The sequence below is a fragment of the Ranitomeya imitator genome, chromosome 5, assembly GCF_032444005.1.
Source record: "Ranitomeya imitator isolate aRanImi1 chromosome 5, aRanImi1.pri, whole genome shotgun sequence".
In the NCBI taxonomy this organism is placed as follows: Eukaryota; Metazoa; Chordata; class Amphibia; order Anura; family Dendrobatidae; genus Ranitomeya; species Ranitomeya imitator.
The window spans coordinates 98,348,572-98,492,750 of NC_091286.1; the positions used below are offsets into that span (position 1 = coordinate 98,348,572).

Below are 144,179 nucleotides of genomic sequence, written 5' to 3' on the forward strand. Positions count from 1 at the left end.
GGAACAAGACGTTGTGTACATAGGATGTGTGGAACCACAGACCGTGGGTTTTTAGGTCTCTGTGCGGTCAGGTAGCACTCAGACCAATAGAAAGTATTGAACCAGATCAGATGAGCGCTATTTCACAAGGACCAAGTGTCTGAGAAGACCCCGCAGCATGCATTGGTCTCTGTAATTTTGCCACATACTCCATATTGTCTGTGCATTGTCCATTACTACATAGAGCAGGAGCTGACACAACCGGAGGCTCCAGGCTATAGCGAGGGCAGTTGGACCAGTCAGGTGGGCTGTAGAAGCCGTGAGGTGGGCTGTATGAGCAGTGAGGTGGTCTTTAGGATGTCAGGTGGGCTTTAGAATCAATCAGGTGGGCTGTAGGATCAGTCAAGTGGGGAGTAGGACCAGTGAGGTGGTGTTTAGGATCAGTGAGGTGGGCTGTAGGAGGAGTGAGGTGGTCTTTAGGATCAGTCAGGTGGGCTGTAGGAGCAGTGAGGTGGTCTTTAGGATCAGTCAAGTGAGCCTGTAGGACCAGTCAGGTGGTCTTTATGATCTAGGTGGGCTGTAGGAACAGTAAGGTGGTCTTTAGGATCAGTCAGGTGGGCTGTAGGAAGTGAGGTGGTCTTTAGGATCAGTCAGGTGGGCTGAAGGAAGTGAGGTGGTCTTTAGGATCTGGGTGGGCTGTAGGAACAGTGAGGTGGTCTTTAGGCTCAGTCAGGTGGGCTGTAGGAACAGTAAGGTGGTCTTTAGGATCAGTCAGGTGGGCTGTAGGAACAGTAAGGTGGTCTTTAGGATCAGTGAGGTGGGCTGTAGGAACAGTGAGGTGGTCTTTAGGATCAGTCAGGTGGGCTGTAGGAACAGCGAGGTGGTCTTTAGGATCAGTCAGGTGAGCTGTAGGAACAGTGAGGTGGTCTTTAGGATCAGTCAGGTGAGCTGTAGGAACAGTGAGGTGGTCTTTAGGATCAGTCAGGTGAGCTGTAGGAACAGTGAGGTGGTCTTTAGGATCAGTCAGGTGGGCTGTAGGAACAGCGAGGTGGTCTTTAGGATCAGTCAGGTGGGCTGTAGGAACAGTAAGGTGGTCTTTAGGATCAGTCAGGTGAGCTGTAGGAACAGTGAGGTGGTCTTTAGGATCAGTCAGGTGGGCTGTAGGAAGTGAGGTGGTCTTTAGGATCAGTCAGGTGGGCTGAAGGAAGTGAGGTGGTCATTAGGATCAGTCAGGTGGGCTGTAGGAACAGCGAGGTGGTCTTTAGGATCAGTCAGGTGGGCTGTAGGAACAGTAAGGTGGTCTTTAGGATCAGTCAGGTGAGCTGTAGGAACAGTGAGGTGGTCTTTAGGATCAGTCAGGTGGGCTGAAGGAAGTGAGGTGGTCATTAGGATCAGTCAGGTGGGCTGTAGGAACAGCGAGGTGGTCTTTAGGATCAGTCAGGTGGGCTGTAGGAACAGTAAGGTGGTCTTTAGGATCAGTCAGGTGAGCTGTAGGAACAGTGAGGTGGTCTTTAGGATCAGTCAGGTGGGCTGAAGGAAGTGAGGTGGTCTTTAGGATCAGTCAGGTGGGCTGTAGGAACAGTGAGGTGGTCTTTAGGATCAGTCAGGTGGGCTGTAGGAACAGCGAGGTGGTCTTTAGGATCAGTCAGGTGGGCTGAAGGAAGTGAGGTGGTCTTTAGGATCAGTCAGGTGAGCTGTAGGAACAGTGAGGTGGTCTTTAGGATCAGTCAGGTGGGCTGTAGGAACAGTGAGGTGGTCTTTAGGATCAGTCAGGTGGTCTTCATCAGTCAAGTGGTCTTTAGTTGCACTAAGGTGGTCTTTAGGACCAGTCAGGTGGGCTCAGGGCTGTAGGAGCACTTTGCCGCCCTCTCTGTGCCTCAGCACGGTTGCTCTGATGACAACAAACACCGTCCAGAAAATGAAAGTACTAAAGTAGGAAACGCAAAACTCTTCCTTATATTATACGGGGCGTGGCCGGAGAATGGGCGGGGCTGCAAAACTTTTTACAGAAACTATAAAGTCACCGCCCCCTCACGGAATAAGATCCTGAGAGAAAGAGCTACAGGGGCGTGGCTATGCCGGAGGGCGGTTCTCATAGGGTCTTTAGTGGGCGTGATTAAGCAGTAGAGGGCAGTGTGGGAGGGGCGTTAGCGCTGTGTGCTGCCGGTGAACTTTCAGTGCCGCCTGTGAGTCCGGGAGCGGAGCGGGGTCCAGACTCCCAGCAGTCAGCGCTTCTCCCGGGGACACTGCGCTCAGCACCGACATGGCGGCAGAGGACAGCGGCCAGAACAAGGTACAGAACTGACGCGCCTGGTTGTCTGCGGTCCCGGTGAGCGCCGGGAAGCTGCTATTTCGCCGCAGCACTTCCTGATCTCTGCCCAGTGTTCCCAGCGTACACATCACGTGGGCTGGGGTTGTGGTTTGCACTTTTATTAGTTTTGCTTGTGATCATGTGATAAAAGTAAACAGAGGACTATTCTAGACAACTTATCTTGTGGTGGTCCTGCCTCCCAGTGTTCTAATGTGGGGGGCACACAAGCCTTGTGTCATTGGGACCCCTGAAAAGGCGCTGACTGCCATACTGCTGTGCGCCAGATGGGCTGTTGTGTGTCCATGGTGCCCAATTCCCAGGTCCCCCCCTTATCCCAGACATCCTGTACCCCAATGTACGGTAACGGCAAGGTCTAATCACATCACTCGTACAGCAGGCGCGGTGTCACCAGGATGTTCCCAGGTCTCCCCTTATCCCGGACCCCAATGTACGGTAACGGCAAGGTCTAATCACATCACTCCTACTGCAGGCGCGGTGTCACCAGGATGTTCCCAGGTCCCCCCTTATCCCAGACATCCTGTACCCCAATGTACGGTAACGGCAAGGTCTAATCACATCACTCCTACTGCAGGCGCGGTGTCACCAGGATGTTCCCAGGTCCCCCCTTATCCCAGACATCCTGTACCCCAATGTACGGTAACGGCAAGGTCTAATCACATCACTCCTACTGCAGGCGCGGTGTCACCAGGATGTTCCCAGGTCCCCCCTTATCCCAGACATCCTGTACCCCAATGTACGGTAACGGCAAGGTCTAATCACATCACTCGTACAGCAGGCGCGGTGTCACCAGGATGTTCCCAGGTCCCCCTTATCCCAGACATCCTGTACCCCGGTGTACGGTAACGGCAAGGTCTAATCACATCACTCCTACTGCAGGCGCGGTGTCACCAGGATGTTGCCAGGTCCCCCCTTATCCCAGACATCCTGTACCCCAATGTACGGTAACGGCAAGGTCTAATCACATCACTCCTACTGCAGGCGCGGTGTCACCAGGATGTTCCCAGGTCCCCCTTATCCCAGACATCCTGTACCCCAATGTACGGTAACGGCAAGGTCTAATCACATCACTCCTACTGCAGGCGCGGTGTCACCAGGATGTTGCCAGGTCCCCCTTATCCCAGACATCCTGTACCCCAATGTACGGTAACGGCAAGGTCTAATCACATCACTCCTACTGCAGGCGCGGTGTCACCAGGATGTTCCCAGGTCCCCCCTTATCCCAGACATCCTGTACCCCAATGTACGGTAACGGCAAGGTCTAATCACATCACTCCTACTGCAGGCGCGGTGTCACCAGGATGTTGCCAGGTCCCCCCTTATCCCAGACATCCTGTACCCCAATGTACGGTAACGGCAAGGTCTAATCACATCACTCCTACTGCAGGCGCGGTGTCACCAGGATGTTGCCAGGTCCCCCCTTATCCCAGACATCCTGTACCCCAATGTACGGTAACGGCAAGGTCTAATCACATCACTCCTACTGCAGGCGCGGTGTCACCAGGATGTTCCCAGGTCTCCCCTTATCCCGGACCCCAATGTACGGTAACGGCAAGGTCTAATCACATCACTCCTACTGCAGGCGCGGTGTCACCAGGATGTTGCCAGGTCTCCCCCTTATCCCAGACATCCTGTACCCCAATGTACGGTAACAGCAAGGTCTAATCACATCACTCCTACTGCAGGCGCGGTGTCACCAGGATGTTCCCAGGTCCCCCTTATCCCAGACATCCTGTACCCCAATGTACGGTAACGGCAAGGTCTAATCACATCACTCCTACTGCAGGCGCGGTGTCACCAGGATGTTGCCAGGTCCCCCCTTATCCCAGACATCCTGTACCCCAATGTACGGTAACGGCAAGGTCTAATCACATCACTCCTACTGCAGGCGCGGTGTCACCAGGATGTTCCCAGGTCTCCCCTTCTCCCGGACCCCAATGTACGGTAACGGCAAGGTCTAATCACATCACTCCTACTGCAGGCGCGGTGTCACCAGGATGTTGCCAGGTCTCCCCCTTATCCCAGACATCCTGTACCCCAATGTACGGTAACGGCAAGGTCTAATCACATCACTCCTACTGCAGGCGCGGTGTCACCAGGATGTTGCCAGGTCCCCCCTTATCCCAGACATCCTCTACCCCGGTGTACGGTAACGGCAAGGTCTAATCACATCACTCCTACTGCAGGCGCGGTGTCACCAGGATGTTGCCAGGTCCCCCCTTATCCCAGACATCCTGTACCCCAATGTACGGTAACAGCAAGGTCTAATCACATCACTCCTACTGCAGGCGCGGTGTCACCAGGATGTTCCCAGGTCTCCCCCTTATCCCAGACATCCTCTACCCCGGTGTACGGTAACGGCAAGGTCTAATCACATCACTCCTACTGCAGGCGCGGTGTCACCAGGATGTTCCCAGGTCTCCCCCTTATCCCAGACATCCTGTACCCCAATGTACGGTAACAGCAAGGTCTAATCACATCACTCCTACTGCAGGCGCGGTGTCACCAGGATGTTCCCAGGTCTCCCCCTTATCCCAGACATCCTCTACCCCGGTGTACAGTAACAACAAGGTCTAATCACATCACTCCTACTGCAGGCGCGGTGTCACCAGGATGTTCCCAGGTCTCCCCCTTATCCCAGACATCCTGTACCCCAATGTACGGTAACAGCAAGGTCTAATCACATCACTCCTACTGCAGGCGCGGTGTCACCAGGATGTTCCCAGGTCCCCCTTATCCCGGACATCCTGTACCCCAATTTACGGTAACAACAAGGTCTAATCACATCACTCCTACTGCAGGCGCGGTGTCACTAGGATGTTCCCAGGTCCCCCTTATCCCGGACATCCTGTACCCCAATGTACGGTAACGGCAAGGTCTAATCACATCACTCCTACTGCAGGCGCGGTGTCACCAGGATGTTCCCAGGTCCCCCTTATCCCGGACATCCTGTACCCCAATGTACGGTAACGGCAAGGTCTAATCACATCACTCCTACTGCAGGCGCGGTGTCACCAGGATGTTCCCAGGTCCCCCCTTATCCCGGACATCCTGTACCCCAATGTACGGTCACGGCAAGGTCTAATCACATCACTCCTACTGCAGGCGCGGTGTCACTAGGATGTTCCCAGATCTCCCCCTTATCCCAGACATCCTGTACCCCAATGTACGGTAACAACAAGGTCTAATCACATCACTCCTACTGCAGGCGCGGTGTCACCAGGATGTTCCCAGGTCTCCCCCTTATCCCAGACATCCTGTACCCCAATGTACGAAACGGCAAGGTCTAATCACATCACTCCTACTGCAGGCGCGGTGTCACCAGGATGTTCCCAGGTCTCCCCCTTATCCCAGACATCCTGTACCCCAATGTACGGTAACAGCAAGGTCTAATCACACCACTCCTACTGCAGGCGCGGTGTCACTAGGATGTTCCCAGGTCCCCCTTATCCCAGACATCCTGTACCCCGGTGTATGGTAACAACAAGGTCTAATCACATCACTCCTACTGCAGGCGCGGTGTCACTAGGATGTTCCCAGATCTCCCCCTTATCCCAGACATCCTGTACCCCAATGTATGGTAGCAACAAGGTCTAAGCACATATGATGAATGATACCCTTATCCAAAACACTTACTACACTTACGTTTTTTTTTAACGTACTTGAAAAATCACTGATTGCCAATCCTTCCTCGTGAAGCACATTTCTGCTGTGCAGGAGAACAGTCAATTGGATTTGCTCCCTACATTCTTGAGGTGGCCATACACATTATTGGGTAGTAAGCTGGATTCACACATCCTTGTGTTGCTGTCTGAGTCTTTACCGTGGCACACAGACCAGCCGCTGGCCGCCTGACCCATCTCGACAGCCTCATGTATTCCTATGAGAGGTTTATGATTTTTGGGTCAGTAGACCCAAGTGTGGTCTGTGCATTGCGGTCTGCATTCAGACCGTGAAAAACGAGTGTGTGAATCCAGCCGTAGATTGATAGATATATAGGTGACTGAGTAATCTTTCACATGACTTTTGGGTAAAAAAAAAAAAGTTCAACCTTTCCAGGCCTGTTGTCATCAGTCAGCTAAAACCATTTACCAAATATGTCGTTAAATCTTACTCTGCGAATGTTTGTTGTGGTTGAGTTTACCGATTGATATTTCAACATAGGAATACACCTCTAATGCCAATTGAGTGAGCACTGCTAATAGATTACTAACTAGGCTCTGGAGAGCAGCTAGTCTAGGACTATATAGCGAGGAGCCATCAGAAAGCAAATAGTACAAACACACAAACAGATGCACATTCACTAAAGGTACCGTTACACTAAACGACTTACCAATGATCACGACCAGCGATACGACCTGGCCGTGATCGTTGGTAAGTCGTGTGGTTGCTGGGGAGCTGTCACACAGACAGCTCTCTCCAACGACCAACGATCAGGGGAACGACTTCGGCATCGTTGAAACTGTCTTCAACGATGCCGAAGTCCCCGGGTAACCAGGGTAAACATCGGGTTACTAAGTGCAGGGCCACGCTTAGTAACCCAATATTTATCCTGGTTACCATTGTAAAAGTAAAAAAAAAAAAAAACCCAGTACATACATTCCGATGTCTGTCACGTCCCCCGCCTTCAGCTTCCCGCACTGACTGTGTCAGCGCCGGCCGTAAAGCAGAGCACAGCGGTGACGTCCTGATCATTCCCCAGCGACCAACGATCTCCCAGCAGGGGCCTGATCGTTGGTCGCTGTTACACATAACGAGATCGTTAGCGGGATCGTTGTTACTTCACAAAAAGCGTGACGTGCAACGATATCGTTAACGAAATCGTTATGTGTGAAGGTACCTTAAGATAAAACAATGCTTTATTCACATGTGACGTACACGGAACAATGCAATTACAACTGACCAAAGACTCAGAGGCCCTGATTCCAGATCCAAATCTGGCCAAAGACATCCACACGTGGAGTACAAAGTACATGCTAAATGGATGTAGTCACAGGTAGCAGGGAAAACCTCCCTTATGCACACATAGAGTAGGAATTATGCAGTAACCGTTGTGAACATTAGGATCTTGTTATCATATACACAATGTGATATTCTTGTACAAAAAGGTTAAAGAAATCTCTAGCAGAGCAGTCATGTGTATTAGTGTGGGGGGTCACAACCCCGTGCGTATCACCTTGCTTCCTCAGGGGTATAACATAAAGTTCCATTTACATAGCAAGCTTATCATGAATGAACATTTCTAGGAGCGCTTGTTTAAGTGTACAATTGGTGGAGAGAGGTTGAACTTGATGGGCCTAGGTCTTTTTTCAACCTACGTAACTATGTAACCATAATCTTGCAGTCTCAGGGTATGTTTCCATGGGGCGTATTTGCTTGAGTTTTTGCTGCGGATCGGATACTGCGTACACCTGCAGCGTCCAGTCCGCAGCGTCAAGATGTTACAGCATAGTGGAGGGGATTTTATGAAATCTCGTCTCCACTATGCGTGCAGGGCCACATCCGGCGGCCCTGCGTAACTTGACATGCGGTGCGTCTTTCCAGACCGCAGCATGTCTATTTATCTTGCGGAGATGCTCAGTCCCCGCAAGATAAATTACACAATTATACTCACCTGGGGGGGTGGTCCGGTCCGATGGGTGTCGCAGGTCCTGGTTCCAGAGCCTCCCATCTACTTACGATCCCCATCCTCCTGCTTGCCTCATGTGGAAGACGCTTTCCTGCGTCATCCACACAGTCTACCCGGAATCACGCTCCAGCGTAAGCATACTAATCTGCCCTATTGAGGGCAAATGTTATGATCCGGTGACCTAGGAGCTGCATGAGAACTTTCTCTGGAGAAGGTGGTCACTATACTGACCGCAATCCTGAACTTAACACCGCAACTAGAAGTAGCCGTGGAGTGTACCTAACACACCTAGACACCTCGTCACAGCCGGAGGACTAAATACCCCTAAAGATGGAAATAGGAATACTATCTTGCCTCAGAGAAAATCCCCAAAGGATAGACAGCCCCACACAAATATTGGCGGTGAGTCAGAGAGGAAAAAACATACACAGGCAGAAAAACAGGATTAGCACAGGAGGCCACTCTAGCTAGATAGGACAGGATAGGACGGAGTTCTGTGCGGTCAGTATAAAAACTCTTCAAAACCTCCACAGCAGAATATACAAAAACTTCCTACATCTTACTAAAAGATGTAGGAGCGTAAATCTGCAACTCCAGTGAATCCTACAATCAGAGCAGGAATAAAACTGAAACAAGCACACTGGCAGTGTGCCACAGACACAAAAACCAAACACTTATCTTTGCTGAAATTGGCAGCGAGCAGGAGAAGCCAGAAAGTGATCCAACACTTCACAATGAACATTGTTACTGGCAAGGGCTAAAGGATCCTGCCCACTTAAAGGGAACCTGTCACCTGAATTTGGCGGGACCGGTTATCGGTCATATGGGCGGAGTTTTCGGGTGTTTGATTCACCCTTTCCTTGCCCTCTGGCTGCATGCTGGCCACAATATTGGATTGAAGTTCATTCTCTGTCCTCCGTAGTACACACCTGCGCAAGGCAATCTTGCCTTGCGCAGGCGTGTACTACGGAGGACAGCGAATGAACTTCAATCCAATATTGTGGCCAGCATGCAGCAAGCGGGTAAGGAAAGGGTGAATCAAACACCCGAAAACTCCGCCCATATGACCGAAAACAGGTCCCGCCAAATTCAGGTGACAGATTCCCTTTAAATATCCCAGTCAGAATTGTAATCATCCGATACACCTGGCCAGGTCTGTGACTCAGAGACAACTGCATTCCCACCTACAACCACTGGAGGGAACCCAAGAGCAGAATTCACAACAGGCAAAGCAAAGTACTGCAGTGCGCAGGCGTCGGGAAAGGTCAGAGAGGCCCAGCTCCTGCACACAACAGTACTTTGCTCTGCCCTCAACAGGGCAGATTAGTATGCTTACGCTGGAGCGTGATTCCGGGTAGCCTGTGTGGATGACGCAGGAAAGCGTCTGCCACATGAGGCAAGCAGGAGGATGGGGATCGTAAGTAGATGGGAGGCTCCGGAACCAGGACCTGCGACACCCATCGGACCGGACCACCCCCCCTCCCCCCACCCCAGGTGAGTTTAATAAAAGTTATTTTTCTTTTACATGTCGGATCGGGGGCTTATATACAGTATTATAGAATGCTGTATAGGAGCCCTGAGAGGGGGTGGACGTACCTTTTATATGGGCCAAACCTGGTGACAAGTTCCCTTTAACCTCCCTCGGTCCTCTGCAGTGTCCCTGCTGATTGTCTGCAGAGGTGATGTTACATCAACATCACTGCAGCCAATTAATGATCACAGAGGCTCATATAGTCTACTTCAGCTGAGCTCCGTGATTGGCTTCAGTGCTGTGGACATGTTGTCTTTGATGCAGATATTCAATAGAGATGGAGGCAGGCGCAGAGACACAGGGTGAGTAAGTATCCCATAGTTTGATGTTTTTCATATCACTGACACTCTGGCCTAATGATATGAAAAAGTGGCAATCCCTTTAAGTGCTCACCTTTTATACCTCTCACTGCTCAGTAGCGGCTGTTACGTTATTGTGAGTAAGGCTATATGCACACGTTGCGGATTTGCCCGCGGATCCGCAGCGTCAATAAAGCAGCAGTTTTCCATGCATTTTATAGTAGCATGTTAACCTATGGAAAACCAAATCCGCTGTGCACATGCTGCGGAAAATACCACACGGATTCGCAACGTTGCAGATCTGCAGCGTTTCTGCACCCATAGATGTGCATTGAGTCAAGCACATCTGCAGCAAAACCGCAGATGTAAAAAGGATCTGCGATTTAGCTGCGGATGAAACGCAGGGCTGTCCGGGGGGTCTGCGGGCTGTGCGGCACTGTGCGGGGGGTCTTTGGGGCTTGTGTGTGTGCAGGCATCGTCCGATGGGACTACAAGTCCCATCCGGCTACCTGCTACAGTGACAGTGATTGACACATTAGCCAATGATGGGACAGTAGTAGTCCCATCATCCAGCTAATGTGTTGAATGTAAAAAAACGAAACGCATATACAGTACATACAGAACATATAATATATACAGTCCATACTCACCAATCACCTTGATCCCGAAGCTCTCTATCACCTGTAAAAAAAATATTAAAATAATAAACCATCAATATACTCTGTGTCTGCAGTAATCCAATTAGTAAGAGTGTCCCACGACGATCTCACGTGGAGAGCTGCCACATCAGCTGATGCGACCGTTTTCCAGGGGCTCCGGCGATAGGATGACGGAAGGTATCCTTCCGCACTGTATCCCTCCGCTGTGAGTATAGTTCATACGCTCAGTTGCGGCACTGCTGTGTGGGAAAATTCTCATGCAGCATTGCCATAAAGTGAGAGCAATGAACTCGGGTAACCTCTTCAGTGATGCACTGCAGGAGCCATTGTCGTGGGACACTCGTTATTAATTGGATTGCAGCGGACAGGGAGTTTACGGTTGGTTTATTATTTTTAATATTTTGCAGGCAATCGAGGGCGTCGCAGCAATTAGGCGTGTTTGTAAGTATGGTGAAATTAAGAATATTAAAATACTTTTTTTCTGGCTGTGTATTTTTTTTTTTTTTTTTACTTTCACTACTATAGGATTAATAATGGATAGGCGTCTTATTGACGCTTCTTCATTATTAACGGGCTTAATGTCACCTTACAATACAAAGGTGACATTACTCCATATGCCACCGCTACAGGGCAGGGGTTAAGTGCCGGAATTGGCACATCTTAGAGATGCGCCATTCCTGGGGCGGTTGGGGGCTGGAATTTGTAGCCCGGGGGGGGGGGGGGCATATATCCATGGCCCCTGTCTAGGCTATGAATATCAACCCGCAGCTGTCTGCGTAGCCTTTCTGGCTATAAAATATAGGGGGACCCCATATCATTTTTTTTGGCCAGTAAAGGCTATTCAGACAGCTGCGGGCTGATATTGCCTGAGAAGGAGCCATGGGTATTGCCCCCTTCCCAGGCTACAAATATAAGGCTGTCGGCTTTCCACCTCTGGTGCAGAAAATTGCGTGGGAGCACACGTTGTAGATAGATATATGGATATATGGATAGTTAGATAGATATATCTGTCCATATATCTATCTACATCTATCCATTGATATAACTGAATAGAAAGATCTGTCTCATTCCTTCTATCTATTATCTATCTTATACTTTCTATCCCATATCTATCTATCGATAGAAGGAATGAGATCGATAGATGATAGATCGATATGAGATAGATAGAAGGAATTAGATAGATGATAGATGGATCTATAGATAGATAGAAGGAAAGAGATCGATAGATATTTATCTATCTATAGCTCTATCTATCCATCCATCTCACTCCTTCTAACTTTTGTCTATCTCATTCCTTCTATCTATCTATTATCTATCTGTCTATCAGTGTGTAATGGAGTGTGGGTTGGACAAATGTAAAAGAGGAGGTTGGACCAGAAATGACATCACAAATCTTTTTTTTTTTTTTATCAATAATAGATCTTAAGCTTTCAAAAACGCATACAAATCCGCATAAAAAAAAACGCATCAAAAACACACCTGCGTTTTCTGCCAAGAGATGCAGATTCAGTGTGGAAAAATCCGCAGGCAAATCTGCAACTTGTGCACATAGCCTAAAACTTCACTTTGTCCACGGTTTGTGTATGATTTTGCCACTTGTCAATGATTAGACGCCCCCTTGTTCCCTACAGCAGGATCCTATGTCCTGTGAATCCGAGCTGCATTTAATGTGATTTAGTTCCCCACTTAGTGTAAATACTCCTGTATAATAAACGTCAGTGTACGTGACAAAATAATTTATTTTTTCCATTTTTAGACGCTAGTAATAGTAATACGAGCGTCTTTACAGCTTTGATCTACATAGTATGAATCCCAGCTGTTAATGACAGTGGACGCAGTGTGGCGAGGTGCGGCATGGTTAGTCTTCCTCGCTGCAGTCATCACTCATATGAAAACATGAAAGTACCTGAGTGCACGTCGCCTTCTTTATTCACTCACAATGGTTATAACATTGTAGACATTTTCATAAATGGCTGCTGAGGTTCTGTCTCCCTGATTGTCATTGCTCTTCAATTGTCCTGGATTTTACCAATAAATGCGTAGTAATGGGTCTAAGGGGAGATCTCCTTAAAGAAACTCCTCCCATCAAAATTTGTATCCTCTTAATATATTGCAGTCATCATATTATACAGCACTGTGTTCTTACAATTGTTCATTTTGCCTTTCTACCCAGATAATTCTTCTCTTTTCCATTTAGGTCTATGACATCATATGATTAAAAACTGATTAGCTGAATCCTCCTAAGCTCTATGTAGAATCAAGGAGTCTATTTCCACTTCAGGACTCCTGAATTTCTGCAAAAGTCCCTGGCAGAGTTAGGAGAGAGCAGCTGGGTCAGGAGTTGAAGAGGGAAATGATTTTTGCAGGGAAAAGAGACTTCCTGTTTCTAGACAGAGCAGAGAAAAGTGGAGAACTAACTGAGTAGAAAGGTAAAATGAGCAATTGTAAGTGCACAGTGCTATATAGTATGATAATTGCAATATATTAAGAAGTTAAAAACTTTGATGGTGTTACCTCTTTAAATTTAGATATAACCCTCCTCACTGTGCCTGTATGATAGTTAATCATTTCATTTATTACACCACAGTCGTGCACTAGTGCGCTCACCCCTATAAACTATCCCTTTTACTGACTGGCAAAAAAAGCCGATCTACGCCACCGTTGTTCAGTTATACTTGTAGCTTATCTATACAGGTTGGTTCCTGCCCTCTGGGACGTGCTATTCGAAAGAAATCTGGCACAGTAATGTGCACCATATATTATCCTGTCCTGTGAAGGAAAAAACAAACAAAAAATTCCGAAACCAATTGTTGTGCTAATTACCGTAGTTATTGATTTTCCACAATGTTTGTGCCCCTCAGTCTGGTCTGTTATGTATTGAGTGCCAGAAACTGGAAAGTTTTAGATCAGTGTGGATCCCACGTTTGGGACCCCCAGCAATCACCAGATCTAGTGGATGGATGATCACTTTTGTAGCGTGGGATAACTGTTTAGGCTGCGTTACCATGTTGTGGGTGAAATGTGGCCGTGAATGACTCTGGCATGCCAAGCACTGCATTTGGCAAATGTCATCTGCTAAAGTCCCTTCAGTATGTGAGCGCTGAACGAACACTTTCACAGGCCTGCAAGGGTATAAATGTTTGAAAAGTAGGAAGTGATTTTTTTTTTTTTTTATACTTTCGATTGCTGAACTCTGTAAACATCAAAAAAAATTCCATCATGTACAGTTTTTTTCACAAACATTGACTTAATAGGCTTTTTCTTGCACCATACTTTGACCCCTTTGTGTGACATTTGATGGATGATTTTGGGGTCATTAGATTGGTTAGAAATTAATGAATGGATGGTGTTTCACTTTGTGCTGCTGTGGACAGGGATCATCTTAGGCTCCTTATAGTGACGCCTAGTGGGAGTTCTCTTTTGACGATGCCAGTTAAAGGGAGTTCGCCCACTTCCATTTGATACAAGGACCCGTAGAAGCGCACTTGCGCGAAACGGCCGTCGTCCTTCTGTTCCACGTTCTCCCTTCAGTTACCTGCACATGTTCTGATTAAAGGACTGTTAATTTCCGGACCGGTGAGTGCACTTCTATTTTTTTCTTTGGATTATCACAGACTTGCTGATTGTGCACCCGAGTGTCCATTTCCAGGCATATATGGCATAGCAGCAATAATATATACGTGGTGGCATTGGGAAACTAGTAGCAGTGCCGTATATCTTTTTCTACATTTCCACATTTTAAGAACTGAAAGCTGTACTGTGATCGGTTGCTATGGGGAGCAGAAGCAGACTTTCTTTCAGATAGTTCATAAGTGTGGTGGCGTGCTTAGTAGCTATTGGTTGTCATGGATTAAAGGGAACCTGTCACCCCCAAAATCAAAGATGAGCTAAGCCCACCGGCATCAGGGGCTTATCTACAGCACTCTGTAATGCTGTAGATAAGCCCCCGATGTATCCTGAAAGATGAGAAAAAGAGGTTATATTCTACTCATCCAGGGGCGGTCTCGGTGCAGTCCGGTACGATGGGTGTCGCGGTCCGGGGCTATCTTCATAGGATGACGTCCTCTTCTTGTCTTCACACTCCGGCGCAGGCGTACTTTGTCTGCCCTGTTGAGGGCAGAGCAAAGTACTGCAGTGCGCAGGCGCTGGGCCTTTCTGACCTTTCCCGGCGCCTGCGCACTGCAGTACTTTGCTCTGCCCTCAACAGGACAGACAAAGTACACCTGCGCTGGAGCCGCAGCATGAAGACAAGAAGAGGACGTCATCGTAAGAAGATGGGAGACCCCGGACTGGACCGCGATGCCCATCAGATCGGACCGCCACCCCAGTTGAAAAAAAAGGTTAGATTATACTCATCTTTCAGGATACATCGGGGCTTATCTACAGCATTACAGAATGCTTAGCTCATCTTCGATTTTGGGGGTGACAGGTTCCCTTTAAGGTTTCGTTTCTAACATGATTGAAATGGCTACAAGGAGGTGTCGTAGTTTACCCTACAACTTTTGCTACACTTGCGGTTGTTTTGTAGTGAGGAAACAATGAAGGGACATTATGGAATTGCTCTAGATCAGTGTTCCCCAACTCCAGTCCTCAAGAGCCACCAACAGGTCAGGATTTCCTTAGTATTGCTCAGGTGATAATTGGAGTACCTGCACAGGCAACAAGTCCACCACCTGGGCAATAGTAAGGAAATCCTGAAAACATAACCTGTTGGTGGCGCTTGAGGACTGGAGTTGGGGAACAGTTCTCTAGACTAAAGGAAAAGAACCTGCTATCTCCTGATACCAACAAAAGGAGAAACATAGGAGTTTTATGGTAGAAAAACTTATGACAAATCTTTATTAATACAATCACACATATATTGACAAACAATTTATTTAAAAATATATATATATAATGGTAAAGGACACCAATAAGCAACATACAGCACCATATGAATATGAACGTCCAACGAAAAGGACTAAAAGTATATAAGGTCAATTACCCTACCCAATAGTGTGTCCAAACATATCCCCTCAAGACCTCTAGGGGGAGGACAGGACAAGTTCTGTCCAAATGGTTAATGCATGATAACGTCCACAGTTCATAATATCTCCGTCTCACATGCCGCCATGTAGGTGCAAAGTTATAACATAGGTATTACATAGAAAGAATAAGGGTTAACCATACCGGTGCCGTAATGCGCAACTGGACGCAGATTTTGATTTCTATTATGGAGCAGGTGTAAACCGCTGCGGAATTCGCACAAAGAATTGACATACTGCGGAATAAACAACGCTACGTTTCCGCTTGTTTTTTTTCCGCAGCATGTGCACAGCGAATTTTGGTTTCCATAGGTTTACATGGTACTGTAAACACATGGAAAACTGCTGCGAATCCGCAGCTTCCAATCCGTAGATGGAACGACGATCCCCCGTAGATGGAACGACGATCCCCCGTAGATGGAACGACGATCCCCCGTAGATGGAACGACGATCCCCCGTAGATGGAACGACGATCCCCCGTAGATGGAACGACGATCCCCCGTAGATGGAACGACGATCCCCCGTAGATGGAACGACGATCCCCCGTAGATGGAACGACGATCCCCCGTAGATGGAACGACGATCCCCCGTAGATGGAACGACGATCCCCCGTAGATGGAACGACGATCCCCCGTAGATGGAACGACGATCCCCCGTAGATGGAACGACGATCCCCCGTAGATGGAACGACGATCCCCCGTAGATGGAACGACGATCCTCCGTAGATGGAACGACGATCCCCCGTAGATGGAACGGCGATCCCCCGTAGATGGAATGTAAACCTTATGGGGGACTACTTCTACAGTCTCCAGAGAGCAGATCCGGAAGGTCTTTATAAGAGAAAATATATTAAAAGAAGCTTTGAAGAGAAAAGGAAAAGGCGGAACAATTAATTTCCAACAAAGTTGCAGAACGAATGTTCAATAATATTTATATATAATGTACATTTTTGGCTGCAATAAAGATTGTTCTTGTTCATCTCGCATGTATGTAATTTCACGCACGTTTTCTGCAAAATCCATATGCGATGGTTAAAAATAGAAGGCTTTTTTTTTAATTGGCATAAGAGAACATAAGAATCAGTCATTGGATTAAACAAATAATTGATAAACCCAAATTTTGCATATCTGTGTAACAGAAGATTACGTTTTACACCCAGCACCCCTACTGTTGGGTACTGCAGCAATTCCCTTCAACTGGAGCTAAGGTGCAGTACCTGAGAAGGGCCACAAGATAGTCTACTGAGACTTGTTGTACTTGCTGTTTACCCTGTTTACACATTTGGTGCTACAACTAGCTCCTCAACTGGGGTGGTGGTTGTCAGTCTTCCCCCAATCTGATACTGATTATAACTTTCAAAGGGCCATTTACACTGCAAGATAATTGTGAACAAGCATGATTCATGTTCCCGATCACCCGATGACACTTGTTCATCAAGTGATGTGATCTTTTGGGTATGTGCACACGTCAGGTTTTTTTCCTGACAAAATCCGGAGAATTCTGGCAGAAAATCGCGTTTTTTTCCGTGCGGATTTTTCGCGGTTTTTGCGCGGATATTTTGCGTTTTTTTTTTTTTTTTTCCCTGAAAGTCATTTTGGCTTAGAAATCCGCAAAAAGAATGAGCATATCCATTTTTTTTTTTTTTGCGGAATGCGTTTTTTTTGCGGTAAAAAATGCATCCATCTGAACTAAAAATCCGGAATGCATTCTAAATGATAGGATGCATATTTTTAGCGTTTTTGATGCGGAATTATAGCGTTTTTATAGCGAAATTCCGCAAAAAAAAACGCTAAAAATCCGGACGTGTGCACATACCCTTTATGTAGCATAAAAGACCTTCGTTCTCGGCGGTGTATCATCCTGTGTAAACAGGACCCGCACTCCAGAAAACAATGTAGGGCTATGCACACTGAGCGATCTAATATAGATCCCTTTAATAATTTCCAAGACAATTTGTCATATACCAGTTTGCTTTACGGATGTTTTGTATGATATGTGTTTTGTTTTTTTGTTTTGTTTTTTTTTTTTGTGTGCACACTCCTAGACTTGATTGGGTGGGTCTGACCTGACGTATGGAACAAACTAGTGCATGCTGCGATTTTATTTAATTTTTTAACCAAGTCTGTATGTGCAGGAAAAAAAACTCACCTGAGCAGCCCAGTTGAATGACATTGTAACATTGTTCCTAGTGCTGACCTTTTATTTTTTTTTTTAATTTTTTTTTTTTTTTTTTTTTTATGAACTGCACCTAAAACCTGAAAAGTGTTCTTTAGGACGCTTTCACACATTTTAGTATTTTACATCAGTATTTGTCAACCGAAATCAGGAATGGGTGATAAATGCAGAAGTGGTGCATGGATTTCAGTGCAAATATTGATGTAAAATACTGCCTAAAAACTGAACATGTGAATGTGGCCTTAGGGCTCATGCAGAAAGTGATCGAACACAGACCGCACACTGACCCATGTTATTCAATAGGGCTGTTTAGATGATCTTTTTTTGTTTTTTGTTTTTTTTCTCTTGGTCAGATGGTCTGTGAGGGAAAGAAACACAATGCGCTACTTTATTCCGTCTACACCCGCCCTTAGATCTACGCTTGTTTAGCTGCAGCTGTTCAAGGATGTATTTGACTAAAGCTCACTTAACGCTGTACTTATGCAGTAAAGGTTGTTGCCTTTGCTCCTTCCTATTTCGAGGCAGCGGCGGACAACCATCTGTCAGGAAACGCACCTAGCGAGGTGGTCATTGAACTCTTACGTGAAGCAGATGTCTGGTGCATAGTGAACACATCCAGGGTTCCGCCATAATATCTCTGCATACAGTGTGTACAGCATGGCGCATGATATATTCCAGGTATCCGATCCCCATGGAGATCAGTCGTCTACAATTCCACAAAACAGTTGCGGTAAAAAAAAGATCCATTGTAGATTTGGTTCCATTCAGACACCAAAAGATTTATTCTCATAACTACGGTATTTATCACCCTCTCTTAAACAAAAAAAAAACAAAAACCATACGACATTCTCCGCATTCTTTAGATGCAGCAATTTGGATGATGTGACGGAAAATTAATCAAAAGGAAGGGATTTGATTGTGCTGCATTCATAACTGCACATCCACTAGTATTGGCCATGGGGTTTTGGTTATACTTCGGATTGTGCTTATTACATTATGTAGTGCGGGTGAAAAAAAAACAGACTTTTATCTGCTTTGTTTTTGTGCAGCCAAGTGTTGCATTCAAATTTTATGTTCTCTGTGCCATTTTATATACTATAATAACGAACAGTTATTTGTGCTGTATTGGTGACATTTTTGGTGTGTGTATGTTTCAATGAATTTTCTCTTCTTTTTACATCATTTATCAGATGTACCAAACAAAAAGTCATGATCTCTTGAAATTGAAGTCAGTAATTTTGTGTATATTTTTTTCTTCAGAAATATAGGTGTATTAACTATTAATATTATTATTCAAAGTCAATGAACAAAAGAAAAGCCTAGATCAAATATTTGGTGTGACCAGCATTTTATTTCAAATCTGCATAAAAGCATCCGATCTTCTAGTTATACATGCACACAGTAACTCGGCAGGTAGGTTGTTCCAAAAATTGTGGAGAAATCAACTATCCACAGATCTCCTGTGGATGTAGACTTGTGCAAATCTTTCTGTCGTTTCATGTAATCCCAGATACCCGATGTTAAGATCCTGGCTCTGTTGTGGCCATATCATCACTTTCAGGATTTCTTTTTCTTTTTTTTTTGACAATGAACATACCGTGTATATACTCGAGTATAAGCCGTCTCGAGTATAAGCCGAGACCCCTAATTTTGCCACAAAAAACTGGGAAAACTTAATGACTCGCGTATAAGCCTAGGGTGGGAAATGCAGCAGATACCGGTAAATGTCAAAAATAAAAATAAAAATTGAGACATCAGTAGGTTGTGTTTTTGAGTATCCATATTGAATCAAGAGCCCCATATAATGCTCCATACAGTTCATGATGGGCCCATATAATGCTCTATACAAAATACGCCCCATATAATGTTCGATACAGTTTATGATGGGCCCCATATAATGCTGCACAAATGTTGATTATGGCCCCATAAGTTGCTCCATACAGACATTTTCCCCATATAATACTGCACAAATGCTGATTATGGCCCCATAAGGTGCTTCATAGACACATTTGCCCCATATAATGCTGTACAAATGCTGATTATGGCCCCATAAGATGCTCCATAGAGATATTTGCCCATATGCTGTTGCTGCGATAAAAAAAAAATCACATACTCACCTCTCATCGCTTAGGCCCCCGGCACTTGCTATATTCACCTGTCCCATGTTCCAGCACCGGCGCCGCTGCGTCTTCCCCGTCCTCTGCACTGACTGTTCACGCAGAGGGCGGCACGCACACTAATTGCGTCATCGCGCCCTCTGACCTGAGCGTCACTGCAGAGGATGCGGAAGATGGAGCGGCGCCAACGGTGGAACGTGGGACAGGTGAATATGCCCTGTTATACTCACCTGCTCCTGGCGCGGTCCCTGCAGGTCCCTGGTTCTTCAGGCACTGACAGCTTCTTCCTGTATTGAGCGGTCACATGGTATCACTCATTACAGTAATGAATATGTGGCTCCACCCCTATGGGAGTGGAGTCGAGTCCATGTTCATTACTGTAATGAGCGGTACCATGTGACCGCTCAATACAGGAAGAAGCTGTCAGTGCCCTGAGAACCAGGGACCTGCACGAACCGCACCAGGAGCAGATAAGTATTATTAGACAGCTGCCGCTCCCCCTTCCCTGCCGACCCATGGGAATGACTCGAGTATAAGCCGAGAGGGGCAATTTCAGCCTAAAAAAAGGGCTGAAATTCTCTGCTTATACTCAAGTATATATGGTAGTTCTTATTGACATTGGATGTATGTTTGATGTCGTTGTCCGGCTGCAAAATAAATGTGAACTGATGCTGTTGCATGATGGGTGGGTATCTGCCTGTATTTCTCAGTCTTGAGGACTCCCAAGAAATGGACATTGTTTAGAACCGTAGATTCAACAATCCGCCAAAGAAACTTGGTGCATCAGATAAGTCACATCATACTTGCTTACATGCAAAATTGGAAGATGCACAGCAGTGCCATCCGCACAGAACTAGCAGTAACCAGAAGGTTCCAGCTACACTCGTCATTTAGAGAAGTCTGCCCAGAAGTGGTCTTCCTAGAAGAATTGCATCCAAAGGCCATACCTTCAATTGGAGCTGCATTTCGGTAATAGGTAGTAATTTGACCATTATGGTGTCCTCACGAATTGAGAAATAAAGGCAGATACTTATCAATTATTCAATACCATCATGGACTCGTCTGATTGGCTTATAATATATTCTGCAGCAGGACAACTCTAAACATGCAGCCAGTGTCCTTTTAATAACCACCTACGGTAAAGAAGGACAAGGAGTCCTTGGAGTGATGATTTGGGCCCCACAGAGCCCTGACCCCAACATAATGAAGTACCGTATTTGAGATTACATGAAGAGACAGAAGCTTTTGCGCAAACTTTATTCCACGGAATATTTGTGGTTAATTCTCCAAAGATCTTTGGAACAGCCCTACCGAGTTCCTTCAGAAACTGTATACAAGTGTATCTTGAATAATTTTAATACTGTGATGCTGCTTTGAATTCAAAGGCCGGGTACACCAAATATTGATATGATTTAGAATCCTTTTATTGTATGTTTTCCCAAACCTGCCTAAAACTTTTGTACAGCACTGAATGTGTGTGTGTGTGTGTGTGTGTGTAACCGTTCTGTTAGGCAGGATGTGCTGTGATCTATGTCCGTGCCTTATCAGCCAAAAAATGTTTTAAATATTGGGCTGAGTCTTTTTAATATTATCATATAAGGAACATCTGCATTAATCATAGGGTGACTATGGTTTGTAAGTATTGTGTATTTGTTTCCTCTATAGTGTTCAGGTGACAGGTTCGCTTTAAGCATGTCAACTGCATGCTCCATGGGGTTGAGATCTGGTGATATGTAGAATATTCCACTTCTTCGCCATTTAAAAAAAAAAAAAAAAAGTCCAGGGTTGCCTTCGGGAGTATGTTTTGGATTTGTGTCTATCTGTACTATGAAGTGCCGTCTAATCAACCTTGCTGCAATTGGTTGAATATGAAAAGAAAGAATAGCAATGTACACTTTAGAATTCATCTGTCTACAGCTGTCTTCAGTCACATCATCAATAAAAACCAGTGACCTAATGCATTTGGAAGCAATGCATGCCCATGCCGTCAAACTGTCTTCACCATGTTTCACAGAGGATGTGGTGTTCTTTGGATCATGATATATTCCAAGCGTTCTCCAAACTTTCTTCTCATCATTCTGGTACATCTTAGTTTAATCTGGTTGATCTTAGTTTAATCTGTCCAAAGAATGCTTTTCCAGTACTGGATGTGCTTCTTTAGCTGTTTTTTTTTTGGCAAAGTCTAATCAGGCATTTCTATTTTTAAGGCTCAGAAATGGTTTGCACCTTGTGGTAAGCCCTCTGTATTTTGCTCTCATAACAATAATAATAATAATAATTTTTCATTTATATAGCGCCAACATATTCTGCAGCACTTTACAATTAAGCGGGGACATGTACAGACAATAAATTCAATACAAGTTAAGACCATTTAAATAGTGACATTAGGAGTGAGGTCCCTGCTCGCAAGTTTACAATCTACAAGGAAATGGGGGGGGACACAATAGGTGAAAAGTGCTTGTTACTTCAGGTCTGGCAATTATAATAAATAAATAGGGATTTTCATATAAAGCTGCATGATCCGGTCATGAGCCCGTGTGTTTAAGTGCAATAGTCAAGTATCAAGTGCTGTTATCATGTGTTGGAGGGTGTGGAGACAGATGAATAGTAGGGTAGATTCAGAATAATATCTGGAAGGAGGGAACAGGGCAAAGTTAGTTTACTGAGTAGTTGATGTGGTAGGCTTGGATGAAGAGATGGGTTTTCAAAGCGCCCTTGAATAGGTCGGGGCTATCAGCCTGATGGTCTGTGGAAGTGCATTCCAGAGAGCTGGCGCAGCACGAGAGAAGTCTTGGAGACGGAGGTGTGAGGTTCGGATTACAGGGATGTTAGTCGTAGGTCATTTGTAGAATGGAGGGCACGTGTAGGGCGATAGACGGAGATGAGAGAGGAGATATAAGGCGGTGCAGAACTGTGGAGAGCTTTGTGGGTGAGAGAGATGAGTTTATACTGGACCCTGTAGCGAATGGGTAGCCAGTGTAATGACTGGCACAAGATGGAGGCATCGGTGAAGTGGCTAGACAGAAATATGACCCTGGCTGCCGCATTCAAGATGGGAGGGGAGAAAGTTTGGTAAGAGGTAGACCAATCAGAAGAGAGTTGCAGTAGTCCAGACGAGAATGAATAAGAGCGACAGTAAGAGTCTTAGAAGTTTCAAAGGTGAGAAAAGGTCGGATTCTGGAGATGTTTTAGGATACAGGTGACAAGAGCGAGTGAGTGATCGGATATAGGGCGTAAAGGAAAGTTCGGTGTCGAATATGACCCCAAGACAGCAGGCATGCTGCTTGGAAGTTATGGTTGAACCCTCCAGGGTGTAATTTCGGTATTGGGTAGAGTGAGGTTAGTAGAAGGGAGAAACACAAGAAGTTCAGTTTTGGAGAGAATTAGTTTCAGATAGAGGGAGGACTTGATGTTAGGGACAGCAGACAGACAATCCTTGCTATTAGGGTAGGGGTGATGTCAGGGGAAGAAGTGTATAATTGGGTGTCATCAGCATAGAGATGATACTGGAACCCAAATCTGCTGATTGTTTGTCCAATAGGGGCAGTGTATAGAGAGAAGAAAAGGGGGCCTAGGACTGAGCCCTGCGGAACCCTGATAGTAAGAGGACGAGGAGAGGAAGAGGAGCCGGCAAAAGATACAGTAAAGGAGTGGTTGGAGAGGTAGGAGGAGAACCAGGAGAGGGCTGTGTCCTTCAGTCCTATAGAGCGGAGCATAGTGAGGAGGAGCTGGTGATCCACAGTGTCATGCGGCAGAGAGATCCAGGAGAATCAGCAGAGAGCAATGACCTTTGGATTTAGCTGTTATTAGATCATTAGAGACTTTAGTGAGGGCAGTTTCAGTGGAGTGTAAAGAGCGGAAACCAGATTGTAAGGGGTCAAGAAGAGAGTTATCCGAGAGAGAGCGGGTTAGACGGTAGTGGACCAAGCATTCCAGGAGTTTAGAGATGAAGGAAAGGTTAGAGACAGGTCTGTAGTTAGCAGTGCAGTTCTGGTCCAGGGATGGCTTTTTAAGTAAAGGGGTAATGATGGCATGTTTAAATGAGGAGGGAAAGATACCTGAATAAAGAGAGAGGTTAAATATTTTAGTCAGGTGAGTGTTGACCACTGGTGAGAGAGACTGCAGGAGATGTTTTGGAATGGGGTCACTTGCAGGTTGAAGGCCGAGCAGAAGCGAGGAGCTTGGAAACTTCTTTTTCTGAAACAGGCTCTAAGATGTCTAGTGAGCTTGAGGTGAGGCAGGGAAGGGGATCCAGACACTGAGGAGATTGGGCTGAGATATCCTGATGGATGTGGTTGATTTTTTTTCTAGGAAATAAGTGGCCAGATCCTCACCGCTGAGGTTGGTGATGGGGGCCTGTACTTTAGGTTTCAGGAGGGAGTTTAAGGTTTCAAAAAGTTGTTTTGGGTTGTTGGATAGTGAGGTCATGAGGGTGGTGAAGTAGGACTATTTGGCCAGATGAAGGGCAGAGTTATAGGTTTTGAGCATGAACTTATAGTGGATGAAGTCTTCTGCTAAGAGAGATTTTCTCCACTGCCGCTCTGCACACCTTGAGCAGCGCTGAAGAAAGTGTTTGCATTGTGTGCCAGGGCTGCCGTTGTCTGTGTCAGGTCTTTCTGCGTGTAGAAGGTGCTGCTTCATCCAGGGCATTCTTCAGTGTATTATTGAAGGCGACAGTGCAAGTCTGGACAGGAGAGGGAGGAGATGGGGGCTAAAGATGTGTGGAGATTGTCCATAAGCTGCTGGGTATTAATAGTACGTGTATTCCGAAAAGTGTGGTAAGTGGGAGTGTCACAGGTGAGGAGACAATTCTTGACAGAGAAGGAAAGAAGGTTATGGTCCGAAAGCGGGAGAGGGGAGTTAGTAAAGTCGTCCAGCGAGCTGGGACGTGAGAAAACCAGGTCTAGAGTATTCCCATCCTCATGAGTAGGAGAATTAGTAAACTGTGAAAAACCGAATGAAGAAGTTAGAGAAAGAAGATGAGGCAGATTGGGCGAGGGGATCATTGATGGGGATGTTAGTCTCCCATGATGAGGGTGGGGGTGTCACAGGATAGAAAGTGAGTAAGCCAGGTGGCAAAGTGGTCTAAAAACTGGCGGGAGGAGCCTGGAGAGCGATAAACAACCACCACTCGCAAGGAGAAGGGCTTAAAGAGTCTGACGGCATGGACTTCAAAGGAAGGAAATGTAAGTGAGGGAACCGAGGGGATGACCTGGAAAGCACATTGTGATGAAAGGAGCAAACCAACACCGCCACACTGTCCTCAGGTCTGGCGGTATGTGAAAATTTCAGCCCACCAAACGAGAGGGTGGAAGCGGCGGTGGTGTCTGAATCCTGGATCCAGGTTTCTGTAATAGCCAGAAGGTTAAGAGAATTGATGTCTTCTCGTTTTGGCAGACTTACATGCTGAAACACCTACATTCTGGAGAGTGTTCTTCATTTTTCAGAATTCCGGCTTGAAACTCGGTGACTTTTCCTCAAATATGATGTGAAAAAAAGATTTTGTGAGAATAAATAATTTTGGTAAAAAATTTGCGTGTTTTTTTTTTTTTCAAAATTTACCAAGAACTACTGAAGGGAGTCAATTTGACTCCCTACTATATTTTGAGGTCCTTTTGTCACTAAATGTTGCTATAAAGTTTTGTGCATAATTTTTTCACTCTGTCTTATTTACCCTGATGTTCATATAGATGTAGTTCAATTTACATGTCAACTTTTCACATTTTCCTTGTGTTTTACCTGCTTGTATTACTGTGTAATGCTGAACAAAATAGCTTGTTTACTCTAGGCTCTTATCTTATGCTAATGAAGGGTGGTGTTTTTCTAAGGTCCTTGCAGGAGACAGTATTCTGGATAGTAACTTTACTTTCAGTTCAGCTGAAGAGACAAAGAGAACAGACGCAGACATACGAGCTCTGAAGACTCATACAGGTATGAATTGTTATGAAATAGTTTAGCTGTCTGTCAACTGATTCAGCCCACCTACTTTTGAAGGTGGCAGAACAGTTATTATTTCTTTTAGTTTTCATTTCATTTCTATTTTTCAGCAGGGAACGATATAGAATTATGGAATTTGTGAGGAATATGGAGAGAAGACGTTTGATAAAGCCTCAGGATATTCTGGCTACTTTGCAATCCATACCGGAGGATGAATCGGAATCCGAATTGCAGGAACATGTATTTGATTCTGACAGTGATGAAGATTTCATTCCTAAGAACATATCAAGTGAATCTGAAGACTCAGAAGGAACAAATCCAGAAGGTAAGTAGTTATGTGTATTTATTTGTTCTTCCACACACTGAGTTAGGGCCTGTGCACAATTCTGTGCAGAATTCTGGCTGAATAGCCATCTGGATATTCTTGCTGCAATACAGGCCGTACCTGCCCGCTCATGCCTGAAGCTCCGCTCCGAACCCCGGGCTGGAGCCGCTGTCAGGGACAGAGCAGCGCTTGCGTACGCGCGAGCACGGCTCCGTCCCAGACAGCGGCTCCAGCCCGGGGTTCGGAGCGGAGCTTCAGGTATGAAACTCCGCTCTGTACCTGAGCGGGCAGGTACGGGCCGGATTGTGGTGAGAATATCCGGTCGGATATTCCGCCGCTAATCCAGCCAGTGTGCACGGACCCTTACAAAACAAAAATTCTAAATATTCATCAACTTTTTTCCAGATATTCGAAGCACATCAACTGGGGATCGGGCTCATGCAGTTATGTTGCCTCGTGACCATCCTCCTGGTCGTGGACAGAAAAAATCAGCAAAACGTCCCAGAAATGAAAGAACAACAGATAACGATGGCGGCGAAGGTAATGCAACAACAAACACCAGAGAAGGCGAATCTGAAGGAATACTAGTTTCAGCGGATGGTATTCAATGGAAACCTGTTGAAATTGGACAACACTTGCCTGGTAGGCGTGACAGCCAAAATATTCTTCGAGAAGCACCTGGCCCTACAGGATACGCCAGAAGAAATATCATTATCGATAGTCCTTTGAGCGCATGGCGTTTATTTTTTGATTCATATTTATTGACACATATAAAGAACTGTACGCTTGCAGAAGCATGCAGGAACAATAATTTACAGTTTACTCTATCTGATGAGGAGCTAGATGCATTCATTGCGATATTCTATGCTCGTGGTATATCTGGCACGAACCGTCACTCGATTAGCAGTATTTGGTGTAATGACTGGGGAATACCGTTTTGCAAAGCGACAATGTCTAGGGACCGCTTTGTTGAAATTATGAGGTTTCTCAGATTTGATGAGAAATCTACTCGATCGGAGAGACTGCAAACGGACAAGTTTGCTCTATTTTCTACTGTGTGGGACAGGTTTATTGAAAATTGTATTGCGTGTTACAAACCTGGCCCATACATAACGGTGGATGAGCAACTTTTCCCAAGCAAAACTAGGTGTCCATTCACGCAGTACATGCCTTCCAAACCAGATAAATATGGCCACAAATATTGGCTAGCTGTTGATAAGGAGAGCAAATATCTGGCAAATGGCTTCCCTTATCTAGGCAAAGATGACACACGCCGTGCTGAGGACCGTTTAGCTGACCATGTGGTAATGAAGTTATTGGACCCGTTTTTGAAAAAAGGTCGCAATGTTACAACCGATAATTATTTTACTTCATTAAAATTAGCTAAACAGCTAAAAAGCAAAGGAACAACCATCGTGGGAACACTGAATAAGATAAGGCAAGAAGTGCCTAAAGAAATAAAATCCATGAAAGAGGAATTGTACAACACTAAAGTGTTTAGAAATGAAGACAATTTTACACTTACAGTATATCAAGGAAAGCCCAACAAAAATGTTGTCATTTTGCGTTCCGTCCATCCAGATGTTGTTGTTGCGTCTGATTCCGCTAAAAAAACTCCAGAAACGGTAAAGTTTTACAATGAAACAAAATATGGAGTAGATGTAGTGGATCAGATGGCACGAAAATATACCACACGAACATCCACAAGGAGATGGCCTGTTCATGCATTTGAAAATGCCTTAGACTTTGCGGGTATAAATGCATGTATAATATTCAAGGAGATTACCCACCAAAAAATGTCACGCAAGGCATTTTTGCAAACGCTTGTGAGAGAGTTGAGTGGTCCTTATGTCACAGATAGGGAAAAGGGTTCCACGTCCCAAGTTTCTACATGTTCAGAAGTGATGGTTCAAACAAAATTTTGCCAGATCAAAGAAAAGTGCAAGAAAAATAGATCTGTCGGCAATTGTAAGACTTGTGGTAAGTCTTTGTGTGGGCAATGTACTGCCATAAATCAAAGGCAATGCCTAAAATGCGAAACACCAAATGTTTAGAAGGTGAATTCTGCGCCATATTTTCATTTTTATGCTCCTCCACCTACATTTTCTCTGCTTTTTGTTCTTCAGTTGTTGTTTATATGTGTGCACTTGAATAAAAAAAAATGTTTGAAAAACGTCTATTATAATTATTGTTATTTTCTGTAGAAAAATAAGAAAAGCAGAAAAAAAAAAACAATCAAAAGCATAACTGTTGGATCTCACAATAATAATACATTACAAAAAATATAATTATTAATAAATAACCACAAATGAAACTCTAAAAATAAACGAAAACAAGCAAGGAGTCAAAATGACTCCTTTCAGTAGTTCTAGGCGGGGTCACGAGTCCAGTAGTCCTAGTGTTAAAATCCATGTGATAATAACTGTAAAAAACTAATATTTAAAGTGAGCTTTTTTTTTTGAGTCCAGCTAATCTGAGCCCTCATGAGTCCAAGTTTATAGGATCTCTGCCCACACAGTACTGCTGCCATCTTGTGCTAAGCAACATAGAGGAGGACAAACTACAGAGCTGTCAGTCCATATTGTTTGGCGAAAATGGAGTTTAAAAAGTTGTCTCAATTTCTTAAATGGGGGACAAAATTGCACCGTGCTTGTAAAAACAAGTCTCTGTGCCATGATTTAAAATTCACTCTGTTCTTAAGAATGGAGAGATTTTTAATTTTATAGTTTACTGCTCGTTGCTTGGTTTACCAGCCATCACTGCAGTCTGACAGAAATGGCCGGTTTCCTAGGCAAGGAGTGCGCGCTCGAGAGCGGTTTGCTGCAGAGCTTGCAAGCGCAGCTTTGTAATGTGGTTGGATCGCTGGATCCTGCGAGCTTCACTGCCCCGGCGCTCTACCAATGCGTCGGAATCAAAAATGTCCTCTGCCTGCTGAATTGGAGAGCGCACAGTTCAGACGAGCGGCGAAACCTTTGGGGTGATATGTGCAAATGAAGGCAGATTGCAAAATGAGTTATATTGGCACAAATGAAGACCTACAGCCACACTTTGATTAATCAAGGCTTTTTCGCCATGATTCACTAATAAAAAGCTTTGAAAAAGTCACAACTGTCTTGCCCAACAAGAAGTTGCGTAAAAAAATTCTGCTTTTTCCGGTCATTTTCGCCGAGCTCCAACAAGATCGACGGAACTGGAGCATATTTTGGAACATTTTAAGAATGATCCTTAATTAAGGTCGTGGGGTTCCAAACCTTGAATTGGGAATATTTCCCTGTGTTCAGAATTCTTCTACTACAGCGGTCTCTTCATAGCAGTGAAGGAATGTGTGTTGTAACAAGTGGAGAAGATGCAATATTTCTGTCATCCGCCCAATAGTCCCTATAAGATCCGGTTGGAGCTGTTTTCCAGATTTAGCTGGTTAATTTCCTGTGTCAATGAGATATTACTGGCATTTCTGGTATTTCTGGAACTATGTTTAACCCCTTCCTGCCTCAGACATTTTTTTTTTAAATTTTCCCTCCACATCTTCCAAGAGCTCTAAGTTTTTTTTAGTTTTTTTTCCCCGTCTATACAGCCACATGAGTTGTCACTTTTATATGATACCCTTTGTTTTGCCATGTAAAGTAGAGAAAAATTGGGGAAAAAATTCCAAGTGCAGTGAAGTTGTGAGTTGAAAAAAATGCAATTCAGACATTGTTTTTTGGGTTTTGTTTTTCTGGCTATTAATGTGCAGTATAATAACCTGGAAACATGACTCCCTCAGGTCAGTAGGGTTTTTTCTTCTGTATTTTAGTGGTTAAAGAAAATTCAGAAATTTGTAAAAGGGTAAAAAAAAATTTGTTTTGTTTTGCCATTTTTTTTTTTTTAGACCTGCAATTTGTTTTTTTCAGTCAGCGTGTCTGTTTGAGAGCTGGTACTTTGCATGACAAGCTGACGTTTTAATTTCATGACTACCATTTTGAGGTATACTATGCCCAGTTGCGTTTTTTTTTTTTTTTTTTCTCTTGTTTTTGTGATGATGCACTAAAATACATAAGTTCTGTCTTTTTTTGCTTTAATGGGAACCTGCCCGATGACGCATGCCGACCCAGACCGTGGGTAGCATGTATCAGTCACTGGTTGTACGTTCACAGCCATGTAGCTTTGTGTCTGAAATGCTGCGGTGTTTCAGAGAAAAATATACTTTTAATAACCCCTTGGGACGGAGGGGTGCTGGTAACTAGTCGTACAGGCAGGTAGAAGGTGGCTTCTCCCTGCCCACTGCCAGTGACTGACAAGTCTGTGCCCACATGCATGTATGAGCAGACGCTTGCCAGTTACTGTCAACGGGTGAGGAGGAGCCGCCCACGACCCGCCTGTACGACTAGTAACCCATGTACCTCGGTTCCAGGGGGCTAATAAAGGGAACCTGTCAGCAGGATTGTGCACAGTAACCTACAGACCGTGTCAGGTTGGCGCTGTTATTCCGACTAATGTGATATTTTGGTTGATGAAATCCATCTTGTGGTTGTTTAGTCTTTATTTTCAGGTAATGAGATTCTCGTGCTTCGGGGCGGCCTGTGGGGGGGTCTTCATGTGGTGCTCTGATTAGCTATTCACCAGTTTTGCTTCTGATAGGTCAATGATCCCTCAATACTTCCTATTTTTACATACTGTATATCTTAATGTTTTGAAAACAAAATTACATTTATCATGGAGGTTGTAGCATGATCATATCTATAATATCCTCGTATTCATTTTATTTAGTGATATAAATTTGTTGAGAAAAAAAAAATTCTTCCTCAGAATGGCATCATCCGCTCCTGCACAGTAGCATAATTCAGAACGTGATAGATGCTACTGTGCAGGCACCACTGCCATTTTGCTAGAGGAAAAAAAAATGTCTCCACCAAGATGGTGCCGGTCGCGTCTGCGCACTAGCATCTATCAGCGATCCGATAAATGCTACTGCGCAGGCCCAGTGTTGGTTGAGACCTTTTTTCCCCCCTCTAGCAAAATGGCGGTGGTGCTTGCACAGTAGCATCTAGCGCGTTCTGAATTATGCTACTGTACAGGAGCTGACGGTGCCATTCTGAGGAAGAATTTTTTTTTTCTCAACAAATTTATATCACTAAATAAAATGAATACAAGGATATTCTAGATATCATCATGCTACAAACGCCATGATAAATGTAATTTTTTTTTTAAGGATCGGTGACCTGTCAGAATCCATACTGGTTAATAGCAGCAGGCCTACATGATCTTGTCCTTAACGAACCGCTTAAATGCCACTGTTAGCGATTTGACAGCAGCATGTAAGGGGTTATACCAAAAGCGATCGAAGCTAACTGTGGGCGTTGCTGTTACAGGCGGATGTCGGCTGTTTAACATAGTTTACATCTGCCAGTATGGAACATGCTCGGCTCCTGAGCTCACTACATAAAACTGCACCTGACGTGTTCTGTACATGTATGTAAGGGGTTAATTTAATGATTATCCCTAACATTTTGAACCATACAGTATCATGTTTGTTTGTGTTTTTTTTTGTGTGGATTTTTCACAAAACAGTTCATTGCTCCATGGGGTGATCATTGTAACTTGGAAAAATAAGACTATGTTCACACGTTGCGTTTTTGATGCAGGTTTTTTTGCCTTTTTTTTTTTTTTTAAGTCAAAAGTCTATGAAATTTCTGAAATCTCATGCGCACAGCTTGGTATTTTATTTTTTTTTTTTTCTCAGTATTTAACCTAAGGTTTTGCAGAATGGAGTGTGAGACTTTGTGTTTTTTCAGTGTTTTTCACCCATTGAAACCAATGAGTGGTGCAAAAAAACACTGCAAAAACCCCAGTTCTTGCTGCGTTTTTTGTGACAACCTGATTATGTAGAATCAGATTTTCTCCTTCACCTCATTGGGGGACACAGACCATGGGTGTATGCTGCTGCCACTAGGATGCTGACACTAAGGCTATGTTCACACGTTGCGTCCTGTCCCTGTTTTCCCGCAGCGGATTTGATAAATCTGCAGGGCAAACCCGCTGCGGTTATCCCTGCAGGTTTATCGCGGTTTGTCCTGGGGGTTCCGCTGCAGGATTTTACCCCTACTATTGATGCTGCATATGCAGCAACATACAGCATCAATAGTAGTGTTAAAAATAATAAAATCATGGTATACTCACCCTCTGACGTCCCGATCTCCTCGGCGCTGCAGGTGGCGGTCCGGTTCCAAAGATGCTGTGCGACCAGGACCTTCGTGACGTCACGGTCATGTGACCGCGACGTCACCGCAGGTCCTGGTCGCATAGCAAACCTGAGACTGGACGGTCGTGTGCAGCGCTGAGACTTCAGAGGTGAGTATTGCATTATTTTTTATTTTAATTCTTTTTTTTTTTTTCTTTTACTCAAATATGGTTCCCGGGGCCTGGAGGAGAGTCTCCTTTCCTCCCCCCCGGGTACCACCTGCACATTATCCGCTTACTTCCCGCAACGTGGGCACAGCCCCATGCGGGAAGTAAGCAGATCAATGCATTTCTATGGGTGCAGAATCGCTGCGATTCTGCACAAAGAAGTGACATGCTGTGGGTTGTAAACCGCTGCGTTCCCGCGCGGTTTTTCCCGCAGCATGTGCACAGCGGTTTGTGGTTTCCATAGGGTTTACATGTTACTGTAAACGCTATGGAAACTGCTGCGGACCCGCAGCTGCAAAATCGCCGCGGTTTCGCGGCAAAAACCGCAATGTGTGAACATAGCCTAAGTTAACACAAAAAAGGTTAGCTCCTCCTCTGCAGTATACACCCTCGTGCTGGTTCCAAGATAACCAGTTCTTGCTTTAGTGTCCTTAGGAGGCACACGGGTCTGGTCTTCAGACCACAAGATCTTTTTTTATTTTACATTTTTACCAATTTTTACATTTACAAGTGGAATGAAGGGGCGACGGATCCTTTCCTTTCTCCCCGAAACATCAACAGGTGCCTCTCCGTATCCTCTCCTGCGACGTGGGATGCCAAGCCTGGGCAGAATTTTTGGGTGCGACGGGTCCCTTCTAGGGCACCGATCTCCCCACACCCCTAACGGATGAGCACATGGAGTGTTGCCTCCACATATCCTCTTCTGCAGCCAGGCCTAATACCGGACATTTAGCCCTGTCCCTTCCTAGGGGATTTAACCCCTTGGATGTACAGTGGCCCCTTTTTTGGCATCTGAGCAGCCCCCACTGCACCACCACTGTTAAAGCGGATGGTACAAGGAGGCAGATGGTACAAGGAGGCGGACGGTCACTCCCTTCTAACAGGGATGGTGGATTGATGATTTTTCCCCTTATCCCTGCACCGTCCAGATCAGCAGCAGCACAGGAGGACCTGCAGCAAGCTGCCTTACCTGGCACCCGGCAGCTTCTCCGGTGCTGGGGCTGTAGGGCTCCTTTCAGGCGGTCCGGGGCGGCGCTGGTTAAGGGAGACCCATTTTGACTGCGGGGTTGCATATTTGGCCAATTCCTGCATCGGCGCCGCAAATTTAGGCCCCGGCTTTGGTCCTGTACTGGGCTGCAACTCCTGCCTCCGCCCATGCGATGAAGCGATGTGGAGGCTCCGCCCACCGGTCCTGGTGCTTCTCGCTCAGCACTAGTCTCCTAGTCTCCCCCCATACTGCCTCAGGACACACTAACTGCCATCAGGAAGGACGAAAAAGTCCTGGCAGCAAGTGTTCTCAGCGCAGTCACACAGACCTTGGTAAGGGAGCGCTGCATTATACATCCTCCCTGCTGTATCCCCTTTTCTCAGCAGCATCCCTTCTCAGCAGCCCCTATTATGATAGGTCCACATTGAAGGGTACATTATATCTCCGCCTAAGGCATCTAAAAAGTCTAACAAGACTGTGGCTATATTTTTTACTTCATGCTCCTCCTGCCAGTCTGCGTTTCCTAAGGCTCAGAGATCGCCGCTCTGCAATGCCTGTGACCCCAACTGCGCTCAGGAGCCCTCTGCCGCCACTGAGCCCAGTGTACCTAGTCCCCCTGAGTTCGCTTCGTCACTGTCTCAATCCATGGCTTCGCTGGCCAAAGCTATTGAATCCCTCCGTGATACTTCGGGGGACCGGAGCATTTGCAGGACTGATGTAGACGGATCCTCCCCAAGCCGGGAGCAGTTGATTAGCAGGGGCCGAAAGCACTCTAGAAGCCTACAGGCACCTAGAAAACGGGTCCGTAGCACGTCTCCTGAGCAGACATGTGCCTTGTCATCTCAGAGCTCTGTTTCTCTCTCTCTCTCCCTCAAATCCTTAGATCCGGATTCACCAGATTTTAAGAAAACAGTGGATTTGCAGATTGAGGTTGTCAACCAGGCTCTGGATCAAACCGTGCCCTTTAAGAGAACTAAATGCTCTCATAAGGCATTTGCTATTCATCCTGAATTTAGAGCCATAGTTAATAGGCACATAGAACGCCCAGATAAACACTTCACCGGACAACGGCCTCTTGAAGCAAATTATCCTTTTTCAGCCATTCTGAAAAAAAGATTGGGCTGAATCTCCGGTGGTAGATCCCTCAGTATCCCACCTAGCATCCAAAACTCTCCTGTCCGTGCCGGATGGCTTATCCATCAAAAATCCCACGGACCATCAGATAGAAAGTTTGTCTCGCTCTGTCTTTGGCGCCTCAGGTTCGGCTCTCTATACATCCTTTGCTACATCGTTAAAGTAAAAAAACAAACGCTACATACTTACCTACCGCTGTCTGTCCTCGGCACTGTGCTTCTCTGCTCTGGCTGTGAGCACAGCGGCCGGAAAGCAGAGCGGTGACGTAACCGCTCTGCTTTCCGGCTGCCCGGCGCTCACAGCCAGAGCAGAGAAGCAGAGCGCCGAGGACAGACAGCGGTAGGTAAGTATGTAGCGTTTGTTTTTTTACTTTTAGGATGGTAACCAGGGTAAACATCGGGTTACTAAGCGCGGCCCTGCGCTTAGTAACCCGATGTTTACCCTGGTTACCAGGGACCTCGGGATCGTTGGTCGCTGGAGAGCTGTCTGTGTGACAGCTCTCCAGCAACCAAATAGCGGCGCTGCAGCGATCCGGATCGTTGTCGGTATCGCTGCAGCGTCGCTTAGTGTGACGGTACCTTTACTCCATCCGGATTGCAATGAGGGTACTAGGAAAGATGGTGGCCGCAATGAAAGCAGTCCCTTTTGCCCAACTGCACCTTTGTCCCCTACAACATGCCCTTCTGGGAATTTGGGACAGAAACCCGTTCTCTCTCAACTGCAGGTGCCACTTGTCCCTGCAGGTCAGATAGGCTCTCAGGTGGTGGACGTTGAACTCTTCCCTCAATCAGGGGAAGTCTTTCCTATCCGTTCAATGGCTGGTGGTGACTACCGACGCCAGTCTTTCGGGCTGGGGAGCAGTCTTCCGCCACCACACTGCTCAGGGCCGCTGGTCAGTTCAGGAATCAAAGCTACCGATCAATGTTCTGGAGATTCGTGCTATTCGGCTGGCCGTGCAACAGTTCCATCATCTTTTAGCGGGTCACCCCATCCGTATTCAATCAGACAACTCCAAGGCTGTGGCATAAATTAATCATCAAGGGGGTACCCGGAGCAGGGCGCCATGTCCGAGGTAACTCGCATCCTTCGATGGGCAGAGAACAACCACTCGGTGATCTCAGCCGTGCATATTCCAGGGGTGGAAAACTGGATGGCAGACTTCCTCAGCCTTCAGGGTCTCGCCTCGAGGGAGTGGGAGCTTCATCTGGAAGTCTTCAACCAGATCTGTCTTTGCTGGGGGATCCCAGATGTGGATCTCATGGCGTCCAGGCTGAATGCCAAGTTTACCCAGTTTATAGCAATGTCTCGACATCCGAGAGCTATCGGTGTCGACGCTCTGGTTCTTTCGTGGCACCAATTCTGCCTTCCGTACATTTTTCCCCCTCTACCGTTGCTCCCCAGAGTAATCAAGAAGATCAAGGCGGAAGGAGTCCCAGTGATTCCGGTCGCTCCCGATTGGCCACACGCACGTGGTTCACACAGTTGGTATGCCTCGTCACCAACATACCCTGGAGGCTGCCGATCTACCACTAGAGCTCAGGGACCCTGTGATTAATGGCGTAGCCGTGAAATCCTGGGTCTTGACCCAAGCTGAGTTTTCTCAACAGGTCATTTCCACTATGGTTAGTGCCCGTAAACCCACATTGGTCCGTATATATCACCATACCTGGAAGACATTTTTTTTGCTTGGTGCAAGGATCGTGGTCTTTTCCCTCTTTGCTTCAGTTCCCACCATTTTAGAGTTCCTACAGGCTGGTATGGACTCCGGTCTGGCACTCTGCTTTCTTAAGGGTGAAATCTCCGCTCTATCGGTCTTATTTCAGAGACGCATTGCATCAAAACTTCAGGTTAAGACCTTTTTTCAGGGGGTGTCACACGTCTCTTCTCCCTATCACATACCTTTAGAGCCTTGGGACCTCCACTTGGTGCTAAGTGCCCTTCAGGAACCTCCCTTTGAACCTCTTCAGGACATTTTGTTGTTTTTTCTGTCCTGGAAGTTTGCCTTATTTGTGGTGATCACATCGATCAGAAGTGTTTCGGAATTAGCCACCTGATCCTGCCTGGAGCTTTTCCTTAATTTCCATCAGGACAAGGTTGTACTCAGGCCGTCGCCGTCCTTTTTGCCAAAGGTCGTTTTGTCCTTCCATCTTAATGAGGACATTGTTCTTCCTTCCTTTTGTCCGGCCCCTATTCACAGGGTTGAAAGAGCACTCCACACTCTGGACATGGTCAGAGCTCTCCGAAGGTACATCTCAAGGGCTGCGTCCTTCAGACAAACACATGCTCTGTTCGTTCTCCCGGAAGGTCACAGGATGGGTCTTGCCGTTTCTGAGGCCACGATAGCTAGGTGGATTTGTTCCACCATCCAGGAGTCATATCGAGTCAGAAGTCAGCCCATCCCAGTGGGGATCAGAGCACACTCCACTCAGGCGGTGGGGGCTTCTTGGGCCATTCTGCATCAGGCGACAGCGGAGCAGGTCTGTAAAGCTGCGACTTGGTCCAGTTTACAGACCTTCACAAAGCACTATAATATTCACTCTCAGGCTTCAGCGGATGCGAGTCTGGGCAGAAGAATTCTGCAGACAGCGGTGGTGCACATCTAGGCAGTTGTTGCATGAAGCCTAATCCTTTGCGTTTGTTTTCCCACCCATTGACTGCTTTGGGATGTCCCATGGTCTGTGTCCCCCAATGAGACGAAGGAGGAACAGGGATTTTTGTGTGCTCACCGTAAAATCCTTTTCTCCGAGCCACTCCTTTGGGGACCCAGCACCCACCCTGTTAGCCTAATGGCTTATATGGCTTTGACTGTTCTTTTAAGTTGACATGTTGTACTCTATGTTGCTAAGGTACCGTCACACTGAGTTTGACGGTACCGTAACTGTTTGTTCCTACTGCTTTTGCACCGAACTGGTTCTTTGGGAGCTAGCACGAGGGTGGGAGATAACTTCTTTTTTTTTTTCGTGTTAACTTGTGTCAGCCTCCTAGTGGCAAGCAGCATACACCCATGGTCTGTGTCCCCCAATGAGTGGCTCAGAGAAAAGGATTTTATGGTGTGTCCACACAAATTCATGTTTTTTGTTTTACTAAATTTGATCAGCATGTACAAGAGACAAATGCACCCAAACAAAAATATTGCAAAAAGAGCAGCACAAAACACAACAAAAACGAAGCAAATCCTGCTTTTTGAGACGTTTTTTACAGTAAAGAGAGCAGGTTTTCCCTTAGGGTAAAAACGCATCAAAAACGCAACGTGTGAACATAGCCAAACTAATCATTTGGAAGTTTAAAATGAAAAGAAGGAACATAACTAATCCAGATGGAGCAAAACCTTGGTGCTGTTGGCTTTTGAATGCAGGTGGATCCGCATGTGTTCATTGAACCGTGCGGAATCACCATGTCCAATACATTGTACGAGTGACATTTATCTTGTGGAGGCTCTCATCTCTCCAAGATAAATTGACATGCTGCGGTCTGGAGAGACACGCCACGTGTCCGCCTCTGCAGGGAAGCCGTGGGCATCTGTGTGCGCATAGTGAAGATGGGATTTCTTGAAATCCCATCCACTATGCTGTAACATCTGGACGCTGCGTCCAACCCGCAGCGTTTACTGACTGTGTGCAGATACCCTTAAAGTTTACTGATCCCTTCTCACAAAACTTTTAAAACATGGTCTTGCTGCAAGGACTGTGGAGTTGGTATAAAATGGACCGACTTATATAATACATTGGGTACAGTAGTTCAGTGCAGGATGTGATGTCAATGTTTCCATAATAATTTGGGAAAGTTAAGAAATGTCCTATAAATGTCTGTTCTGTTCCTAATCTAAGGATCTCCGCTTTTAGCTGAGATGAATCTGTGCTGCACTTTATGTACATGCTCAGTAGTGACCTTTCCTGTGGAGTCCGAGTTGGGGAAATTGAGGCTTTGGAGGTTTGGCTTACCCACTCCACAGCCCTAGTCTTACTGCCCTTATCCCCACAGAATTTTAAAACTGCTTTTAGTTTACATTCTAGTCAAATATGTTTTCGATCTGTTCTATTATGCTCAGTAACTTTTGAATACTTTCTTTTCAGTGGATTCTGCTGCCTGCACGATATGTGCTGGAAACTTCCCTTATATTTTGAGATGCTTTTGTCCAATGGTTTGACTATCCAAAGGAACTTATTTGGGGTTATATATGGCACACACAGTGTATAGTAAGAGTTAAATAAAGCCATGGCCACCTGGTGTCCAATGCATTAGCTTAAATGGGACGAGGGTAGCGGGGTCCGCACAGCACGGGCCAAGAGCAGCGTGCTACCTCAGAGATTTACTACTAGGCAAACCAGTAAGTGAATGCAGTAAATGGTGTGATGAACAGACTAGCTAATCATCGTGATCCATCACACATTTTAATGGTGAAATGCACATGATTGGAGTGGTCCTATAGTATTGAGTTAACCAGTTCTGAAGGGTTACAGTTCTGTACACTTTCTGCACAGTGAGGAGCTGGGTTATATGTTGGAGCCGACTGTGCCCCATCCAGCGGTTTCCTGACATTTATCTTCTAGGATGTTGATTCTTCTCAGTTATCTATTTTTTTTCCTTGATTCAGCAGATTCCTGTTTAGTTTTAGTCTTCGGTGGAAAAGGAAACAGATTTTTCAGATTCTACGACATCCGTTCCCTAAACTTTCACTGTATCCAGTGTTTTATAACAGGAAGTATTTTATCCGTGCATTTCCCCCTGATGGCTATCACTTTCTACCAGTCTTTATAAGGCTCGGCTGAGGTTATACTAAACTAGCTATTGAACCCGTTCTCCGCCCGGCTGGTGAGTGTTTTTATTGGTAAATTTTAGATGGTCTTCAATAAAACGGCGCTGGAGATCACAGTATGCACTCACGCGGACTCGGCGCCATTTTATTGAACTAATGTACTGTAACGTCAACATAGCAGTGAGCACACGCCGGCGCATGGATTGACTCCGGTGTGGTGCCCCAGTCAATCCATGCGCATCCCACAATATCCGGCACCATTTTGTTGAAGACACTGTGTCTGAAAAATCGCACACTAATTCACTTCGGACAGAAGGACACATCTTCCGCTATAGATGTCATTTTTGTGAAACCACTCATGTGAATTTCCATATATAGTGTATTCAATAAAATGGGGCCTGAGATCGCGGTATGCACATGTGCTGATTTTATTGAAGTAATGTACTGCAATGTCGTCATGGTAGTGCACACGCGCCGGCCATGGGGATAATGGCGATGGCTGGCGCGTGAACACTATGTTGAAGTTGTAGTACAATTCTTCAATAAAATGGTGCCATTTTGTTGAAGACAGTCTGAGAATTCGCACACAGTGTTTTTTTTTTTAAAAACAAATGGGGCTGTAATGCGGTATGTACACGTGCTCACTCTGGCACCACACGGCGCAGGCGCCGCCCATCCCGGCTTCGTACGGAAAGACGCATACACCGGTATGTGTAAGATAGTGTGGCGTCCAGGGCACCATATAGTTCTGGTGACATGTTTTATCTAGTTCTATTCTCACACATTTAGTGCATGGAAATGGGGTCACCGGAAGGAACTGTGCACACCAATGTACTAGTGAGATGGGGTGCATGGACATTTCCTAGTATTTGTAAAAATTTAAAGGGGACCTCAATAGGAACCTAAGTTGGTTTCAGTGCTATGTTGCTCAGTGGGAAAAATAAAAATGGCCAGTGTAGGAAAAGTATTTTTTGAAATCCATATGTACCATCTCCTTTCTATCTTTCTATATAGAATGACATGGTATATTCTTTATGCTACTATTTGGGGGCCTCTTTAAAGGGATATACCATTAATGTATGATAATTGGGGGTTCCACCTCAGAACTGGTCTCGTCATACCTGTTAAGACAGGAAATGAATGCAGAGTTGGCGCCCATGTGTGGTGTTACCTATTCGTTTCTATTGTTATACTGGTTGTACTGGAAATAAACATGGAAGCCTGTTATGTGGTTTCTGTAACCTTTATAGAAATGGATGTTGATATGAACTGACAAATCTCCATTCACTTCTTACCTGGATTAGCAGGGAACGTGCTCCCGGTCGTAGTTTACTGGCTGCATCAGTGACCTCACGATTACAGTGCTCCACACCGCTGCTGCCAATCGCTGGGCTCACACTTTCACACTCTGCACCCCTTCTATCATGTACCTGGTAAATGGGGACCCTGTCGGTGTGTGTGGATATCTCCCATTCACATCAGATGGTTGACTTTCACCTTCAAGTTGTTTTTCTGTGATGTTTCTATGTGCATTACCAGGTGATAATAAAAAAAAATTTTCTTGCGTGTCACTACAATTAACATGTGCTCTTCTTCATCCTTCAGGTCAGGTCCGTATCTGTGGATCTCAACACCGACCCATCTTTGCTGATTGATATTCCGGATGCACTTAGCGAGCGGGACAAAGTCAAGTTTACTGTCCATACAAAGGTGAGATACTTGTGAACGGGCAGCGCAGTATTTTGGTTATAATTATTTTTTTTTCTTCGGCATTTTGAGTTACAGGGCTCCAGATGGTGACCACAATGGCTGCCAATGCGCCCTAGAATTGGCCAGTGTTAACAAGAGTTCCATCTTATTTTTGCATACCTATAAGGGGTAGGTTATTACGACAGTGATACTGAGCTTCATCCAGAATAGTGGGCCAATTTTTTTTTCTCACTTGTCATCCATGTGCAATCCATCGTATGCAATTTGTTTTTTTTGTTTTTTTTACTCTGCAGCTATTAATAATTTACAAGAACATTTACAGTTTCCTTTTAGTATAGCATTGTAATGTAGCTGTAAAAATCTGATGCTATGGTGTGGCATGTGATTTTGTCTCAAACCCATAAGCTTGAATGGGTGAGTCTCATCCGAGTTTTCATAGGAAAATTGAGCATACTGCAAATTTTATTATTTTTATTTTCACATGAAGATTCAGGCAGTGAAAAAGAATCGCTCATCTGCACTACCTCATTTTGGAAGTATAGGTACGTCCAAGGTCGCCTACCAATGTTTGTTACAGGCTCCGGCAATGGGCCCGCAATTTTTCCATCATATGTCAACTGATTTCATCAGCTGACATCTGCCCCTAACAGCCACGGGTGGAATCGTGATCCACCCGTGGCTGTTCACATGTTAAATGCCGCTATCAATCTATGGCGACGGCGTTTAACATGATCACGCCAGAAGCATGTCATCGGCGCTTGTGTCACATGACTGCGGGTCGCCGATGAGTTGCTATAACAACCCCCGGGGTCTGCAGGAGACCCCTTTGGTTGTCATCACTGAACTGCTATGAGCGCTGCACTCATAGCAGGTAAGCATTTTAGTTATACATAGCAGGGCTACTATTGGCGACTATTAAAGTCAGTAAAAAAAAAAAAAGTTTTTTAAAATAAATATAAAAGTGTAAATCATCCCCCGATACGACTCATTCAAAAGAAAACCATAAAAAGAAAAATACACATAGTTGGTATCGCTGCATTCAGTATCGCCTGATCTATCGGTATATAAAAAACTATCCGATTGGTAAACTGCGTAATGAGAAAAAAAAAACTAAAAACGCGAGAATTACTGGTTTTTTGGTCACTGCAACATTGCATTAAAATGGTATCAATAAAAACATCCGCTCGGCATTTAAAAATATGCTGTCACCCAGCCCCCAGATCACGAAAAATGGACTCTACTGGTCTCGGGAAAACTGCAATATATATCTAATTTTTTTTTAATGCAAACTTTGGATTTTTTTTCTTCACCATTTAATTAAAAAAGAACCTATACATGCTTGGTACCTAAGCGCTCGTAATGACCTGGAGAATCATAATGGCTGATCAGTTTTAGCATTTAGTGAATATGGTCTAAAAAAAAAAAAAACACCCAAAAATCCGTTGTAGAATAGCACTTTGAATTTTTTTTCCCCGTTTTCCAGTACACAGTATGGTAAAACCAACGGTGTCATTCAAAAGTACAACTCGTCCCACAAAACAAGCCCTCACTTGGCCATATGATGGTGAAGGGGTTAAAAAAAATCTGTGCCGAATGATGAACGATTTACAGATTTCAAAATCCACAGTTCATATTATTTGTGCAGATTTTGTGGGAAAGCTGCGGATTAGCCCCATTACTTTACAATGAAGCGAATTCATGTGCAAACTTGTGGCAGGTTTTAGCTGCAATAGGCAGAAACAAAGGAGAAAAGCGAAAGATGTAAGACATAGACCAAGTGTTTTTATTTTTTTGGTTTTTGTTTGTTTTTTTTATAGCCTTAGTTAGATTATTTTTAGATTCTAACATTTAATTGCATGTTTAAAACTGTCCGGTAAAAAGAAAATGTGTCTGATGCCAAAACCTTTCCGTATTTGAGCCAAACACACCAAGATAAACGTTTTGATCTGTAGCACTGAACTTTAAATTTTGTTGTTTTTTTTCTTTCAGACCACATTGAACACCTTTCAGAGCCCCGAGTTTTCTGTCACCCGTCAACATGAAGACTTTCTCTGGTTACATGACGCCCTTATTGAGACTGAGGAGTATGCCGGAATTATTGTGAGTGCCTTAATGCCAACAGGGTATATACCCTACCACACGTAAAAAGTATATTATATAAATTATATAATAAATATTATATAAATTGTGTATATACAAATATATAATAATTGTAGGAATCCATGCTCTCAGGTACAAAAATAGGGAAAAAGGAAAAAATGGGAAGAAAATAAGTCAGCTCACCAATCCCTCAACAGTGCAATGATGTCCACGCACGGAGCCGCCTTGGTCAAGGGCGTAGTCCAGAGCCAGCAATGAAAAAGAAAAAATAATCTCCAGCATGGATCTTCTAAAAAATCAATTTATTGGAAACACTTTAACCCCTTCATGACCGGGGGCTTATTTTTTGCAGGACGAGTTGTACTTTTGAACGACATCATTGGTTTTAGCATGTCGTGTACTAGAAAACGGGAAAAAAATTCCAAGTGCGGTGAAATTGCAAAAAAAGTGCAATCCCACATTGGTTTTTTGTTTGGCTTTTTTGCTAGGTTCACTAAATGCTAAAACTGACCTGCCATTATGATTCTCCAGGTCATTACGAGTTCATAGACACCAAACATGACTAGGTTATTTTTTATCTAAGTGGTGAAAAAAAATTCCAAACTTTGCTATAAAAAAAAAAAAAAAAAAAATTGCGCCATTTTCCGATACTCGTAGCGTCTCCATTTTTCATCATCTGGGGTCGGTTGAGGGCTTATTTTTTGCGTGCCGAGATGACGTTTTTAATGATAGCATTTCGGTGCAGATACGTTCTTTTGATCGCCCGTTATTGCATTTTAATGCAATGTCGCGGCGACCAAAAAAACGTAATTCTGGCGTTTCGAGTTTTTTTCCCGCTACGCTGTTTAGCGATCAGGTTAATACTTTTTTTTTCATTGATAGATCGGGCGATACCAAATATGCGTAGATTTGATATTTTTTTTATTGATTTATTTTGATTGGGGCGAAAGGGGGGTGATTTAAACTTTTATGTTTTTTTTATTTTTTTCACATTTTTTAAACTTTTTTTTTAAACTTTTGCCATGCTTCAATAGCCTCCATGAGAGGCTAGAAGCAGGCACAACCCGATCGGCTCTGCTACATAGCAGCGATCTGCTGATCGCTGCTATGTAGCAGAATTGCACGTGTGCTGTGAGCGCCGACCACAGGGTGGCGCTCACAGCGACGGGCAATCAGTAACCATAGAGGTCTCAAGGACCTCTATGGTTACCATTCACAAGCATCGCCGACCCCCGATCATGTGACGGGGGTCGGCGATGACGTCATTTCCGGCCGCCCGGCCGGAAGCGGTAGTTAAATGCCGCTGTCTGCGTTTGACAGCGGCCTTTAACTAGTTAATAGGTGCGGGCAGATCGCGATTCTGCCTGCGCCTATTACGGGCACATGTCAGCTGTTCAAAACAGCTGACATGTCCCGGCTTTGGTGCGGGCTCACCGCGGAGCCCTGCATCAAAGCAGGGGAGCCGGCATCGGACGGTATAGTACGTCCGATGCCGGTAAGGGGTTAAAATGCAAACATTTGCAAAAAAGAGATGGGGGTCCCAGGTGGTCAACGCCGACGCGTTTCGACCATCAGGTCTTAGTCATACCATGACTAAGACCTGATGGTCGAAACGCGTCGGCGTTGACCACCTGAGACCCCCATCTCTTTTTTTTGCAAATGTTTGCATTTTAAAGTGTTTCCAATAAATTGATAAATTGACTTTTTAGAAGATCCATGCTGGAGATTTTTTTCTTTTTCAATGCTCTCAGGTAGGCACTAAAGTTCACACAGGCACTGTATTCCTTTGCCAAAGCAGTGTGAGGTTTATTGAACTCTTTAAACTTGTGCAGCTCTTTAAATGAAAGCAGCCTTTTTCTGGCACACACGTAATAATAAAAATTAGTCATTTTCCAATGAAGGTACACCAATAACAGGGTTAACACAGCAATTCACACCCTGCTTTAGGCTTGGTGGGCTCACATTCACTGGTGACTCGAACACGGCTGTCAAAGAAAACGGCTATTATCCATAGCAAGCAGTGATACTTCCAGTTTGGTACACATGGCCTGTGCAGTCTCCTCTCAGAGAAATTCTGGCTTGGCTCTCTCCAGCTCCAACACAGATCCTCTCTGCTCATCTTCCCCAGCTGACTGACCGGTGAATACATGGCCTGGTTCCATTCATGGCTATCAAGATGCTTCTAATCAGAACCTGTACTGCCAGGATTTATTTCAGCCTACTTGGCTTTCCTACAATATATAGTCACAGCAATCTATAAATCTCTAGTCATCAAGACTGGCAATCTTCATGGTGGTCTAGATGAGGGGACTGTGTGGAGTGCAAGTCCCCCGATTCATTAAGAGGCACCCACCTCTTGATGAATCAGGAGTGTCTGACGAGTGGCGTGCCTCCCTGCCGGAGTAAGAGTTGTGGCACTGCAAATGCCGTCACTCGTCATGAATTTGATGAGCATTGGTCTCCACTTCCACGTCCCGCACCAGATTCGTCCACTTTAACAACAAGGAGTTGGAGTTATAACAGGCATTGTTGCAAAGGTGAATATTTGTCTTCTATTAGCTACTCTTAAAATATATTTTTTGGCAAATTTAAAATGGGGAACACAAGTCAATAGTTTGTGCAGTTCTGTCAAGATCAGCCCCTGAAAAGTGGGATCAGTGGGAGCTGCTGCTACACATTGAATAGGGCTGTGCTGTCCCGCTCCATTGAGCTACTTACAGCTGATCGATGGGGGTGGCGGGTTTTAGATCTTGATCGTTCTAATAATGATTTATACTAAGGACACATCATTAATATTAGATGCCTGGACATCCCCTTTAATATGTTGGATTATTAAATTTAGATTATAGGAAAACACCTTTATCATCTAATCACAGGATAATTAATATGTGTTTGATTGCTGCCCCCCATGGTGGACCAGCATGGCAACTGCTGACCCATTCAGTTACTCTGTGATCGCCCTGCTTGGCTGGCTCCATCCGTTGTATAGACCTTGCGTAGAGCGGTGGTGCTCATTGTCCTCCTCTATTCCATTCAAGTGCTGGCCATGAGATCCCTATTCTTGTATCACTTATTCTGTGGATATAGGTCATATGTGGCTCAGTGGTTAGCACTGCAGCCTTGCAGCCCTGGAGTCCTGGGTTCAAATCCCACCAAGGACAACATCTGCAAGGAGTTTATATGTTCTACCCGTGTTTGCGTGGGTTTCCTCGAGGTTCTCCTGTTTCCTCGAGGTTCTCCTGTTTCCTCGAGGTTCTCCTGTTTCCTCGAGGTTCTCCTGTTTCCTCGAGGTTCTCCTGTTTCCTCGAGGTTCTCCTGTTTCCTCGAGGTTCTCCTGTTTCCTCGAGGTTCTCCTGTTTCCTCGAGGTTCTCCTGTTTCCTCGAGGTTCTCCTGTTTCCTCGAGGTTCTCCTGTTTCCTCGAGGTTCTCCTGTTTCCTCGAGGTTCTCCTGTTTCCTCGAGGTTCTCCTGTTTCCTCGAGGTTCTCCTGTTTCCTCGAGGTTCTCCTGTTTCCTCGAGGTTCTCCTGTTTCCTCGAGGTTCTCCTGTTTCCTCGAGGTTCTCCTGTTTCCTCGAGGTTCTCCTGTTTCCTCGAGGTTCTCCTGTTTCCTCGAGGTTCTCCTGTTTCCTCGAGGTTCTCCTGTTTCCTCGAGGTTCTCCTGTTTCCTCGAGGTTCTCCTGTTTCCTCGAGGTTCTCCTGTTTCCTCGAGGTTCTCCTGTTTCCTCGAGGTTCTCCTGTTTCCTCGAGGTTCTCCTGTTTTCTCCCACACTCCAAAGACATACTGATAGGGAATTTAGATTGTGATTTACAGCAATGATTGTGTGCAAACTGTAAAGCGCTGCGGAATATGTTAGCGCTATATAAAAATAATGATCATTATTAATAAAGATTATGGGAACATTCCTTTTTTGTGTTGATTTTAGGGTTAGGAAACCTTTATTCTCGGTTGTTGTCTGTACCAGGCTTTCTAGACCTGCTTCCTCTTAGTGTGTAGAAATGAAAGTTTTCACTGCTTTGCCTACATTTAGGTATTTTGCTTTTTTACAATCTGCTTGTTCATCTACAGAACAATTACATGAGGTTTAGTTTTTTTTTTCATTGTATTTGTAGATACCACCATCTCCTGCAAAACCTGATTTTGATGGTCCCAGAGACAAAATGCAGAAACTTGGAGAAGGCGAAGGCTCCATGACCAAGGATGAATTTGCCAAAATGAAGCAAGAATTGGAAGCGTAACTATCAGAACCGAATATACACGCCTACATCGATCAGCCATAGCATTAAAACCACCTGATTAATATTGTTAGGTCTCCCTTGCGTCACTAAAACCACTCTGGTGGAAAACTGTTGGGAATAGGAGCCCATTCTGTCCTCCATGCGGCATCATAAGGGCAAATGATCATGCTTATAAATGAATGCGCATTCTAAATGTGTAAAATCTAACAATCTTTCAAAGACATTGATCATTTCATTGTGAACTATGGCTTTGAAATGGAAAAACTATATATCGCATTCTTTCTATGGCAAACAGACTGAGACAGATTTCAAGTATTCACTGCAACATGCCCAATAAAAAGTCCGTGCATAGCATATGAGTGGATGAGTCATGGAGAACACACCTGGATGTTTCCGGAAACTCGTCCATTCTTCAAGCGGTGTAAGGGCTTAATATGAAGAGAGAGGCCTTGATTCACCAAGCTTTTATGCCCAAAAAGTGGAGTAAAAGCTTTGAAAAGTCACAAAATTGTTGCGACGTTTGGAGTTTTAACACCAGTTTCTTCCAGCTTCGCCAAAATGGGCACAACTGGGGTGGGGTGGGAACTTTCTGCCACAGCTCGTCTAATTCATAACAATCTATGGCGTTCCATGTGTCTGAAATCTGACTCCAGTCAACGTCTGGAGTTAGATTTCTGGCATGGTGCTCAGAGGCGCACTCCACATTCATAAATCAGGAGTGTCTCCACCACGCCCCCTCTCCTACTGTGCCAGTCTTGATGAACCTGGCCTTTTGGGTCTATACATGGCTCTGAGTATGCTCATGCAGGATTTCAGTGCCCCTGCCTGCTGATCTGCACTCTTCTACACTGTCTTTTGAGTGATTGGTGGGGGTCTTGGGACCCAAACTCTCCATTGAAGTGGGGTAACACATATATAACATTTTAAATGATGGGTACTTTTTAGGGCTCCATGAAGTGGTGCGGGTTCATGTAAAACTCTTACATATGTGACACTTGGCAGCCAGATTGGCATATTTTTTCACAATCCCAAAGCTTTCTTGGCAAGAATATATTTAGCATGTGATATGTCAGTTATTGAGAAAGTAGTGACTCATGTACTTCTTAACTGGTGATGATTTGTCACCGTGCCCACAATCTATTATGAAATGAAGTGTAACCCTACAGGGCAGAGCTGGGATGGACCTTGATGTTTGAGTATAGGGTCTTATGAGAAATTGGAAGGTCTATGACCTTTTAGGATATGTGGTTTTGGCGGCGGTGCTTGGTGTTCCTGGGCGGCTCTGCTGGGCGCACAATGCTTTATGCTGTAAATATCACGGTCATGTGAAATGCTACTGAACTCTCCAAACAGGGCGTCTTTGTCCGTTTCAGGCAGAATCCATAGTGCAGAATGTTTTTAGTAGCTGGTTACTATTTTTGTAGCAGTGCGCAGTTTATGTTCTGAGAAGTTAATCCTTTTTTATTTTCCCAGTATATACTCTGTATGCAACAAAGTAAATGCCTTTTTGCAATATTTGTCATATTTCTTTGGCTTTAGGTAATGTTGCGCTGCCCTCAAGATATGTATTGCGTAAAGTCAAAACTTTTGTTTTTGAAAGTTTTTGCCATTGTAAAGCTTGAAGATCACATGTGCAACACTGCAAGGTGGCGGGAAAATATAACCGCTAAGCACCCGGACACCTGAGACTGATCAGTGTACCGTATTTCATCCCGAACTTCCATTCTAACATTAGAAATACTTCCAGAAGAAGTGAATATTATTGATTATGCCATAGTGGATGGGTGCTGACTAGTGATGAGAGAGCATACTCATTACTTGGGTTTCCCCGAGCTTGCTCGGGTGGTCTCCCAGTATTTGTTAGTGCTCAGAGATTTATTTTTTGTCGCCGCAGCTGCATGATTTGCGAATGCTAGAGAGCCTGAATACATGTGGGGGTTGCCTGTTTGTTAGGGAATTCCCACATGTAGTCAGCCAGTCTAGCAGCCGCAAATCATGCAGCTGCGGCGACGAAAACTAAATCTCCGAGCAGCCACAAATACTCGGAGACCACCCGAGCGTCCTCGGGAAAACCAGAGCAACGAGTATACTCCCTCATCACTAGTGCTGACCACTCAATGACTTAAAACGTCCATCAAGGTCGTGCGCATATTACTCTGCAATGATATTTTAGAGTGTCAGTGGAGTGAGCAGCTGGACAGAGATAGGGGAGTCGGCTGAAGACCGGACTCCCTACAGAGAGGGTAAAGATGATCTATCATTAGTGATGAGCGAATATACTCGTTAGTCGAGATTTCCCGAGCACGCTCGGGTGTCCTCCGAGTATTTTTTAGTGCTCGGAGATTTAGTTTTCATTGCCGCAGCTGAATGATTTACATCTGATAGCCAGCATAAGTACATGTTGGGGGTTGCCTGGTTGCTAGGGAATTCTCACTGCTCATCACTCATCATCTTTCAAGCCACATATCCAAGCCCTTGCCTCCTCCTGCCGTCTCAAACTCAAAAATATTTCCCGGATCCGTGCTTTCCTTGACCGCGACACTGCAAAAACGCTAGTGTATGCCCTTATCTCCTGCCTCGACTACTGCAACCTCCTACTCTCTGGACTCCCCTCTAGCACTCTGGTACCACTCCAATCCATCCGTCTCCCTGCTATTCCCCAGCCTCTCCCCTATGTCAAGCCCTTCACTGGCTTCCTATCGCGCAGAGACTCCAGTTCAAAACCCTCACAATGACATACAAAGCCATCCACAACCTGTCTCCTCCATACATCTCCGACATGGTCTCCTGGTACCTACCTACACGCAACCTCCGATCCTCACAAGATCTCCTTCTCTACTCCCCTCTTATCTCCTCGTCTCACAATCGTATACAAGATTTCTCCCGTACGTCCCCCATACTATGGTACTCTCTACCCCAACACATCAGACTCTCGCCTACCATAGAAACCTTCAAAAAGAACCTGAATACCCACCTCTTCCGACAAGCGTACAGCCTGCAGTGATCCTGAACTTACTGAATCGCCGCACAACCAGCTCTACCCTCTCCTAGTGTTTCATCACCCATCCCCTGCAGACTGTGGGCCCTCGCAGGCAGGGTCCTCCCTCCTTATGTACCCGTGTGCCTTGTTTTTTGCTCATGTCTAATGTATTTGTCTATATTTGCCCCGTATTCACATGTAAAGCGCCATGGAATAAATGGCGCTATAAAAATGTATAAAAATAATAAATCACTATTTATCATCTCTGCCTTCCTGATCTCCGTATACTCTGCACTTCCTCCTCCCGTCCTAGTGACTGTGTGATCACTTTGGTGCTAGGAGGGAGTAGAAGTTGAAGGTTCTTAGCAGACACTGATCAGCTCGGACATCCTTTCGGGAGGCTGCGTTTCCCTTGGAACCAGAGCCAATACGCCAGTCCCAGTTACAGAGGAAATCTGGGCACAATGTAATGAATAAATAAATAGAAAAAAAGCGAGGGGGGAAGCTACCACCAGTGCAATTTGCGGTTTCTAGTTTGCCCAACATCAATAAAAAAAGGTGTCTGATGTATAAAAAAAAATTGCCATAAAAAGGAAAAAGCAGACCTGTATTTCCTTTTTTTTTTTCCTTTACATTTTACTCCAATGTCAGAAAAATACTACAGACTGTAAAACCTAAAAATGAGGCTCCACATACGGTATCTTAGTCAAAATTTATTTGAATTTCAGAACGAGAAAAAAAAAAAAATGTTTCTCTTTAAAACAACATGCAAAGATATCTGAAGCGTTGAATATCGCACTGCTCTTAGTGATGAAATAGTCGACAGATTCCGCCTCATTTGGTCCCCATGGGATACCTTCTGGGTACTTCTGAATATTTGGAAACCGTATTTGTTAGGTCATATATCTTCTCCCAGTCTTCAACATCTAACGCCTCTACTCTTCCCCTTACCCTCTATTGGATATCTCGTTTGTATCCCCCTTTCTTTTATATTTATATTATTGATTAGTTTGAAGGAAGAACAAAAAAATCAGCAAAATTGTTGTTTGTATTTTCAAAGTGTTGAATCTTGTGGGGTGTTACCAGTGTGCAAAGTGGGGGAAAAAAAACTCTTGAGAACTAGAGATGAGCGAATATGTTCAGAAAATGATCACCAAATCTGAATTTGCCATATTCGTAACAGATTTTTGCCGAAATTTATTTTTGACGATAGTTTCCGAACATATTCGCTCATCTGTACTTCCATTGACTCCAATGGCATTTGGCGAATATTGCAAATATGACGATCGTAATCCGAACCGAATATTGAAATATTCGCTTATCTCGGAATCCTTTAAAAAAAATGCTTAAGAAGAAAAAAAATAAAGTATCCAAAACAAAAAAGCAATGTTTCCTGAACTGGATTCATTTTGAAAAATGATCTTTCCTCTATTAAAAATGTTGTGAGCTCACCCTTGGGGTGTGTTCAGAGTTTTTTTTGCAGAGTTTTTGGAGGAGAAACTGAGCAGAAGCTCGAAGTGTTTGAGGAGTTTTGAGATTTGGAGAGTTGTTTTCACTTGGTCTTAGGCTACGTTCACACTAGCGTTCGGCTAGTGTGCGTCGCGCTAGCGTCGGGCGACGCAGCGGCGACGCGCGCCCCTATGTTTAACATGGGGGACGCATGTTTTTTTGCTTGTTGCGTTTTCCGACACGTGCGTCTTTTTTGACGCTAGCGTCGGACCAAGAAAACGCAACAAGTTGCATTTTTCTTGCGTCTGATTTTCGTCAAAAAACGACGCACGCGTCGAAAAACGCAGCGTTTTTGCGTGCGTTTGCACGCGTTTTTCGGTGCGTTGTGCGTCGCCGACGCAGCGGCGCACAACGCTAGTGTGAACGTAGCCTTAGAGATCGTTTGAAAACCGTAGCTTGATGGATCAGAACTGTTTTTGGAGACCCAAGGAATTCCTCCATGACGTTAGGCGGGTGGTTTCAGGGTGGGGGTACACATGGTATGGATTTGGTGCATATTTTCTGCATGAATTTGCATGTAGACAATTTTCAACCATCTAAGTTAATGTGATTTAAAAATCTCTCCAAATTTGTAGGAGTTTTCCACCTATAATTTGGCCTGCTTTTCATTTTCAAAATCGGCAGTGTGTGCAATTTTTTTATGCGGAATTCTTTGTGGGCTTCATTGTTGCGATGCACAAGGTGAAATTGTCAACACAATTTACATTTTGATGCAGAAACACTACGAATATAAAGCAGAAATTCTGCTTCAAATCCACAACGTGTGGATGTACCCTGACGGCTGTAGTGTGTACCAGATGTGCCGCTCTGCATTCTCCATCTCTGCTTTTCTCGCCCTGGCAGGGAATATCTGGCAGTGTTTAAGAAGACGGTGTCCGTGCATGAAATCTTCCTTCAGAGAATTGCTTCTCACCCAATCTTGAACAAAGACCACAACTTCCATATTTTCCTGGAATACAACCAAGATGTAAGCCATCTTCCTTCCCGCATAGAAATTAAAGCTCGAATGCTGAGGCAGCAGTTTTATTCTCTGACTTTTCCATGTAGTTGCACATTTTATTACATGGTAAATCCTTTCGTAAAGCACAATTTTCTTTTTTTAGGTCGAGCGTCTCCACACATTGTATTCTCCTGTTAGTCAGAAATGTTTAATACTTGTTTTATGCTTTTTTTATATTACCATTATGTTACGATGAGTTAAGTCACCCAACATGTATATTAATCATTTAAGCCGAATTCATAAGAATTGATTGCGTTTCTCCTTATTTTAGTTAAGTGTAAGACGAAAGAATACAAAAGAAATATTTGGTGGCTTTTTCCGGAGCATGGTGAAAAGTGCCGATGAAGTTCTACTTTATGGCGTAAAGGTGAGATGAGCTGCGGCGTTTTTATATTAGAAAGTTATACAACTTGCTAATATATTTTGTTTCCGTTCCATAGTTTACCCTCCGTTGTCTTTAATTACCAAGTTTCATTTGACACCTGGATCGGCCTCAGACCTATCTCTGCAATTTTGCCTGAATAAATTGTCTTACACGCTCTATGTCTCACCAATCATTTACTTCTGACCACTGCACTGATAACTGGTGAACAGCGCCAGACCATCACAGCGCCGTATAGTGGTCATTCTTGAGTAGTACAACTCCGTTCCTATACACTTCATAAACCACTCCAAAAAATTTTTATTAGCGAAACCTGTGTGAGGCTATGTGCACACGTTGCGGATTCTCTGCGGATCTGCAGCGTTTTGAGATGCAGAACGCTGCAGATCCGCACTTGATTTACAGTACAATGTAAATCAATGAAAAAAATAAAAATGCTGTGCACACTTTGCAGAAAATCCGCTGTGGAAACGCTGCCATTTAAAAGAAGTAGCATGTCACTTCTTTTTTGTGAATCTGCAGCGTTTTTGTACCCATTCCATTATAGAAAACCTCAGGGGTAAAAAAACGCAGCAAATCCGCAAGAAAACCGCAGCAAAAAAGCACAAAAATGCTGCGAAACCGCACAAAAAACGCGACAAACCCGCAGGTGCGTTTTCTGCTGGGAGAGGCAGAATCCGCACCAGAAATTCCTAAGCCTAATCCGCAACGTGTGCACATAGCCTAAATGTTAGTCTAGTGTCTGCGTTAATATACTCACTGATTGCCGTCTTCCCAGTTTGTAGTGCAAACTTTGGGCCTCATCTGGATTATGTGACTTGTATTCTGACTTGCCGGATCACCCTGGACTCCATGGCTCCATTGTTGCATTTGCGCCTTTTTTTTTTTTTCTAGTATGCGTTGCACCTTTTTATTGTTTGTACCCCACTCACTGTTCTGTTTGCGCCTTTTTTAAGACCATTTCGTATGGGCTCTCCTCTTTATTCTTGTTTTCCACTTTGTGGGAGAAATTTAGCGATTCCAGATGTTCTCGCCTGATTCATAGATTGAGACTTTTTCACCGTCGCAAAATTTGACGCACCTCCACTCCAGTCCCCACCTGGTGTACTTTTAAGCGTGACATTATTTTGCCACAATTTTTGCACCATTTTGTGAAACATGAGACTAAATAGTTCAAGGCAGAAAAAAAGACAATTTTTGATTTTGCGCTAAGTTCATGAATCAGATCTGCCATTTTGAAGAATTTCCGCTAAAAACATCAGCTAATATCAGAAGACAAAAAATGAAAGTGACTTAAAGGGAACCTGTCACCCCCCAAGGGCCTATTAAGGTAAAAGAGCCACCTTCAGAAGCACTAAGGCTGCATTCTGTGAAGGTGGTTCTTATGTTTTTTTTATCCCTATTACCGCAGACATTATGACTTTTATTACTTTGGCGCCATACCTGTAGTCCATGGGGTACGTTTTCTCCCCCTGACTCAAGCGCTTTACATCCGTCCATCATCCCCCTTTTGACCACCAGGCCCCACCTCCTCTGTGTCTCCTCATGTCACCGGCCCGTGCGCTGTGCTCTCATTTTTCGGGCATGCGCCGTACGCGCTGCCCTCGAACTTAATCAACTGATGTATGGAGATCGCGCCTGCGTGTAGCGGAGGCCCCAGATCCCGCCCCGCAGTGTGTTATGATTTATTCACACTTCGGGGCTGTGATTACCAGCCACGCAGGAGGGAGATGGGGACAGTTCCAGGGCAGCGCGTACGACGCATGCCCGAAAAATGATTGCACTGCGCCTTTGACGTTAGGAGACACAGAGGAGGCGGGACCCGGTGGTCAAAGGGGGATGATGGACGGATGCGAGGCTCTTGAGTCAGGGGGAGAAAACGTACCCCCCGGACTCAATACAGGTATGGCGCCAAATTTATAAAGTCCATTATTTCTGCGGTAATAGGGATAAAAAAACAGAACAGCCACCTTCACAGAATGCAGCCTTAGTGCTGCCGAAGGTCTCTCTTTTACCTTAATAGGCCCTGGGGAGGGGGTGACAGGTTCCCTTTAAACAAAATAACACACATGATGAGCCAGACCTTGCCTTTACAGTACAGATTTATGGAGAGTCAGAATGAAGCTCCATAGGCTTACATTGAAAAAGCGACTTCTATCTCGCGCACGGACCGCTGGTGCGAGACGGCAAGTCAGAATAGAAGTCATGTGACTCCGAAGAGAACTAGTGTGGCCCCACAACCCGAAGCAGACGGCGATTGGTGAGTATATTGCCGGATTTGTGCTAGATTAGATGCACATATACACAGGTCTAGCTAATAATCTAATTTTTGGGAGTGCTTCTTTCATTTGCATAGCCCATCTATTCCAAAGTCCTGGACATACCCACAACAACACATGCAATAATTTTCCGATATGTTGGGGTTTCATTCCAGAGGATATGTCCTAAATGTTTAAAGGTGTTTGCCACGTTCACAGGTTGTGTGTGACATTACAGCTCAGCCTAAAGCGCTTAAAGAGTAAATAAAATTTCCTTTTTAATAATTTTGTCCAGCATGGAAACTTATGAAAATTTGTGTATTTCACTTTATTGGTATATGTGTCTTATTTTCTGGAAAAAAAAAAAAAAATCATGTAAGTGGTTCCTAACAGTTTCCCAACCCAGTGATATACATATGTAATATCATTTCTGATTATCTCTCTGCGCACCATCAAATCCATTATCATCAAGTGGCGAGAACATGGTAACACAACAAACCTGCCAAGAGTGGGCCGCCCACCAAAACTCTCATCTCGAGCAAGGAGGGCATTAATCAGAGAGGCAGCACAGGTTTGCGATTTTATCTCCTGTCGCATATGCTACACGGTTTATGTTTTATTTTGCCCTTGCAGATTTTTCTACATGGGCAAAACTATTCAAGCCCTTTTTGTTTGCTTTTGGGAAAAAGCAAAGTTACCCTCCGAAGGAGGAGATCTCCATAGGATATTGCCCAGAAGAGAAGCCAGGTGGATCTGCAGGGTGCGACATTATTCTGCTAATTCACACTTACAAAAATCTCTACCAAAAAAGTTTTATCTGTACCTTAATGTTGTTTGTCTATTTGGTAAGCAGGAGGTTCTTTGTTTCTTTTCTATTGAAGTGATGTCAGGAATGGGGAGGCTCTGTACCGACACCTGTATAGGAGCCTCGTAATTTCCCCTCCTCTTTAGGACCCGTAGAAGCGCATACAGCGCAAAACCGCCGTCATCCGGCAAGCTCCACACGGGACTCTCCTGCCTCCGTTATTTTGTGCAACTTAAATAAAGGGACGGTGAGAACCACCCTTATTTCTATTGATACTGACTTTAGTGAGGTGAACAGTTATGCACACTGATGTTATCGTTTATTTTGTCCTATTTTTTGTTTGCTTCACAATAAAAAGAAAACTGACATTCCAGGTTGTGAGGCACCAGAACACAAAAACGTCCAAGGAGGGGGGAGGGTGGTTGTTTAAAGGGAACTTGTCACCCCCAAAATGGAAGATGAGCTAAGCCCACCCTCATCAGGGGCTTATCTACAGCATTCTGTAATGCATTCTGTAATGCTGTAGATAAGCCCCCGATGTATCCTGAAAGATGAGAAAAAGAGGTTAGATTATACTCACCCAGGGGCGGTCCAATCCGATGGGCGTCGCGGTCCTGTCCGGGGCCTCCCATCTTCATAGGATGACGTCTTCTTCTTGTCTTCACGCTCCGGCCCAGGCGTACTTTGTCTGCAGAGCAAAGTACTGCAGTGCACGCACAGGTACCGGGAAAGGTCAGAGAGGCCCGGTGCCTGTGCACTGCAGTACTTTGCTCTGCAGACAAAATACGCCTGAGCCGCAGCGTGAAGACAAGAAGAAGACGTCATCCTATGAAGATGGGAGGCCCCGGACCGGACCGCGACGCCCATCGGATTGGACCGCCCCTGGGTGAGTATAATCTAACCTCTTTTTCTCATCTTTCAGGATACATCGGGGGGGGGGGGGGGGTACATCTTCCATTTTGGGGGTGACAGGTTCTCTTTAATACACGCAAGCGTGTGTGTGGATAGATAGATGGATAAATATAGACACACACAACATAAATTAGGTATCAATGGGGAGACTGTTTCTGGAAGTAAATCCAGTCCTTTCATTTCATTCTCCTGCACATGGGGCAATGAGGGTTTGTCTAGGCTGCTGTAGGGGCTTGTCCTGATAAGGCCAGAGTCACACAAACTAATCGCATCTCATTTGAGATACTAATGATCCTTGCCTCCTGTTCTGCTGCCAGCGGGATCGAGTGTCAGTGCTCTGTGCTCCGATCATCTCATGTCAGAGCACAGATGCGGAGGAGACAGAGAAATTAATTTCTTTATCGCCTCTCATTGGGGGACACAGGAACCATGGTGTATGCTGCTGCCACTAGGAGGCTGACACTATGCAAATAACAAAATTAGCTCCTCCTCTGCAGTGTACACCCCACCGACTGGCATTAAACTCTTCAGTTTAGCTTAGTGTCAGTAGGAGGTGGACAAGGGTCTTTCATTAGACCCTTATCTACCTCAATGTGCGTCGTTTTTTTTTTTTCAGGTTTTTTCCGGAGGGATACAGGGTGAGCAGTCACACCTGTATTCCCACAATGCGGACTATGAGTACGGCGTGTACTGCCACCCCGTATCCTCATAGATCCCTCTCCAGGACCAAGATCCTAGCACAGAAGCGTGCTCAGAAGTCCGGTCCTGGCTCCGTCCCTCACCCACTCGCCTACCAGAGCCTGTCGGTTGGAGGAGACGAGGACGTCCATCACAGCTTAGCAGGCTGCCGCGCCCGTGGACGTCTCATTCCCCTCAGGTTAGTAACGGCGTGGGATGTTTAGGTGAGTATTTCCCCTCCATTCCCCCGGGATCTTTTCTCCAGATGTTCCCCTGTCCTCCCTCATGGCGTTTATTTTAGAGGGATCCCAGGGACAGCCATAAGCTCTTCTTCCTTAGCGGCCGCAGTTCTCTCCCTGCAGCCGCACAGCCCCTTACAGAGTCACAGCCTAGCAGGCTGCCGCGCCGCTTCCCCCTGCGGTCTCTCTGCTCGGGGGCCACAATGCGTCCTGTGTCTGCACGGCGTCCTTGGCAGGATGCCGTGCCACTTACTTTCTGCGGCGCTCCGACGCCGCGATTCTCCGGCGGCGCTCCGGCTCCGCGATTCTCCGGCGGCGCTCCGGCGCCGCGATTTTCCGGCGGTGCTCCAGCGCCGCGTTTCTCCGCGAATTTCCGGCGGTGCCGGCCTCTAATTTAGGTCCCGGCTTCTGCCGGGGCCTACTTCTGGCGCCGCGACCCCGCCAGTTCCGTTTTTCCCGGACAGCCTTGGCAGGCTGCCGCTCTTCTCAGTCCCTGCGGCGCACTGCTCCGGCGCCGCGGTTCCCTTCTCCGGCGGCGCCGGTCTCTAATTTAGGTCCCGGCTTTGGCAGGGGCCTACTTCCGGTTTCTCGGCTCCTCACTTCCGGTTCTGCGGGCGGGCTTTTTTCCCGCCCGACATACTGCGCCCTGCCCACCGGCGCCTCTGCGTCTGGCTCCACCCCCTTCCTCGTGGGTCCCTCGGCCGGTGTGCACCGCTTCTCACAGCAGCAGCCGCCCTCGCAGTGCCTCACGCAGCGCGCCACGCTCCTTCACTCGCATCTTCTGTGGCTCAGCATCGCAGAATCAGCACCTCAGGGAAGTTCTCCACCGAGGACAAGTGGGACATCCCCCCCTCTGCCCACTGTCCCCTAACCCACTGGCATCTTCAGGGTCCCTAAAAATGTCTACCTCTAAAGGGGGCCGCTCTCGTCCCCCTACCTCTTCATCTTCTGCCTTAGTCACGTACTTTGCATGTTCGTCCTGTAACAGCAAACTTCCCTCAGGTCAGTCCTCCCCGCTGTGTCAGTCCTGCAGCAACCCGATTGTTCCCACCGCCCAGGATCCCCCGGCTGTTCCGCCCGAGAGTGATACCCCCATCCCAGGCTGGGCCGCCTCTCTGTCACAATCGGTGGCCGATTTAACACGGGTATCTCAAACCCTAGTGTCCGCGCTGGATCGGTTACCCCTGCAGACCCCTGCAGTGGCCAGCGGGTCGCAGGAACCGCCGCCCGAGCCCTCCTTGACTAGCCACAAAAGGTCCAGACAGGAACGTCGGTCTGAGTCCTCTTCGCGCTCCATCTCGCCGCTCGGCCCTCCCCCGCGGTTGGTGTCCCACCGATCCTCCTCCCCTGAGTCAGGCGAGGCATTATCTGATGCGCCTTCGGAGGATACTTCGGAGCTGGATCCTAACCAAATCGCCACCATGAGTGAGACAGTCCAGAACCTCATTGGGGCAATAAACCAAACATGTGGCATCAAGGATCCCTCTACGGAACCCGCAGATCAGGCGGTTTCGTTCAGACGGGCCAAACCACCTTCAAAATTTTTTGCTCCTCATCCTGAATTCGAGGAAATCGTGTCCAGAGAGAGAGAGAACCCCACTAGGCGTTTTCAGAGGGGAAAACGCCTGGGTGTGTTATATCCTTTTCCTCCAGAACTTGCCGCCAATTGGACGGCATCTCCCTCGGTGGACCCCCCTGTTTCCAGGCTGTCCACCAACACGGTGCTTCCTCTGTCCGGCGGAGCATCTCTGAAGGATTCTAACGATAGAGTTATAGAATCCTTCGCGAAATCTGCTTTTGAAGCGGCTTCAGCGGCTCTATGTCCAGCTTTTGCGTCCACTTGGGCTTCAAAATCCATCTCAAAATGGGCCAAGGATCTTCGGCGGGGTATCCTGGATGGGGCGCCTCCCGCGCAATTAGTGGAACTTGCCAACCAGATTTCCCATGCTGGTGAATATCTGGTTTCCGCCTCTCTGGATGCCGCGTCTTGTGCGGCTCAAGCTTCCAGCAATGCCGTTGCCATCCGCCGGACCGTTTGGCTCAAGGCCTGGCAGGCGGACTTGTCCTCCAAAAAGTCCCTCACTAGTCTGCCCTTCCAGGGCTCTCGCCTCTTTGGTTCCCAGCTGGACCAAATAATTAAGGACGCCACCGGGGGTACAAGTTCTCTTCTCCCCCAGGCTAAGCCTCGTCGCCCTCCTCCTAGACGACAGTTTCGTCCTTTTCGGCCTTTTTGTCGCTTCGCTGCGTCAAACTCCTTTTCCCAGCAGCAACAGAGGCCACGGGCACGTCAAGAGAAGAAGGCGGTGTCCTTTAGGCCCACTCCGTCCTGGCGTCCTCGTTTCTCCCAGGGTAGATCCTCCAGGCCCAGGACTGGAAGATCCACCTCGGCATGACTCTCGGCAACACTCCAGCCCAACTCCCAGATTGGGCGGCCGTCTTCTCCTTTTCAGGGACGTCTGGATTTCCGCAGTAGAGGACGCATGGGTCAGGGAAGTTGTATCCTCGGGATACAAAATAGAGTTCGCTTCCCGACCTCGGGATCGTTTCTTCCAATCCCGTCCTCCAAGAGACCCCGCTCTAGTTCCGGGCTTCTTCTCAGCCATCGCTTCTCTGCTCAAATCCGGGGTAATCGTTCCTGTCCCAGAAAAGGAACGCTTCACGGGTTTCTACTCGAATCTTTTTGTGGTACCGAAAAAAGACGGCAAAGTTCGCCCCATTCTGGACCTCAAATTGCTGAACAGGAGAGTACGCCTGAGACACTTCAGGATGGAATCCCTTCGTTCAGTAATTGCTTCCATGGAGGCTCAGGAGTTTCTATGCTCAATAGATATCCAGGACGCCTACCTCCATGTCCCGATATTTCCCGGACATCACCGTTTCCTGCGCTTTGCAGTGCAACGAGATCATTTTCAGTTCGTCGCCCTGCCGTTCGGTCTCGCAACCGCGCCAAGAGTGTTCACGAAAATCATGGCGGCGCTGATGGCCATCTTGAGAGTCAGAGGCCTGGTCCTATTTCCATATCTCGACGACATCCTCATCAAGGCTCCGTCCTTCGCTCAGGCCCACGAAAGCCTGTCCATTGTTCTCGACACCTTAGCCCGTTTCGGGTGGGTGGTAAACCGGAAGAAGTCCTGCCTTATTCCTTCTCAGCGCATCATCTTTCTGGGCATGCTTTTCGATACTCGTCAGAGCAGAGTCTTCCTTCCCACAGACAAGAGATCCACTCTCTGTCGGGACATACGCTTGCTCCAGGGTCCTCGACCTCACTCCCTCCGTTCGGCCATGAAGGTTCTAGGGAGGATGGTAGCTACATTGGAAGCGATTCCCTTCGCCCAATTCCATTCGCGACCCCTTCAGCAAGCCATTCTGTCTCAGTGGGACAGGTCGGTCTTCTCCCTGGATCGACCGATCAAACTCTCCTTTCGGGTCAGGCGGTCTCTCAACTGGTGGCTGACGTCACCTCTCATCTCCCAGGGCAGGTCCTTCCTTCCAGTTCACTGGCAGGTGGTGACAACTGACGCCAGCCTGCTCGGCTGGGGTGCGGTTTTTCGCCACCTGACGGTCCAGGGCCGCTGGTCGCTGCAGGAGTCATCTCTGCCGATCAACGTCCTCGAAATTCGGGCCATCTTCCTGTCCCTCCGCCACTGGGAAAGGATTCTCAGGGGCCTTCCAGTCCGGATCCAGACGGACAACGCCACGGCTGTGGCATATGTCAACCATCAGGGGGGGACTCGGAGCTCCATGGCCCTTGCCGAGGTATCCAAGATCCTCCTTTGGGCAGAGGCAACGGTTCCGGTGATATCCGCGGTGCATATCCCCGGCGTGGAAAACTGGGCCGCCGACTTCCTCAGCCGCGAGGGCCTCGCGGCAGGGGAATGGTCCTTACATCCGGAGGTCTTCCATCAGATTTGTCTTCGATGGGGAACTCCGGATGTGGATCTCACGGCGTCCCGAGTCAACAGGAAGGTTCCGCAGTTCGTCTCCAGGTCCCGCGATCCTCTCGCAGTGGGCGTCGATGCTCTGGCCATTCCTTGGTCACAGTTCGAGCTGCCCTACCTGTTCCCACCCCTTCCATTACTTCCCAAACTGTTGAAGAAGATCAAAGCGGAAGGGGTGCCGGTCATCCTGATCGCCCCGGATTGGCCCAGGAGAGCTTGGTTCGCGGAGCTCGTCAACCTTCTCGCGGACGCTCCCTGGCGCCTTCCAGACAGGCCCGATCTGCTGTCCCAGGGTCCGATCTGCCACCCGAATTCTCGGTCGCTCAGTTTAACGGCGTGGCTGTTGAGACCGCGGTTCTGAGAGCGTCTGGCCTTTCGGACCGGGTGATTCACACCATGATTCAGGCTCGGAAGCCTTCGTCTTCCAGGATCTACTACCGCACCTGGAAGGCCTACTTCCGGTGGTGCGAGTCCAACCGCCTTCCGCCTATGGTTTTTTCCCTGCCTTCTCTTTTGGCCTTCCTTCAGGCAGGACTGGATTCGGGCCTGGCTCTTAGTTCTCTGAAGGGTCAGGTCTCTGCGCTTTCCATCCTCTTTCAGAAGACCTTGGCCTCTCGGCCACAGGTTAAGACCTTCTTTCAGGGGGTAGCCCACGCCGTCCCGCCGTACAGGGCCCCTGTGGAGGCATGGGACCTAAACCTGGTACTGGACGTTCTGAAGGTTTCTCCCTTTGAACCTCTTAGGGAGATTCCTCTATCAGTTTTATCATGGAAGGTAGCCTTTCTTGTGGCCATCACGTCCATTCGCCGCGTTTCCGAGCTGGCGGCCCTGTCTTGCCGTCCTCCGTTTTTGGTCATTCACCAGGACAAGGTGGTCTTCCGGCCCCCTCCTTCTTTTCTTCCTAAGGTGGTTTCCACCTTCCACCTCAACGAGGACATCGTTCTACCTTCCTTTTGTCCAGCTCCGACTCATCCTCTGGAGCGATCATTGAACAAGCTGGATCTTGTCAGGGCTGTGAGGATCTATCTGGACAGAACGTCCACTTTCCGGAAGACGGATTCCTTTTTCGTCATTCCTGATGGCACGCGCAGAGGCCAGCCGGCTTCTAAAGCGACTACTGCTCGATGGATCAGAATGGCAATCTTGGAGGCTTACCGGGTCAAGAACAGAGTGCCCCCTCCTGGGATTAAGGCTCACTCTACCCGGGCAGTCGGCGCCTCCTGGGCGGTGCACCACAGGGCTTCCGCCCTACAGCTGTGCAAAGCGGCAACTTGGTCTTCCATCCACACGTTCGCCAAATTTTACAAGGTCCATACCTACGCATCGGCGGACGCCAGCCTAGGCAGAAGGATCCTGCAGGCGGCAGTGGTGAGTCCTCTGACCTGATGGAAGTCTGTTTTTCCCGCCCTTGGGACTGGTTTGGGACGTCCCATGGTTCCTGTGTCCCCCAATGAGAGGCGATAAAGAAAACAGGATTTTTGGTTGCTTACCGTAAAATCTGTTTCTTGAAGCCTCCATTGGGGGACACAGCACCCTCCCAATGTTTTTGTTATATGTTCTCTGACTGTTCTCACGTTTACAGTTCTCAAGTTTGTGGTTATGGTTTTTCAACCTTGTTCTTTCTCCTACTGCTTTCTCACTAACTGAAGAGTTTAATGCCAGTCGGTGGGGTGTATACTGCAGAGGAGGAGCTAACTTTGTTATTTGCATAGTGTCAGCCTCCTAGTGGCAGCAGCATACACCATGGTTCCTGTGTCCCCCAATGGAGGCTTCAAGAAACAGATTTTACGGTAAGCAACCAAAAATCCTGTTTTCTCCATCTCCTCTGCTGCCGGCGTTGGCAGCAATAGCACTGCACTCATGTGATTTCTGAGAGCAGTGCGATGTTGCACATGCACCTATAGACGTATATGGGTGCGTGCGATCTGGATTTGGCATGCAATTTTTTTTGTTTTGTTTTCCTGTCCGATCGGAGCAGGAAAAAAAAAACGCCATTGTGAACAGAAGCACAGGATTAAATTGGTACGATTCTTAATCGGGTTGCATTAGTCTGATTTAATCACAAATGGGAGCGACCCCTAAGCAGAACACTGAGAGGGGGACGCAGGTGCTGAACCTTTCACTGCCAGCGTCTGTACTCCAAATGAGTATATTCTAATATGACTGCAGCTGGAGGCAGGTAAATAGACGGGGGAACAGCAGGGAAAGCCATTTACATGATTTTTTTTTTTTGATTGAAGACAAATCCCTAAATAAAAGGATTTGCAAAGTTCAATAACTTTCCATGCTGGACAAAAAAAAAAAAAAAAGTTTAGAGTTCTGGGCTCCCTTTTAATGCTATGTTTTTGTTCAATAAAATGGAGAGGTTAATGCTTATTTGATGGTCTGGTAAATGGACAGAGTATGTCCCACTTATTTTATTCTACTTATATAGAGCTATTAATTCCACAGCACTTTACTGACATTATCATCACTGTCCCCATTGGGGCTCACAATCTAAATTCCCCATCAATATGTCTTTGGAGTTTGGGAGGAAACCAGAGCACCGTGAGGAAACCCCCACAAATACGGGGAGAACATGCAAACTCCTTGCAGATGAGTTTGGGTTTGAACCCAGGACCCCAGTGCTGCAAAGCTACAGTGCTAACCACTGAGCCCCCGTGCTGCCCACTTGTGCGATAATCTGTATCTGCAGTATAGGGTTGAGTGCAGGGACTGAGGGAATTGTGCAGCTGCCATTGAACAGACCGAGTGGTCTTTGTGTATGAGAAGTATAATTATATTCCATGGCCTCTAATCCGACCCAAATCTGACCATATTTATACATGTAGGAGATTGATGAATTCTTCGATCAAGAAAAAACGTTTCTTGTCAGTTATCACACTAGGATCAAGGACTCCTGTGCAAAATCTGACAAAATGACCCGATCTCATAAAAGTAAGTATTTTGCTCCCATGTTTTTTGACTTCTCTCTTTCTCGCTCTCTCCCGACACGTGCACATTAATTTTCCTAAGAGCATGCATGTGCACAAAGCTGTTCATCAGGATGTACTGACAGCAATAGATGCTTCGTTGTTGGCTGTTGTGGGGTTTCATTGTAAAATCGGGTTGGATTTTGCTTCTGTCGTTTTCTGAGATAAATGATACAAGTGCAGCTCAGTGGCCAAGTTTGCAATATAGGAAGAGCCCTCGCTGATATTATTCTTTTCAAAGAAATAAAATCTACCGTATTTTTCTGACTATAACACGCACCTAGGTTTTAGAGGATGAAAAATAGAAAAAAGATGGAAGCAAAAAACGTGGTCAATTCTGTACGAATATCCCAATCCTGAGAAATATATAGATATAGATATAGATATATATATATATATATATATATAGATAGATAGATAGATAGATAGATAGATAGATAGATAGATAGATAGAGATATATATATATATAGATAGATAGATAGATAGATAGATAGATAGATAGATAGAGATATATATATATAGATATATATATATAGATATATATATATATATATATATATATATAGATATATATATATATAGATATGTATATGTAATAGAAACATACAGCATCACATTCAGCATGGAAAGAATCTGGGTGCAAAAGAGCTTCCACAGGCATATACCAACCTTGCATGTAGTACTCCAAAAAAGGAAGCAGCACCCCACTGTCTGTGAATAAAGAGCTATTTTATTTAGCCCATGATGGCGACGTTTTGGTTCAGTGTAGCGAACCTGCTTGAAAAAAGTTCGCTATACTGAACCGAATCGTCGCCATCATGGGCTAAATAAAATAGCGCTTTATTCACAGACAATGGGGTGCTGCTTCCTTTTTTTTTTTGTGACTAATTATAGATAGAGTATGTATCTATCTATCCTCAATCAAGGTATACATGGTCCCTCCCCCCATTCTAGTTTGCATGGCCCCCTCATCTCTGTCCTGGTATGCATGAACCCCATCAGAAAAACATAAAAAAACATAATCCGTTTTACCTTCCCTGTGCTCCTTTGCAGCGTCCTGTTCTGATGCCAGCAGCTGATTTATGCTTGTAACCAGCACATGGCAGTGATGTCTTGCGCTGCTTACAAGCAGAGGACAGCTGCCGGAATACTCACTGCTCCCAATGCAGTTACTTTGGGCGTGGAGAGCAGTGAATATTCATTGATATTTAATGGTGACACAGTAACTTCAGCTGCTGTCTTCCTGCAGCACTAGGCTCTGAAGTGTGTTCACTACTAAAGGGAAAGAATATTCTCTGCTCTCCACTCCCATTAACATAGAGAGCAGTGAATATTCATTCTCTTTGACCATTTTCCAACATTGAACGTAATAATACACCCACGTCGGACTCCCTCCCTTTGATGTGGGCTCCGGCGCTGAGCCTACATCTTTCCCGGCACATGTCGGCTGTTTTGAACAGCTGACATGTGCCTCTAACAGCTGCGGGTGGAATTGCGATCCACCCGCGGCTGTTAACCCGTTAAATGCCAACGTCAGTCTGACAGCTGCATTTAACTTGCGCTTCTGGGAAGTGCGGCGGATATCTCGCCCATCTGTGACCCTGTCACAGGATCGGGGGTCACCGATGGGTTGGCATGACAACTAGAGGTCTCCAGCGGACCTCTATGGTTGTCTTAGCCGGATTGCTATGAGCGCCGACTGGTAGTCGGCGCTCATAGCAAGTGAGCATTTCTGCTATATACAAGCAACGTAATCATCACTTGTATGTAGCTGAGCCGATCAGACAAGGGCAGCTTCTAGTCTCCCATGGAAGACTATTGAAGCATGCAAAAAGTAAAAAAAAAAAAAAAAAAAATGTTTTAAGATATTAAAAAAAATATATAAAAGTTCAAATCACCCCATTCAAAATAAAACAATAAAAAAAATCAAACATACACATATTTGGTATTTCTGCTTTCAGAATCACCTGATATATCAATATAAAAAAATAATTAACCTAATTGCTAAACGGCATAACAAGAAAAAAAGTTAAAATGCCAGAATTTACTTTTTTTTGGTCACCACTACATTGCAATAAAAGGCAATAACGGCCGATCAAAAGATCGTATCTACACCAAAATGGTATCAATAAAAATGTCAGCTTGGCATGCAAAAAATAAGCCCTCACCCAGCCCCAAATCACGAAAAGTGGGCACGCCAGGTCTTGGTAAAATGGCACTATTTTTATTTTTATTGTTACCAAAGTTTTGATTTTTATCACCACTTAAATAAAAAGAACCTAGACATCTTTTGGTGTCTATGAACTTGTAATGACATGGAGAATCATAATGGCAGTTTTAGCATTTAGTGAACATAGTAAAAAAAACAAAAAAAACTGTGGAATTGCACTTTTTAATGCAATTTTACCGCACTTGGAATTTTTTTTCCCGTTTTCCAGTACATGATATGTTAAAGCCAATGGTGTCGCCAATTGGTCCCGCAAAAAACAAGCCCTCGCATTGCAGTTTTGACGGAAAAATAAAAAAGTTATGGCTCTGGGAAGAAGGGGAGCAAAAAACATAAACGGAAAATGGCCCAGGGATTAAGCCAGCGGCTGGTGCTACTGTGCCCGCTATTAAAGATCAATGAATATTCACTGCTCTCCATCCCCATGGGAATGGAGATAAGTTAATTTTCATTCCCTTAAGTAGCGTGCACACCTCAGAGCGAAGCGCTGCAGGAAGCCAGCGGCTGCTGCTAGCAGCGTGTCCACTATTAGAGAGAAATTAATATTCACTGCTTTACACTCCCATGGGTGTGGAGAGCAGTGAATATTAATTTCTCTTTAGCAGTGGGCACAGGAGTTAGCCGCAGCAGCCTGCTCCTGCCTCTTTCAACCTGCTGCTGCTCCCTCAGCCACAGCAGGTACATCTGGACTATAAGATTCACCCCCCACTTTCCTCTAAATTTTTGGAGGAAAAAAGTGGGTCTTGTAGTCTAAAAAATAACCTGTTCCCAACATCAGCCGCACCATTGCCAGCAGATGAGCTTGTTGCACAGCCAGCATCTGCCCGTAATAGCAGTGAGTGGAGATGCGCTCTGCTTGCTGCTATTAACCTCTTACATGCTGCTGTCAATTTGAGATAACGCCATTAAAGGCGCATGGTCCAGAGAGCACGATCATGGGGTGTTAAGATGCCATGGCAACCGGGGGCGTGTAAAAGGCCCGTGTCTGCCATGACTTTGCTTTTTTGAAACCTATCCTGAGGCTGACCTTGATATGAAATTGTGAATTTCTGTATATACTGTGATATTGCAGTGTGTTGTGCATGTGTTCGATCACATGTTGAAATTCCCTAAGAGACTTTAAAAAAAAAAAATTTAAAAGAAAATCAATTGCCAAAATTGCAGGGAAAACTTGCTGCAACTCTGCAAAAATTAAATAATAAAAAAAAACAATAAGAAGTGATCAAAATGTCCTATCTACCCCAAAAATTGTATTAAAAAAGGTCAGCATGCCTAGGAAAAAGCAAGCCCCCACACAGCCCAGTCAACGGTAAAATAAAAATGTTATGGGTCTCGGAAAACGGCAACGCAAAACAAAGAAAATGTGGGTGTGTTAATTTATATTTTTTGTAATTATTTTTTTAGTGATTGATTTAAATCCATCTAATAAAGGTTTTGTGTTTTAATAAGGGTCTTAATGTTTGTCATATGTCCAAATGTTACAATAACTTGCCCTAAACATGTCCTGGGAGGAGGTCTCCTAGGGATGTGAAGACCTTTGTGTTGCTGCATATTGTACAATCAGTGTTTCCTATGTTCTTTGCAGATGTGTCTGACGATTACATTCATATTTCTGCTGCTCTGGTCTCTTTAGCTGATGAGGAGAACACTCCGGTTAGAAAGTAAGTGTTACTATCAGATGTGGGTGGGAAAAGAATTTGGAGTAGGAAGTCATTCTGATGACTTCCCTTTTGTTGAGTAAACACATTCCAGTCAGCAGAGGCCTCATAAAGTCTCCCAATGCTCTCTACAACATGTGCGTGGTGACCGGAGGAAACCGTCCTCTCCGCAGTGGCACACCACAAGAGGGCGACTGTTCTTTAGATTTTGTTTTATGATGATTTTTCCAGCATTATCTTATTAATGTGACAAACTGCAAAAATGGGATTCATCCCTTTAATTGGATAGTGGGAAGAGACCTGCAAATTTTTTAAATGTAGTCTTCAAGCCATACTTGTGGCTGTGTAGGTATATATTAGGGATGCTGCTCATCTAGGAATTGAGACGTACCTCGAAATAATTGTGCATATTTTTTGAGCAGTACCGATGTTGAAGGTCTATTCCCATCTTCAAAAGCCTATCCCAATATTTAGTAGGTGCGATTTAATAATATTAGCGAATTCCTCCAATAAGAAATGTTGTATAGTTCTCCTGATTCACTATGTCGCTTTCCCCATGTGAAGAGCATTGAAGGAGCTTAGGTATCCATAATTATGACCACCCTTATAGTGACAATTGGCTAGACAGATTTTAGTGGTCTTAACCATGAATACCTAAGCCACTGCAGAGCCCTACATGAGCTAAAAAAACACAGCAAATCTTGTTTGAAAGGGTGACATTTTGGGGGGGGGGATAGAAGAGGAACTGGGTCCCTTTCATGGTCGAGTTGTTGTTTTGTACTGTTGTGTTAAACAAAAAAAAAATATTTTAATAATAAAAAATGTTTGATTAAGAAAAAAAACGCAGCAAATCTATATTAAATTTCTCATTGGAAGTATTCGATCATTGTAATTTATTATTATTATGATTATTATTATTATTATTATTATTATTATTCCTACTATATATTGAGATAGGATCCTGGAGATGGGAATACTCCTTTAACCTCTCCTTCATCCTGAGTTGGTTGTACAACAAGTGTCCCCAATCTCTTACCTTGAGAGCCACATTCATCTCTAATAGTAGAGTAGGATAGGGTGCGAGCCCTATTGTTTGAAAATAAATATTGCAAGCCCTATGTGTGCCCCCTGCAGTGCTGATGGCCCCGGTCAGTCCCCCCTCCTCCCCCCGAGGCCAGCAGAAACTTAAACTGGATGTGCGTCCTCAGACACATCCCGCTGAAGTGTATTAAACCCCATTAAACCTCCGTGTGCAGCAATACACGCGGCTGGCCCGTCAGAGGCCAGCATCTGACGGCGTGACTGGGAATGCATGGCAGTAAAGTCGTGCGTTTCTGTCGCACACTGAAGTCAGCTTCCGGCTGTGAGGTTTTTGATCTCCAAGAGTGAACCCGCAGATCTGCGACAATGAACCTCCCAAGGGCGAGCTAGCCAGATGTACCACCCTCTATACAAGGAGCGTTAGGGGCAGGCCCGAGGGAGACTATTGCCACAGAAGCTAGGAGTCGGGGACGGGAAGTAGGAGATACAAAAAATTGAGTACCAGAGCGTAGGACAGACTGTGCGAGAAACGACACAGTACGGATTGATAAGGACCTGGGTACAGGCAAGACTCGAGGGAAGCTGGGAATAGCGGAGACGCAGAGGAGACTGGGAAGAACCAAGGCACTAGGCAGAGAGGGATCGTAGAAGACACAGGACTAACTTGACGGGAAGGAGAGACAAGGAAACCTAACTACAGCGGAGAAGCCGGGCTGGCTGGTCTGAACAGAGACACAGGACTGACAGCACGGAAGCAAAAGAGGACCTGGGTCAAACGTAACACAAATTACAGACAGGCAGGGAGAAGAGGAAGTAATCGCCTTATATACAAGATGTGCTGAAGGACTTCTGGGTCAGGATCTCCCAGAAACACAGAAAGGAGGTACGGAGCGCCAGTAAAGCAGAAAGGGGAAGTGCGCGTGCACAGAGGAGCGCTGAGGTGAGCGGAGCGCACGCGCACCCGACGAAACCCAGGAAGCAACGGTGAATCATGAAGAGGATGCGCGCCTGCAGGAGGAGTGTGCCACAGCTGGTAAGTATGAGCTGAGGAAGAGGCGGCGGGCATGGCAGCAGGGACGGCAGAGGGAGCGGCGGCCGTGACACCGGCTTCACAAGAGGATGCCGCATGGTGGAGGAGTGGAGGGAAGGTGAGTATTTTTAATTTTTTTTATCTTCATCAGTGGCTATACTACTACATGTATGTCTATGGATTTTGCATTATACTTTATGGATGACTATGGGCTGTGCATTTTGCTACATGTATGACTATGGGCTGTGCATTATACTACATTTATGACTATGGACTGTGCATTATACTACATGGATGACTATGGGCTGTGCATTATACTACATGTATGACTATGGGCTGTGCATTATACTACATGGATGACTGTGGACTGTGCATTATACTACATGGATGACTATGGGCTGTGAATTATACTACATGGATGACTATGGGCTGTACATTAAACTATATGGATGACTATGGGCTGTGCATTATACTACATGGATGACTATGGGCTGTGCATTATACTACATGGATGACTATGGGCTGTGCATTATACTGCATGGATGACAATGGGCTGTGCATTATACTACATGGATGACTATGGGCTGTGCATTATACTACATGGATGACAATGGGCTGTGCATTATACTGCATGGATGACTATGGGCTGTACATTAAACTATATGGATGAATATGGAATGCATTATACTCTATGGAGGACTATGTGAAGTGCATTGTACTTCTGGTATGGTGCCCCATGACTTCTATGTAAGCCCCTGGGGACCAGGATGAGAGTGATACAGTGCCTACAAGTAGTATTCAACCCCCTGCAGATTTAGCAGGTTTAATAAGATGCAAATAAGTTAGAGCCTTCAAACTTCAAACAAGAGCAGGATTTGTTAACAGATGCATAAATCTTACAAACCAAAAAGTTTTGTTGCTCAGTTAAATTTTTATAAATTTTAAACATAAAAGTGTGGGTCAATTATTATTCAACCCCTAGGTTTAATATTTTGTGGAATAACCTTTGTTTGCAATTACAGCTAATAATCGTCTTTTATAAGACCTGATCAGGCCGGCACAGGTCTCTGGAGTTATCTTGGCCCACTCCTCCATGCAGATCTTCTCCAAGTTATCTAGGTTCTTTGGGTGTCTCATGTGGACTTTAATCTTGAGCTCCTTCCACAAGTTTTCAATTGGGTTAAGGTCAGGAGACTGACTAGGCCACTGCAACACCTTGATTTTTTGCTTCTTGAACCAGGCCTTGGTTTTCTTGGCTGTGTGCTTTGGGTCGTTGTCTTGTTGGAAGATGAAATGACGACCCATCTTAAGATCCTTGATGGAGGAGAGGAGGTTCTTGGCCAAAATCTCCAGGTAGGCAGTGCTATCCATCTTCCCATGGATGCGGACCAGATGGCCAGGCCCCTTGGCTGAGAAACAGCCCCACAGCATGATGCTGCCACCACCATGCTTGACTGTAGGGATGGTATTCTTGGGGTCGTATGCAGTGCCATCCAGTCTCCAAACGTCACGTGTGTGGTTGGCACCAAAGATCTCGATCTTCGTCTCATCAGACCAGAGAACCTTGAACCAGTCAGTCTCAGAGTCCTCCAAGTGATCATGAGCAAACTGTAGACGAGCCTTGACATGACGCTTTGAAAGTAAAGGTACTTTATGGGCTCGTCTGGAACGGAGACCATTGCGGTGGAGTACGTTACTTATGGTATTGACTGAAACCAATGTCCCCACTGCCATGAGATCTTCCCGGAGCTCCTTCCTTGTTGTCCTTGGGTTAGCCTTGACTCTTCGGACAAGCCTGGCCTCGGCACGGGAGGAAACTTTCAGAGGCTGTCCAGGCCGTGGAAGGCTAACAGTAGTTCCATAAGCCTTCCACTTCCGGATGATGCTCCCAACAGTGGAGACAGGTAGGCCCAACTCCTTGGAAAGGGTTTTGTACCCCTTGCCAGCCTTGTGATCCTCCACGATCTTGTCTCTGATGGCCTTGGAATGCTCCTTTGTCTTTCCCATGTTGACCATGTATGAGTGCTGTTCACAAGTTTGGGGAGGGTCTTAAATAGTCAGAAAAGGCTGGAAAAAGAGATATAATCCAAACATGTGAAGCTCATTGTTCTTTGTGCCTGAACTACTTCTTAATACTTTAGGGGAACCAAACAGAATTCTGGTGGGTTGAGGGGTTGAATAATAAATGACCCTCTGAAAAGACTTTTCACAATTTAAAAAAAAAAAATAAACAAAGAAATAACATTCTTTTTTGCTGCAGTGCATTTCACACTACCAGGCTGATCTGCAGTCCAAATGTCACAATGCCAAGTTAATTCCAAATGTGTAAACCTGCTAAATCTGTAGGGGGCTGAATACTACTTGTAGGCACTGTATATATCAGGCTCGGGTGCCCCTTTTAAAGTACCTTATGAGGGATCACTCGGTCTGTTAGTCCTTCATGGCCAGAGTATCCCCATAAAATATAGTATTTGCCCATGTGCAAGCTTCTTAAGATTAAGCTCTTCCAGCATTTGATGTTGATTCAAAGTTTGCCCATAACTTTCTCCTGGATTTGAGCAATGGGTAGTGTAGGGTCGGCGCCACGCACCATATGGCTGTTTGTCTGTCAAACAAAGGTTCAGACAGCCCTCTCGACTTATCTCCCTTACTAATGAGTGCTTAGCCAATGAGTGTTTTATAAGGGAGAAAAGCTAAAGTTGTTGCCAGACTCTTTTTTTGGCAGAGGCTTATCTCCATTGAAAACAAAAGGATTGGGGTTAAAACTGCCAACTGCCCAATGATTACTCCCCTGAATCCTCTGTCAGGAAAGAATCAGGAGGCGCCCAAACCTGTCCGATAGTCTGACGATCCTGCCAAAATTGGTGGGCTCAAGTGCCTTTTATCTAATATGTATGAAGACTTTAGGATTTGTACCAAGAAAAGCTAAAGTCCCCATTGTTGTGCATGGAATGTGTTCACATAACCTGTCAGTTCTGTTGTAAATGAACCCGACCTATAAACTGCACAATGCCATTAAGACTGGACATGTTCTATAAGATAAAGATGTCTCAAAAAAACCTCCGCAGGATTAAAAAGGAAATGTCCATAATTCCATGGTGAACGATCCTGGTCCTGTGCACAATGCAGACCTCGCAACGTCCCTGTGCGGCTCCCTGATGTAATCTGTGCCCTCTTCATGTCCTTTGTGTCATTTGCCCCATTTCACCTTTGTGTGTAATTGTGTACAATGTTTCCTAATCTGTATCTTGTATTCTCAAAGTTCCCATCAATCTAACTTTAGAAATAAATGGTCACCAGATATTACGGGTCACCCTGCCCCTAACAATAATGTCAGATTGCATTTCTGCGGAGTGCCCTGAATTCCCTCTGCGGTGCTCTCTGTGCTCTTGTACCTATATTTGAGGTCATGATACACAGAGACACAGGAGTGTTAATAATGAGAAGCTGCTGATTCTTATAAGCCTTGTGCTTTGTGTCACAATACAGCAACTTTTACATATTTGGATGAATTTCATTTGCATTTTCATTTTCCCTTAAAAGAAACCAGTCACCAGGTTTTTCGCATGTAAAGTACAATCGCCACCATTGAGACCTTTTTTTCTTACCACATACTAGAATGCTGAAAAAAAAAAAGTCCCCATTCCACTCGGCAGTTCCCCAAAACACCTTTTCTTATACTCAGACTGCACGGCCCGGTTCGATGAGCGTCTTTGGTCTTGATCTGGCGCCTCCTCTCTTCCTACAATCACTGTCCTCCTTCCCGGCTTCCACACAGTGTCCCCTATGGCGCTCCTGCGCAGGCGCACTTCTATCTGCAGAGGAAAGTACTGTAGTGCGCATGCGTCTGCTTTACCGTTTATGGTGCACACACATTACAGTGCTCTGCTCTACCCTCTGCAGGGCAGATAGACGTGTGCCTGCACAGGAGCGCGATGTGGGACACTGTGCATCCTACATCATCCACGCGAAGGAGGACTGTGATCGTAAGAGAGGAGGTGCCGGCTCAAGACCAGAGACGCCCATTGGACCAGACCGCTCAATCTTGGAGTATAGTGAAAGGTTATTTTTGGGATCTGCAGAGTGGATTAGGGACCTGTTTTTTTGTTTGTTTTTTACAGCATTCTAATATGCTGTAAAAGAGGCCTTAATGGTGGCCGTAATATATGTGGGGAAGACCTGGTGACAGGATCCCTTTATTGTAAATGTGTAGTAAAGGCATGAAACCAAATTTTTTCGGGGTTTGGACAAAATGTGCACCACGTTTGTAAATGTTTAAGGATTTACTGATACTTTTCTTTAGTAGCAATAAACCTGGCACTCAGGATAGTTTGAACGTATAGCATATTTATTTGGTAATCCACACATTAACGTTTCGGCCTGTTTAGACCTTCATCAGAAGTGAATGCTGCATGGGAACGGTCAGAGAACAGCGCTGACCAGGGTGATCCGTTTTGATGTAGAAAGGTGAAACAGTAATTTGTGGATTGCCAATAAATCTCTTCTACATTTATTGCTACTATTGGATTACGGGCTGGAACCCTTCTTAGGCACCGGAGTCGCTCAACCAGGAGTGCCGTATATCCCTTTCCTACATACTGATACTTTTCTTTAGCCATTACTCTTCCATTAACACACAGCCCTCAGAGTTTTCAGTGGCAGAAAGCTTTTATTTCTATCTGGAAGTACTGTGAAGGAGTTTACTCACTGAAGTTGGCTTCTTCTTGACTGACAGCTATTTTTGCAAATCTTGACTCCCTGACATGTGCATGCAATATCAGTTTGACAAAGCATGGATGTGGCAGCTTTTCTTCCCCCTGAGAATAAGAGATTGGGCATGTTGTAATCCGCCAGTCTGAGCCTTCTTTCTACCGTTTTCTGTTCTGGAGGAGAAAGTTGGTAAAGGTTGCTACACATTAGATGGTCTGCTGATCCTTCCCGACTAGATGAGGGTGAGGAGCTGGTCTTGTTCTAAAGGCCATTAGATCAATGCACATAGAGTGGTGTCCCAGGTGATTGGTTCTGCCTGAGGAAAATACCTCCACCAATGCACAGTTGGCTTTGGGGGGGAAGATGTAAATACTTCGGCCTAGTCAGAGGGCTTATCCCAAAAAGGGAGGAGAATAAGCCACGTGTTTGGTGGGGAGTTGGTGGAGTGACGCCAAGGGGTGAGGATCTGTTCGCGAGGTCCTGGTGCCCCTGTATAGATGGCCTATGGAGATCGGTTGCTGGCTGGAGCTTGATACACAGAGTGCGTTCGTGATATCTATTGTCTGAATGTGAGGAATTATGTTAAGGATTGTTGTTGACAGCTGGAGACATGTGTTAAGGTCATGGTATGGTGCATGGACTAGGGGGAAGTGTATGCCTTTGCTGTCAGGTAAAAGAGGAGGTCTAAAACTGGTGTCAGCACCACAGTATGTTATTTTGAGGGAACATGGAAACAGGGCAATAGTGCATGCATTTTATGCCATTCAGTATCGTGCTGATATAATACAATGTTGTATTAATAAAATAAGGACACGACATACTGTTTGATCTCAAACATGACAATACAAAGTCCAGTGTAAAGCAAACACAATTGTGTAGAAACTTTGTCCATGTCCACACAGCTCCTGTCAAAAATTAACTGTGTAATATAAACTGAAGTATCGCTAGTATTCGATAGCTGGAAACTGAAGAGAACATTGCAGAGAATTGTCAATTTACTTATTTTCTCCTTTTTTTTCCTCTAGTTTTCTGCTTTGGGTTTATTTTATTTTCTCAAGCGCTTAATGTACAAGAATTACAAAACATGAAAACGTTTAGTTACATGTCACAGTCAGCAAAGTTTGTCCTTGTGCCTTTCTTCAGCCATATTTCTCCCTTATTGGGCCCTTCTTGAACATTTTAGGAATGGTTCTTTTCATTTAAAACTAAATTCAGATTTCGGGCTGTGTAAAAATGAAGTTGCTAATTAAACAGGGCACCACATTTGCAACTTTCCCATTTTTATAGCGCTCTCAACAATTTTTGAAAAGTAGGTGGGCTTACAGGGGGTGAAGTAGGCCTCCCACGGCCCAACAAATTTACCACAATTTACTCTGCAAATTGATGTAAGCTATATTGCCAATCTACACCAGTGTATATCTAACATAGAATTGACTTTTCGGTAAATTTTATTAGTATACTGCAAATTTACCACAGTGGCAAGACCAGCAGTTGGTTAGCCTCACATTTCAACCTTTTACATTAAGGCTACGTGCACACGTTTCCACGGCAATTCCGCAACTCCCTGGCGCGGGAAATACACATGCGGAATTGGCATCTGGGGGCCACCAGAAAGTGAGTATATAACTATTTTTTATTTTAATTCTTTTTTTAAGGGCCTGGAGGAGAGTCTCCTCTCCTCCACCCTGGGTACCATCTGCACATGATCAGCTTACTTTGCGCATGGTGGCCATAGCCACATCCGGAAAGTAAGCGGATCAATGCATTCCTATGTGTGCGGAATTGACGCAATTCTGCACAAAGAATGAGCATGTTGCGTATTTTTCCGCGATGCGATTCTGCCGCAGAAAAATACGCAGCATTAGCGCAGAATCCCATTGAATTCAATGGGTTGTGTTGTGTATGCGTTTCTGCAGCGAAAAAATGCATACAATCCCCAACATGCGCACATAGCCTAAAGGACTTCTTCAGTCTTATTGACGTGCATCAGTCCTTAAAGGGAACCTGTCACCCCGAAAATCGCAGGTGAGGTAAGCCCACCGGCATATCTACAGCATTCTGTAATGCTGTAGATAAGCCCCCGATGTTACCTGAAAGAAGAGAAAAGACGTTATATTATACTCACCCAGGGGCGGTCCCGTTGCTGGTCCGGATGGGTGTCTCTGGTCTGCTGCGGCGTCTCCCATCTTCATTCCAAGACGTCCTCTTCTGATCTTCAGCCACGGCTCCGGCGCAGGCGTACTTAGTCTGCCCTGTTGAGGGCAGAGCAAAGTACTGCAGTGCGCAGGTGCTGGGAAAGGTCAGAGAGGCCCGGCGCCTGCGCACTGCAGTACTTTGCTCTGCCCTCAACAGGGCAGAGCAAAGTACGCCTGCGCCGAAGCCGTGGCTGAAGATCAGAAGAGGACGTCTTGGAATGAAGATGGGAGGCGCCGCAGCGGACCAGAGACGCCCATCCGACCGGACCAGCAGCAGGACTGCCCCTGGGTGAGTATAATATAACGTCTTTTTCTCCTCTTTCAGGTAACATCGGGGGCTTATCTACTGCATTACAGAATGCTGTAGATAAGCCCCTGATGCCAGTGGGCTTACCTCACCCGGGATTTTCGGGGTGACAGGTTCCGTTTAATTAAATCCACAGCAGTCGTCCGTTTAAGTGGCAGATTTTCACATTAAGATACCCCCTTCATGGACCCCGTAAAGTATAATGCCCCCAAATATAGTATGATACCCTCACAGTGAATTCCTTCACAGTACCCTATATCACTCACCACACCGAAAAGGATGATGCCCCCACAGTGACGCCAATAGTATGATGGCCCTCCATACAGTATAATGGCCCTTACACCCCTACACACAGTAGGATAGCAACAACACAACCCTCCACATTGTATAATGCCCTGCTCACAGTGTAATGGCCCCCACATAACCCTCTAAACAGTATAATTGCTCCTATTGACTAAAAAAAAATAAATAAGAAAAATGCTCACCTTTCCTTGTTCCCTCCTTCGTTCCAGTCTCTCTAGCGTGTAATCTGGTGCCCTGCCCTGTTCAGAAGAGCGTGAGCGATGTAGGGATGTCCGAGTTCAGATGGGCAGGGAGAATGATGGAGGGGGGAGCTGATTGTATCATCATCCACGATGCCGATACAGTTGAATGTGTGATACCAGGCGGGGGGCCCCCGCACTAATACCATCCCCCTTCTCTCTTCCCCCGATTCACAGGCCCCATGGTGGTCGTATGGTCTGCTGCTATTGGTCGTACGCCATTGATTGTTTAGTTTGGTAAAGGTTTTTGAAAGGAACACACAAGATTTTGGTGTGGTTTAGAGAACCCATTATTAAAACCCCAATTAGGGTATCCTGTTTTAAAGCAAGGTCATCTTCACATGAATCCTCCATTACAGAGCTCAGAGCCTAAACACTGAGCATCTCTCAATGCTCAGTGCATCCGCGCACTACATGGACAGCCTGAAACCTTTACTTGCGTATCTACCCAAGTCTTGTCTCTTGCAATGGATCTTTTAAAGAGCAAAACTTAAAAAATCCAAGTAATCCATTTGATCTTCCTCTGATACTGTATCATTCCAGTCATCACTAGTTATTGTCAATGTATCAAGAATTGGAAATGGAAAACCTTTTCCATAATATGTGTATTGAGCTTAGTTTGTAAGGCTCTAATATTGTATGTAGGGCAGCACGGTGGCTCAGTGGATAACACTGGAGTCTGTATGTTCTCTCCGTGTTTGCGTGGGTTTCCTCCGGGTTCTCCGGTTTCCTCCCACATTCCAAAGACATACTGATAGGGAGTTTAGATTGTGAACCCATCGGGGACAGTGATGATAATGGTTGCGTACTACACACCGACTACGCTGTTCTATCACACCAGCAAAATAAACTGTAAAAGTGTCCTATCGCTGCTGCACGTTCCTGATCTTATACGAATACTTTTCTTTGCCTTCATTCCATTCTTTTTACACCAAAATTCATCCTATTTTTCCACCCAGATATCTACTGAAGCTAGCAGAATTGTTTGAAAAACTAAGGGTAAGCTTATTATTTTATATAGATTTTTTTTTTTTAACTTTTTTTTGCTATTCTTGCCAAAATATCGCACTTGGCGCTTGCATATTTTGCCATCTCTTTTGTTTCAGAAAGTAGAAGCCAGAGTTGCATCAGACCAAGACTTAAAGCTGTCAGAACTCTTAAGATACTACATGCTCAATATTGAGGCAGCCAAGGTATGTGGGAGATATACAGGCGCTTCTCACTAATGTATCATCAAAGGTTAATTTACTTACGTTCTTCAATACAAGGTCATCTTACCCCATAATAACCCTTGTGAGAGCACCGCAAAAGAGCTGTACCAAACCTTGTAAATAAATCCCCAAAATTGAAGGCAGCACAGCAGCAGGTAAAGTGCCGTTTAATGGCCCATGTGCTGCCTTAGTGATTAAGGTTTAAAACAGAAATGGTAACTAAAGAGTAACCATTGTTTTAATTTTTATTTCATAAATCAACAGTACACGTGAAAATAAGAAACTTTGTAATACACAGGTGCTTCTCACAAAATTAGAATATCAACAAAAAGTTAATTTATTTCAGTTCTTCAATACAAGAAGTGAAACTCATATATTATAAAAAAAAGGGGGGGGGGGGGGGTCACCGCGCTATACTGAGGCTGAAAGGTGTGAATTATTTCTAATTTGCGGCAACAATGATTGATGTTGACTAGTACTCCAGGGCACTGACGAAGAGGGGAGATACCCCTCGAAATGCGTTGGAAAACTTCTCTCCCACGCACCCGTCCCTGCTACTTGTGATGTCACATGAGCTCCGCCCCCTTCTCCACGCCGCGTCCTCAGCGTTGCTTTTATATATAATATGCGCATGTATGTAATTTTTTTTCTTTCTTTTTTTTTCCTATCCAACGTCCTTCAGGACCTTCTGCTGAGAAGGACAAAGAGCCTGGTGGAATATGAGAACTCAAACAAAGCTCTCGATAAGGCCAGGTTGAAAAGCAAAGACGTGAAACAGGCTGAGCTGCAACAACAGCAGTGCTGCCAGAAATTTGAGAAGCTTTCGGAGTCTGGTAAACAAGGTAGGGATGAGTGGTACTCCATTCTCCATCATCACTTCCTTCTTCAGATGCAATACTTCAATAGCTTAACCCTCCTGGTATTATTATTGCACATCGGACTATTTCTCCTTCCAACAAGTGCAAGAATGGGAAAAAAAAACGATAGACTAGTATCCGTAACAATAATTAAAATCTCGTCAGATTAAAATATTGTAACTTGATATTGTAATGTTATGGAAAACTGGTAACTTGCTTCTGAAGTCCCAAAATTAAGAAAAAATTAAGAGTGAGGAAAATTGTCGATATATTATAAAAAGAGAGATATATCGTAAGCAGAAAAATGTTTATTCTCTATGTTGAGGACATGAGGTTTCTCCAGCTCCTCTACATTACACACAGGCTAGCCAAAAAGAAAGCCATCTTCACCTGATGCCCAGAGGAGCTGCTTTTCGTGGTACATTTAGGAAGCCGTGCAGAACATGTAATACTGCGACGTACTATCGAGCGCCTCTACTAGACAGCCAATCCATGCCTGCACTAATAATACAGGCGATTTATTGCTCAATGGTGAATGAAAAACCACTTAGATGATCCAAAAAGTATCCAAGAACTTCTACTTCTGATGTTATCATTGAAACTTACCGTATATACTCGAGTATAAGCCAAGACTTTCAGCCCTTTTTTGGGCTGAAAGTCTCCCTCTCGGCTTATACTCGAGTCATACCCAGGGGTCGGCAGGGGAGGGGGAGCGGGGACTGTCTAATTATACTCACCTGCTCCCGGCGCGGTCCCTGGACGTCCCTGCTTCCCCGGCGCTGCAGCTTCTTCCTGTAGTGAGCGGTCACAAGGTACCGCTCATTACAGAAATGAATATGCGGCTCCACCTCCCATAGGGGTGGAGCCGCATATCCATTACTGTAATGAGCGGTAACGGTGACCGCTCAGTACAGGAAGAAAATGCTGTGCCGGGGAACAGACGTGCAACGACGGCGCCAGGAACAGGTGAGTATGACGGGGGCAGTGCACGATATTCACCTGCTCCTCGTTCCATCGTCGGCGCCGCTGTGTCTTCCGCAGTGACGCTCAGGTCAGAGGGCGCGGTGACGTCGGTGCAGAGGATGGGGAAGACAAAGCGGCGGTCAGCGGTGGAACGGGGAGCAGGTGACTATAGCAAGTGCCGGGGGCCAGAGAGGTGAGTATGTAATTTTTTTTATTTTTTTTAATCGCAGCAACAGCATATGGGGCAAATATCTGTATGGAGCATCTTATGTGGCCATGTGCAGCATTATATAGGGGCAAATATCTGTATGGAGCATCTTATGTGGCCATGTGCAGCATTATATATGGCCATGTGCAGCATTATATAGGGGCAAATATCTGTATGGGGCTATGTGCAGCATTATATGGGGCAAATATCTGTATGGAGCATCCTATGTGGCCATGTGCAGCATTATGTGGTTGCAAATATCTGTATGGAACATCTTATCCGGCCATGTGCAGCATTATATGGGGGCAAATATCTGTATGGGGCTATGTGCAGCATTATATGGTTGCAAATATCTGTATGGAGCATCTTATGTGGCCATGTGCAGCATTATATAGGGGCAAATATCTGTATGGGGCATCTGTATGGGGCCATGTTCAGCATGATATGGGGGCAAATATCTGTATGGGGCATCTTATGTGGCCATGTGCAGCATTATATGGGGCATCTTATGTGGCCATGTGCAGCATTATATGGGGCAAATATCTGTATGGGGCATCTTATGTGGCCATAATTCACATTTGTGCAGCATTATATGGGGCAATTATCTGTATGGAGCATCTTATGTGGCCGTGTGCAGCATTATATGGGGCAATTATCTGTATGGAGCATCTTATGGGGCCATAATCAGCATTTGTGCAGCATTATATGGGGCATATTTTAATATGGAGCATCTTATGGGGCCCATCATAAACTGTATGGAGCATTATATGGGGCTCCTGATTTAATATGGATATTCAAAAACACTTAACCTACTGATGTCTCAATTAATTTTACTTTTATTGGTATCTATTTTTATTTTTGAAATTTACCAGTAGCTGCTGCATTTCCCACCCTAGGCTTATACTAGAGTCATTAAGTTTTCCCAGTTTTTTGTGGCAAAATTAGGGGTCTCTGCTTATACTCGAGTATATACGGTATATCTTGGTAGCAGAATCGGGCTTTAGGCAGAAAAGATATGTCTAGTGATGTTTTCTGACTGCGTGGCATAAAAATAGCCATAAATGTATGTTCACATATGGCGTTATTGCTGCGTGCTTTAAGAAGCGTATTTGGTGTGAATAATCCGTACTGTTATACAGTACCAACACAATCAATAAGATTTATGAAACGTCACGCATGTGCTTCATTTTTTTTTTTTTAAACACTTACGGTATTTTGATTCCTGCTCCATTTTTGCGAAGACGCAGTATCTCAATTATTTCAGCTTTTTTCGCAGCGTTTTTTTTTCCCCTGCAATTGCAATACACTTAATTTTATCGTGGGTTTCCATAATCATGGCAAAAGTTGAGATTCTCCCGCGAGCGCACCATAAAATTGCAGCACGTGAATGCAGTCCTAGGCCTCCTTCACTCATCCGTATTAAAGCTGTACATGAAAAAATGGTACTGGTGTCATCTGTTTTTCATCAGTGTGGAATCTGTATTTTTCCAGTAAGGATAAAAGAAATTGCAAAGCTTCTCCTATACTTTTCAGTGTTACTCAATAACGCACATGGATGACACACTGATGCTATTCGTATTCTGTACGTGTTTTTCACAGACTTATAGGCTTGTATAGACTCTTGTCATCAATGCTGCCAGAAAAATACAGATGTGAGCAGCCCCATATGTTATAATGGGTACGTGTTGGATCCATGAAAAAAACGGATAACACATGTACTGGAAACCTGGACATATGAAGGAGGTCTTAGGCTCTGGCAGAAACCTTATATGTTGAGATAATCTATCTAGTATGTATCTGCATATTTGGGAATTATTTCTCATGTGGTCTCATCGAACTGCTAGCGAGACCAATTCCTATGATTAGTGGTAGTCCAGTTTTCCACCAATTAGTAAGTAATGGCATATCCTAACAATGAGAAAACCCCTGTACGCGTACTTGTATCTCGTGACTATATTAACACAGCATAGTTAGCTGTTAAAGGGAACCTGTCACCCCCAAAATCGAAGGTGAGATAAGCCCCCGATGTATCCTGAAAGATGAGAAAAAGAGGTTATATTATACTCATCCAGGGGCGGTCCCGGTACGATGGGTGTCGCGTTCTGGGGCCTCCTATCTTCTTACGATGACGTCCTCTTCCTTTCTTCATGCTCCGGCGCAGCGTACTTTGCCCTTGAAGGCAGAGCAAAGTACTGCAGTGCGCAGGCGCCGGGAAAGATCAGAGAGGCCCAGCGCCTGCGCACTGCAGTACTTTGCTCTGCCCTCAACAGGGCAGACAAAGTACGCCTGCGCCATAGCATGAATACAAGAAAAGGACGTCATCGTAAGAATATGGGAGGCCCCAGACCGGACTGCGACACCCATCCGACCGGACCGCAGCGGGGACCGCCCCTGGGTGAGTATAATCTAACGTCTTTTTCTCCTCTTTCAGGATACATCGGGGGCTTATCTACAGCATTACAGAATGCTGTAGATAAGCCCCTGATGCTGGTGGGCTTACCTCACCTTCGATTTTGGGGGTGACCGGTTTCCTTTAAAGGTATCAACCACTGAGGACTCTCAATTCTAAATATTTGTCATAAATAGACATTTGTGAGTTAAAAAAAATGTAGCAAAAGTTTTCCTTCTTTGGAAATCTCTCCTTTACTGTGACTTCTGTTCTAGAACTGACCAGCTTTAAACAGAGAAGAGTATCTGCTTTCCGAAAAAACCTGGTGGAGATGACGGAGCTAGAAATTAAGCATGCCAAGGTTTGTGGTGTTAGATCGTAGCAATATTTGAATCTCTAGTTCCAGAAGTTCTTTGTTTATTGCTGAATATTTGTGCTGATATTGGGTATCAACAATATATCTATAGTCAACACATGGCCGGAAGTGTTGGCACTTTCGCTTTTTCTCACTTTCGCTTTCTTTCTTTCCTTTTTTTTTTTTATTTCATGCTTTCTCTCTTTTTGTTCCCTAACTGTAATATGGACTTCAGCATTGGATACCAGTTTGTCTGGAACGAATCCCGATCTTTAACATTCAGGTTCCCTCATCTCTATTACACTTGCTCCTGTTTTTGCCTAATTTTTTGTGTTCTAAGCCTGTTTTTGATTTACGCCAATTTTTGTGCGCCTATTTTTAGGCTGTTTTTTGAGATTGCATTTAAAAAGTAGTAAAACTTATTGTCAAACCCTCTGCTACTCAGACCGTCTTTTTCTGATATGGCCGCAAGGTTGACATCATTTTGGAACATAAACAGCTATGGCCTCAGTTTTCATAAGGCTAGGTTCACATTGCGTTAGGGCAGTCCGTTTAACAGATCCGTTACTTAGCAGCACTAACGCAAAGTAACGGATCCGTTAACGCGCCCATAGACTTACATTATCGTAACGCATGTTAAAAGCATGCATTAGCGATGATGCATTACTTTGTGACGCGTCCTCGATCCCGGTTTACTGCGTTTTTGGGTACGTTGGCTTTGACGCACAGCGAACGGACGCGTTCACTATGCATAGACCTCTATTGCTAACGCATGCCAACGCAATGGTACCATGCGTTAGCGCGATTGTAGAAAAAAAGAGATTTTAGCCATTAGCGTTAGCGCATCCGTTTAACGGATCAGTTGAACGGATGGCACTAACGCTATGTGAACCCAGCCTTACACCGGACATTGACTTGGTCATTGATGGACTGACGCTCTGGACTCCATAACTTGCAGAAAGCAGTGACCATGGCTCCTGTGTGACCTGGCGCAATGCTGCTCTTGCAAATCTCTGCGATAAATGCATATGCGGTAGGCTCATGGACACCCCTAGTGTAAAGGCAAGCGACTATGGAAAGCTGCATGTTATTGGCCACATTGATACATTGTATAATACCTTGTGCCTCCGGGGCTTGAGTGGGCTGCAGAAGAAGTAGAGACAGGAACATCATAGAGAGAATCATGCAGAGTATCTTTGTTATATATTTTTTTTTTCATAACTTGACGAAATAGTTCGGAGCGTAGGTAGGATGTGCATACTAGCTGTATGGAGCGGGTTTAGGGGCACTCTGCAGGCTCCCATGTCTGCCAGGTTTCTACTCCAATAACCCCTGGGCTTCGGTTGGGCTCCATAAGAGATCATAGATTTCACAATGGTCGCTAATAATTAAAATTAAAAAAAAATAATAATTATGGTATTGCTTACGTATATTTATGGTTAAATGAAGTGTCCTTCAAAACTCCAACTTGTCTTGCAAAACAACAAAAAAAAGCCCTCAATATGTCCATATCGGAGAAACCATAAGGTATCCTTCTTGGAAGGCGAGGAGAAATCAAAAGGAAAAATATGAAAATTGGTTGTGTCTTCAATGGGTAATGGTTTCTTCCTTTGTTTCCTTAACAGAATAACATGTCCTTATTACAAAGCTGCATCGACCTGTTTAAGAACAGCTAGACAGGAGCCATGACCTCAAGACGCACCAATTGCACTTCTGACTTCCTGAGCGGAGCGGCTCCGTCTTCATGTGATCATAACTTTGGGTCTTTGAGCATTATCATGATAGAAGTCAATACATTAGTACCGGTATATGTTTTTTGTAAAGTTTCTAACAATGGGGGAAAATCAAGTTTTGTGACATGTTTTCTTCAAAGGGGTTACCCAGGCTTATGATATTGATGGCTTGACAAAGGGACAGGTCATTATTTAGGATTGATGGGGGTCCGACACCCTGCAAACCCCCTTTAATTGACTGGATATTAAGAGTGAACATTGCCAGAAAAGCACCGCTCCATTCACTGTAGGTAGTAGCTGTTGCCAAGAAGAACTGCAGCTCTTGTCCAATTCAATAGGAGCGGTGTTGTTCTGGCAAAGTCCACACCCGTCTGGAGGTAAAAACAGCTGTTTAGTGGGGTGCTTGGTGTTTGCTCCCCACTGATCTGATCCCTAGGACAGGTCATCATACTCATGAACTCTGGCATCCCCCTTAGTCTTTTCCTGAGAAGTTATCGTTTTCATGTATTTGTTTATCAGGATGTTCTTTGTGTATATAATAATATATACAATAAAGATTTACATTGTGTTCATTCATTTTCTCAAAGCGTAATTTTTATTATGCAAAAAAAAGAAGCAAAAAAGTGTTGTTGTTTTTTTTTTATTTTGGTTTGTAACCATTTTTCTTTTACAGACTTATATTTCCCTGCACATTGCTGTAAGTTAAAAGGCTTGTGTCATATTTTTAACTGGGCAAAGTGCTAAGAAAAAATTTTCAGTTTTCTGCTTATTAAAAATCTTCATTCTCAAGATCAGAAGTATTTAAGTTTGTAGCCCACTTTTAACTACCGCTCTGAAGTTGGCATGATCGCTTGACTTTCCCATGCTCCTGTAAGGCTGTAGAGGAAAAGCTGCCTTTGTTTTCAGCTTTGGAAAGTGCACAATTTGGACAGGCGTCTAAACCACACCACTAGTCTGAACTGTCAATCATCAGGAGCACACTGCCCCCCTGAAAAACTGCGAGGCAGGGGAGCAGTGCGCTCCTGAGGATAGAAGGTTAGACAACCCCTTTAACTTAGAATCCTTCAATAAGTGTGTTTAGATGGGGACTTTCTACCTCTTTTATCTGGGCGTTTCTAAACTCATCTGTGCTGACTTGTGACCAGAGACCACATCAATGCTGAGTTGAAAAAGGTCAAATTCCCGCAAGAACTATCAGGTGCAGATTCTTTGATTCTCGCTCCACCAGACCAATCTCTGCCTCCTTGCATCTCAAATTAGAAGCAGACTTAGCATATCCAAAAATAGGAACCAACAAATTTGACTCTTTGAGAAATCTCTCCTTACCCCTCATATGTTCTCTATTTGGACATAATATTGATCCATTTTGGGCAACTATAGGCATTAATAAAATAAGAGACCTCCTCATTGACTCAAAATGCCAACCATTTAGTCACTTAAACAAATATGATTTGTCAATATTTGACGTTAAAAGATAGTATTAACAAATTCCTGAAAATTGCCCCGCGCATTTCTGAGGCGGCCGCCAATCTGATCAACAATATTGACCATGGTATTTTTTGGAGTGTGAAATACATATACAATTGGATTAACAAGTGTTCGAAGTTTATCAAAACCCAAAACATAATTAAGTGGGAATCAGAACTCCATTTAAATCCCAACACTTCAGACTGGGAGATGGCATTCTCTACATTCCTCGCCTCCTCCATTGCTATACTCCAAGAGACTGGCAAAAATTAATCATTCCCCAGATTGCTGGAGGGGTTGTGGTCTACGTGGTAGTTTAATCCATATTTTGTGGCAATGCCCGTACATCAGACCCCTATGGACAAATAATAAAATTCACTCTACAGATATCACGCTATCACCACAACTGGCTCTGCTGTCTCTGGATACCCAATCAATCTCACCATCCTTGGTCGCGATTATTATTCACATCCTCCTTATTACCAAAAATTCTATTGTTTATCATTGGAAGAGATCAGACCCCCCTTTGTTCCAGGATATTGTGGATAAGATTCACACTCATAACTCTTATGAGCATAAATTGGCCCTGATTGACAACAAATTTGAAAAATACTCCAGAAAATGGTCCAGATGGATAGAACTATTCCCCCGAGCATAATATTGTACTGTTTCTATGTATTGGCATAGTTGTTATTTTGCTATATATTTAAGGACTTGCAGGTCCTTCATGTTCCCCTATTTCCCTTTTGTCACTATTCCCTTTTCCTCCCCTCCTTCCCGATTACAAACTTTAAAACGTTCAATAAAAAGTTTGGAAAAGAATGATCACAGGTTATACGGAACCTAAGCAATAGACTTTTAGCTAATTCTAAGCATATGTATGTCTGTCACTTCTTTTTCAGGTATATACACTAAGCAACTGATCCAATGGTTAATCCTACTTGTATTTTTATGTGCCTGTTTTTCCTTCCCTTCCCTGTGTCCTTTTCCACTCCCCTCCCTCCCTTTTCCCTGACTGAGAAGCAAACTATTATCTACAAACGCAATGTTAAAGTTCAAAATGATCAATAAAATTATTTGAAAAAGAAGCAGACTTGGGCCTTTCTCCATGATGAGCAGAGACGCAGACTGTTTTACTAGCCTATAAATCTTCCATCTGTGGCTCTAAATTGCTCAAGTTTATTGCCTACACTGACCCCATTTCCTGGAGATGCGGAAGGGCAGAAGGTACCTTTCTACACAACTTTTGGCCTTACTCCTGTCGCTCTTAATAATAATAATAATAATAATTTTATTTCTATAGCGCCAACAAAATCCGCAGCGCTTTACAAATTATAGAGGGGACTTGTACAGACAATAGACATTACAGCATAACAGAAATCACAGTTCAAAATAGATACCAAGAGGAATGAGGGCCCTGCTTGCAAGCTTACAAACTATGAGGAAAAGGGAGACACGAGAGGTGGATGGTAACAATTGCTTTAGTTATTCGGACCAGCCATAGTGTAGGGCTCAGATGTTCATGTAAAGCTGCATGAACCAGTTAACTGCCTAATTTTGTAGCACTATAGACACAGAGGGCTATTAACTGCATAAAGTGTATGAGAACATGATGCGAGGAACCCAATTATGTTTTTTTTTAATGGGCCACACAGGGATCGTTGGGTTAATACGTGGAGGCGGTAGGTCAGTCTGAACAAATGAGTTTTTAGGGCACGCTTAAAACTGTGGGGATTAATCATATTAACCTGGGTAGTGCATTCCAAAGAATCGGCGCAGCACGTGTAAAGTCTTGGAGACCGGAGTGGGAGGTTCTGATTATTGAGGATGCTAACCTGAGGTCAATAGCGGAGCTGAGGGCACGGGTAGGGTGGTAGGCTGAGGCCAGAGAGGAGATGTAGGGTGGTGCTGAGCCATGGAGTGCTTTGTGGATGAGAGTAGTAGTTTTGTACTGGATTCTTGAGTGGATGGATAACCAGTGTAATGACTGGCACAAGGTAGAGACATCGGTGTAACGGTTGGTGAGGAATATGATCCTGGCTGCAGCATTCAGGACAGATTGGAGCGGGGAGAGTTTGGTAAGAGGGAGGCCGATTAGTAGAGAGTTACAATAGTCCACACGAGAATGAATAAGTGAAACAGTCAGAGTTTTTGCAGAGTCGAAAGTAAGAAAAGGGCGAATTCTAGAAATGTTTTGAGATGCAGATAAGAAGAGCGAGCCAGTGATCGGTTGTGGGGGTGAATGAAAGCTCGGAATCAAGTATGACCCCAAGGCAGCGGGCATGTTGCTTTGGAGTAATGGTGGAACCGCACACGGAGATGGCAATGTCAGGCAAAGGTAGGTTAATAGAGGGAGAAAACACGAGGAGTTCAGTTATTGGCAGGTTCAGTTTTAGATAGAGGGAGGACATGTTAGAGACAGCGGTAAGACAATCACTGGTGTTTTCTTAAAAAGGTCGGCGTGATATCAGGAGAAGTGTATAATTGGGTGTCATCAGCATAGAGATGGTACTGGAAACCAAATCTACTGATTGTTTGTCCAATAGGGGCAGTATACAAAGAGAAGAGGAGGGGGCCTAGGACTGATTCTTGAGGAACCCCTACAGTAAGGGGAAGGTGAGAGGAGGAACCAGCAAAAGATACAGTGAAGGATCGGTCAGAGAGATGGGAGGAGAACCATGAGAGAACTGTGTCCTTGAGGCCGATGGTGCGGAGCATAGTGAGGAGGAGCTGATGATCCACAGTGTCGAATGCTGCGGAGAGATCCAAGAGAATTAGCATGGAGTAGTGACCATTAGATTTAGCTGTTAGTCGGTCATTAGAGACTTTAGTGAGGGCAGTTTCAGTAGAGTGTAAAGAGCGGAAACCAGATTGAAGAGGGTCGAGAAGAGAGTTATCTATCTGAGAGCTAGTGGGTAAGACGGGAGTGGACCAGGCGTTCGAGGAGTTTAGAGATGAAGGGAAGATTAGAGACAGGTCTATAATTAGTGGCACAGTTTTGATCGAGGGATGGTTTTTTAAGTAATGGATGTATGATGGCATGCTTGAGGCTATGTGCACACGTTGCGGATTAGCCTTAGGGTACGTGTCCACGTTCAGGATGGCCGGCGGTTTGAACGGAGCGTCAAACTCACTCCGCCCCCTTCTGTAGACGTGATGGTGCCAGATGTGTTCATTGCACACATCCGGTATCATCGCACCCCACACATAGGGCCCTGTGTTAAACCTTGTGGCACAGCGTCACCGCAACGTAAATGGACATGCTGCGATCTAAAAAGACGCGCCACATGTCCGGAATCGCAGGGCCGCCGGATGCGTGTTACCACGCATAGTGGAGACGGGATTTCATGAAATCCTCTCCACTATGCTGTAACACCTGGACGCTGCGTGTTTGACGCTGCATCTCTATGCAGCGTCAAACACGCAGCATTTCCTCAACGTGGAAACATACCCTTAGGAATTTCTGGTGCGGATTCTGCCTCTCCTGGCAGAAAATGCAGCTGCGGATTTGTCGCGTTTTTTGTGCGTTTTTGCTGCGTTTTTTTTTGTGGATTTGCTGCGTTTTTTACCCCTGCGGTTTTCTATAATGGAACGGGTACAAAAACGCTGCAGATCTGCAAAAAAGTGACATGCTACTTCTTTTAAACTGCAGCGTTTCCGCACCGGATTTTCCGCAACGTGTGCACAGCTTTTTTTTTTTTTCTCATGGGTTTACATTGTACTGTAAAGAAATTGCGGATCAAAAAACGCTGTGGATCTGCAGAGAATCCGCAACGTGTGCACATAGCCAAAATGAGGATGGAAAAATACTGGAAGTGAGAGAAAGGTTGAATATTTTTGTTAGGTGAGAGGCGACAGCTGGGGAAAGGGACTGGAGGAGATGTGACGGAATGGGGTCACTGGTGCAAGTGGTTGGACGAGAAGAGGAGCCTGATTACTTCTTCTGTAACTGGTTCAAAGACAGAGAGTGAACTAGATGCAGTGGGGGAGGGAGGACAGTGGATTGGGAGATAATTTCCTGTCTAATGTGGTAAATTTTTTCTTTGAAGTAATCAGCCAGATCGTCAGGACCGCAGGGCCGCGCTTAGTAACCCGATGTTTACCCTGGTTACCAGTGTAAATGTTAAAAAAAACCAAACACTACATACTTACATTCCGGTGTCTGTCCCCCGGCGCTCTGCTTCCCTGCACTGTCAGCGCCTGCCGGCCGTAAAGCACAGCGGTGACGTCACCGCTCTGCTTTACGGCCAGCCGGTGCTCACAGTCAGTGCAGGAAGCAGAGCGCCGGGGGACAGACACCGGAATGTAAGTATGTAGTGTTTGGTTTTTTTAACATTTACACTGGTAACCAGGGTAAACATCGGGTTACTAAGCGCGGCCCTGCGCTTAGTAACCCGATGTTTACCCTGGTTACCAGGGGACTTCGCATAGTTGGTCGCTGGAGAGCTGTCTGTGTGACAGCTCTCCAGCGACCACACAGCGACGCTGCAGCGATCGGGATCGTTGTCTAGATCACTGCAGCGTCGCTAAATGTGACGGTACCTTTAGTAACAACAAATTGTTCCTATAGGTGTCTATTTCCTTTTTGAAGGAGTATTCCCATCATGTCATTTTATGGTAAATGGTAAGATGTGTAGGGTTCCAACCATTGGATGCCATGACTGTGTTTCTCTTGCTTTTCCTGTCGCTGTGGATGGAAAGAAACACACATTTATGTCCAACTGATGTGACGTCACTTTTTATAGCAGGACCCTCCTTCCCCTGCATTGTTCCTGCAATTTTTTGGCTGCTCTTTGATTGTGCTATGTGCTTAGAGGAGAGATTCACAACTGGCAGCTTGAGGGCCACATGCAGCCAACATGGCAATTTGGTATGGCCCTAAACCTGGTCACAGATATTTTTGTTTGTCTGGGGCTCACATGTATTTTCATTGTCAGACAATAGGAAAGGCAGGTGCAGGGATGGGCAAGTAGTAATGGTGGACTGTGGACCTTCTATAGGATCCAGAGGTGGACGTAATTTTTTCCCCCCTGCGAAGCTACACAGGCTGCTCCAATGGTAAGGGTGCTCACTGCCACCTCCCAAGGGGGAATTGTGCATTATAATGATCTTCTGGATTGCAATGGGCTCCTAAACTGTTCTTGAACAAGAACCCCATCTTGTCTGAGTTTGGTCCTGATTGGGTCCCATGTAAAAACAGGTCTTCTGACCATTCTATGCCTCTCCATGTTTTTTGAGACTGAACAGGATGGAAGAGGAACTTATTCTACTAATTTTAAAAAATAATAGCAAAATATATATACGGTATATATATTTAGCATCCTGAAGGCTTTTGCCCCATTAATGTTTAAGCCCAGGTCTCCAGTTGTTCAGGGTGTCTGGGCTCACATTGGTTAACCCATTATCTACCAATGTCCTTTTTTTTGGGACGCCTAATCCTTTGCTTCTAGCAACTAAGATTTTATAGTTAGGTCCAATTTTTTGTTATGTTTGTAAAATGAATGTTTTCAAAATGGGAAATCATGTCATTGAATATTGGGACGCCCTTTTCTGAAAAATCCGTAAAATTTCTAATTTGGCAAGTAATGAGTTAATAAGTTTATGCATGCTACACATCTTATGTTTGCTGCCATGTGCCAGTGTGTCATGTACAGATACATTTTAATACGTAAGGCAAATTTTCCATTTCCGAAGAGAGACTACATTTGCTAACAATAAGGATCTAGTCATTTCTTCCCTAGATAGTGCTTCCCCCGTCACAGAGGAAATGTGCCATGCAAATATTTTTAACAAACGAATGCTCTTCAGAGAAAGAGTAAAAATAAATGAGTCCACGCACCAGATGTGTCTGATGCTTTCTTAATACGAGACAGATGGTGAAAGAGAAAACTCTAGCAAAGACAAGAAATGGTCACAAAACTGCGGCTCAAGAACCTCGGCTTCTTCTGTATGGATGTGTACTGGACTAGTGAAGTGGGACTGACTGCTTGTAAAATAAGCAGTTTAGGAATCCTCGTCTACTGCAAGTGTCAATCAGGAGGTCCGACACAACAGATGTGACAATGGCTGAGCCACACCCTTGTAACTTGTTTGCCAACTTTTTGATAAATCTGCCCAAGTAAAGTAGACGAGACCCATAGTAGATAATACTCTGACATTACCAGGGCAATGAGTAAATTGTGCAATGTAGTTGTCCCATAAGTCACCGCTTCACAAACCGTTCCTTAGCAAGCTCTGAGAGGGCATGACTTCAGTATTTTCCATAAAGAAAATGTGTTAATGTGTTGCCGATTTTGCTGTGGATTGGCTGCTGCGGATTCAAAGCATTTTTCCTTGAGTTTACAGTACCGTGTAAACCTATGGAAAACAAAATCCGCAGTGCACATGCTGCGGAAACGTAGCGCTGTTTATTCCGCAGCGTGTCAATTTGTGTGGATTCCGCAGTAGTTTACACCTCCATAACAGGAATCCACAGGTGTAAAACCGCAGGTGAAATCTGCACAAAAAAATCGTGGTAATTCCGCAGGAAATTCGCGGTGCGGTTTACCAGCGGATTTACCAAAATCAGTCTGGAAAAATCCGCAGAGTAATCCGCAGCGTGTGCACATACCCTAACACTATGGAAATCCTAAGCATGATTTATTTGGTTTCCTCGGACAGGTTTCGGAAATACCGCCATAGCTAATCAGACTGCTCCTGGTCTGTAACGTCTGTGTACAGTGTGGAAGCTGGTAACTCCCAACGCTTAGCCGAAAAAAATGAACTGGAGTATAAGTTGGTATGAATGCAAAATATAGGAGCATGTTCACACCGGCCATTAAACGGACAAAAGTGAAGATAGAAACATCGGTTTTGATAACAAAAAGTGTAAAAGCCATCCAACCAGCGCCATGCTGTACCCTGTGAGGATGGTCCTAACCTCTAGTATTAAAAGGTGCCATGTATCAAAGTAACATCAATGTGAATAAGGGCCGAGCAGGACCGGGGCCTGAATATGGAGACCCAGCAATAGTAAGATACATAAACATAATGTCCAGCTCAAAGAAAAAGACATTACTTTTATATATCCCATATTCGGGCCCCGGTTCTACTCGGCCCTTATTCCCATTGAAGTCACTTTGATACATGCTAAGGTTATAATATTAGAGGTTAGGACCATCCTGATTTGGGTACACCTTGACGCTGCTGGGATGACTTCTATGCTTTTTTTTTTAATAAAAAATGGTGTTTACTAAGTCCCCCATGTTAATTATATGCACTATTGCTTTTACTTACATGCTTACAGCAGGGTATATGTTAATTTTCTTTCTAATTCTCAACGCTGTATGCTTTACGGTGCTTTGATTTTTGGCTCATGCACCCCAGTAAAATAAATTAAAAAGCTTTGTTCTGAAAGTCAAAATTAGCCATGCCCTTAAAGGGTTAAGTTGTATCACTAGTGATGATTGCTACCAAACTAACAGATAACATGACCATTAAATTCCCTTCAATTGAGATGTCTATCAACTATTCAGGCTGGGACACAGACCTATCCTTAGAAAATCACAGATATCTCATCAGTGTGGCTATAACTTTCAGCTCCTCAACTTTCCAGTCTTCGACTCCGGCCTCGACTCCTCCTTAATAAATGGCTAATATATACTAATAGCCAAAGTTATTCACAGGCATTTTAGATGTAAGACATCAGATAAGCATGAAGATATTTGGTAAAGGGACGAGCGAAAATAGAGGTGATAATCAGGACATTAATGGAAATAGAAATCGAATTATCATTTTTTAATTTCTTTTTTTCTTATAAAGCCAGAATATATCTATTACACATTTCCAACACCCATCGTCCCCACTGCTCAGTGGATACCTGGTGCCACGGCCAATGGAAGTGCACATTGTGGAGAACTAGAACATCACAGCCCCAGACACACTAACGTGCTGCTGAGGTGCAGTACCAAGAACTGCCATCACACAGCGTGGGGAGCTGTTGTGATGTATCGGTGCCCTACTCTGGGTACTTTCCCCGGTGGATATAGCATCAGGTATTATTCGATCGGAGGGGTACAGATCTGATCCTAGTAACCTATATTCAGTATAGATCTTTGAAATCTTTGTCCTGGAAAAACCATTCAATGTGTTTTGGGGTAGGGGGGGGGTTTTCGGAATTTTTACTACATTGTGAAAATTGTTAAATTGATACAATTCAGCTGTCAGCACTTAGAGACTTTTAGTTATTCAGACTGACATCCCTGGGACTGCCGAAATCCTGTACCCAGAGACTTAGTAAGTTCTTGGCATTATTTATATCCCTGTCTCCCACCTATCGTAAATAATAACACAAACAATATCTTAATTATTGGAGTTTTTAGGACCAAATTTGTTTATATTATGTGACAACCAAAAATCTAAGACTGATAACAAGCTGAGAATCACAGGATAAATGATTAAAGTAGTAAGAGCTAAAGTATCACACAGAATATTAGTATGGGCAAATGAAGTTCTGTTCACACTTCCATTGAGACTTTTTTGGGACTGTCCTGCTTCTTTTGATAGTAAGACTGTGGTGCGTTATTTTTTTCATTATTATTATTATTCTGCAATCATGGTAAAACCACAGCATCTTTCCATGACTGTAAATCATCCCAACACACAGTGCTTTTTTTTTATTATTTATGCAGTCAAGAAATACACCTTGACTGCAAAGTGTAAACACAGTCAGAATATTGTAGTTTTTTCAGCAAAAAACATTGTGAAACTTAAATTGATCACATTAAACTCAGTGGGGATAATATATATATATATATATATATATATATATATATATATATATATATATATATATATATATATATATATAGTTAGGTCCATATATATTTGGACGGAGACACCATTACTCTAATTTTGGTTATAGACATTAATTTTAAAGAAAACATTTCAGATGCAGTTGAAGTTCAGACTTTCAGCTTTCGTTTTGTTTGAGGGTATCCCCATTAAAATTGGATGAAGGGTTTAGGAGTTTCAGCTCCTTAACATGTGTCACCCTGGTTTTAAAGGGACCAAAAGTAATTGTACAGATTAAATAATTTTAAATAAAATGTTCATTTCTAGTACTTGGTTGAAAACCCTTTGTTGGCAATGACTGCCTGAAGTCTTGAACTCATGGACATCACCAGACGCTGTGTTTCCTCCTTTTTGATGCTCTGCCAGGCCTTCACTGCAGTGGTTTTCAGTTGCTGTTTGTTTGTGGGCCTTTCTGTGTCTTTAACAAATGAAATGCATGCTCAGTTGGGTTGAGATCAGGTGACTGACTTGGCCATTCCAGAATATTCCACTTCTTTGCTTTGATAAACTCCTGGGTTGCTTTGGCTTTATGTTTTGGGTCATTGTCCATCTGTAGTATGAAACGACGACCAATCAGTTTGGCTGCATTTGGCTGGGTCTAAGCACACAGGATGTCTCTGAATACCTCAGAATTCATTCGGCTGCTTCTGTTCTGTGTCACATCATCAATAAACACTAGTGACCCAGTGCCACTGGCAGCCATGCATGCCCGAGCCATCACATTGCCTCCGCCGTGTTTTACAGATGAGGCATGCTTTGGATCATGAGCTGTACCACGCCTTCTCCATACTTTTCTCTTTCCATCATTCTGGTAGAGGTTGATCTTGGTTGTATCTGTCCAAAGAATGTTCTTCCAGAACTGTGCTGGCTTTTTTAGATGTTTTTTTAGCAAAGTCCAGTCTAGCCTTTTTATTCTTGATGCTTATGAGTGGCTTGCACCGTGCAGTGAACCCTCTGTATTTACTTTCATGCAGTCTTCTCTTTATGGCAGATTTGGATATTGATACGCCGACCTCCTGGAGAGTGTTGTTCACTTGGTTGGCTGTTGTGAAGGGGTTTCTCTTCATCATGAAGATTATTCTGCGATCATCCACCACTGTTGTCTTCCGTGGGTGCCCAGGTCTTTTTGCATTGATGAGTTCACCGGTGCTTTCTTTCTTTCTCAGGATGTACCAAACTGTAGATTTTGCCACTCCTAAAATTGTAGCAATTTCTCGTTTTTTTTTTTTGTTGTTTTCGCAGCTTAAGGATGGCTTCTTTCACCTGCATGGAGAGCTCCTTTCACCGCATGTTAACTTCAAAGAAAAACCTTCCAAATGCAAACACCACACCTCAAATCAACTCCAGGCCTTTTATCTGCTTAATTGAGAATGACATAACGAAGGGATTGCCCACACCTGTCCATGAAATAGCCTTGGAGTCAATTGTCCAATTACTTTTGGTCCCTCTAAAAACAGGGTGGCACATGTTAAGGAGCTGAAACTCCTAAACCTTTCATCCAATTTTAATGTGGATACCCTTAAATGAAAGCTAAAAGTCTGAACTTCAACTGCATCTGAATTGTTTTGTTTAAAATTTGTTGTGGTAATGTCTATAACCAAAATTAGAAAAATGTTGTCTCTGTCCAAATATATATGGACAGATACAAAAAAAATCAAGGCAGCACTCCAATAGAAAAAATAAATGTGATTTATTGCCCAAGTGTGACGTTTCAGTCCAAGATGTGGACCTTTCTCAAGCATGGGCCAATAAATCACATCTATTATTAGAATTGGAGTGCTGCCTTCTTTTTTTTTTTTTACTATAGCATGAGGTTTGGTACATACCTGGAAGGGTTTTTTGCACCCTTTGTTTTCTTTTGGTGCTGTTTTTTGTATGTGTATGTATGTGTATATATATATATATATATATATATATATATATATATATATATATATATATATATATATATATATATATATATATATATATATATATATATATAAATTGTCTAAGGGTTTTTCCGTCTGTCTTTGTCTGTCTGTCCTGGAAATCCCACGTCCCTGATTGGTCGATGCCGCCAGGCCTCGACCAATCAGACGGGCACAGTATCGACGTAGAAATCCCGCGTCTCTGATTGGTCGAGGCTGCCAGGCCCAACGCGCGTTTCGCGTCGGCTATCGCCCCCTGACGAAGCCGATGCGAAACGCGCATTGAGGCTGTACTGTGTGATCGCGCTGCATCTACCACATGGGTAAGGATTCGGACCTAGGACAATAGATTTATACTAATGATTACCGGGTAATATGAGACTTGAGATGGTTAGAGTAAGGAGGTGTTGACCCCCTTCTTTCCTGGGGGGCTCTGGATCCCAAAAGTCGCACTGAGCACTGTATTATTGATAGTGAGTAGGTGTGTGCGGTCACACAGGTCTGTACCAAATGTTCTTTTGCTGAGCATGTTTTTACATTTGTGGTGATATTTTGTAAATAACAAATCTATATATGTTTAATAAAAATTGACTTTTTACCTTTATCTAATTCGGGACTTGAACTCTGTTTTTCCGTGGTTATGCTATGAAAAAAACACTATAAGACCCTGATTCATAAATGCTTACATGTAAGAATTCTGGCATAAAATGCTTTGAAAAGTGGCAAAATTTGGTGCAATGTGAGGCTGCACTAAAATTTTGCGAATTTTGGCGGTCTCATAATTTTTTCCCTGCTCCGAGAAAGTGGGTAGTACGGTGGCGTGGCAACCCCACTCATCAAATTTATGGTGTTTCTTACCCCACAAAAGTTACTCCAGTCATTGACTTGACATAAGGGGTACACGTGACTCATGACCGCCTTTACTGACTTAAATGCCTAACCTTAATTACTTACTGAATCGGATCTCTCGTAAACTGCCTTATCGTAAGGTCCCCTCCTGAATAACGACATTACACCAGATTTGGATTAAATGGCCACAGCAGCCTTTTATTAAACATAAATACACCATGTAAACAATATCCCCCCAGGGAGTGGTGGTCCTCGAAGCCTCAAAAATAACCTTGCAGAAATTGTGTACCTTGGCCTCCAGGCTTAGTCTTGCCTTCAGCCGCTAAGCACCAGCTTGGAGGCAGATAATGACCAACCCGGCCAAACCAACCGATTACCAAATTCTTTAATCAGCCCCTCCACGGGCTGATCTACCACATCCACTCGCAATCCACTCCGGGGGAGTCCAGGACCACTAGAGGTCCCACCCCATAGAATCCGCCATTCCCCTTTTTCCAACTACTTCGAGGACCTCCCTCCCCCGCCTAACTACTATGACAAAAATTACTCCTTCCCCTTAAACAAAAACATAACCTTAAAATAAACGCGATTAAACAAAATCGAAAAAAGATGAAGGAAGGGTGGGTGGGGATTTCAGTCACCGCTAGACCAGCAGGTGAGCGTGGCAGTTGCTGAGGTGAAATTGGCGGTTTCTTATCCAAATCACCCCCTCATTAAGCTCCCCCCGCTTGCTCCTCCCTGCCTCATCCAAACCCCGCCCCCCCATCCAAATTCAAAAGTACACAGCCCAAGCAAACTATTTAACCCCGACTTGCCCACCCTGAAGCTTTGCCATTCTCCGTGACCCCGTCATGCTGGCCTCCCTTGAGGGCCAGGGGCCCAGTACGGCCTTTCCTGGAGTAAGATTTGTGGCAAAGCATGCCACTTTTCAGACATAGAAAGGCACACCTGGATGCAATTGTGATTCATGCTACCCATGATTTCGAAATCACTAATTTATTGATGGGTTCTCTTTAACCTCTTCATGACCCAGCCTATTTTGACTTTAATGACCTGGCCATTTTTTGCAATTCTGACCAGTGTCCCTTTGAGGTAATAACTCAAGAACGCTTCAACGGATTTTGAGATTTTTTTCATGACATAATGAGCTTCATGTTAATGGTAAATTTAGGTCGATAATTTTTGCGTTTATTTGTGGAAAAAAAAAACAGAAATTTAGTGAAAATTTCGCAATTTTCAAAGTTAGAATTTTTATTCTGTTAAACCAGAGAGTTATGTGACACAAAATAGTTAATAAATAACTTTACCTACATGTCTACTTTACATCAGCACAATTTTAGAAACAAAATTTTTTTTTTGCTAGGAAGTTATAAGGGTTAAAATTTAACCAGCGATTTCTCATTTTTACAACAAAATTTACAAAGCCTTTTTTTTAGGGACCACCTCACATTTGAAGTCAGTTTGAGGGGTCTATACGGCTGAAAATACCCAAAAATGACACCATTCTAAAAACTGCACCCCTCAAGGTGCTCAAAACCACATTCAAGAAGTTTATTAACCCTTCAGGTGTTTCACAGCAGCAGAAGCAACATGGAATGAAAAATGAACATTTAACTTTTTAGTCACAAAAATGAACTTTTAGCAACAATTTTTTATTTTCCCAAGGGTGAAAAGAGAAACTGGAAACCTAAAGTTGTTGTACAATTTGTCCTGAGTACGTCGATACCCCATATGAGGGGGGAACCACTGTTTGGGCGCATGGCAGAGCTCGGAAGGGAAGTAGTGACGTTTTGAAATGCAGACTTTGATGGAATGGTCTGCGGGTGTCATGTTACGTTTGCAGAGCCCCTGATGTGCCTAAACAGTAGAAACCCCCCACAAGTGACCCCATTTTGGAAACTAGACCCCCCAAGGATCTTATCTAGATGTGTGTTGAGCACTTTGAACCCCAAAGTGCTTCACAGTAGTTTATAACGCAGAGCTGTGAAAATAAAAAATCATTTTTTTCCTCCAAAAATGATTTTTTTAGCCCGCAATTTTTTATTTTCACAAGGTTAACAGGAGAAATTAGACCCCAAAGTTGTTGTACAATTTTTCCTGAGTATGCTTATGCCCCATTGGGTAAACCATTGTTTGGGCACACGTCAGGGCTCGGAAGGGAGAGAGCACCATCTGACTTTTTGAATGCAAGATTGGCTGGAATCAACGGTGGCGCCATGTCGCGATTGGAGACCCCCTGATGTGCCTAAACATTGGAAACCCCTCAATTCTAACTCCAACACTAACCCCAACACACCCCTAACTCCAACCCTAACCCCAACACACCCCTATCTCCAATCCTAACCCCAACACACCCTTAACCCTAATCCCTAACCACAACCCTAACTCCAATACACAACCAACCCTAATAATCCCAACCCTAACTCCAACACACCCCTAACTTTAACCCTAATTCCAACCCTAACTCTAAGGCTATGTACCCATGTTCCAGATTCATGTGCTGATTTTTCCGCACCGTTTTTGAAAAATCCGCAGGTAAAACGCACTGCGTTTTACTTGCGGATTTCCAGTGTTTATGTGGATTTCACCTGCGAATTCCTATTGAGGAACAGGTGTAAAGCGCTGCGGAATCCACACAAAGAATTGAAATGCTGCGGAAAATATAACGCTGCGTTTCCGCACGGTATTTTCTACACCATGGGCACAGCGGATTTGGTTTTCCATAGGTTTACATGGTACTGTAAACGTGATGGAAAACTGCCATGAATCCGCAGCCGCCAATCCGCACCGTGTGCACATAGCCTAATTCTAACCCTAATCTAGTTGCAACCCTAACCCTAGTTGCGACGCTAACTCTAATTCTAACCCTAATTGCAACCCTAACCCTAGTGGAAAAATAAAAATAAATATATTTTCTTTATTTCGTTATTTTCCCTACCTATGGGGGTGATAAGGGGGCTTTATTAACTTTTTTTTTTTAATTTTGATCACTGTGATAGGTTCTATCACAGTGATCAAAATTTACCTGGAATGAATCTGCCGGTGGGCGCACTGCGCATGCGCCTGCCATTTTGGAAGATGGCAGCACCCATCGCTGAAGACGGATGGACATCGGGAGTGACAGCGGGACTAGGTAAGTATGGGGGGGGTGGGATCAGACAGCAGGGGGCGGAGGGGAGGCCGGGGGCAGGCGGAGGGGAGAGGAGGGCATTGGAGCACAGAACGGAGGGGGGAAAAGACTGACAGTGGCGGCAAATCGCCGCTGTCAGTCGGTGGAGGGGGCAGATCGCTGCATCCAGCCATGGCTGATGATATTGCAGCATCGGCCATGGCTGGATTGTAGTATTTCACCAAGTTTCATAGGTGAAATATTACAAATTGCTCTGATTTGCGGTTTCACTTTCAACAGCCAATCAGAGCGATCATAGCCACGTGGGGGTAAAGCCAACCCCCGGGCTGAAGTACCACTCTCCCTGTCCCTGCAGGTCGGGGGAAATTTTAGTTAACCCTTTCACCCGATCTGCAGAAACGCGATCCTGCCATGACTCCACATAGGCATCACAGGTCGGATTGGCACAGACATTCATGACGCCTACGTGGCGTCACCGGTCGGGAAGGGGTTAAAGATTCTCCTCTGAGAGCTGATGAGGAGCCATAAACTGTAAGCTGTGATCCTAACACAGCCAACAGGAGCCAAAAATTCTGCCATTTCATTGAATAGGCGATTTAAAAAAACAACAAATGGCAACTCTATTGGTATGTGCACACTAGTACTTGCAGCAGATTTTTCTGCACCGAAAACCAGAGTGTTGGCAAAAAAAAATAAGTGGCAGCATGAGATTTCCGATATCTCACTCACTTTGCTGGTACTGTAAAGTGCAGCGTTTTTTACTCTTGAAAAAACGTGCAATAAAAACTCAGTGTGTGAACAAGCCCTTAACGATAAATGTAAATAAGCAGCCGACATAGAGGACAGACTTTTTTGTTATTGTAAATGTAGCTATTTTTGCATGGTATTTTATACGTTTTATCAATTAATTACCAGGCAAATTATAATTGACGTTATAAATAGCTGAAGCTTTCTGTGAGTCATGAAGACATACTTTGTAAGCGGTTGTCAGCCAGTGAAAACCTCAGCGGAGTCATCTTGTGAGGTCTGACGGAATGCTGCACTTCCCTCTCGCCGACACTGGCAATGAAATGCAGAACGGAGTGATATAATAGCTAATTATTAAATGTGGTATCAGAATAGGGAATTCCCAAACTGCAGAATAACTGGTTCTCGAAGACGTAAGATTAGTGGAATGATTTATATAATATTGCGGAAGTCATTTTTAAGCTCAAAGTAAATGCGTCTTACGTTTCAATTTAGTTTAATTAAAGGGAACCTGTCACCCCGTTTTTTCAGATTGAGCTATAAATACTGTTAAATAGGGCCTGCGCTGTGCGTTACTATAGTGTATGTAGTGTACCCTGATTCCCCATGTATGCTGAGAAATACATTACCAAAGTCGCCGTTTTCACCTGTCAATCAGGCTGGTCTGGTCAGGTGGGCGTGTTCACAGCGCTCTTTTCTTCCCCAGCTTTCCGTTGGTGGCGTAGTGGTGTGCGCATGTCCAAATCAGTGCGGAAAAGTCTCCACAAAAATGTTATTTTAGCCCCAAATATTGCATTTTCATAATGGTAACAGGAGGAATTGCACCACACAATTTATTGTGCAATTTATCATGCGTACTCCGATACCCCATATGTGGCGGAATACTACCTTTGAGGCACAGAACAAAGCTCAGAATGGAACAGGCGCCATATAGGAGTTCAGATTTTGCTGGAATGGTTTGAGTGTGCCATGTCACATTGGCAGATAATGTTCACACGTTGCGGATTGGGGTGCAGAATTTTCTACACAAAATCTGCATCTCCTGGCAGGAAACGCAGGTGCAGATTTGACGTGTTTTTTATGCGGATTTTGCGTTTTTGTTGCGGATTTCATGTGTTTTAAACCCCTGCGGATTTCTATAATAGAAGGGTGCAGAAACGCAGCAGATCCGCACAAAAGAAGTGACATGCTACTTCTTGTGATCCGCAGCGTTTTCCATGCGGATTTTTCCGCACCATTAGCACATTTTTTTCCCCTATTGATTTACATTGTACTGTAAATCACTTTGCTGATCTGCAGCATTTCTGCGCGGAAAAAGACGCCGCGGATCCGCAGGAAATCCACATCGTGTGCACATAGCCTTTGAATCTACGTTTTTACGCATCAAAAATACACAGCGTCAAAGTCACCAAAGGCCTCAGGGTCTGAGGGAAAGGCTACTGAGATATACAGTGGCAGTGTCAAAATGCTAAAAAACAAAACAAAACAGTTTTTAGAGACTGTACCTAGAAGTATTATTATGGGAGTTGAAGCCAAGATAAGCCCTTCTAACAACACTTATGTGGTGTAAATATCGAATGCTAAATTCCAGTATGTTTAAAAGAAATCTGTCAGCAGGATTTCACCCCCTAAATTAGTTTTATGTCCATATCATTACTGAAAAATCAGCAATTGAATTGATATACAAGTAAGGCAGAAGAACTATTTGTTGATTTGCAGCCTCTGTCACTACAGATCTATTTCACGTCCAGCCTTGCCTCCACCTACTTGACTCATGGCTCCTTTGCTTGAGATCACACAGCGTAGAGTCTGTGACAACCAGAAGGAGACAGCACTGGGCAGGGAATAGATCTGGAGTGACGGAGGCCAAATTTGCATAACAATTCAAATGCTGATTTCTAAGCAATGGAGGAACAGACTGGCCATGTAATAAGGTATTGCTGGATTTGTCTTCGAAATAGCTACATTGCAAATAAATAGTTTGGGGGGTGAAATCCTGCAGACAAATTCCCTTTATGTTTTGTATTTAAGGAACTGCAGAGAGACAAAAAAAAATATTTCTAGCAACAACCCTTAGGTAATAATCATTTCCTATATTAAAGATAGAAAAGTATCTGAACATTAACTGACCTAGGGAGAAATGTAGTTGCATCTATTTATATCTAAATGAAAAATAAACTTCAGTTTGAGCGTACTGTGTGAATACACCTGTAATTATTTGTTCAACAAATTAGCCACATTTTTTGGAAAATTTGGTTTAAATACGACTAATACGACCATTAATATGACCAAATACTTAAATAGAACCTTACTAGTGGACTAATCTAAATGGTTTCAGCAAGCAGCACACCGCGCCACGATCAAACGAAATTCCTGGTAAAACGATAAGGAAAGTTAATGAAAGGCTGTACATTAGTCTAGAAAGGGTTGAAAAATAATTTTTAAAGTTATTGGATTCTCCTGATAGCAGAAGTAGCGGAGGGGGGGCAGTGGGGGCGGTGGCTCTGGGGCCCCGAGCTTTGATGGGCCCACCCGAAGCCACACTACGGTAACTGTATTAGCGTGCACAGAGCGCCCATACAGTTACACTCTGTGGCAGAACAGGGAGACTCGATCAGTTCAGAACAGTTCTTCAACTGCGGCAGAGGTCGAGCAGGAGCAACGTGGTCATGTGGCAAGGCGGCATGTAAGTATACCTGACTGATTGTACTCTGCTTATTGTATCCTGACTTTACTATTCTTCACTGTTCATTTCTTTACTTTGCTCTTTCTTTACCTATTTCTTCTTGACTCCTTTGGACCTCATTGACAATGACATCCTCATCTCCCTGGTCCATGAGCGAGTCCCGTTGTGGGACACCCGGGTTCTGCAGCACTCGGACAATGTGACGATCTGGTGGCTATGGAATGAGGTGGCCAAAGCGATGTGGGATGGCTGGGACAACGCCCCGACTCGGGTCCAAAATGCATTTTGTAAGTATTGTAATGCGGTGTGCTGCAGCAGTGACCTTGGCTGGGATCACACAACTGTGTGTGATGAGAGAAACTCCTGAGAATTTCTCTTATCACACACAGTTGTGTGATCACGGTCAAAAATGCATTGTCTAACCATAATTTTTATTTTTCAACAGTGCTCAAAGTCAAAACACGTTGGCATTCGATGAAGGATCGCTTCAACAAGGACCTTTGTCAAGAGAGCCGTGTTCCTAGTAGTCCTGGAGCAAGGATCCGCAAATATAAATATCACCGCATCCTTGCATTTTTGAGACCAGTCCATGCCCAGAGAATGTAAGTATTTTTTGCGGTGTATTGGGATGTGTTGTATTGCCTAATCTGTATTTTTCTATTCCACAGTAGTTGGCGCTTTTACTATTGTAAATGTTTGGTACTAATGTTTTGGGTTTTTTGGGTTTTTTTTCACAGCACATGGAGCAGCACTCTTGACCCTGGTTCTGGAGCGGTCCTTCATCAAACAGCCACGGACCCATCCCAGCCATCCAGCAGCGCAGCAGCAAGTGGGCCTGCAACACAGACTGGAGACCAGGAAGCTGGTTCATCAAGTGTTCCCCTGTCCCAGTCCTCTGCCTCTTTTTGGGGGGGGCTCTTCCCGGCAGCGGCAGAGGGCCTCGGACAGGTCATTCATGCCTGAGTTTTTGCACTTGAGCTCGGTCTTTCATGATGGACTCAAGGCGATGGAAGACAGACTGGATAGTGCCATAAAAAATATGAATACACTTATCCAAGATGTCACCAGAAGCCTTGACTAAGTGAAAGCCGACCTCCAGGGGCCAGCATATAATATTTTCAATCAAATAGAGAAGGGCATGTCGGAACACCTTACTCCTGATCTCCAGCTTAGTGTCATGCAGGCCTGCAATGCTGCTTACGTGCAGGCTATGCAGCAGAGTCAGTATTTTCAGCAGCCAGTGGTGGCATTTCCACCTGTGCCAACACTGTCACGCTTGACCTCAATGCCGAGCTCTGTTGCACGGCCACCACCATTCCAAGCACTGCCGGACACCACTACAGCGCCACCACCATGCCGAGTGCTTTTTTGACAGCCCACCATCACCAACATGCCAACTGCTGCTCCTGCTTGGACATCCTCCACTGCCACCACCGTGCAGCAACAGCAGCCGGACCCTGGCATGGCCTTCCGCACCACCACCATGCAGCAGCAGCAGCCAGACCCTGGCACGGCCTTCCCTACCACCACAACCATGCAGTAGCAGCAGCACACGGACCCTGACATTTCGGCCACCATGACAAAGCCGCAAGAAATGAGCCCACTAAGGTTCCCCAGACCACAGCGCCGATCCCAAAAAGGGAAAAAAAATAAAAAGCAGCTATCTCTATTGCTCCCCCCTCACCTCCCAATATATATGTGATGTCAGGTTTGTCTCACCCTTCCAGTGTGTCTCTGCCTTCTCATGCGTCAAGCACCATCCCCGAACTCCCAAACCCCACTACTTTAATTGCCCCTTCTCCTGCAACCCCTACGTCATCAACAGTTAGCCAGACCTCACAGCTACACCCCCCCAGTTCCGTCACTCTACCCCAAGCAGGCGCAGTTAATTTGTTTGTTTTTTGTTTATAAATAAATGTTAATGTTTTTTGCCCCCAATACTGTTTGGTTATTTGTGTATTTCGCCGCCGGCAACACACACCGTGCACCGAATAAACACACTGCGCTGTACACTTTGTTTTTTTGCCACCTCATAGCTCCCGTAGTTATTAAGTACAACACAGCAGCTTTGTGTGTTTGGTATGGAGCTATGAGTTGTCAAAAAATAATATTACTTGTATTTTCTCCATAATCTCTTCAGTCTCCTTAATCTGTGTCACAGACTGAAGCGACATGGGCGGTAATACAAAGCAGAACTATACTCAACAGGTCATGTGTCAAAAAACTCATTATTTATGACACCTGACCTGGTGAGTAGAGAACTGCCTTGTATAACCTCCATTTTCTCGTCAGTCTACGTAATCTATTTCACACAAACTGAAGAGACGATGGAGGTCATACAAGGCATATCTATACTCACCTGGACAGGTGTCAGAAATAGTGAATTCATGAGGCTGGGTTTTGTGCTCATGAAGTCATTATTTCTCACACATTATACCTCCATCGTCTCTTCAGTCAGCGTCCAATAGATTCTGCAGAACAGAATCAGGATATAATGATGTCAACTACCTTACTACTAGCAACCTAAGTGGTTTTTAGAGGAAATACATAGGAGACTCGGTACAGATCTCAAAACACGTTGTTTATTAACAAAAAATATTAGTAACATTTAAACCATATTTGGTACAGACCCAAACCCAATAGCACAATTTACACAATATTATCTTGCCATGCCACACGTAGAATGTCAGAAACAAAATAGGCAGCAAATTGGTCCCGCATGTGGTCAACTTCAACAGTTGACCGCAGCGGGTGATGCTGGTAATCTGGCAATGGGTTTGCAACTGGTTCATCCAGTTCAATGTTGGGTTGCTCCTTAGCCATTATGTAATTGTGGAGAACCACACAGGCTTTGACCACCTCATTGACTGTCTCCATTTTTAGATTAATGGCTGTCCCAAGAATGCGCCATTTTGAGACAAGAATCCCAAAGGTACACTCCACTGTTCTTCGGGCCCTGGCCAGTCTGTAGTTATAAATCCTTTTAGTGTGGTTCAAGTCCCGACTGGAATATGGCTTCAGTAGGTTTTCACACATCTGAAATGCCTCATCCCCAACCATAACAAATGGCATCAGTGGGCCTTGAGTGTTGCGGAGAGGTCGTGGCAGGGGAAAGTTAAAATGTTTGTCATACACACGTCGGCCCATATCCGAGTTCTTGAAAGTCTGGGAGTCATTGCCACGGCCAAAAGCTCCAATGTCCACAGCGATAAAGCGACATCTGCTATTGCCATGAGCACTACAGAAAAATATTTTTTGTAGTTGAAGTACTCAGATCCAGTTCTGGCGGGTTTGATAATGCGTATGTGCTTTCCATCCACCGCTCCCAAACAGTTGGGGAAATCACACACACTCCAGAATTTTTCATCAATTTCCATCCACATGCCTGCGGTGGGTAGGGTGATAAATTCATCCCGCAGAACGTTCCACAAAGCCCGGCAGGTGTTTGCAACTATTCCAGACAAGGTGGAAATTCCAAGCCGGTACTGAAAGTGGAGTGATGATAAGATCTCTCCCGTAGCCAGGAATCTGAAATAAAATCAAAAAATCAAAAATTATAAACAATTATATTTATGGTGGTGTTTAGCTAATGGCAAAAAGTAAAATACAAATAATACATGGCAGACCAAAAATAATTGTGACTAGCATTTGTTTAGAATTATGTGACCAGGAGACGTTCCTCCGCAGGAATCGCTCTACGGAGCTGGGTGTCGTGTCTCAGAATGGCTCCTTGGACACAACCAAGCAAATCCTGAAAAGACTCTTGAGACATCCTGGCATATGCCAGGAATTTGTCGGGATTGGCATTAAGCTTGCCAAATAGTGTGTGGTAGGCTCCACGGCTCTCCCGGAGTTAAATAATGGGGTGTCTCCAAAAATGCCTACGCCGTGTCCTTCTCTGCCGTTCTTTATTTCTCTGTTGCTCCCAAGCAAACGCACAGGCAAGAAACAGCTTGATACTTAAATCCAGGTTGAAATAAAAGCTCTCCATGCAAAGATCCATCATGACACAGGATACAGTAGCAAATTGTGAAGATTCCAGCAGTCCTAGGGTCTATATAAAGATATCCCATAATACACGCCCACTGTAGACCGATTGGTGCTGTCTGTTTATCTAGATTTTTCTCCTGTTACATTTTCCACCATGTGCACAGAAAACGCAAACGCATGCAAAACGCATGAAAAAGCATGAAAACGCAGCGGTTTTTTATCACATGCGTTACCTTATGCGTCTAAACACCGCTGCACATGTTTGCATGCGGTTTATCGTGCGTTTCAGGTTTCGGATTAAACGCTGCAGATTCTACCGCAAATGTGAAACTAGCCTAAGTCTTCCCCCACAGAATCCTCCTCACAGAATAAATCTCCCCCCACAAAATAAATTCCCCACAGAATAAATACCCCCACATAATAAATCTTCCTCACAGAATAAATCCCCCCCACAGAATAAATCTCCCTTAGGGTAAGTCTTCCCCCAGAGAATCCTCCTCACAGAATAAATCTTCTCCCCCACAAATTAAATTCCCCACAGAATAAATCCCCACACAGAATAAATCCTCACAGAATAAATACCCCCCCACAGAATAAATTCCACCACAAAGTAAATCCCCCTCACAGAATAAATTCCCCCCCACAGAATAAATCCCCCATAGAGTAAGTCTTCCCCCACAGAATCCTCCTCACAGAATAAATCCCCCATAGAGTAAATCTTCCCCACAGAATAAACCCCCCCACAGAATAAATCTCCCATAGAGTAAGTCTTCCCCCCACAGAATGATCCTCACAGAATAAATCTTCCCCACAAAATAAATCCCCTACAGAATAAATCCCCCCCATAGAGTAAATCTTTCCCCACAGAATCCTCCTCACAGAATAAATCCCCCTCACATTTAATCTTCGGTGTCTTCAGCTCCAGAGTGGAGCACTTACCACCGATGCTCTTCGTGCTTCTGGGCGCCAGCGAGTGAAGTCAGCAGCATGATCACATGACCTGATCACGCTGCTGGCGTCGCTCTGACCCAGCAGTCAGAGCCTCAATTGTATGCACGTCTGGACATGAGTACAATTGACTGCGGGCTCAGATAACTGCTGACTCCCAGTCCGGGGTGTGGCAGAATGCAGCTGCCAGGGAAGACACTTCGGAGAGCCACATTAGGCGGCCTGACTGCGCCCCCCTGCCGGCTGCGCCCGGGGCACATACCCCGGCTGCCCCCCCTAGATATGCCTCTGTCAAGGGGAGTATTTTATGAAACTTGGAATATTCAGAAAAGAGTAAGATGTTTGGTCAACAAGTCCTTCATCAGTCCTCTGGAAAATGGGAGACTGCAGCGCTGAGAGGAAGTCTGCGGCATCCACCACTTAGACAACTCACGCTCCCTCTCCCATCATTTTCCCTCTGCGTCTGATGTCAATGACAGTCACTGACAGTGGGCTTGATGACGGCAGTACATGGCACCCGCTGTCCTGAGATGTGCAAATGAGTCACCCGTCAGGGCCGTGGGGTACTCGGTACCGGGTCCGGTACTTAAAGGGATGTGTCACGGTGGCGGTGACCCGGTCCGTGGCCCTGGGTGCCCATGTTAAAGGAAAGTTCTTTAAAGGGGTTTTTAAAATAAAGAAAGTTCGTGACGCCACCTGTGGTATTCAGTCAGGGATGACCAACGCTGCTTAAAGGGGTCCTCTGGGGTGATGTTATGGCAGCCAGATGGTATAACTTCCCACAGGTGAAGTAGGTCCCCAGGGCTCCCGGTGAATAGATGGAAGATGGTGAGTGGTGCAGTAAAGAACGAAGGACACAGTTGTGCAGTCTTTTTACCTGGTTTACTGATGGTAGCAGTCAGCCACAGTCCAGGGCACCAGATCACAGGTACAGGCAGGGTCCGGCCGCCTTGGAAGCGAGTTCAGAGTCCAGCTTTATCAGGTGGAGTTAAAAGCCTTCCTTCTAGTGCTTGTTGTTGTAGTCCCTTACTACCTATGGTTTCTCAGCAAGGTCCTCTCAGTTATCTCTGTCCTTTAGTGAAGTGGGACACAAACCCGTATGACAGGTGACTCAAGCCTTTTTACAGGGTCTCTATCACGACCCCGGCTCTATGTGTCACTGTGTCTCCTGGGTGTTAGGGCAAACAGGTGATGTATAATCCAGCTGTCCTGCCAGTTTCTGCTATGTGTCATAGAGTCCCACAAAAGCCTCGGTCTTCCGGTTACGGTATCTGCACTCAATCATTCTTTTCAGCCCTTGGTCTCTGTCGTTCCCTGCTAACCCTGTGTTCCTGCCGTCCCTGCCAGTCCGGTGTTCCCGCCGTCCCTGCCAATCTTAATAAATAAATAATCTTTATTTTTATATAGCGCTAACATATTCCGCAGCGCTTTACATTTTTGCACACATTATCATCACTGTCCCCGATGGGGCTCACAATCTAAATTCCCTATCAGTATGTCTTTGGAATGTGGGAGGAAACCGGAGTGCCCGGAGGAAACCCACGCAAACACGGAGAGAACATACAAACTCTTTGCAGATGTTGTCCTTGGTGGGGTTTGAACCCAGGACTCCAGCGCTGCAAGGCTGCAGTGCTAACCACTGCGCCACCGTGCCGCCCAATCCTGTGTTCCTGCCGTCCTCGCCAATCCTGTGTTCCTGCCGTCCCTGCCAATCCTGTGTTCCTGATGTCCCAGCCAATCCTGTGCCCCTGCCGTCCCTGCCAGTCGTGTATCTCTGCCGTTCCAGCCTGTCCTGTGTATTCGCCATACTGGTCAGTACTTTGTCTTTGCTGCCCCTGCCTGTCCTGTATCTCCGCGGTTCTGGACACCTCTGTGGTCCCATCTCTCTTCCGTCATCTCATCTTCTTTAGTCTAGCCCACAGTCGTCCCTTTGGCTCCAGCAGTTGCAGTTTCACTGTCCTTGGGCCTGTCCCAAACACTCCCTGTACAGGGGGTGGCACTATCTGGTCCGCTCATCCTCGGGGGCTGTGAAGCCGCGATCCAGAGGGTCCACTTCTCAGGTTCTAATAGAGGCCTATGGGGAGTTCATTACATAGAGGCCTTTGGAGAGTGTATTAAACTATGGGTAGTGCATTAAACTATATAGAGGTCTATGGGGAGTGCAATATACTATATGGAGACCTATGGGGAGTGAATTATACTATATAGAGGCTTATGAGGAGTGCAGCATACTATATGAAGGACTATGGGGTGCATTATACCATATGGAGGCTATTTATGGGACCATCATACAGTGAGGGGGCCGTCATACAATGTGGGGATTACAGTGAGGGCATCATCATACAGTGTGAGGGCTAGTGTGGGGACTTTGTATAGTGCGGGGGCCTACAGTTTTGGAACCATCAGTTTGGGGGCTAGTAAGTGGTCAATATACTGCGTAAGGGCAATATACAGTTTATAGGGAAGCATCATATTGTGTAGAGGTGAGCTATAGAGGGGGGAGACTCAGAACATTATTAAATGTTAAGTGGGCACTTATTGTTATAGGGGCACTCTGGTTATTGTGACTGTCAAAGGGGTACACAAAGGGCATTATTACAATCCCAGTTGGTTATGCAGTCCACATGAACGAAACCTATGACAACATGAAACAGCTGCTGAGGTGCCTGAACTATGGCCAACATTTGTGGCCCCTGTGTGGTGACTTAAAAATGGTTGCCCAGGGTTGATACACAATGTACTGCTGAATTCTGTGTGAGTGTGATAGTCGTGCAAGAGAATATCACTACAATAAGAGAGACTGGCCTCTCTAACATTCACTCCAGCCAGGGAGTAAAAATGTCCTGCATCCAGAACTCAAGTTGGACCTAGTGAAGAACTTTGTAAAGGCAATGGATAAAAATGCAAAACCATTCAAGTATCTCATTGATACATTTCCAAGGTTGAATGAAGCAAAAATTAAAAAAAGGAGTCTGTATTGGACCTTAGATTTATAAGCTTCTTCAAGATGAGGAGTTTCTCCGTTTGTTTGAGGGCAAGGAAAAGGCCACATGGGTAGCACCCTCATTAATGGTTGTAGCACTGGTGCCGGCGCCCCTGCATGGTGTCCCCTTCTCCCTCCATGCAGGGATGCGGTCTTTCTGCCCTGGTGCTAGGCATGGTCCACAGCAGAGGTCTCAAACTGCTTTCCTCAAGGGCTGCAAACGGGTCATGTTTTCAGGATTTCCTTGTACTGCACAGGCGATAATTTCATCACCTACACACGTAATGATTAGAGTTGAGCGACCTTGACCTTTTTAGAGTCGAGCCGGGTTTCGCGAAACCCGACTATCTCAAAAGTCGGGTCGAGTGAAATCGGCCGATTATGACGTAAAGTCGGGATCGACCGAAACACGAAACCCAATGCAAGTCAATGGGGCAGCATAGTCGGCAGTGAGTGGGGGCCAGGAAAACACCTAGAGTGCCCATTTTAATGTCAAAACCATCCATTCTTCTTAATGAAGCTTGTCAAGCGTAATTTACCTTATAATAATTGGAAGGCATTTGAAATTGGGAGTCATTTGGCTAAAGTTGTGGTGGGTAGGGCTGGTTCAAGTAATTAGTGGGCCCAGGAAATCTGGACCACGTCACGGCAGTGGAGCAGGGAGAGGTAAGTATTTAAACTTTGCAAGTGCTGTGAACCTGAGCAAGCAGGGGGGGCCCACTCGTTGGCATTGGCACTGGCACAGGGCCCCTCAAAGTACAGCGGTGTGTTTGCACGGCGGGGGCGCCTCCCACCGGCAGCAACACTTTTGCGTACTATGAGAGGCCCTGTGCCAGTGACGTCGCCAACTAGTATTCCTCCCCCCCACCTGATGAAGGAACCTGCACTTTCATCTGCACCTTCCTCTTTGTCCCCGTGTAAGGTGGTATGGTATGCGGGAAGAGCAACCTGACTTTCAGCAGGGTCACAATGTTGTTGTGTAGCGTGCACGGGGAATGTTGCGTTATGGGTCAATGTACCAGCAGACTCATCTATCACTGGCTGGGCAATGGGCAGGATGAGGAGGAAACACAGATATAGGCCCAAAGAATAAAGTTGGCTAAATGCAGTTCAAAATTGGTAACACAGGAATAACCAGGGGGCATTGCAGTGGAGGACAACTGGAATGAGAGGCTGACACAGAGAGTAGGCCCAAATCAGTAAGTAGTCGAAATGCAGTTCAAAATTGGCAACCGTAGTAAACAGGCGGCACAGCTTTGTTCAGTGGAGGAGAACAGCAAGGAGTGGCAGACACCGATAGTAGGCCCCAACCCAACTAGTAGGCAAAATGCAGTCTAACATTAACAACTACTTAACGAGCGCCTGAAAACGGAATTTCAGGACAGGAAACCAGGAGAACAGCAAGGAGTGGCAGACACCGATAGTAGGCCCCAAACCAACTAGTACGCCAAATGCAGTTGTTCCGTTTAACCACAATTTAATGAGAGCCTGAAGATAGAAGTTCAGGAAAGGCAACCTGGAGAACACCTTGGAGTGGAACACACCATCTCTCTACACCCCATACCCAATTTGTAGGCCTAATGCAGTGTAGTTTCCAAGAACTACTAAACGAGAGCCGGAAGATCGAAGCTCAGGAAAGGCAACCTGGAGAACACCTTGGAGTGGAACACACCATCTCTCTACACCCCATACCCAATTTGTAGGCCTAATGCAGTGTAGTTTCCAACAACTACTAAACGAGAGCATGAAGATCGAAGCATTGGCGAGGAAACCTGGGGAACACCTTGGAGTGGAACACACCATCTCTCTACACCCCATACCCAATTTGTAGGCCTAATGCAGTGTAGTTTCCAAGAACTACTAAACGAGAGCCGGAAGATCGAAGCTCAGGAAAGGCAACCTGGAAAACACCTTGGAGTGGAACACACCATCTCTCTACACCCCATACCCAATTTGTAGGCCTAATGCAGCGTAGTTTCCAACAACTACTAAACGAGAGCATGATGATCGAAGCATTGGCGAGGAAACCTGGGGAACACCTTGGAGTGGAACACACCATCTCTCTACAGTGGAACACACCATCTCTCTACACCCCATACCCAATTTGTAGGCCTAATGCAGCGTAGTTTCCAACAACTACTAAACGAGAGCCGGAAGATCGAAGCTCAGGAAAGGCAACCTGGCGAACACCTTGGAGTGGAACACACCATCTCTCTACACCCCATACCCAATTTGTAGGCCCAATGCAGCGTAGTTTCCAACAACTACTAAACGAGAGCCGGAAGATCGAAGCTCAGGAAAGGCAACCTGGGGAACACCTTGGAGTGTAACAAACCCTCTCTCTACACCACGGAAGGGCTGATTCTTAGGAAGGAAGGCTGTCGGAAAGAAGCAGGGCGCGTCCGAGGGTGATTATATTCTTATTAGGTATATACTCACCCTCGGACGCGCCCTGCTTCTTTATTTGTAATGAATGTTTATTTGCAATGTGGTTTTGACTTACTCTATTTTTTTGGTAAATAATGATTTTATTATTTTCATTGTTTTGCATCTTCTTGGCAATAATATAAAGAAGACGCGACAGGACAACACTCGGTGGATGCCATATCTGTGTTTAAAATTGAAAAAACCTTTCAGTTAATTACTTGCAGGAGAAAGTTATTGTAGCTGGTGGCCATTTTTAGTACTGTACCAGATTTTTGTTGTATGTGTTTGTTTTTAATGTTAAAATGTCTGCATTTGATATCTCTCCAGTATTTTCTTTTTTATAAGCAAAATACTTATTTTTATATTTTCTGATGTTGGTTCCAGGGGTACACGGGCAGCAGTGGTGTGGTCAGTGGAGGCCTAGTGGAAGGAGTGACCGCAGACAGGCATCGAAGGCCTAAAATAATAACAGATGGCTGTAGGCAATTTTAAATTGGTTCCAGGGGTACACGGGCAGCAGTGGTGTGGTCAGTGGAGGCCTAGTGGAAGGAGTGACCGCAGACAGGCATCGAAGGCCTAAAATAATAACACATGGCTGTAGGCAATTTTAAATTGGTTCCAGGGGTACACGGGCAGCAGTGGTGTGGTCAGTGGAGGCCTAGTGGAAGGGGTGACCACAGACAGGCATCGAAGGCCTAAAATAATAACACATGGCTGTAGGCAATTTTAAATTGGTTCCAGGGGTACATGGGCAGCAGTGGTGTGGTCAGTGGAGGCCTAGTGGAAGGAGTGACCGCAGACAGGCATCGAAGGCCTAAAATAATAACACATGGCTGTAGGCAATTCTAAATTGGTTCCAGGGGTACACAGGCAGCAGTGGTGTAGTCAGTGGAGGCCTAGTGGAAGGAGTGACCGCAGACAGGCATCGAAGGCCTAAAATAATAACACATGGCTGTAGGCAATTTTAAATTGGTTCCAGGGGTACACGGGCAGCAGTGGTGTGGTCAGTGGAGGCCTAGTGGAAGGAGTGACCGCAGACAGGCATCGAAGGCCTAAAATAATAACACATGGCTGTAGGCAATTCTAAATTGGTTCCAGGGGTACACGGGCAGCAGTGGTGTGGTCAGTGGAGGCCTAGTGGAAGGAGTGACCACAGACAGGCATCGAAGGCCTAAAATAATAACACATGGCTGTAGGCAATTTTAAATTGGTTCCAGGGGTACACGGGCAGCAGTGCCCTGGTCAGTGTAGTAGTAGTTGAAAGAATGGACCGCAGACAGGCATCGAAGGCCTAAAATAAAAAAATTGGGCTGGCTGTAGGCAATTTTAAATTGGTTCCAGGGGTACACGGGCAGCAGTGGTGTGGTCAGTGGAGGCCTAGTGGAAGGAGTGACCGCAGACAGGCATCGAAGGCCTAAAATAATAATACATGGCTGTAGGCAATTTTAAATTGGTTCCAGGGGTACACGGGCAGCAGTGCCCTGGTCCTTGTAGTAGTAGTTGAAAGAATGGACCGCAGACAGGCATCGAAGGCCTAAAATAAAAAAATTGGGCTGGCTGTAGGCAATTTTAAATTGGTTCCAGGGGTACACGGGCAGCAGTGGTGTCGTCAGTGGAGGCCTAGTGGAAGGAGTGACCGCAGACAGGCATCGAAGGCCTAAAATAATAACACATGGCTGTAGGCAATTTTAAATTGGTTCCAGGGGTACACGGGCAGCAGTGGTGTGGTCAGTGGAGGCCTAGTGGAAGGAGTGACCGCAGACAGGCATCGAAGGCCTAAAATAATAACACATGGCTGTAGGCAATTTTAAATTGGTTCCAGGGGTACACGGGCAGCAGTGCCCTGGTCAGTGTAGTAGTAGTTGAAAGAATGGACCGCAGACAGGCATCGAAGGCCTAAAATAAAAAAATTGGGCTGGCTGTAGGCAATTTTAAATTGGTTCCAGGGGTACATGGGCAGCAGTGGTGTGGTCAGTGGAGGCCTAGTGGAAGGAGTGACCGCAGACAGGCATCGAAGGCCTAAAATAATAACACATGGCTGTAGGCAATTTTAAATTGGTTCCAGGGGTACACGGGCAGCAGTGGTGTGGTCAGTGGAGGCCTAGTGGAAGGAGTGACCGCAGACAGGCATCGAAGGCCTAAAATAATAACACATGGCTGTAGGCAATTTTAAATTGGTTCCAGGGGTACACGGGCAGCAGTGGTGTGGTCAGTGGAGGCCTAGTGGAAGGAGTGACCGCAGACAGGCATCGAAGGCCTAAAATAATAACACATGGCTGTAGGCAATTCTAAATTGGTTCCAGGGGTACACGGGCAGCAGTGGTGTGGTCAGTGGAGGCCTAGTGGAAGGAGTGACCACAGACAGGCATCGAAGGCCTAAAATAATAACACATGGCTGTAGGCAATATTAAATTGGTTCCAGGGGTACACGGGCAGCAGTGCCCTGGTCAGTGTAGTAGTAGTTGAAAGAATGGACCGCAGACAGGCATCGAAGGCCTAAAATAAAAAAATTGGGCTGGCTGTAGGCAATTTTAAATTGGTTCCAGGGGTACACGGGCAGCAGTGGTGTGGTCAGTGGAGGCCTAGTGGAAGGAGTGACCGCAGACAGGCATCGAAGGCCTAAAATAATAACACATGGCTGTAGGCAATTTTAAATTGGTTCCAGGGGTACACGGGCAGCAGTGCCCTGGTCAGTGTAGTAGTAGTTGAAAGAATGGACCGCAGACAGGCATCGAAGGCCTAAAATAAAAAAATTGGGCTGGCTGTAGGCAATTTTAAATTGGTTCCAGGGGTACACGGGCAGCAGTGGTGTGGTCAGTGGAGGCCTAGTGGAAGGAGTGACCGCAGACAGGCATCGAAGGCCTAAAATAATAACACATGGCTGTAGGCAATTTTAAATTGGTTCCAGGGGTACACGGGCAGCAGTGGTGTGGTCAGTGGAGGCCTAGTGGAAGGAGTGACCGCAGACAGGCATCGAAGGCCTAAAATAATAACACATGGCTGTAGGCAATATTAAATTGGTTCCAGGGGTACACGGGCAGCAGTGGTGTGGTCAGTGGAGGCCTAGTGGAAGGAGTGACCGCAGACAGGCATCGAAGGCCTAAAATAATAACACATGGCTGTAGGCAATTCTAAATTGGTTCCAGGGGTACACGGGCAGCAGTGGTGTGGTCAGTGGAGGCCTAGTGGAAGGAGTGACCACAGACAGGCATCGAAGGCCTAAAATAATAACACATGGCTGTAGGCAATTTTAAATTGGTTCCAGGGGTACACGGGCAGCAGTGCCCTGGTCAGTGTAGTAGTAGTTGAAAGAATGGACCGCAGACAGGCATCGAAGGCCTAAAATAAAAAAATTGGGCTGGCTGTAGGCAATTTTAAATTGGTTCCAGGGGTACACGGGCAGCAGTGGTGTGGTCAGTGGAGGCCTAGTGGAAGGAGTGACCGCAGACAGGCATCGAAGGCCTAAAATAATAACACATGGCTGTAGGCAATTTTAAATTGGTTCCAGGGGTACACGGGCAGCAGTGCCCTGGTCAGTGTAGTAGTAGTTGAAAGAATGGACCGCAGACAGGCATCGAAGGCCTACAATAAAAAAATTGGGCTGGCTGTAGGCAATTTTAAATTGGTTCCAGGGGTACACGGGCAGCAGTGGTGTGGTCAGTGGAGGCCTAGTGGAAGGAGTGACCGCAGACAGGCATCGAAGGCCTAAAATAATAACACATGGCTGTAGGCAATTTTAAATTGGTTCCAGGGGTACACGGGCAGCAGTGGTGTGGTCAGTGGAGGCCTAGTGGAAGGAGTGACCGCAGACAGGCATCGAAGGCCTAAAATAATAACACATGGCTGTAGGCAATATTAAATTGGTTCCAGGGGTACACGGGCAGCAGTGGTGTGGTCAGTGGAGGCCTAGTGGAAGGAGTGACCGCAGACAGGCATCGAAGGCCTAAAATAATAACACATGGCTGTAGGCAATTCTAAATTGGTTCCAGGGGTACACGGGCAGCAGTGGTGTGGTCAGTGGAGGCCTAGTGGAAGGAGTGACCACAGACAGGCATCGAAGGCCTAAAATAATAACACATGGCTGTAGGCAATTTTAAATTGGTTCCAGGGGTACACGGGCAGCAGTGCCCTGGTCAGTGTAGTAGTAGTTGAAAGAATGGACCGCAGACAGGCATCGAAGGCCTAAAATAAAAAAATTGGGCTGGCTGTAGGCAATTTTAAATTGGTTCCAGGGGTACACGGGCAGCAGTGGTGTGGTCAGTGGAGGCCTAGTGGAAGGAGTGACCGCAGACAGGCATCGAAGGCCTAAAATAATAACACATGGCTGTAGGCAATTTTAAATTGGTTCCAGGGGTACACGGGCAGCAGTGCCCTGGTCAGTGTAGTAGTAGTTGAAAGAATGGACCGCAGACAGGCATCGAAGGCCTACAATAAAAAAATTGGGCTGGCTGTAGGCAATTTTAAATTGGTTCCAGGGGTACACGGGCAGCAGTGGTGTGGTCAGTGGAGGCCTAGTGGAAGGAGTGACCGCAGACAGGCATCGAAGGCCTAAAATAATAACACATGGCTGTAGGCAATTTTAAATTGGTTCCAGGGGTACACGGGCAGCAGTGGTGTGGTCAGTGGAGGCCTAGTGGAAGGAGTGACCGCAGACAGGCATCGAAGGCCTAAAATAATAACACATGGCTGTAGGCAATTTTAAATTGGTTCCAGGGGTACACGGGCAGCAGTGCCCTGGTCAGTGTAGTAGTAGTTGAAAGAATGGACCGCAGACAGGCATCGAAGGCCTAAAATAAAAAAATTGGGCTGGCTGTAGGCAATTTTAAATTGGTTCCAGGGGTACACGGGCAGCAGTGGTGTGGTCAGTGGAGGCCTAGTGGAAGGAGTGACCGCAGACAGGCATCGAAGGCCTAAAATAATAACACATGGCTGTAGGCAATTTTAAATTGGTTCCAGGGGTACACGGGCAGCAGTGGTGTGGTCAGTGGAGGCCTAGTGGAAGGAGTGACCGCAGACAGGCATCGAAGGCCTAAAATAATAACACATGGCTGTAGGCAATTCTAAATTGGTTCCAGGGGTACACGGGCAGCAGTGGTGTGGTCAGTGGAGGCCTAGTGGAAGGAGTGACCACAGACAGGCATCGAAGGCCTAAAATAATAACACATGGCTGTAGGCAATTTTAAATTGGTTCCAGGGGTACACGGGCAGCAGTGCCCTGGTCAGTGTAGTAGTAGTTGAAAGAATGGACCGCAGACAGGCATCGAAGGCCTAAAATAAAAAAATTGGGCTGGCTGTAGGCAATTTTAAATTGGTTCCAGGGGTACACGGGCAGCAGTGGTGTGGTCAGTGGAGGCCTAGTGGAAGGAGTGACCGCAGACAGGCATCGAAGGCCTAAAATAATAACACATGGCTGTAGGCAATTTTAAATTGGTTCCAGGGGTACACGGGCAGCAGTGCCCTGGTCAGTGTAGTAGTAGTTGAAAGAATGGACCGCAGACAGGCATCGAAGGCCTACAATAAAAAAATTGGGCTGGCTGTAGGCAATTTTAAATTGGTTCCAGGGGTACACGGGCAGCAGTGGTGTGGTCAGTGGAGGCCTAGTGGAAGGAGTGACCGCAGACAGGCATCGAAGGCCTAAAATAATAACACATGGCTGTAGGCAATTTTAAATTGGTTCCAGGGGTACACGGGCAGCAGTGGTGTGGTCAGTGGAGGCCTAGTGGAAGGAGTGACCGCAGACAGGCATCGAAGGCCTACAATAATAACACATGGCTGTAGGCAATTTAAAATTGGTTCCAGGGGTACACGGGCAGCAGTGGTGTGGTCAGTGGAGGCCTAGTGGAAGGAGTGACCGCAGACAGGCATCGAAGGCCTAAAATAATAACACATGGCTGTAGGCAATTCTAAACTGGTTACAGGGGTACACGGGCAGCAGTGGTGTGGTCAGTGGAGGCCTAGTGGAAGGAGTGACCGCAGACAGGCATCGAAGGCCTAAAATAGTAACACATGGCTGTAGGCAATTTTAAATTGGTTCCAGGGGTACACGGGCAGCAGTGGTGTGGTCAGTGGAGGCCTAGTGGAAGGAGTGACAACAGACAGGCATCGAAGGCCTAACATAACAAAAATGTCAATACAATGGTATTGTCAGTGGCAGGCATTGAAGGATGTCAGCGCATAGACTAAACATTGGTGGAGCTGTGAGATAATTTTGCAAGTGGTAGAGCACTGTTTGAGCTGGGGTGGGGGGAAACTGTCTTGTGGCCGGTGGTACAGGCCCAGGGCCCCTCATATTACAACGGTGTGTCTGACGTTGGGTGCGCACCACCACCGCCAGAGACACTTTATTGTACTAGGAGGGACCCAGTGGCAGTGCCGTCGACCAAAAGCGGGCTCACCCACCTCTTCAGACAAACTGCACTCTCACGGGTGCTGTCGCCAAGTGTCGATACCACGGCCCCGTGTGGGGAGTTTGGCCATTTAGTGAGGTGTAAACATGTCGTATGCTGGACAATCAGGTGCAGAAAATTACGAGATTGGAAAAGGCATTCAGAATAGTCCACAGGCAAGACCTTTTCATAGGAAAGCTAGGTGTCAGCCGGGCAAGGTGGGGCAAAAGATTTCGAAATCCAGTTGTGGTTCATTTTAATGAAGGTTAGATCATCTACATTTTGGGTAGCCAGACGAGTCCTTTTTTCTGTTAGTATTGAACCTGCAGCACTGAATACTCTTTCTGATAGGACACTAGCTGCCGGGCAAGCAAGCAAGCTCCTGCAATGCATATTCTGCCAATTCTGGCCAGGTGTCTAATTTTGATGCCCAGTAATCAAATGGGAATGACGGTTGAGGGAGAACATCGATAAGGGATGAAAAATAGTTTGTAACCATACTGGACAAATGTTGTCTCCTGTCACTTTGAATTGATGCTGCAGTACCTGTCCTGTCTGCGGTCATAGCAAAATCACTCCACAACCTGGTCAGAAAACCCCTCTGGCCAACGCCACTTCTGATTTCTGCCCCTCTAACTCCTCTGGTCTGCTGGCACCTGCAGCTCGTGTGAGAACGATCACGGGCGCTGTGTGCAGGGAATGCCAGAAGCAAACGGTCAACAAGAGTTGATTGTTTGGTTGCTAATATTAGTTCCAAGCTCTCATGTGGCATTATATTTTGCAATTTGCCTTTATAGCGAGGATCAAGGAGGCAGGCCAACCAGTAATCGTCATCATTCATCATTTTAGTTATGCGTGTGTCCCTTTTGAGGATACGTAAGGCATAATCCGCCATGTGGGCCAAAGTTCCAGTTCTCAAATCTGCGGTTGTGCTTGGTTGAGGGGCAGTTTCAGGCAAATCCACGTCACTTGTGTCCCTCAAAAAACCAGAACCCGGCCTTGCCGCGCCACCAATTTCCAGTGGCCCCGGAAAAGCTTCCTCATTAAAAATATAATCATCCCCATCATCCTCCTCGTCCTCCTCCTCCTCTTCGCCCGCTACCTCTTCCTGTACACTGCCCTGGCCAGACAATGGCTGACTGTCATCAAGGCTTTCCTCTTCCTCAGCTGCAGACGCCTGATCCTTTATGTGCGTCAAACTTTGCATCAGCAGACGCATTAGGGGGATGCTCATGCTTATTATGGCGTTGTCTGCACTAACCAGCCGTGTGCATTCCTCAAAACACTGAAGGACTTGACACATGTCTTGAATCTTCGACCACTGCACACCTGACAACTCCATGTCTGCCATCCTACTGCCTGCCCGTGTATGTGTATCCTCCCACAAAAACATAACAGCCCGCCTCTGTTCACACAGTCTCTGAAGCATGTGCAGTGTTGAGTTCCACCTTGTTGCAACGTCTATGATTAGGCGATGCTGGGGAAGGTTCAAAGAACGCTGATAGGTCTGCATACGGCTGGAGTGTACGGGCGAACGGCGGATATGTGAGCAAAGTCCACGCACTTTGAGGAGCAGGTCGGATAACCCCGGATAACTTTTCAGGAAGCACTGCACCACCAGGTTTAAGGTGTGAGCCAGGCAAGGAATGTGTTTCAGTTGGGAAAGGGAGATGGCAGCCATGAAATTCCTTCCGTTATCACTCACTACCTTGCCTGCCTCAAGATCTACAGTGCCCAGCCACGACTGCGTTTCTTTCTGCAAGAACTCGGACAGAACTTCCGCGGTGTGTCTGTTGTCGCCCAAACACTTCATAGCCAATACAGCCTGCTGACGTTTGCCAGTAGCTGCCCCATAATGGGAGACCTGGTGTGCAACAGTGGCAGCTGCGGATGGAGTGGTTGTGCGACTGCGGTCTGTGGACGAGCTCTCGCTTCTGCAGGAGGACGAAGAGGAGGAGGAGGGGGTGCGAACGGCTACAGCCAATTGTTTCCTAGACCGTGGGCTAGGCAGAACTGTCCCAAACTTGCTGTCCCCTGTGGACCCTGCATCCACCACATTTACCCAGTGTGCCGTGATGGACACGTAACGTCCCTGGCCATGCCTACTGGTCCATGCATCTGTTGTCAGGTGCACCTTTGTGCTCACAGATTGCCTGAGTGCATGGACGATGCGCTCTTTAACATGCTGGTGGAGGGCTGGGATGGCTTTTCTGGAAAAAAAGTGTCGACTGGGTAGCTCGTAGCGTGGTACAGCGTAGTCCATCAGGGCTTTGAAAGCTTCGCTTTCAACTAACCGGTAGGGCATCATCTCTAACGAGATTAGTCTAGCTATGTGTGCGTTCAAACCCTGTGTACGCGGATGCGAGGCTAAGTACTTCCTTTTTCTAACCATAGTCTCATGTAGGGTGAGCTGGACTGGAGAGCTGGAGATCGTGGAACTAGCGGGGGTGCCGGTGGACATGGCAGACTGAGAGACGGTGGGAGATGGTATTGTTGCCACCGGTGCCCTAGATGCAGTGTTTCCTACTACGAAACTGGTGATTCCCTGACCCTGACGGCTTTGGCCTGGCAAAGAAACCTGCACAGATACTGCAGGTGGTGCGGAAAATGGTGGCCCTACACTGCCGGAAGGGATGTTGCGTTGCTGACTAGCTTCATTGGCCGAGGGTGCTACAACCTTAAGGGACGTTTGGTAGTTAGTCCAGGCTTGCAAATGCATGGTGGTTAAATGTCTATGCATGCAACTTGTATTGAGACTTTTCAGATTCTGTCCTCTGCTTAAGGTAGTTGAACATTTTTGACAGATGACTTTGCGCTGATCAATTGGATGTTGTTTAAAAAAATGCCAGACTGCACTCTTTCTAGCATCGGATACCTTTTCAGGCATTGCAGACTGAGCTTTAACCGGATGGCCACGCTGTCCTCCAACAGGTTTTAGCTTTGCCACGCGTTTTGGGCAAGATACGGGCCCGGCAGATGGAACCTGTTGCGATGTTGATGCCTGCTGCGGCCCCTCCTCCTCCGCTTCAGAACTGCTGCCGCCTGCACCCTGTTCCCCCAATGGCTGCCAATCGGGGTCAAGAACTGGGTCATCTATTACCTCTTCTTGTAGCTCGTGTGCAACTTCGTCTGTGTCACCATGTCGGTCGGTGGTATAGCGTTCGTGATGGGGCAACATAGTCTCATCAGGGTCTGATTCTTGATCAGCACCCTGCGAGGGCAATGTTGTGGTCTGAGTCAAAGGACCAGCATAGTAGTCTGGCTGTGGCTGTGCATCAGTGCACTCCATGTCAGATTCAACTTGTAATGGGCATGGACTGTTAACTGCTTCACTTTCTAAGCCAGGGACGGTATGTGTAAAGAGCTCCATGGAGTAACCCGTTGTGTCGCCTGCTGCATTCTTCTCTGTTGTTGTTTTTGCTGAAGAGGACAAGGAAGCAACTTGTCCCTGACCGTGAACATCCACTAACGACGCGCTGCTTTGACATTTACCAGTTTCACGAGAGGAGGCAAAAGAGCTAGAGGCTGAGTCAGCAAGATAAGCCAAAACTTGCTCTTGCTGCTCCGGCTTTAAAAGCGGTTTTCCTACTCCCAGAAAAGGGAGCGTTCGAGGCCTTGTGTAGCCAGACGACGAACCTGGCTCCACAGCTCCAGACTTAGGTGCAATATTTTTTTTCCCACGACCAGCTGATGCTCCACCACTACCACTACCCTCATTACCAGCTGACAATGAACGCCCCCGGCCACGACCTCCTCCACCATACTTCCTCATTGTTTTAAAAACGTAAACAAACTGACGGTATTTGTTGCTGTCACACAAATTACACGGTGAGCTATAACTTCAGTATGATTTAGCTACCCCTTTACAGGTGAGTGAGACCACAACGAAAATCAGGCACAATGTTACACACTCTGTTGTTGGTGGCAACAAATGAGAGAGATGCCACACACGCAGGACTGTCACTGAAGCACAAATGTAAATATTAATCTCCCACTGATTTGATTTTTTTTTTTTTTTTCAGGGAGACTTTAGGAAAAAAAAAATAGAATAAAATGATTTTTTCAGGAAGAATTTAGAAACCAAAGAAAATAAAATGATTTTTTCAGGGAGAATTTAGAAAACAAATAAAACAAAAAAAGGCTTTCTATGGCCCACTGAGTGAGAGATGACGCACACAGGAGTCAGGAGTGGCACACAAGCCCAGAGGCCAATATTTATCTCCCACTGATTGATGTAGTGATTTTTTCAGGTAGATTTTGGAACCCAAATCAAGCTAAAAAAAATAATAGGCTTTCTATGGCCCACAATTGGAGAGAGAGAGAGAGAGAGATGGCACACCCAGGAGTCAAGACTGGCACACAAGCAGAAAGGGCAATATTAATCTCCCACTGATTTGTTTTTTTTTTTTTGTTTTTTTTCAGGGAGACTTTAGGAAAAAAAATAGAATAAAATGATTTTTTCAGGAAGAATTTAGAAACCAAATAAAATAAAATGATTTTTTCAGGGAGAATTTAGAAAACAAATAAAACAAAAAAAGGCTTTCTATGGCCCACTGAGTGAGAGATGACGCACACAGGAGTCAGGAGTGGCACACAAGCCCAGAGGCCAATATTTATCTCCCACTGATTGATGTAGTGATTTTTTCAGGTAGATTTTGGAACCCAAATCAAGCTAAAAAAATAATAGGCTTTCTATGGCCCACAATTGGAGAGAGAGAGAGAGATGGCACACCCAGGAGTCAAGACTGGCACACAAGCAGAAAGGGCAATATTAATCTCCCACTGATTTGTTTTTTTTTTTTTTTTTTCAGGGAGACTTTAGGAAAAAAAAAATAGAATAAAATGATTTTTTTAGGAAGAATTTAGAAACCAAAGAAAATAAAATGATTTTTTCAGGGAGAATTTAGAAAACAAATAAAACAAAAAAAGGCTTTCTATGGCCCACTGAGTGAGAGATGACGCACACAGGAGTCAGGAGTGGCACACAAGCCCAGAGGCCAATATTTATCTCCCACTGATTGATGTAGTGATTTTTTCAGGTAGATTTTGGAACCCAAATCAAGCTAAAAAAAATAATAGGCTTTCTATGGCCCACAATTGGAGAGAGAGAGAGAGATGGCACACCCAGGAGTCAAGACTGGCACACAAGCAGAAAGGGCAATATTAATCTCCCACTGATTTTTTTTTTTTTTTTTTTTTTTTTCAGGGAGACTTTAGGAAAAAAAAAATAGAATAAAATGATTTTTTCAGGAAGAATTTAGAAACCAAATAAAATGAAATGATTTTTTCAGGGAGAATTTAGAAAACAAATAAAACAAAAAAAGGCTTTCTATGGCCCACTGAGTGAGAGATGGCGCACACAGGAGTCAGGAGTGGCACACAAGCCCAGAGGCCAATATTTATCTCCCACTGATTGATGTAGTGATTTTTTCAGGTAGATTTTGGAACCCAAATCAAGCTAAAAAAATAATAGGCTTTCTATGGCCCACAATTGGAGAGAGAGAGAGAGATGGCACACCCAGGAGTCAAGACTGGCACACAAGCAGAAAGGGCAATATTAATCTCCCACTGATTTGTTTTTGTTTTTGTTTTTTTTCAGGGAGACTTTAGGAAAAAAAAAAAATAGAATAAAATGATTTTTTCAGGAAGAATTTAGAAACCAAAGAAAATAAAATGATTTTTTCAGGGAGAATTTAGAAAACAAATAAAACAAAAAAAGGCTTTCTATGGCCCACTGAGTGAGAGATGACGCACACAGGAGTCAGGAGTGGCACACAAGCCCAGAGGCCAATATTTATCTCCCACTGATTGATGTAGTGATTTTTTCAGGTAGATTTTGGAACCCAAATCAAGCTAAAAAAAATAATAGGCTTTCTATGGCCCACAATTGGAGAGAGAGAGAGATGGCACACCCAGGAGTCAAGACTGGCACACAAGCAGAAAGGGCTATATTAATCTCCCACTGATTTGTTTTTTTTTGTTTTTTTTTCAGGGAGACTTTAGGAAAAAAAAAATAGAATAAAATGATTTTTTCAGGAAGAATTTAGAAACCAAATAAAATAAAATGATTTTTTCAGGGAGAATTTAGAAAACAAATAAAACAAAAAAAGGCTTTCTATGGCCCACTGAGTGAGAGATGACGCACACAGGAGTCAGGAGTGGCACACAAGCCCAGAGGCCAATATTTATCTCCCACTGATTGATGTAGTGATTTTTTCAGGTAGATTTTGGAACCCAAATCAAGCTAAAAAAAATAATAGGCTTTCTATGGCCCACAATTGGAGAGAGAGAGAGAGAGAGATGGCACAACCAGGAGTCAAGACTGGCACACAAGCAGAAAGGGCAATATTAATCTCCCACTGATTTGTTTTTTTTTTTGTTTTTTTTCAGGGAGACTTTAGGAAAAAAAAAATAGAATAAAATGATTTTTTCAGGAAGAATTTAGAAACCAAATAAAATAAAATGATTTTTTCAGGGAGAATTTAGAAAACAAATAAAACAAAAAAAGGCTTTCTATGGCCCACTGAGTGAGAGATGACACACACAGGAGTCAGGAGTGGCACACAAGCCCAGAGGCCAATATTTATCTCCCACTGATTGATGTAGTGATTTTTTCAGGTAGATTTTGGAACCCAAATCAAGCTAAAAAAATAATAGGCTTTCTATGGCCCACAATTGGAGAGAGAGAGAGAGATGGCACACCCAGGAGTCAAGACTGGCACACAAGCAGAAAGGGCAATATTAATCTCCCACTGATTTTTTTTTTTTTTTTTTTTCAGGGAGACTTTAGGAAAAAAAAATAGAATAAAATGATTTTTTCAGGAAGAATTTAGAAACCAAAGAAAATAAAATGATTTTTTCAGGGAGAATTTAGAAAACAAATAAAACAAAAAAAGGCTTTCTATGGCCCACTGAGTGAGAGATGACGCACACAGGAGTCAGGAGTGGCACACAAGCCCAGAGGCCAATATTTATCTCCCACTGATTGATGTAGTGATTTTTTCAGGTAGATTTTGGAACCCAAATCAAGCTAAAAAAATAATAGGCTTTCTATGGCCCACAATTGGAGAGAGAGAGAGAGATGGCACACCCAGGAGTCAAGACTGGCACACAAGCAGAAAGGGCAATATTAATCTCCCACTGATTTGTTTTTTTTTTTTTTTTTTTCAGGGAGACTTTAGGAAAAAAAAAAAAAAGAATAAAATGATTTTTTCAGGAAGAATTTAGAAACCAAAGAAAATAAAATGATTTTTTCAGGGAGAATTTAGAAAACAAATAAAACAAAAAAAGGCTTTCTATGGCCCACTGAGTGAGAGATGACGCACACAGGAGTCAGGAGTGGCACACAAGCCCAGAGGCCAATATTTATCTCCCACTTTTTTTTTTTTGTTCCAGGGAAAATTTATAAACCCAATAAAAAAAATAATAAATAGGCTTTTTATGGCCCACTATCTGAGAGACAGAGAGAGATGGCACGCTTAGGACTGGCACACAAGCCCAAAGGCCAATATTAATCTCCCTTTTTTTTTGTAAGGGAGAATTTATAAAACAAACAAAAAAAAATAAATAGGCTTTCTATGGCCCACTATTTGTGAGAGAGATGGCACGCTCAGGACTGGCACACAAGCCCAGAGGCCAATATTAATCTCCCACTTTTTTTTTTTTTTCCAGGGAAAATTTATAAACCCAATAAAAAAAAAAATAAATAAATAGGCTTTCTATGGCCCACTATCTGAGAGAGAGAGATGGCACGCTTAGGACTGGCACACAAGCCCAAAGGCCAATATTAATCTCCCACTGATTGATTTATTGATTTTTTCAGGTAGAATTTAGAACCCAAATAAAGCAAAAAAAAAAAAAAAAAAGGGCTTTCTAGGGCCCACTGAGTGAGTGATGATGCACACAGGAGTCAGGAGTGGCACACAAGCCCTGAGGCCAATATTTTTCTCCCACTGATTGATGTAGTGATTTTTTCAGGTAGATTTTAGAACCAAAATCAAGCAAAAAAATAAATAGGCTTTCTATGGCCCACTGAGTGAGTGATGATGCACACAGGAGTCAAGAGTGGCACACAAGCCCTGAGGCCAATATTTTTTTCCCACTGATTGATGTAGTGATTTTTTCAGGTAGATTTTATAACCCAAATCAAGCAAAAAAATAAATAGGCTTTCTATGGCCCACTGAGTGAGAGATGACACAGACAGGGATGGCACTCTAGCAGAAATGTCAATCTTAATCTCCCACAAAAAAAAAACAAAAAAAACAGGGAGTGTCCTTCAATTACTATCTCCCTGCAGTAATCTCAGCCAGGTATGGCAGGCAGCAATAAGGAGTGGACTGATGCACAAATTAAATAAAAAGTGTGTACAAACCAAAAAGATAGCTGTGCAGAAAGTAAGGAACAAGAGGATTTGTGCTTTGAAAAAAGCAGTTGGTTTGCACAGCGGCGTACACACAGCAATGCAGCTATCAGGGAGCCTTCTAGGGCAGCCCAATGAGCTACAGCGCTGAGGGGGAAAAAAAAAAAAATGTAGCTTCCACTGTCCCTGCACACCGAAGGTGGTGTTGGGCAGTGGAAATCGCTACAGCACAAGCGGTTTGGTGGTTAATGGACCCTGCCTAACGCTATCCCTGCTTCTGACGAAGCGGCAGCAACCTCTCCCTAAGCTCAGATCAGCAGCAGTAACATGGCGGTCGGCGGGAACGCCCCTTTATAGCCCCTGTGACGCCGCAGACAGCAAGCCAATCACTGCAATGCCCTTCTCTAAGATGGTGGGGACCAGGACCTATGTCATCACGCTGCCCACACTCTGCGTTTACCTTCATTGGCTGAGAAATGGCGCTTTTCGCGTCATTGAAACGCGACTTTGGCGCGAAAGTCGCGTACCGCATGGCCGACCCCGCACAGGGGTCGGATCGGGTTTCATGAAACCCGACTTTGCCAAAAGTCGGCGACTTTTGAAAATGAACGACCCGTTTCGCTCAACCCTAGTAATGATTACAGCGCCTTGTGCAATGCTCAGGAAATCTTGAAAACATGTATGGTTTGCAGCGCTTGAGGAATGCAGTTTGAGACCCCTGGTCCACAGCATGCCCCTGATCCCTGTGAGTGCACCACAGTCTGGGTAGCGCACGCAGTATGCGCATTCTTAAAGGGAAGTGAGCATTTTGCTAAAAGCCCTCAGCTTGTTGCTGAGAGGCATTTAGCATAAGTAGTAAACCTGCAACATGTCTCCCAGCCCATAATTCAGAGGCATCTTGTATAAAAGACTCCCTGTCCCCTAGGGAGTCACCAAGCAACGTTTAGAATCATTAGTTAGTAAGTTGTACTACTAGTGAGTGGTGAGGTTTCCTGGTCCCGGTGCGGCCAGTATCCTGAACCTGTATCATTCACTGGGCAGGATGAAAGTGAGTCTGGGGCCAAGTGTCTCCTGATCTGAACCCAACTGAACACCTATGGAGAATTCTGAAGTGACAAGTTAAGCATCAATCTCAATTCAGCATCCATGCTCTAAAAAGGTTGTTCTTAAAGAATTGAAAAAGATAGATGTCGCATTGAGTCACCAACTTGTTGAATCCATACCTAGAAGACTTGGTAATTGAAAATCATGGAGGTCATTCAAAATACTAGATGTAGTCATTTTTGATGTGGGGTGTATTTATTTTTGCATCAAGTAATTTTGATTAAACTGCAGATTTTGTAATGACTGTTATTGACATTAATTTCATGTTTATGGTTTTAAAAAATGCTGTATAAAACTCCATTTTCGCAAAATGTTTGTTCTTTTCTTCAGTGAGCCTTAAATTTAAAGGGGGAGTACTCATTTATACTAATATATACAGTATATATATATGGACATGATGTACATGCCTTCCCTTTACTTTTGCGGTCGCAGGTCTGGGAGACAACACATATGTCAGAAGCAGTTAAACAACCTCATTACGTTTGTTAATTGGACCTGAATGTTCACATTCATTGTACATTCCTAGATATAAGGATATTAAGTGTTCTTGTGATGTTATGTAACACATAAGCAATATATTATTCACGGTTTCTTTGAAGCCTACTGCCATGTAATGCTTAAATAATATAGTCCATAAATTATCATGTCATAAAGTTATCTAAAAAAAAAAGTACATTTCCTTAAAGAGGTGGTCTGAAATCAAGCTAAATTTTATTCTAAATCCCTATCTATTTAGTGCCGTAATCTAAACTATTTTCTAATATACCAGCATTAAAAATTCCCTGCCGTTCCCTAACTATATTAACATCTATTGCATTTTTTTCTATTTCTTGTGTGCTGACATTTTATTTGTGAATCCCAGTGCATGCTGGGATACTCAAACTAAGCATCATCAGAGCAGGGGTAGAGGATGAGGTCACTGTCACGCTTGTGTCAGGGGCTGTGCTCGTCCCTTCTGTGTTTCTCCCTGTGAGCTGTGTACTGTGCAATCTGCACGGTGAGAGCATGCGGCCTGTTGTCGGCTCAGATCAGTAATAATCAGCTGGCAACAGAGCGGTGTCAGAATACCCGTTATGCAGGAGACCAATGACGTCAGCAGTGGAGGTGACGCTAGGTTTCTGCACGCCGGGTATTCTTTCACCAGCTGATTATTACTGATCTGAGCTGACAACAGACCGGATGCTGTCACCGTGCAGATTGCACAGTACACAGCTCACAAAGAGAGACACAGCAAGGACGAGCACAGCCCCTGAAAAGAGTGTCACTCATGATGCTTCATTTTAGGGAGGGGGCAAGGGCTGTGACAGTGACCGCAGCCTTTGCCCCCTGCTCTGATGACGCTTCATTTGAGTATACCTGTGGAACACCCGCCAGCGCTGTGGGGTACTCGATACTGGGTACGGTCATTATTAAAGGGGTTGTTACAGTGGCAGCGACCCAGTCCATGGCCCTGGGTGCCCAAGTAAAAGGGACGGTCTTTAAAGAGATTTGAATAAAGATTGTAGAAATAGGAAATGTTCGTGACGCCACCTGTGGTACTCGGTCAGGAGTGACCGACGCTGCTTAGAGGGATCCTCTGGGGGTCATGCAAAGATGGTATCGCTTCCTACACATGAACCTGGCTCCCCAGGGCTCCCGGTGTGTTTGGGCAAAGATGGTGTGGTGCTGGAAATAAATGGAGGACACAGGGCTGCAGTCTCTTTTCCTGGTTTACTGTTGGTAGACCGTCTCAGTCCAGGGTAGCGGCAACAGGTGACGGTGGAGTCCAGGCAGCCTGGAAACTAATTGAACCCCCTTTGTCAGGGCAGATTGCGAGCCTTCCACTATGCTCTGAATGTTAGCCTCTTGCTGCCTGCGGCTTCCTGACAAGGTCCTCTTTCTCTCCTGTCCTGGAACAGTACCGGCACGGTAGGCAACTCGAGCCGTTTCCTTGGGGTCTCTATCCACGGTGACTCCGGACTCTAGATTTTGCTGTACCTCAGGTGTAATGTGGACAAGTCACTTCCAATTTCCTGCCTTCAAGTTCTGCCTTGGGACATGTAGTTCAACAGAGCCTCTGGCTCCCTGTGCCCGGATTCTGCGCTTCAGCTTAGAGGGAGTCCATTCGCAGCTCTCCTCTAGCTCCTGACTTCTTCTGTGCTCCTTCACTGTTCCTTGTCTGCACCAGACTAACTAACTCCTCCTCCAGACCAGAATGTATATTATCTAGGGAGCTTCCCTGAAAACCGGGTTTAGTGCTCCCCCTTCTGGCCTGGAGTCAGAATGTGTTGAATGTACAGCTTACCTGACAAAGGGATACTCCTCGTTTCCAGGCATGGCATCACCCTCCCCGAGAGGAAGGCAATACCACTCTGTTGCCTGAATCCCTGGGGTGCCACACTTGCATGACCTAGGATTCTCAAACGAAGCGTCATCACACAGGAAATAGGAAAAAATAGAATAGCAGTTAGATAGTATAGTTAGCGAACGGTAGCAAATTTTTAAAGCAAGTATTTTAAAAAATAACATTTAGTTTTACTTCATATCATCCCTTTAACATTACTCCCATGCAGTTCCTAAAATGTTGGCCACAGAGTCTATAAATATGGAAACTTCACAGTGATCAAATAATATAAAATATCTGATACATGTCCCAGGGCCAATTCCAGCTTTTCTGCTGCCTGAGGTGAAAATTGAAATGGCACTCCCTAAGGGTTTGTTCAGACAAGTGTGTAAAACAAATCACACATGGACAGCAAACTGACCCTTGTTATTGGGTCTGTTTATATGAACGATTTTTCTTGCAGACCAAATGTCTGGGTGGAAAAAAAAATCTCAGCATGCACTACTTTGGTTCAATTTATGGAAAGAAGAGTGCATGTAAAAGGCTGGCACCTCTTGCCCTCGTCTATTATTTTGAGGAACAGATCGAGCTGTACTTGTTGCCATTCACTTCTGCAATATGCAGGCGTGATTGACCCAAGTTTGCATACAGCTGCTGGAACCCAGCCTTACCCGGACAAAAAACCCCATGTAGTTTAAACTAAATTGCAAGCATAAATATTTGGCTGCAGTGATTTGCACCGCCCAATATTAACACTTGTAAATTAACCAGTAACATAAATTATTGAATTAATATATGTACTCTTGTGGATTAGATGTCCTGACTATAAAAGCTAGTACTTCTCTTCTTTCCAAACATGACCCCTGACGAAGCAGGGCAAAACGTGCATTGTGGCATCCGGGCACCTAATCCAGACAACAGCTAAGTATGGTATTCTATACCTCTACTGGTGTCACGGGTATACCGCAACAGCAAGGGTTCAGGAGACCACAGTGTTTGATTTTACGTACTCCTGCACTGGTTAGAATCACTTCACCTTCATATTAAAAGGCCACTGTCACCCCCCTCCAGCCGTTATAAACTAAAAGAGCCACCTTGTGCAGCAGTAATGCTGCATTCTAACAAGGTGGCTCTTTTAGTTTTAGGTTCAAGTATACCCCAAATAAAGCGTTTTTATACTTAGCCACAATTCCTGTCTCTAGCCAGGGAGGCGGGTCCTCACTCCCCAGCTCTAACCGCTCCTCTGCCGTCACTCCAATCTTCCTGCACTTTCGGCGCCGCCCCCTCAGCGCTGTGTACGTTTCAAAACCGGCGCCTGTGCAGTGTATTGCTGTGCTGCGCAGACGCAGTAAGCTCTGGCCGTCTGACATCCCAACCAGGCTTGCAGACTGCGCCTGCGTGGGCATTGCGGCCAGCCACTTTTGGAATCCCCTCCCCGCACTGTGCATAATGCATAACACAGTGCAGGGATTCCAAAGGTGGCTGGCCGCAATGCCCGCGCAGGCGCAGTCTGCAAGCCTGGCTGGGATGTCAGACGGCCAGAGCTTGTAAGAGGGTGAACTGTAGTCCCACTGAGAGGGCACTAGGACCCTGTGGTTTTTGCCTATTGCAGAAGAGAACAGACCGTGCAAAACTCCCAGAGACAATGTGTGCTGCTGGGTGGGGTCTAGTGTCTCGGGTGTAAAGTGAAACTTGGAAGTGAGAGCTGAGAGAGAAAAAGGCGGGAAGCAAAAGGAGAAGCTGCTGTGATATCTTAAAGAGAGACTGTGTGGATTTACTGCAAGTGTTTTTGGAGGAAAAGAAGCTTTTGAGAGACTTTTTGTTGCTAACGTTCCCCTGGAGAAGAATTAACCTTTTGTTTAACTCTGTGAGAGACTTTTGTTGCTAACGTTTCCTGGAGAGGAGTTAACCCTTTATTTAACAAAAGACTGAGACTTTACTAAGAACCCAGTACGTATTTGGAAGTCTGTGGATTCCCTGTGCATTGAGTGGAGAACCAAGTCTGGACAGACGGCTGATACAGAGACGGACGGATTGTCGTGGAAGCATTCCTAGGAGCTACAGAAGCAGAGACTACATCGTGAGACCACTAACTAAGTCCCCGGCGTTTGGGCTCGGCATCGGCCGACAAGACAAGACAAGAGGAGTTTGCTGTAACTTATTGGCGCTGAAAATATGAACTGGCTGCAGCCTGTGCGGATTCCTGCCTGAGAGGAAATCCATCTCAGGATACGGTACCATAGTTATAGATACCCGGGTATCTCTGCTCAGAGTGTTAAGTTGTTACTTTAGAGGTGTATCTTATATTAGAGTTGTGTAAGTTATACTCAATGTGCCATTCCAGGGGCTCCCTTAATAACACTACATTCAATTTACACTTGTTCCTGTTTTTAGTTGCCTGTTAGGTAAATTTCTTACTAGTCTGTTGTAGTACACAGTTCTCAGGAGACCTTGGAGTGGCACAGTGATTTCAGCTGCTGCTGAGCTAGTGTATCTTTGGGGTGCATCTGCCTTAATATTCTCCATATTACCTTGATTAATTTGCCTTTGAGTAAATACCGTTGGAGATTTCTGCCTTGGTCTTGGTTTGTGACTCACTGGATCTTATTCGGACCTCTGGTCATTACATTTTTGGCGTAGTCGGCAGGATCCAGTGTTTGTCATGGACGAGGGCGAGGGTGGAAATGACCCCGCTGTATCCGCATCCTCCTCAGGGGTTGGGGTTCCCTTGGCAGCCGCTGCGACTCCGGGAGGGTATGTGCCTGTAGGGGCTTTACTTCAGCACATGCCGAAATACGATGGGCGCAATATGGCGTTGCAAGATTGGGCTGAGAGAATCCGGAGTATTCTGCGCATGTGTAATTTGACCCCCGCGTTACGCGCTGAGCTGGCATTAAATGCACTGGAGGGTGATATTAGGCGTATGGTGATGGTGCGCCCAGAATCAGAGAGGGATACATTAGAAAAGATTTTGGAACTGTTAGAGGGGAGTTTGGGGGGCCGAGCGCGTGTGGCTCAGCTTCGGTCCCTATTCTTTAATCGTCCCCAGAGAGAGTGTGAGTCCCTGATGCAGTACTCTAATATTTTGCAAGAGATGTTGAATGAGATGCAGCGACTAGACCCGGGGGCCATGGGGGCATTCCGGGAGGTAGACCGCTTGCTCCGGGACCAATTCATCACCGGTGTAGCCAATAGACTTCTCCGGGACAAACTGTTGGAAATGGCCCGGGTTGCACCAGAGTTATCTTTCTGGCAGATTTACCGAGCTGCAGTGGAAAGGGAAGAGAAATCGGCCTATGTTCCCGAGGGGTCAGTGAACAGTGCCCAGCTGGAGGAAGGTGGTTCATCAGGGTCGGGGGGAGAGGGGCTGGTAAGCGTGGTACAAGCTCTGCGTGCTGAGGTGAAGGAATTGAAGCTGAAATTGTCTCAACTGACAGTTGATCCCGCCTCTACCCCCTCGCGGGAACCTCCTGCCTCACCCCCTGGAACGGTGACCCCGCAAATGGCCAGGTCGTCCTATCAGAATGAGTCAAGCCCTCGCCCACGAGGAACAATCACCTGCTGGAAGTGTGGCCGCCAGGGACACATCTCGCGTTACTGCCGGGCGCTTACAGCCCCAGAAACCCCGTCGCCGGCTTTAAACTTCCGGCCGCTGCCATGAGAGGGCAAGCAGCAGCGGCCCCACCCACACAAAGCCCTCGACGGAATGAACAAGATTTGTTTGCATGTAGTCCAGTGATAGAAGCAGAGTTTGAAGGGCGGAAGATGAGGTGCTTGGTTGACACGGGATCCGAATGTACTATAATGCCTCTAGAAGTATATGAGAGATACTTCAGTCAACTAGTGATTCCAGAGGATGGCCGAGTGATACGACTGACCGCCGCAAATAATGGTCAATTGTCAGTAAAAGGGATCGTGTGGATGCAACTAAAAATGTTTGGTCAAGAGTTGGGGCAGAAAGGGGTAGTACTGGTGGATCACCCCCCTAGAAGAGGGATGGAAGTGACGCTCGGAATGAACGTGCTGCGAGATTTGAATCACTAGATGTATGCCAGTGAAGGACCCCGATACTGGGCCCGTGCGACAAGACACCGACCCACACAGAGAATTCTACACCGTCTAGTGCTGAGTTGCGACTTGCTGAAAAGTGCGGTCCCAGGTGGCCGGGTGGGCCGGGTCCGAGTGACTTCGAGGGCCCCGATCCTGCTGGGACCCAGACAAGAGGAACTCTTAATGCTGCCTGTGGGAGCTGCACAGAGATTGAATGGGCTTGAAGTGCTACTTGAGCCCGCCCGAGAGGGTTCCTCATTTGCCAAGGTACATGTGGCCCGTTCTTTGGCGATTGTGAAGAATGGACGAGTACCGGTCCGATGCATCAATGTTTTAGATGAAGCTGTTGCAATTCCCGCTGGGACCATACTGGCTGAACTGTTCGTACCGGCAGAGAAGGTGCCGGAAAATGCAGGGTTCGAATTGCGACCAGACCAACAGTCATCCTGGACATTCGCGGTCGAGGTAGGCCGGACTGAACCTCCTACGGAGGAATGGAATGTTCATGTGATCATGGAGCAGATGGGAGTGGATCGGGAGAAGCTGACCCCCGTGCAGTTGGAGCAGTTGGAGAGAGTTTTGTGGGAACATCAAGAGACCTTTTCCCGACATGGAGAGGACTTCGGGTGTACCCAGACGATTGAGCATGAGATTCCAACGGGGGATACTCCACCCATTAGAGAAAGATATCGCCAAATTCCTCCGGCGCTCTATCAAGAGGTGAAGAGCATGGTGGCCAGTATGCTGGACAACCAAGTGATCCGAGAGAGCCGGAGTCCCTGGGCGGCCCCTGTAGTCTTGGTCCGCAAGAAGGATGGGACACTCCGATTTTGTGTGGACTATCGGAAATTGAATGCCCACACCGTACGGGACGCCTATCCTTTACCCCGTATTGAAGAATCCCTGTCGGCCCTGGGTCGGGCCAAGTATTTCTCAACGTTGGATTTGGCAAGCGGGTACTGGCAGGTCCCAATGGCTGAAAAAGATCGGGCCAAGACGGCGTTTGTATTGCCAATGGGGCTCTTTGAGTTCAACCGGATGCCCTTTGGCCTCGCTACCGCCCCGGGAACCTTCCAACGCCTGATGGAACATTGCTTGGGTGATCTAAATTTTGAATCAGTCCTGATATATTTGGACGACATTGTGGTGTTCGGAACCTCATTTGAAGATCATCTGGAGAAGCTGCGTCAAGTTCTCCGGCGGCTCAAGAGCTACGGCCTGAAAATAAAGCCAAAAAAATGTCAGCTGTTACGAAACCAGATTGAATATTTGGGGCATCTGGTGACCCCGGACGGGGTACTACCTTTAGCCAGTAAGATTAAGGCGGTACAAGAGTGGCCACCTCCTTGTGACCTGCGAGAAGTGCGGGCCTTCCTGGGCCTAGCAGGATACTATCGGCGGTTTGTGCCTAAATTCTCACAAGTGGTGAGTCCCTTGAATGAACTTTTGAGAGGGACAGCGCTGGGTCCTCGAAATCGCCCCATTCCATGGGGGCCCCTACAGAAAAAGGCATTTGATGGAGTGAAAACCGCCCTAACGAGTGCCCCATTGCTGGCCTACGCCCGGTTTGACACCCCTTTTTTGTTGTATACCGATGGTAGTCTTCATGGGTTGGGGGCAGTACTAGCACAGGTGCAGGACGGCCGAGAACGAGTGATTTCTTATGGCAGCAGATCTTTAAGAGACTCCGAGCGAAATCCGGCTAACTACAGCTCATTCCGTCTGGAATTGCTGGCCCTGGTGTGGGCAATGACAGAACGCTTCGCCGAGTATCTAACAGGAGCTGAGGTGCTAGTCATGACAGATAACAACCCGCTAGCTCACTTAGAGAATGCAAAACTGGGGGCGTTGGAGCAGCGGTGGGTCGCCAGACTGGCCAAGTTCAATTACCGCATTAAATTTCGCTCTGGTCGAGAGAACGGCAATGCAGATGCATTGTCAAGAGTGCCCCTTGGGTCATCCGGGGAAGATGTTGATGAACAACTTGAGGATACTGAAACTCCAGCTTTGGGGCAAATACCTATCTTCCAAAGTGTGGTACACTCAAGTGGGGTGGCCACCGGGATGCCCTGTGTCCTGGGTAAAACACCCTCAGATTGGACAAGAGTCCAGGATGAGTGTCCGGACGTTGCACTTGTGCGCCGTTGGGTACAAAACAAGGCCTGGCCCAGTGCAGAGGACAAGGCTCAGTTGTCCATGGAAGGAATGAAACTCCTTCGACAATGGGATAAATTGTGTGTGGAACAAGGTCTTTTGTATCGTAAGGTGTACCTGCCATCGGAGCTGCAGCATCGGTACCAACTGATAATTCCTGTGGGGATGGGGCCGGTGGTCGCTCGTGAGGCGCATGAGAAGGGGGCCCATTTTGGAAGTGAAAAGACACTTCAGTGGTTGCAGCGAGTCCTCTACTGCCCTGAGTTGGGAGGGATGGTGGCCGACGCGTGTCGGCAGTGCCGAATTTGTGGGCTCAACAAAAGCCCTGAGCAGCGGGCTCCCACACAGTCTATTAAGACTTCAGCTCCACTGGAACTACTCATGATTGACTACGTGTTGATAGGGTACTCTACATCAGGGTACTCCTACTGCCTGGTGATGACAGATCACTTTACCAAGTATGCTGTAGCGGTGCCGACAAGAGATCAGACGGCCAAGTCGGCGGCTGAGGCAGTGTGCCGACATTTCTTCCAAGTGTTCGGGTGTCCGCAGAGAATACATTCAGATCAAGGGGCCTGCTTTCAGGGAACGCTGATGAAAGAGTTGCACCAGCTCTATGGTATCGAGCAGTCGAGAACAACGCCTTACCACCCTCAGGGTAACGGGGCGTGTGAGCGTTTTAATCGGACCCTGTTGCAAATGTTGAGGTCCTTAGAGAGTCAGCAACAGACATGCTGGCCTGAGTATCTCCCCGAATTGATGTGGGCTTACAATAACAGGGTGCACAGTACTACTGGTTACTCACCACACATGTTGATGTTTGGTAGACCTGGCCGAGACATTGAGGATTTGAGCATGCCAGATCCCTCCTCCGCCCCCCTTCGGACTGCATCCGAGTGGGTACGAGAGCATCGGCGGCGGTTGAGGGTGGTGCATCAGGTGGTGGGTGACCGCCTTCGCCAGGTGGTCCATAAGGACACGCGACCTGTACAAACAGAGCTGTTCTCTCCGGGAGACAGAGTGTTGGTGAGGACAAAACGACGGTCAGGAAAGCTGAGTGACCGATGGGAGGCGATACCGTATCTGATAAAAAAACAGGTGAACCCTGAGATTCCAGTGTACGAGGTCGAACCGGTGGGGACAGGGGGGCCAACCCGTAATTTGCATCGTAACATGTTACAGCGGTGCTGGTTTGAAGATTCGGCGCCTACCCCCCTAGAGCCAGAGGCCATGTTTCAAGGGGCGGAAGCTCTGAATGATCTTGAGTTTGATGGTGTGCTTACTCCTGTGCCTGCTTATTTGCCCCCTGTGACCGATCTGGCCTCGGGTGATGAGAATGTTGGGGATATGGAGGATGTTGTTGAGGAGAGTGCATCAGGTCAACTGCTTGGTCCTGACGCTGTATCACAGGACATCGAGCCGCAGGAGGAGACAACTCCACTTACGCCCACTGACACGACCACGGAAGAGACTCTAGCTCCCTCTAAGGTCGCACCTGTTGATGTAGGACTCAGGAGAACTACACGATCTACGGCAGGAATACCGCCTCAGCGATATGCTCAAGATGAATTTGAGTGGGAAGGTATGTCGAGGACGCCAACCTCTAGTGGGGTGGCATGTAAGAGGGTGAACTGTAGTCCCACTGAGAGGGCACTAGGACCCTGTGGTTTTTGCCTATTGCAGAAGAGAACAGACCGTGCAAAACTCCCAGAGACAATGTGTGCTGCTGGGTGGGGTCTAGTGTCTCGGGTGTAAAGTGAAACTTGGAAGTGAGAGCTGAGAGAGAAAAAGGCGGGAAGCAAAAGGAGAAGCTGCTGTGATATCTTAAAGAGAGACTGTGTGGATTTACTGCAAGTGTTTTTGGAGGAAAAGAAGCTTTTGAGAGACTTTTTGTTGCTAACGTTCCCCTGGAGAAGAATTAACCTTTTGTTTAACTCTGTGAGAGACTTTTGTTGCTAACGTTTCCTGGAGAGGAGTTAACCCTTTATTTAACAAAAGACTGAGACTTTACTAAGAACCCAGTACGTATTTGGAAGTCTGTGGATTCCCTGTGCATTGAGTGGAGAACCAAGTCTGGACAGACGGCTGATACAGAGACGGACGGATTGTCGTGGAAGCATTCCTAGGAGCTACAGAAGCAGAGACTACATCGTGAGACCACTAACTAAGTCCCCGGCGTTTGGGCTCGGCATCGGCCGACAAGACAAGACAAGAGGAGTTTGCTGTAACTTATTGGCGCTGAAAATATGAACTGGCTGCAGCCTGTGCGGATTCCTGCCTGAGAGGAAATCCATCTCAGGATACGGTACCATAGTTATAGATACCCGGGTATCTCTGCTCAGAGTGTTAAGTTGTTACTTTAGAGGTGTATCTTATATTAGAGTTGTGTAAGTTATACTCAATGTGCCATTCCAGGGGCTCCCTTAATAACACTACATTCAATTTACACTTGTTCCTGTTTTTAGTTGCCTGTTAGGTAAATTTCTTACTAGTCTGTTGTAGTACACAGTTCTCAGGAGACCTTGGAGTGGCACAGTGATTTCAGCTGCTTCTGAGCTAGTGTATCTTTGGGGTGCATCTGCCTTAATATTCTCCATATTACCTTGATTAATTTGCCTTTGAGTAAATACCGTTGGAGATTTCTGCCTTGGTCTTGGTTTGTGACTCACTGGATCTTATTCGGACCTCTGGTCATTACAAGCTTACTGCGTCTGCGCAGCACAGCAATACACTGCACAGGCGCCGGTTTTGAAACGTACACAGCGCTGAGGAGGCGGCGCCGAAAGTGCAGGAAGATTGGAGTGACGGCAGAGGAGCGGTTAGAGCTGGGGAGTGAGGACCCGCCTCCCTGGCTAGAGACAGGAATTGTGGCTAAGTATAAAAACGCTTTATTTGGGGTATACTTGAACCTAAAACTAAAAGAGCCACCTTGTTAGAATGCAGCATTACTGCTGCACAAGGTGGCTCTTTTAGTTTATAAAGGCTGGAGGGGGGTGACAGTGGCCCTTTAAATAGTGTGGATGTGAAGAGTATAGAAGATATAATTTCATGCCAATCATTTGTATCCTATCTGGCATGGGATTATAAAATCCCCTTCAGCGTGCAGCTATGTGAGGACACCTAGCTCAACATTGGGTCAAGCCTCAAAAGGCTGTGAGTGACAGATCTCACAGCTTGAGCCAGCTAAGCTCAGCACAAAAGGCTTGCTTGCTATGTACTTTGCATGTACCGTGCAGTCGGAGGCTGTGTGCCCACGTTGCGCTTTTTATGCATTTCTGCCGCATTTTTTACCACAGCGGAAACGCTTAAGAAGTTAACGCTTAAAAAACGCATTCCCATGCAATCCTATGGGATTCCGCAGTTGCTGTGCCCATGCTGTGGATTTTCTCGCTGCGGATCGCAAAGCGGTAAAATCCGCAGCA

The 144,179-nt window shown here is 45.5% G+C and overlaps 1 protein-coding gene across 1 annotated transcript; it reads left to right on the plus strand.

Moving 5' to 3' along the window:
- Nucleotides 1-2,097: 2,097 nt before the first annotated feature.
- Nucleotides 2,098-86,983, plus strand: SNX5 (sorting nexin 5). The gene is made up of 13 exons (XM_069768959.1): nt 2,098-2,272; nt 40,872-40,976; nt 42,966-43,076; nt 47,186-47,307; nt 52,644-52,767; nt 53,072-53,167; nt 64,844-64,949; nt 68,798-68,873; nt 79,655-79,694; nt 79,802-79,888; nt 80,589-80,748; nt 84,599-84,684; nt 86,304-86,983. Exons 1-13 carry the CDS (start codon nt 2,243-2,245, stop codon nt 86,352-86,354), a joined length of 1,194 nt encoding a protein of 397 aa, XP_069625060.1. The 5' UTR covers nt 2,098-2,242; the 3' UTR covers nt 86,355-86,983.
- Nucleotides 86,984-144,179: the final 57,196 nt, after the last annotated feature.

Excerpts from the sequence above, each read along its gene's own strand:
- SNX5 (XM_069768959.1), top strand. The coding sequence starts at position 2,243 with ATGGCGGCAGAGGACAGCGGCCAGAACAAG. Across the intron at positions 64,950-68,797 it reads AATGACCCGATCTCATAAAA|ATGTGTCTGACGATTACATT; the intron begins GTAAGTATTTTG and ends TGTTCTTTGCAG. Across the intron at positions 79,889-80,588 it reads TCAATATTGAGGCAGCCAAG|GACCTTCTGCTGAGAAGGAC; the intron begins GTATGTGGGAGA and ends AACGTCCTTCAG.